The sequence below is a fragment of the Oryctolagus cuniculus genome, chromosome X, assembly GCF_964237555.1.
Source record: "Oryctolagus cuniculus chromosome X, mOryCun1.1, whole genome shotgun sequence".
Classification (NCBI taxonomy): Eukaryota; Metazoa; Chordata; class Mammalia; order Lagomorpha; family Leporidae; genus Oryctolagus; species Oryctolagus cuniculus.
Genome location: NC_091453.1, coordinates 97561655 through 97705833, shown reverse-complemented (window position 1 = coordinate 97705833; position 144179 = coordinate 97561655). Strand labels below are relative to the sequence as shown.

The 144179-nt window shown below is 39.4% G+C and overlaps 1 protein-coding gene and 2 pseudogenes across 1 annotated transcript; 1 reads left to right on the top strand and 2 right to left on the bottom strand.

The window, feature by feature from the left end:
- Nucleotides 1-26940: 26940 nt before the first annotated feature.
- On the bottom strand, nt 26941-71004 carry LOC103352001 (DDB1- and CUL4-associated factor 12-like protein 2; annotated as a pseudogene).
- Nucleotides 70832-74483, top strand: LOC100347438 (DDB1- and CUL4-associated factor 12-like protein 2). The gene has a single exon (XM_002720398.4). It carries the CDS (start codon nt 71003-71005, stop codon nt 72503-72505), a length of 1503 nt encoding a protein of 500 aa, XP_002720444.4. The 5' UTR covers nt 70832-71002; the 3' UTR covers nt 72506-74483.
- Nucleotides 74484-87832: 13349 nt separating this feature from the next.
- Nucleotides 87833-88818, bottom strand: LOC100349188 (cardiolipin synthase (CMP-forming) pseudogene; annotated as a pseudogene).
- Nucleotides 88819-144179: the final 55361 nt, after the last annotated feature.

Below are 144179 nucleotides of genomic sequence, written 5' to 3'. Positions count from 1 at the left end.
CCCAACTAACCAAAAAAGGAGATAGAAGATGCAAATCAATAAAATTATATATGGAAAAGGAAACGTAACAATAGACACCACAGAAATAAAAAAAAATCACCAGAAACTACTAGAAAGAGTGTATGCCAACAAACTGGAAAACCTAGAATAAATGAGTAGATTCCTGGACACATACAACTTACCTAAATTGAGCAAATAAGGTAAATAAAATCTAAACAGACCCATAATGAAGACAGAAATTGAACCAGTAATAAATGCCTTCCTAACAAAGAAGAGTCCAGGACTGGACGGCTTCACTGCTGAAATCTACCAGACATTTAAAGAACTAACCCCAGTTCTTCTCAAATGATTCAAAACAATTGAAAGGGAGGGAATACTCCCAAATTCTTTCTATGAAGCCATTATCACCTTAATTCCTAAACCTGGAAAAAAAGCAACAGAGAAAGAAAACTATAGACCAATCTCTCAGATGAATATAGATGCAAAAATCCTCAACAAAATCCTGGCCAATCGAATCCAACTACACATCAGAAAGATCACTCACCTGGACCAAGTGGGATTTATCCCTGGAATGCATTGATGGTTCAACATTTGCAAATCAATCAATGTAATACATACATTAACAAATTGAAGAACAAAAACCATATGATTATCTGTATAGATGCAGAGAAAGCATTTGATAAAATAAAACACCATTTTATGATGAAAACTCTAATCAAATTGGGTTTAAAGTAACCATTCCTCAACAGAAACAAGGCAATTTATGACAAACACAAGGCCAGCATCCTATCAAATGGGGAAAAGTTGGAAGCATTCCCATTGAGATCTGGTACCAGACAGGGATGTCCACTCTCACCATTGCTATTCAATATAGTTCTAGAAGAATGAGCCAGAGCCATTAGTCAAGAAAAAAGAAATCAAAGGGCTAGAAATTGGGAAGGATGAAGTCAAACTATCCGTTTTTGCATATGAAATAATTATATTTATAGAGATGCAAAAGACTCTACTACAGAATTATTGGAACTCATAGAACAGTTTGGTAAAGCAGCAGGATATAAAGTCAATACACAAAAATCAACATTTTTTGTATACACAGACAATGCCACTGCTGAGAAAGAACTTCTAAGATCAATCCCATTCACAATAGCCAAACCAAGGATGTCAAAGATCTCTCTGATTAGAATTACAAAATATTAAAAAAAGAAATAGAAGAAGATGAAAAAATGGAAACTATGCCATGTTCATGGATTGGAAGAATCAATATCATCAAAATGTCCATTCTTATGAAAGAATTTACAGATTCGATGTGATACCAATAAAAATAACAAAAACATTCTTCTCAGATTAGATAAAAGGATTCTGAAATTCATATGGAGGAAAAGGAGAGCTCCAATAGCTAAATCAATCTTATGCAGCAAAAACAAAGCCAGAGGCATCACAATACCAGACTTTAAGATATACTACAAGGCAGTTATCATCAAAACAGCCTAGTCCTGTTACAAAAATAGATAGATACACCAATGGAACAGAATAGAAATCCCAGAAATCAATCCAAACATCTATAACCAACTTACATTTGACAAAGGAGCTAAAACCAATCCCTGGAGCAAGGACAGTCTCTTCAACAAACGGTGCTGGTAAAAGTGGATGTTCACACACAGAAGTATGAAGCAAGACCCCTACTACACACATTACACAAAAATCCACTCAACATGGATTAAAGATTTAAATATATGCCCCACCACCATCAAGTTAATCAAGAATATTGGCAGAAACCTTGCAAGACTTTGGCACAGGCAAAGAATTCCTGGAAAATACTCAAGAGGCACAGACAGTCAAAGCCAAAATGAACAAATGGGATTACCTCAATTTGAGAAGCTTCTGTACAGCAAAAGAAACAGTCAGTAAAGTGAAGAGGCAACTGACAGAATGGGAGAAATTATTTGCAAACTATGCAACTGTTAAAGGATTAATAACCAGAATCTACAAAGTGATCAACAAACTCCACAATAACAAAACAAACAACCCAGTTAAGAAATGAGCAAAGGATTTAAACAGATATTTTTCAAAAGAGGAAATCCAAATGGCCAACAGACACATGAAATGATGTTTAGGATCACTAGCCATCAATGAAACACAAATCAAAACCACAATGAGGTTTCACCTCTCCCCAGTTAGATTGGCCCTCATACAGAAATCAACAAACAACAAATTCCTGAGAATATGTGGGGGAAAGGGCACCCTAACACACTGTTGGTGGGAATGTAAACTGGTAAAGCTACTAGGCAAGATAGTATGGAGATACCTCAAAAATCTGAATATAGACCTACCTATGACCCAGCAATCCCTCTCCTGGGAATTTACCCAAGGGAAGTGAAATCTGTAAACAAAAGAGTTATCTGCACCTCCTTTTTTATTGCAGCTCAATTCACAACAGCTAAGACATGGAATCAACCTAAATGCCCATCAACCGAAGACTGGTTAAAGAAATTGTAGGATATGTACACTATGGAATACTACACAGCATTAAAAAATGAAATTCAGTCATTTGCAACAAAAGGTATCAAGCTGGAAAACTTCATACTAGTGAAATAACCCTGTCCTAAAGAGACAAATTCCATATACTCTCCCTGATCTGTGAGAATTAATAGCAATCCTAAAATGAAAACTATAGAAGTGAAATAGACATTTTTAGAAACATTGACTTGAATAACACTCGTCTGGTCAAGGGACAGTTTTTTATTGTTACTTTTTATTTTGTATTTCCTTTTTTTATTTGTTTTCTTTCTTTCCTTTTCTTTTGTCTTCTTCATACTAATGTTGAACTCTTTATGTAACACCGAGTTAATCATATGTAAAAAATAAGAGAGGGAGGAGGTAGTATATAACTATAAAGGTGTATAGTTCTGCATACAGTCCTACAGACTTACTTCAAAGCCTACAGCCTAAAAACTTGTCAGGGGACTCCAAAACCATGAAAATCGGTGGTACATACGCCATCATAACTGTTAAAGTGACCATATTAAATGTTAAAGTCAACATATAGATAGATTTAAGTGTAAAAGTGACCATATAAATAACATTAAGTGCCTGGAAATAATAACAGACAGAATTAAAAAGTAGGAAATGTCCAATACGGGAAGCAGTCCACACAGCAGACTCCTAGAATGAAATTCGCTGTAAATAACACTCTGACCTCAGTATTGACCCTTAAGGCTACCTGGTCTGGCTGAAAGGCCTGTGAGAACATTTCAGGCATGGAAAGCCAAGACACTGTGGCAAAAAATATCCTATATGAAGGATCTCTGTGAGACCTCAGTGGAAAGAAGGGTCCATCAAAGAAGGATGTACTTTTCTCTGAAGGGAGGCGAGAACTTCCACTTTGCTTATGACTGTGTCCAATTACTGATGGAGTCTTCGGTCATAAAAGGCTTTCATAGCCATGGAAGCTCAAGGCAAGAGCGTCAGGTGATCACTGATGTCATAAATAAGAATGTTAATTGTTAAAGGAACAACAGAAGTCACTGTGCACTTACTCCCCATGTAGGACCTCCATCCTTAATGAGTAATACTAGGAGAATTAACTCAAAACTTGTACTCAAACTGTATTATATATTTTGTGTGGGTGTGTGGGTGCAAATTCTTGAACTATATACTTAACATAGAGTTGGTCCTCTGTATCTAAAGTTAAACTAAAAATGAACCATAATGAAGAAGGGGGTGGGAAAGGGAGTAGGTGGTGGAATGGGAGTCGGGGTGGGAGGGTGGATATGGGGGAAAGAACCACTATATTCCTAAAATTGTACCTATGAAAAATGTACTCATTAAATAAAAGCTTTAAAAAAACAAATACAATGTGAAAATTAATAATTGATGTATGTCATAAGATATATTTTTATAATGATGATTCTGAGTAGAAATATATAATTAGCTGGACTCACTAATAGATTCACAATTAGATACAGAGGAAGAAGAATATAAAAAAAGAATATAAAAATACTATACTGCTACTTAATACAATACAATACTTAATACAATAATTTCACAGCAAAGGCATTTTTTGTTGCTGTTCTTCAGCTGCTTCCTTTATTAGAAACAGTGAAACGGATTGAGCAGAACAACAACACATTTGGTATTTCCTCCACTACACTGGAAATGGATGCTCCCCTGCCATAAACCAATGAAAAGCCAAGGCTGAAAGGGTGAAGCACACCCTCCTCCCCATTGCCAGACAGCACCTGCCTACCAACCAGTCAGTATTTTTGAGTTTCAGTGCACTAATCTTTGTAGGAGCAGTCCGTTTGTAGCCCTGCTCTCAACTGAAGAGGAGCAAAATTGAAGCCTTTGGTCTCTTCTAATGTGCAGCCAGAGGGTGGACACTGACCAGGGCTCCTTCTTTGACAAGTTAGTGAGGTCTTCTCCTGCTTCTATACCGTAACATGTGACGTTGCTCCAGGTCCTGGGGTCTTGGGTTGGTTAAATGCTGGTCATCTCTGGGGAAAGAATTCAGGTCCACAGGGGCATCCACCTCTGGGTTTCAGATAGCCAACATGTAGTGGGTGCAGTGGCAGTTAGGAGAGACTTGCAGGTAAGGTCTGGAATTTTCCACAACCTCACTGGTTTGGTAGCTTGCTGTGAGTTGGCCTTTAAAATCAGCATCTTCAGAAACAGTTACATAGGGGAAAACAAGCCTTACATAGGCATCAACCTGGCACTGAACCCTCTTTTCCAGCTGGTTCTCTCCCTACACAGAGACCTGAATGATCTAAAGGCATCAGGTAAAGGTCCTCTCTGAAACATTACAGAAAGCCTAGGATGGCAGAAGGTAGGGTCAGGCCCAAGGAGGTCTTCTAACAGCAGCTGCCTGAGGTGGGTCAGGTCAAAAGCCCTGGAGTCCTTCATTTGGTTCAAGCCAGTCATTGTGCTACTGTACCCCAAAGCTTCCTGTGGAGAAGCCCTGAACCACACAATGGTGCTCTCTGGCCTCAAGGCTCACAGGACCTCAGTGAAGAGCCCAAGAGAAGTTCAGAAAAAAACTTAAGACTAATAGCAGCTTCCAGCTGATTCCTATGGACCTGGGTAGTGTCCCCACCAGGAGGTAACAGCAAAGTCCAAGGAGTACATTGCTTAGTTTTGGTGAGGGAGCTGCTCAAGCCTCTACCAGGGCCTGTTTCTATTCCATTGGCTGGGATAACAACAACACAGCTGGCTCTAGATATCTGTGCACACCAAACCTTGCACTATATTATTGACAAAACCAGGTAAAACTAGCAAAATGAAAGGCAAATTAAGAAATAAGACATGTGACAATATAAAATGATACTGTGATTCCTGTGAGTATAACTGGGTAATTTTCTAAGAAACATATTACAGTGACAAACACATATGCAGAAATTGGGTGAAAAAGATTCCATAAAGTTTACATCTAAGAAAGAATATAAAGAAAATTGTGGAAATTGAAATCAAGAAATGTGACTTCATGTAACAAACTTAAAGAAATGATACTAGCATAAACAATTGTAATTTGGAAAACATAAAAAAGAGAAATTTTAAGTTCCATAAAAATCCTACAAAGGAGATACACACACACACATTTCCATATATAATCACCTGCAATAGAGAATCATGGCATGGCATGGCCCTGGACAACGGTGAAAATTTTTGGAACATGAAAGTTGCTGGAATCACATTCAGAATTCATAAAAAATTGCTGACTTTACTATTAAAAACTAAATTAAAATAACCATGATACACTATGTGAGATATGTTTACAAATAGTTTATTGATGATAAACCCAGATGTCCATAATCATGCGGAGACAAAGCAAAAAATAAAAATCAAAGCACATACTACAATATATAATGTAATATTTTGACTAGAAAAATAATGTGGCATAAGTAGGAATCTAGGCATAAGTAGCTAAAGGGACATTTTTGCAAAGCAGTTCTAAAGTCATCTGTACAAAGGAATAAAGGAAATTAGCAGGATATTAAGTCTAGGAAACATAATCGTATTTACCAGTATAATCTCAAGGAAATGATATGAGGTTTTCATTTATAGTTTGGACAAATTGAAAGTCAATCCAAAATCAGGTAAAAAATATTGCATTTATTTCAGAAAATATAAGGGGCAGAAAGTATAGTTGGCCTAGTGGTTTAGACAGTGGTGGGTGAGGTCTTGTTCCCCAGCTGAGTGTCTCAGTTTGAATCTCAGATTTGGCTCCTGATTTCAGTTTCTGAGAGGCAACGTAGATAGGTCAAGTATATCAGACCCTGCCACTCATGTGGGAGACCAAGGCTGAAGTCCCACCTCCTTGATGTTATATACAGGGGGAGTGAAACTGCAGGTGGGAATCCATCCTCTGTATGTAAGTTTTCAATTCATTAAATTTAAATTTTCAGAACCAAAAATTGGAGGAAAAAAATTCTACAACTTTACAAAGAATTTTAAAAGAAATAATCCAGTGTCCAAGGCTGTACACTCTAAAATTTGTAAAACCACAGAACAGATCAGCATGGTAAATGAAGATTAAATGATTAGAGTATCATAAGGTGGATCTGAGCAACCCCATACCTGATGTTCATGAGATATACAGAGTTTTGAGGGACATGACTTCACAATGAATAGTCAGCCATCATGGTCATAAATTAACACTTCTAGGATTGGACTACACTTGGATATCAATTAAATAAATACACAGAACAGCATATTCAAGCAGAAAAAAATAAAAAGGTGATGAACATGTGTTATAAAAGTTATTGTGATTACTGACAAATTTAGATAGAGCAAGAATAATTTGAGAAGCAGATACAACAGAATTTGGTAGAAACAGGTCAGATAAAACAATTCTAATAAAATATTCCAGGAACTGAAATCAAATTTAAGATGAGGTAACTTAACAGAATAGAATTAAATAAGCATATTGGTGTCTAGAATTATACTTTGGAAAATTTCAAAAATTCATGGTTATGTAAATCCCATAAAAATGTAGGGAAGGAAAAAAACATGTGACCTTGACGGGGTGAAAGATGATACTGGCCCTAGTTCCCTGTCATAAATGTGTACATGAAGGCATCCTGAACAACGCCCTGGACCAGGCTGAGGGCGCTGTGGAAATGTAAGCTCATGGCCCACCCTCAAGGGGCTGGCACTGGCTTTCATGCTCAGGTGCTGGTAATCTACAAATGACAACATAACAACAGGACATGCCTGCTGCTATATAAATGATACTGTTATGAAGTCATGGAAAGGAAGATTTTGTGACAACGGCACTAACAAGGCAAGTAGACAGGAAGGACTGCTATAATAAAGAAGACATCCACATGACATTAGTTACTGAGAACATAAACATGCCAGCACAGGACTCCCGCTCACACCCAAGGCACTTACCAAAGCAAAACTGGGCTCCCTTGGGAGAACAAACAGCACACAGGGCACTGAGCTCAGTGACAGTGCTGCTGACCACCACTGCCGTGGCCGCCTCACCAAAGTGAACAGGAGCCCCGCTCCCTCTCAGCCCCGCCGCCCCGCCCCTAGTCTTTTTCAGTTCTGGCACCCGCCAAGGAGTGGGCTTGGAGGCACTCGGGCAAAGGGGCTGCCCAGTAAGGACAGATGTAGCACGTGGGCGAGGGGACAGAGCGGGGAAATACTGAAAGGGTGGCAACTTAGGGTAGAGTGAGCCCCAGCGCTTTACGCACAAGGGGAAGTCGCTACACGCCCCCTAGCGAGTCGGCGGCCCAGGTTAGGAAAATTGAGCTGGACTCAACCCTAAGGTACCTATAAGTGCTCAGAGAACAAGCAACTGAACTATGGTTGAAATAAGCGCCTGAGGAGATTATGGCAGTGAGACAGAAATATAACAAACTCCGCCAACGACTGATCGCCAAAATCCCAGATTTTGGGGGGGTAACAGTTTGTCAACCATGAATTTAAAAAGTGTCTGCCCTGCTCCAGAGGCTAAAAATGCTCTGTCTTACCCGACAAGAGTTGAAGATGCAGAATTTGAATATGTTAAATCAAGTTACCGAATATACATATATATATTTATTTTTTATGTATACAATATATAGTATATACAGAATAAATATATTTTTGAATATATACACTTTTGAAAATATATAATTTGAATATATTAAATCAAGGTACAGAATATATATGCTTTTATATACAAAATATACATATTTTTGATGAAAATCATTATTTGAATGAGAGTAGTGATCCCTCTCCAAAGCCCATGGAACTCAGATGGAAATCTGGAAAGGACTTGAGGAAAACTTTAATTCAAATGCTGAACAAAGCCAGCAGGAAAAGGCACATCACCTGATTTCCTGACCATCTCATTGCAGGTGCAGATAGGTTAGGAGAGGTCCACAAAGATGATATTTTGCAGAATCCATTACCGAAGTACCTGGTTTCTGATGCTGATGATGAGGTAGGGGAAGGAGAAGATGACAATGATGAAGTAGTATTGGAAGACATTGAAGAAGGGTATGAAGATAAAAGTCAAGAAGGTGATGATATGAAGTAGAGAAGTATGAAGGAGATTACTAATAAAGAACTGATGAATTCCAACCATTTCTTATTTTTAATTTTCTACAGAAGGCTTCTTTATCTGGTTTACTGACCATTGTAATGTACTTGCAGATGGGAGAGCAGAGCCCATCAAAGATATTTGGTCGAATCCATTACAGTGGTACTTGGTTCCTGATGTGGATGATGAGGACGGGGAAGGAGAGGATGAAAATGAAGAAGGCAAAGAAAGAGGGGGCTATTTATGATATTAATTAGGAAAGGGCTGAGGATGGAAGTGAAGAAGCTGAAGTTGAAGATGAAGGGTAATATGTTGTGGCACAGAGAGTAAGGCCTCCACCAGAGACTCCAGCAACCCCTAGAGGCACCAATTTGAATCTCGGCTGCTCCACTTCCGATCCAACTCCTTGCTAACTCCTTGCCTGGAAAAGCAGAGGAAGATGGTCCATGTTCTTGGGCCCCTGCCCCCACGTGGGAGACCCAGAAGAACCTCTCGGTTCCTAGCTTCAGCCTTTCCCAGCCCTGGCCCTTAAGGCCATTTGGAGAGTGAACCAGCAGCTAGATCTCCCTCTGTTTCTCTTTCTTTCTGTGTGTTAAAATAATGGAGCAGAAGGAGAGGGGATGAAAGGAGATGATGACTAATAGCTAATAGAGCATTGATGGATTACAGGATACTTTTAAAAAAATTTTCTTCAGTAACTGGGAGCAAGTTTCAGTCTGTTATTTTTATCAGTTTCTTCTTTTCCTCAGTCACCCTGCCTTTAAGGTATCCTTTCAAAGACTATGGTCCTCATCTCATTATGGGCAAATACCTTGGCCAGAGTAAATAAGAAAAGAATCTCTACACCTTTCTGTTCCAAATTCAATTTTTATTACTTCTTGTCTTGAGAAAAACATTACAGAATCAGCATTTCTATGTCTGCGGAAAAAAAGAATACTGCCTTCACTCTGCCGAGTGCTGGAGGGTGCTAGGCCCCTGCGTAGTAGTACACAGAATTACACCACTTTTCTTCCTTTCTCTGTATATTGGGCTCAGTTAACATTTACCGACATGTATCTATTTACTTTCTCTTAGTTAAAAAAAGACAAAAAAACTTTTAAAAATGTGGTTATGGAACATCAGCAAAGGGTGGATTTGCGATGTTTGGGCTGGTTAAGTTGGCATTTTAACAATACAGCTTCTCTTTCGGCATGATTAACTGTTTAATAGACATCCTTGAAGTTCAAGATGACTCTTTTAAAAATCAAATTCTTCCTAATAATGATGAGCTCTGCCACTTGGGAGAATAAGCAGAGCTTGTAGGATCTTACTTAGCATTGAAATTATCTATTATAATTTTCTTCATCTTTATTTTCTTTTGTTTCAACGCAAATGAAAGATCAGGCTCAGTTTAAGTGTTAAAAAGTGTAAAAGTTGCTGTATTACAATAAAACCCAAATGTATACATACATTCAAAAATAAATTAAGGGGCAGTTATAGACCTATTAAAGTCCAGAAAACTTATAAAATATAATCAAGAAAGGAAATTAACTCCATCAGCATAAGTTGTCTGTATGCAAGAAATTTTCCATGACAATTTACAGAATTCAGAGGGAGATGATCTCAACTAGAAAAAAAAAATCCAATAAACATGTCCACAAGCTCACATGCTATGATTGCCTTACACCATAATAGTTATGATTTCCATATGTGAAAATAATAAATGTAAGGACAAAAACATCAACTAGATACTGATACTATGAAATTAAAAATAGTCTGACAATGTTGAGAAAAATTGAGGAACTTAGTAAAAGAAATAATATATTTGCTTTTGAAATATTTCATTATTAAAATTTTTAAGGAATATTAAAAATCACAATTCTTCATCAAACATAAAACATGTCACTGATCAGGATATAGTCTGTGAATGAATGAAACTAGTATCTACAAGTATATTCTTAGGGATTTTTAATGCATGATGTTAAATTTAGATTGCCAATAAGAAGAGTAGTCAAAATTGTGAATCTGAAATTGGGAAAAATTACACTTGCACTGGATTTCTCTGACAAAATATGTATATGGAAGTAGCATGGGGATCTTTGGAAATTTTTAATATATTGGTGGCCTCCCAATGAACATCTCAGTCAATATGGTTCAAGTGTTCAATGCTTCCTGTGTCATATACTTGCATATTAATGATATATAAATGTGGCATTAGTAAATTCAAAGATTAAGGAAAAAACAAACATTTGTGTACATTTTAAAATATAAATTGTACATACTATGAGTAGATTTGCGTACACAAGGAGGAGAAACAATAGAATAAAATCACATAAATTGTATTGGGGTGAAAAACATTGCATTTCAATAATGTTTTAAAAAGAAAATAAGATAGAAGTATTTTGTCCAGTGTTTAATTCACTGGCTAGTATTCTGTTGTGCCACATCCGAATTCTAGATTTGATTTTTTCTCACTGCAGATACCAGTTTCCTGCTAATGCAGACCCTGAGAGGAAGAAGTTATGTTTGTAGAAATTGGAAGCCTGCTGCCTATTTGGGAGACTAGGATTGAGGTCACAGATGCTGATCATTGTAGCCAGGGAGATTGAACAAGCAGATGGGAAATCACTCTGTGGGTATCCCTGTCTGTGTTGTGTGACTATGCAATTAAAACATATTAATAAAAATATCCAGAACTTAAAATACATCTAACATGCTACTATTACCAGAATAATCGTTACAGACTCCTACCACCTACCAAAATTTCAAAAATCAAGGTACAGTTCAGAATACCAAAAACTCAGAAAAAGTCACAGAAGTTATATGAAGAGGAATAATGATTAAATTGAACTAAATGCATCTGAGAAATTTTGTAAATAAAGGGTTGTTCATGTAACTTGCATAATGATAAGAGATATAATGAATTCACAGTGCAGATGTCAGCCATCATGATTACTGATAAACAGTACTGGGATTGGATTACGGAGCAATATTGATAAAATATATGGTGACAGAATTAGTTCAAAAAGAAAAAATAATTAAGGATGCAGAAAGTATGATATAAAATACATTGTGATCACTGACAGATAATTTGGAAAGAGCAAGAACAGAGTTAAAAGCAGGTATAAAGGTGTTAGTAAAAAATGGGCCATTGGGGCCAGCACTATGGAATAGATTAAGCCTCTACTTGCTGTGCTGATATCCCATATGGGCACTAGTTCAAGTCTCCACTGCTCCACTTCCAATCCAGATCTCTGCTAATGTGTCTGGGAAAGCAGCAGAAGATGGCCCAAGTACTTGGGCCCCTGCACCCATGTGGGAGACCCAGAAGAAGCTCCTGGCTCTTGGCCATTACAACCATTTGGAGAATGAACCAGAGGATAGAAAATACCCCTCTCCCCTCTCCTTTTTCTGTATCTCTGCATTTCAAATAAGTAAATATTTTTTAAAATGGCCAGTAGAATTTCATTCAAACATTTGAATAAAATATTGCAGGAAATATAATCAAGCAAAATGCTAACATTTAACAGCATATATTATATGAGAGATACCAGTGTGTAGAAGTAAATGTTAGAAAATTATAAAATTAATGGTTAATTTAGAATTCCAAAAATTGCCAAAGTGTGAAAATATGCAACCATGAAAAGAAAATGAAACTGGCCCTAGTTGTTACAAAATATGTGTAGTATGGATGGTTCAGGACAACTGAAATAATTAAAAAATGAATATAAATTGCAAAATTAAAGACTAAATGTAAAAAGTAAGAACAAACTAACAAATCAATCAATAAAATTGCAAAAAAATTTAGAGAAAGTAATTTAAATCTTGGAGAAATTCAAAAATCAACATTAAATTTACAATTTCAAAAAGTTCAAGAAAAGTTTAAACTTACATCCTCTAGAATACATCATCATTCACACGGAGCAAAAATGGTTCCATGAAACTGTGTCCAGAACACTAACAGAATTGTGAGCAATTTTGGACAATTAGATTATAAATAAAAATAATTTGGCCTCAGTTTCTCAGTTATATGATTGACTTAAATATTTTGATATTAATGTAATACATAGCTGACTCTAATAATTTCAAAAACAAAACAATACAACAGGGAGAAACTTCATACTATTCAAACTATAGTTTCGTATGAGATTGCTCAGTTATAGAGTAGAAACAATAACGAAGTGACAGAAATTTGGTAGAAGTCATTCCATCATGATTATTTTGAAATGGGAAATAGCAAGAAATGTCAAAAAAGTTAAAGCAAATATCATACTAATTGCCAAGATGAAGTTAAGGGAAAGATTCTTGTAAGAAAAGCTGCAGTTTTCAAATTCAAATTTAAAGAGAATTTATAGTCTCCTATAACTCCAGGAAAACACAAACATTATGGCCCAGAAAGGGAATATAAACCAACTGGTAAAAGGTAGTGTGAAGAATCTGCATAGTAAAATCATGATGACACCATACAGAAATTCAGTACTGATGACCTCAAAAAGAATGTGCCAAGCAAGATGGCAGAGCTAGGATTGTCTTTCTTTGGAATATTCATGATATTCACCTCTGATAGCTATTAACTCAAAAGCAAAAAAACAAATATAAAGAGATGTATGTGGTACAACAGAAATCATATTATGACTGCTGTAGGCATAACTGTCATTTGATATGAGCAATAGTAAAGTGACAAGTATATATAAAAAGGATTATGCAGAAAAATGGAAAATAAATTTACAAATGAACATAAATAAAGGAAATGCCACAATATTTCTCAGGATAGCAAAGAAGAAAAGGTACTGGATGTAGAGGTATACTTTTGAAATTCCAAATCAAATATAAATGAAAATTTCCACAGAGCTCCAATAAAGATGAAAATATGTCATCTGAAAAGAAAACGGATTATACTGGCCTAAGAGGATTCTGAGAAATTGTGAAAATGAAAGTTGCCAGGAAACCCCCAACAAATTTTAGCAAGAGATGGTGATGTCACCATGAAAATGTCAACCAATGTGATCTAATATTCACAATACTAAGGTTGGCCTATACCAGGCTACTGATAATGTATAAGTCATATTACTAAATTAAAAGAAAAGCACTTTACAATATAACATAAATTATATCATTATAGTAGAAGCAGTATTTAGTGTTATAATCTAGTAACCATAATAGGGTTTCCAGTAGATATAAAATAATTTGTTCAACAATAGTCAAATACAATTATTCTACAGTTGGGAAAATGTATGAAGATAGAAACAAAAGCTTAGGCCAGTTACCAGGATAATGTTAATCTGAAGATACTTATTGCTGAACTTTTGAACTTCACAATAAATATTAATGTGCTACCCTAAAAACTCAGAAATGCTAAAATATATAACACCGGAAAGGAGAAAGAGTGTAGTAGCATAAGCAGGCTCTAAGAAAATGTATATGATCATTACAAGTATGATTTATGGAATTTTCTGTGAGTTGACAATGTCACTATGATAATTTGATGGACCAATAGAAACAACAATTACATTAAAATTGAGGAATAAAAGAAAAAGTAAAGTGAAATCAAGAATAATTTGTCATTTAATATAAAATCACAAATGAAAGATATCTGCATCTAACGATACATTTTATAAATATAAATAATCAAAGATGTATTGACGTTAATATAGATCACTAGAAAAGTTGAAGACAGCTTTACTGTCCCATCTAAAGACAGTTCTCATGAGAAGTATAAATGAAATTGGCAAGAGAATGTTGGAAAATTTTGATTCTGATGATCCCACACTGAAAGAAAACAGGCAAGATGGACTAAGTTTCAAAGTGTTAGATTTGGCTTACCCTAGCTTAACCATGATATATACATTCAGTAGTAGTAAATACAAACAATCTTATTTATATATTTTTAAAATTTTCTAATTTTGTAATTTTAAAATGTTGATGCATTTTTATTGAGTATCACATGATATTTTGAAGTACATATACCTTGTGAAAGGGTTTGATTTAATAAATTGATACCTTGCATTTCAGTTATTTGTGTTGTGAGAATATATAACTGCCACACTCTTTACATTTTTCAAGAATAAGGTCTATATCATAACAACCTAGACACTTTGCTGTACAATAATCTCTTGAAATGCATTCTTCCTCTTCCAACCATTAGTATGTTTCTTTTGACCAACATCTCCCCCATTCTCTTGTCTCCCCTAACCCTCTCAGTCTTTGGCCACCACTATCCTGGGAAGAACCCATTCTTTTATGGCAGCCTCATGGCTTTTTTCAGTACTGTCATTTTAAAACATTGGGAACCTTAACATTGAAAGAACTCAAAATCTGTTTTAAATGAGAACTACTGAAACTGAGATTTGAAGAAATTGCCTCAGGGAGAATTGTTGCTAAACTTTACAAATAGCATTATTGGTTTCCAAAAGTCATCAATATATTCTGTACCCAGAAGGAAAAAAAGAAACTTTTCCTCATCAGAAATGCTGAGAATCAGAAAATCAATAATTAGTTTTAGAGAAAAAGGCAATGGGAGTAAAACCACAGTGATGCAATCAGCTAACCTGGAATTGGTTAAAATTCTGGCAACAGCCTTGATACCAATTGCTATCTTTTGCTGATACAAGTTAAAGAATAAATGACAAAAGGAGGGTGGATAATAAGTTATCTATTGTTTTTCCCTACTGGCTTTTCTGTTCATTATTTTCCAAATATGCATTGAAAAGGGTTTATTAACTTATTTTACTGAAAAGAGAAACAGAAAGGCGGAGACAGAGACAGGAGAGTGACCCCCATCTGCTACATCACTCCTCAAATGCCTGCAACTCAGGATGGATCAGGTTGAAGTTAGGGGCTGGGAACTCTATCTGGGTCTTCCATGTGGGTGGCACGGACCCAATTACTTGAGCCATTACCTGCTACTTCCCAGAGTCTGCATTAGCAGAAGCTGGAATTGGACCCAGAACCAGAACTCAAACGTAGGCACTCTAATATGGGATGAAGATGTTCCAAGCAGCATCTTAGCTGTTGTGCCAAATGCCTGCCCATAGAATTATTTACTATATTAAAAGGAAATGATTTGTTAAAAAATTGTAGGAAAAAATCCATGAGGACATTCATTAAAGAGCATTAAGACTAATCATGGACTTTTTTCCCAAGTAGAATTTAACTTTTCAAAGTAAAAACAGTACAGAAGAAAGAAAAATTTTAACACTGGATACATCTACATATTCATTCCAGGAGGAAGTACCAGGAATCAAACACAGATTTTTGTCATTCTATTATTGTCCAGATGGACAATAATCATTCTTTTTGGGCATCTACTCATAACTCTCCAATTCTTGACGAATACCCTAACCTAGTTCCTTCCCTGCTCCCACTAGAAACATGAAAATGTCAGACTCTGGATTTCTCAGCTTTCCTGTGCTGGGCACAAGCAGTACAACAGGCTTCAAACATCAGATGCATCCCCTCCACATGTTAAATTAAAGGAGGAGAGACTGCCCACATCGATTGTGAAGATGGATGTTGGTGCTGACAGCAGCAGCATCTGATTTTCAGGGGCAAACAGTAGTGATCACAGGGGTGGTGGCAAGCCCTGGTGCACCAGTGTCAGGGACATAGGAAGTGCAGGCTGTAGCATGGGTGTCCAGAGGAGGCACTTCTGCAGCATGATGTGGACTTGATTTCGGGATTGTTCTCAGCCTGTAGTTTCTCACAAATACTGTGAACTACCTAATGTCCTTAAATAAATGAACTCTTCAGCTCCTAAAATCATCTAGGTTTCTTCGATTGACACAATTACTACTCACAGTGTATTAGAAAATACAAAATGTTTTGGAGCAATTATGCCCATTATAAAGAAATGAAAATGAGGCCGGCGCCGCGGCTCACTGGGCTAATCCTCCGCCTGTGGTGCCAGCACCCCAGGTTCTAGTCCCGGTTGGGGCACCGGATTCTGTCCCGGTTTCTCCTCTTCCAGTCCAGCTCTCTGCTGTGGCCTGGGAGTGCAGTGGAGGATGGCCCAAGTGCTTGGGCCCTGCACCTGCATGGAAGATCAGGAGGAGGCACCTGGCTTCTGGCTTCGGATCAGCACAGGCGCCGGCTGTAGTGGCCATTTTGGGGGTGAACCAATGGAAGGAAGACCTTTCTCTCTCTCTCTCTCTCTCTCTCTCTCTCTCACTGTCTGCCTGTCAAAAAAGAAAAAAAAAAGAAAGAAATGAAAATGAAAGTTCACCAAATCCCCATAGGGATAAGGATGTTCCACAGGAAGTCCTTTTTGCCACAAAGAGAATACCCTGGGAGAGGAATCCTGTACCTCCACGAACTTTAGTACAGAAAACGGAAATGACAAATTTCATTTCTAAGCAAGTCAAATTCTCAGTAGTTTTTTAGACTAGAGATTAATTTTCAAGTACTTATTACAATTTTTGTAATTGGTACAAAATGGTGGAGGAGATACAGAAAGTTAGAGATATCCTACTCCATCACTAAAGATAATTTCTTTTTAAAATTTTATTTAAGTTATACAAGTTTCATGAATTTAATATATACAGATTTAGGAACATAGTGACACTCCCCCTTCTTCCCTCCTGTCCACACTCCAATCCTTCCTTCCTCTTCTTCCCTCTCACACTCCTACTCTTAATTTTTACAAAGATCTATTTTCAGTTTACTTAATGATCATATAGTAAGCCCTAAACTAAGTAAAAGAGTTCAACAATGGAAGAGACAAGGGCTATAAACAATCATTGAATCTCAAAATGTCTATTTCACTCTAATACATTACATTTCTGGTACTCTATTAGTTACCTCGGATCAGGGAAAACATGATATCTATCTTTTTTTGGGACTGGCTTATTTTACTAAGTATATAGGTTTCCAATTGTGTCCATCTTATTGCAAAAGATAGGATTTCATTTTTTTACATATATATATATAGTGTATATATACCACAATTTCTTTATTCATTCAACAGTTGATGGACATCTGGGTTGATTCCATATCTTAGGTATTGTGAATTATACTGAAATGAACAGGGGGTACAGATAACTCTTTCATATACTGATTTATTTTCGTTTGCATAAATTCCCAGGAGTGGAATGGCTGGATAATATGAGGTCAATATTCAGATTTCTGAGGTATCTCCATACCGTCTTCCACAGTGGCTGCACCAGTTTACATTCCTACCAAGAGTGGGCCAGGGCACCTTTTTTACTCACATCATCACAAGTATTTGTCATTTGTTGCTTTCTGCATAAAAATCATATAATTTATATTTTGATTCTCAGAATTAGCACTGAACAATAATGTGTAAGAATTTATAGAGTGACAATATTTATGCATTTGATGAACAAGACTCCATTACAGACTCATTAGGACTAGATAGTTTAAAAAGGCAATGAAGACAAAATGAGGAAATGACAAGTCTTTTACCAGAAATATCATAAATCAAGACACACACAGTTGGTAGAAGTAAATTCAAAGATAAAATATAAAAGAAACACATTATTTACTATATAAATTATATTTTGTTTGCATGAATAGACTTGAATTACTTGCTATGAACAATAATAATATTGCAAGTATATATATAGAAAAGGGGTTTGGTGAAAAATTATTCATCACAATTAAATAAAAAATGAAACTGGGGCTGAAACTGTAGTGAAACAGGCTAAGCCTCTGCCTGCAGCGTCGGCATCCCACATGGGCCCAAAAGCCCAGCATATGGGAACAGAATAGTGTACCCTCAAAAGACTCACATTCTGATCATAGTAATTATTTGAACTGGATTATCCCCATAAAACTCCATAATTAAGGCTGTTTGCTTATTCGACCTGACTCAGAGCTTTGTTAGCTCCAGTCCACTGTTTTGAAAAAAGTCAAAGGCAATTGTTTACCATCACAACTACCTGAGATGCCACTTTCAGTTGAGGTTATTCAGGGGATATGAAAAATATTTACAAGGAAAACTGAGGAACAAAGTATCCATGAGTGAATGTCAGAAAATCTGGCATGCCCTGAAGCTCTACAAGCATAGATGTGTGTGATAAAATCTATGTACATGCTTAAGAATGACCTGAGAGGTCCCTGATTTCTCACCTTTAGCTGACATTAATATTCAATTAAAAACAAGAAAATGAGAAGAAAGTTGAGCTGCGAAATTCTGAACCATATATACAGAGGCATTCATCAAAGGCTGGGAGAGTTATTGGTTCAAGGAGTCTACGTAAATAAGTATAACAATGTTAGCAGACCACTAATCTATATAAGAAGAGAGCTTGGTGACCACAAACACAAAATAATTCTGTTTAACATATATTTTTCATAAATATGACCTAACAGTAACAGCACTAATCAACTTTGGAAGAAACAGAATCTAATTTTCATAACTGCTGCATTTCAATATTTCAATAAGATGAAATATACAAAGAAGCAGGGAAGTATGTTCCATATGCAAATTATAATATAGTCAATAGAAAATGACCTTGGGGAAGCAGAGATATTGAACCAACAACAAAAAAGATTTTAAATAAGCTATTATGATCATGTCTAGAATTATGTGGAGAATTAAAAGAATGTGCTGAGCAACTGTTTAGCTTAGTGCCATACACATTGGAGTGCCTAGGTTCAACTCCTAATTCTCAAATCTGATTCTAGCTTTCTGATAATGGATGTCCTTGGAGGCAGTAGTGATGACTATAGAAGTTGAGTCTCCATCACCCACATGAAAGATGTAAATTGAATTCCTAGTTCCAGAATTTGACCTCCTCCCAGTTATTTTATTACAAGAATTTGAGGAGTAAAGCATCAAATTATGACTCTCTAGATCTTTCTCTCTTTTATGTCTCTCTTCCTCTCAAATAAATATATAATTTTTAAATAAAGTATGTTAGCAACACTATCCCATTATGTTGAGATTATCAATTCAAACAAATTATTTTTAATAGAGCCAAATATAAATTTTGGAGCTGTGAAGTAGTATAACTGAAATGAGATACACAAGAGAAATTAAACATCAGAACATTGAGTGAATGATGTAGATAACTGAGTTAGGATAATCTAGACGGAGTAAGAAAAAGAATAAAGAATGAGGAAAAGTAAGCAGAGCCTCAGAGACCTAGGGGCTATCATAAATATTTACATAATAGGAGTTCTAGAAAGACAGAAGAGAGACATTCAAAAAATCTTGAAGAAAAATGGTCAATACCCCCAAAGTTTATGAAAAATTACTATCTGCTTTTTGCATTTATAAAAACTCAACAAGCTTCAATAGTATAAACTAAAAGTATTCCATATTCATATACGACATGGTCAATCAAATTAAATATCAAAGATACAATATGTAATGCCACATGAGAAAAGCAATTCATTAGAAATAAGTAACTCTTCACAAAAGAGCTAATTATTCACCAGATCATTGAAGCTAGGAAAAAAAAACCTGAGATTATGTATTTAATGTGCAAGAAGGAGAGGGTGGCTATAAATCAAGAATTGTATGTGCAAAACTATTCCAAAACCAAAGATTAATTAAAATATGCTTCAGTAAACAGAAGAATAGGTCATGGTTAGCAGACCAGGCCTACAAGTAATATTAGAAAGAACCTTTCAGCCTGAGATGAACAGTATAGATAAATAAGAATTTAAGTAAAGGGATAAACACCCATAAAATTAAATACACAGGAAATTAGGAAATTAAACATAAATTTGGTTTTGTATGAAACCCCTTTTCTTCTATCACATTGAAAAGACACATGTGAAAAATCAGTAAAAAATGATTTAAAGGGCCTATCAATAAAGATGAAATGTGTATGATAGTAATGATGTAATGGATAATGAAGGAAAACAGGCATATCAGAACAAGATTTTTGTATCACAATGAAATAAAGTTGGTATAATTCGATACTGTTTGTATTAAAGTAATAATCGAAATACTCAGGGACAATTACAAAGCTACATATACGATGAAGAATTATGATTTTGTTTTAGAAAATATCTATCAAATGAAAAATCAGTCAATAATGTAGACTTAGAGGGAGAAAAATTGCAAAAGTCACATAAAAATAGTAATTTCTCAACCCTGACAATTTGAAGGAATTAGACACTGTTAATCGGTGACAACTAACCAAGCACCAAAAAGGAAACTTATTGAAGTGAAATGGACACTATGAGAAACAGTGACTGATCAGCCCTTGTCCTGACTGTTGATGTACAATTTAATACTTTATCCCTTTTAATATTTTTTTGTTCTACTTAACACTATTGGTTGAACTCTGTAATTAACACACAATTATTCTTAGGTGTTTAAGTTTAACTGAAAAGTGATCTCTGTTAAATATAGGAGTGGGAATAAGAGAGGGAGGAGATGTACAATTTGGGACATGCTCAAGCTGACTTGCCCCAAATGGTGGAGTTAGAAATGTGCCAGGGGATTCCAATACAATCCCATCAAGGTGGCATGTACCAATGCCATCTCACTAGTCCAGGTGATCAATTTCAGGTCACAATTGATCATACTGCTAGGTCTAAGAGTCAAAGGGATCACATAAACAAGACTAGTGTCTGCTAATACTAACTGATAGAATCAAAAAGGGAGAGAACGATCCAACATGGGAAGCGGGATACAAAGCAGACTCATAGAATGGCAGATGTCCTAAACAGCACTATGGCCTCAGAATCAGCCCTTAAGGCATTCGGATCTGGCTGAAGAGCCCATGAGAGTATTTTAGGCATGGAAAGCCAAGACACTCTGGCAAAAACAAACAAACAAACAATCAAAGAAAACCTAAATGAAAGATGCCTGTGAGTGAGATCCCAGTAGAAAGAACGGGTCATCAAAGAAGGAGGTACCTTTCTCTGAAGGGAGGAGAGAACTTCCACTTTGACTATGACCTTGTCTAAATGAGATCGAAGTCGGCAAACTCAAAAGGCTTCCATAGCCTTGGCAACTCATGACAAGAGCCTAGGGAGATTACTGACGCCATAAACAAGAGTGTCAAATTGTTAAGTCAACAACAGGAGTCACTGTGCACTTACTCCCCCATGTAGGATTTCTGTCCTTAATGTGTTGTTCAATGTGAATTAATGCTATAGCTAGTACTCAACCAAAACAGTATTTTACACTTTATGTTCTGTGTGGGTGCAAACTGATGAAATCTTTACTTCATATATGCTAAATCGATCTTCTGTATATAAAGATAATTGAAAATGAATCTTGATGTGCATGGAATGGGAGAGGGAGCGGGAGATGGGAGGGGTGCAGGTGGGAGGGAAGTTATGGGGGGGAAAAGCCATTGTAATCCATAAACTGTACTTTGGAAATTTTTATTTACTAAATAAAAATTTAAAAAGGTAGATATTGATAGAAGAGATACAAACCAATATAACCATGAATATCACCTAAGTGCATGCTGTTTGCAAGGTTCACGCTTCAGATACAAATACAAAAGTTTTTAAATAAGTTGGTAAGAAATAGATAAGCTATGCCAACTGCACTTAAAAGAGACCTAGAGGGGCTATAACAATATGTGATAGAATAGATTTTAAGATATAAATTTTCACTAAAGACAAAGAATGACATTGTGGTACAAAATGGTAACTCCATCAGGAACACATGAAACCTTTAAATATGGAAGAACTCAGTAATAGAGTCCCTAAAGGCAAGAAGCAGTAAATGAAAGAACTGAAAATAGAACTAGACAACTCAACAATAATCATAGAGTCCTTAATACTCATCTTTGAATGATGGATGGAAGAACTAAGTTAATCCACATCAAAATATGTGATCTGAACAAACATATAAACAAGTAGATTTAAATATCTATAAAAATCTCCACTAAGCAACAGCAGAATCCCCATTAATGCATATGGAGCACCCAGTGGGACAGACCTATATAAGCCAAGAATTAAACTTAGAAGTGTTACAATTATATAAAATCAGAAATTTAAAAATAATAAATAAGTAGATATTTTGACGGACTGCCAAATAGCCAATAGATCAAAGAAATCACAAGGGAAATTAGAAAATTGATATTAATGAAAATAAAAACCCAGTAACTCAAAACACATAGGATTCAGCGAAAGCAATGCTGAGAAGCTACAAATGTCTACAGAAAAGATGAAACTCTCAAGTGAATGATCAAAACTGCCAAGAAGGTAAATATGAAAAGAATAAGTGAACTATACCTAAGCATGTATATGTTATCTGTGTATAAACATACATATAATCTACATATGTCATACACACACACGCGCACGGATGCACGCACTAGTTACTTGATAAGTGAAACAGCAGGAGATTATACATAAATTATGTCATCATATAACAAACTACTTAAGAAACTAGCCAATGATCTGAACTGATAGTTTTCAAAAGAATAAATACAAGTGGCCAAAAGTGACAGAAAATAATATTCAATATCGGGGGCCGGCGCCATGGCTCACTTGGTTAATCCTCTGCCTGCGGTGCTGGCATCCCATATGGGCAGCGGCTTCTAGTCCCGGTTGCTCTTCTTCCAGTCCAGCTCTCTGCTGTAGCCTGGGAGGGCAGTGGAGGATGGCCCAAGTGCTTGGGCCCGTGCACCCGCATGGGAGACCAGGAAGAAACACCTGGCTCCTGACTTCGGACTGGTGCAGCGCCGGCCGTGGCAGCCATTTGGGGAGTGAACCAATGGAAGGATGACCTTTCTCTCTGTCTCTCTCTCTCTCTCTCTCATTGTCTGTAACTCTACCTGTCAAATAAATTAAAAAAAAAAAATTCAATATCACTAGCATCATGGAAACGCATACAAAAACTGCAATGAGATATCATCTCACTGCTTAGAAGGCCTATTATTAAAAAGCCCCAAACTAACAAATGCTGATCAGTTTGTGGAGAAAAGGAAACAATAATGCAATCTTGGCGGGAATGCAAATTATTCCAGTCTTTTTCAAAACAGTAGGGAGGTTTGGAAAAAAATTAAAAATAGATCCACCATGTCACCCAGGTATCTCAGTTCTGGAAATATATTCACATGAAATGAGGTCAGCATATGAAAAACATACCTGCACTCCAATTTTGTAGATGGAGTTATAAGGTAGAGTAACAGAGAAAGAGATCTGCGGCCAGTAGTTCACTACCCAAATGGTTGCAACAGCCAGGACTAGGCCAGGCCAACCCCAGGATCCAAGAACTCCATTCAGGCCTCTTACATAAGTGGCAGTTACTCAAGGGATTGAGCCATCACTCACTGCTCTTAGGTCCATTAGTGGCAAGCTCAGTCAGATGCAGAGCTGTCAAGTCTTGAACTGGCACTCTGATATAGGATGGGAGTATCCCTAGCAGCTGCTTAACCCACCATGCCAAATGCTGGCCTCAGAACTCCTGTGTTTTATGGCAGCACTCCTCCCAGTAGAAAAGATACATAATCAATCTAATGTCCATCGAAAGATGAAAAGTTAAAGAAAATGTGGCATATGTACATGATGAAATTTTACTCAGTTATAAAAACTAGTATACAAAACTGGCTTTTACAACAAAATTGAATGGAATTGGAGGTTATTAAGTGAAATGTCATACATGGAAAGTCAAAAACCAAGCACACTTTTTTTTATAAACACACACACACACATATGAATACACCCCCTTGAGCACTTATCCCACAGAAATGAAAATTAACGTTTACATGGTATCAAATACATGAATGTTCTTAGGAACTTTCTTAGTAATATCCTGAAACTGAACAGAACCCGAGTTCTTCAATTTGTAAATCATTAAAGCATTGGACATCCATGCCGCAGAATACCAGTTAGCAAATAAAAGAACAATTCATTTATACACATGACAATTTGGTCAGAATTTAGGGGATTAAATATCCTATTTACTGTTTGATTATGGTATATTCAATGGTGTGTTAACTTTAAAATTATTTAAGGACAGAAAAAAATAGTGAAATATTGATGTTGCTGGAAAATTTGGTTTTCAGTAGGAGAAAAGGGAAGAAAAAAATGATATTTTATGTGGATTGGAGGTAACAATATGAACTCATAGTTTTACTGAAATTACATTTGCTGACTCTGTCCTCTAAAAATTGGCCATAAGTAATAACAAAATATATTTCTTTGAATGCTTTAACAAATTACCACAAACTTGGTGACTTAAAACTAGCAAAATTTATTTTTAGAAACTAAGATCTCAAAATGAGTATTCCTGGGCCAAACTCATGAAGTAAGCAGGGTTATGTGTTCGTTTCTTTTCTCTCAGGACGAATCCATTCTTTGCGTCTGGTGGATGCTATCGTTCCATGACTGGTGGTCATATCACTCTAATCTCAGTCTCCATGATCTCAGATCTTTTGCCTCTTCTCTTTGGTAATATCTCCCAACTCTCTCCTGTAGGAATACTTGTGATTATGTTCAGAGACCAAGGAAAATCCAAGATAATCTCTCCATTCCAAGTCCAACTTAATCACACATATTTCCATATAAGGTAATACTCACAGTCCCGAGAATTAAGACATGGATACCTTTTAGGAAGTTTGTGGTCATTGTTTGGACACTTCCACACACATGAAACACATTGAACACACGAAGCAGGCTGATATTTTATGGTTTACACCTATATCACAAACAATTAGGGTTCCCTAGACAAGTGATTGATTCCAGACATAGTTTAGGGTAAGTACAAGACAGCTTGAAAAGCAAATAAGTGCTCAAAGACTATTAGCAATACGTTAAATAACATATTAGTAGGCTTGAAAAGTCTCTGGCCAAATGTGGAACAATTTAAGCATCTAGAAGAATAATAAGAAGACATAAGTTGGGCAACCTGCAATATTCGAGGGAAGCTGATATATTAGTTAATACTCTTTCATCAATTTTAATTTCCTCTTTTTGATAATTGCACTATGAAATTGGCTTTCCTTGCTGGTCCCCCACCACGTGTCCTGGTGGGGGCGGGGGCGAGGCTGTCTGTAGTTCACCCAACAGAGGAGCTAGGACTCTGGATTAAGGGCCTGGTTGCAGTTCTGTCTCTCCTGTGGTTGTCCTTACAGGAAGGAGATTCAGTCCATCTCATGCCCTTTCTCTAAAAGCTCACATTTTCATCTGCTCTCACATTTTCATCGGTTTTCATGCATCCTGGTCCCCAACATTTAAACACTCATGTTTCTCCTATCCCTTTCTTGGGGTGTCACCACTTAAGAAATGTCCAGTTTAGAACTGAGTATTCGCATTCTCTATTTGTCAGCTTCTTTTCCTAGGTGCCCATTTAGTTAATGGCAATTATAGTCACCCGGTCCGTTCTTACTCAAGCACTGGGCATCTTTGCTGAGTCTACTGCCCCACCTCTATATCCCACTCGTGATAGTGTGCATGCCACATCTCATCCAGTGTCAGTGGTGTTTTGCCTCTGGGGATGCCTTCCAAGGCACAGGGGCAGATGTGGGCAAACATGGGGAACCCCATGGCATTGCGCCTGACTACACTGTCATTGAAAATGTCAGAGTCTAGCCGCTATAACGTCATGGTGCCATCGTGGGAGCTGCTCACAACCATGATGTCACTCATCCAGGCAATGGCAAAGATCCAGTCCCTGTGGCCTTGGTAATCGACCAGGCACATGGGGTCCAGGGTGAGCAGCTGGTAGATGGCCAGACTATTGGGGTTTTCGCCCCCCGTGGCCAGAAGCATCTCGGTAGAATTCAGTTCGATGGTGTCGATGCCACAGCCAGGCTGGGGACTGACCAGCACAGGCACCCCTGTCCCGCAACAGGGGAAAGCACATGACGTGGCCCGAGTGCACATCCAGCAGGAAGAGCTTGTTGCACCTGGTGCCGCACACCACCCACCTGCTGTTCAGCCACTGCGACGCGAACACCTTGTTGAGGGTGCTCAAGGCCAGCTGGCGTTCTGTCTGCACCACGGGCAGACTCCGCACTGCGTGGCTGTGCAGCTCGTGCTGGAAGCCCAGGGCACCCACCTCGCGGTCTTTCAAGGTAGTGCACCAGGAAGCACTGGCCTCCTCTGCTTCTCGGTAGCTGAGGTCCCTCTCTGCCCAGGCCAACCCCTACCTGGTAGCGGTCTGGAGCTCCAGAGCTTTCCGCTTGCTGCTACCTATTTGCTGCGGGGCCGTGGTGGGCGGTGGTCGAGGGCCAGAGGCCGCAGTGGCAGTGGCGGCGGCTGTGGCGCGGCGACGGTGGTGGCACGTGGCAACCTTGTTGGCTATGGTGGCGGTGGGGATGGTGGCGCCTCTGAGTCAACCTGGAGGCTGGGTGCTCATGAGGCGTGGAGCCCACTGAGTTCGGTAGAAGGCGGCAGCGGAGGTATAGGCTGCGGGGCCCCGCGAGAAACGAGTGGTCGGAGACAACAGAACGCAGGCTGAGCGTGTTGGCGAGGGCGGTGAGGGGCGACCGCGCGGACCTTGGGGTGGGCTGGATGTGCAGCGAGGGGAAGTCAACTTGAAGCGAGGGCTAGCTGAGGGTCTGCGTGCTGGGGGGCGGAGGCAGTGGGAGGGGCCGGCAGAGCAGGAGGGCACGGGAAGAGAGTAGTGCAAGCGGGACGGGGGTGGGGGTGGGGGGCGGTGGGGAACAGAGCCTCAGTAGGAGGTTCCCAGACAGCTCGCGCTGCTGCGCTGCGGGATCGGACACAAGGGGATCTCTCCACGCTTGCTCCAGTAGCCGACTAGTCTTTTTAACATCCTTACTTGAATAAAATCTGAAGTCTAAACTACAGTTAAGCGCGGGACAAATGTGCACTTGGTTTGTAATTCTGGGTCTCCTTTTGACATTAAACTTGTATTTCTTCTTCTACTCCTTCTTAAATTACTTCATTTATTTGAAAGGCAGAGTGGCTGAGATGAATGGGTTGCTTCACTCCCCAAATGTCTGGAGCCCTAAGGAAGCTAAGATCCTGGACAGCCATCTGGGTCTCCCTCCTGGATCTTTTGTAACCAGCAGATGGAAGATCTCACTCTCTCTGTCTCTCTCTCTGCGCCTTGCCCTTTCTGTAACCTATAACTCTCGCTTTCAAATAAAAAAATAAATCTTTAAAAAAAATCATTTCCAATTACATGCATTGAAGTACTTTCCAGAGAAGTGTGTAGGGATTTATCCCAATGAATCATATTAATGTTAATGGGCTTCATGCAGCAAAATCCCTATTCAGTGTCCTGTAAAGCACCCTAGAGAGTTTAAAAGAGGCACTATTTTGCCATGTATACGTGGTTTGATTACAAATCATCATGAATATTATGGAAATTTTTAAAACAGAAAATGTTTTTTGATTCTAGTATTTCATCATTTGCTTCATAAAATTGCATGCCTTCTGTCAATGATGGTTTGAGTGGGGATTATGAGATAGTAGAAGTTCATATGTGCAAAAAAGAAGGATATTGATTTTGAATTTTAGATGCTATATTTTCTAGATGATAGAAATACAAATTAAGGCTTGCTATTTGCTTGAGATGTGAAGTGAAAACTTCACAGTTGCAGCACTTGGATAAGGATGGCAATAAATTATCTTTTGGGAACACTATAGATAAATTAATTATTTCAAATAAAAGAACATGAATAAGTTTTGACAACTCTACTGATAAATGCAGGTACATCTGAAAACATAATTTCCAGTTGTTTAATTTTTCCAATTTAAGAACCATTTTGAATAGTTAATATGATCATGTTGAATAGAAAACAGTGAGTATAATTAGAGTTGCTCAGCTGAACATGAAAGACTGGAGTGAATTGTTGACTTGATAAGTATATTTTCTTATTATTCTTCAATTATTCCCATTTTTCATGACTTTGTTGTAACCTAAGACTCATCAAACAGAAGCAATTTATAAAACAAAAAAATTTCTAAAACTGAAAGATTTTTGGAGTTATTAACCAGCCAAGGTACTTTGCTCTTGGTTCTATAAAATCATATATTCCTCTTAATCTACACAAAAGCATATTTTTCTGAATGAATCAGTTCTAAAGCATTATTTTTAAGTTGATGTCATATTGTTGGTAACCATATATCTACAGATTGTTAGGGGAAAGCATCAAAGAAAATAGAGGGGAAGTAGGTAATACATTTGTACTGAATCTTCAAAGCTGAATGATAGCTATCCAGGCAGGCAAAATGGGATTGACATGGGTAGAAAGGAAATTACAAGGATGAAATCGCTTATACCAAGATACAGTGACAAATGTACACTGGTTCCCAATTTGATGCAATTTAAATACAGATTGAATACTCATGATCTCAAAATCAAAACCAAAAATGCTCCAAAATATGGAAGTTGTGAGTGCTGACATAATGTAATACATAAAAATTCCAAATTTAACCCCATCTGACAGAAAATAGTCAAAATGTAGGTGCAGTAATAGTATTGTATAAACTTGATTTCAGATTACATATATAAAGTGTTCATGGTATATGAATGAACTGCATGTTTAGATTTGGGTCCCACCACCAAGGTTTCTCATTAGGTATATTCAAATATTTCCTCAATCTAAAGAAAATCTCAAATATTAAGCACTTCTGGTCCCAAGCAATTGGATAAGGGATATTTGATCTATACTTCCTAGACAGTTAAAGCCTATTGTTGTTTAATTCCTAAAATATATGACTCAGAGTAAGATATTTTCTTAGGCTATTCTGAAACCTGGAAAGCAGTGATTTTTTAAAGTATTTGTTCTTGTATTATTCATAATTGTACACTATCATGTGATAATAGCTTGCTACTTATGTTTCTGGATACATGTCTCCTCATTTTTCATTAATTATAAACATCTTAGCATTATCATTTATTCTAAATTATTTCTTCTTTGATTTTTCTTATAAAACATATTGGCCTTGGTGTTAATAATTTTCATATAAACACCCCAAAGAATTTCTCAAACTCTTACCAGACTATGGTTCAATATGTATGATGCTTTATACTACTTTTCTTTTTTATTTAGTTGATTTGTTGAAATACATTATCTATTTAACTTTGTCTTCAGGCAGAGGTTATGGTTTATGCCTAATGCTTCATTTTCTACTGCTAGTCTTTTGTCTGATCTTTTTATATAATATGACACTTATGCAGAATACAAATCAACTTAACATTTATTTTTGAAGACTTATTTATGCAAACTGGTAAAGCCACTATGGAAAGCAGTTTGGAGATTGCTCAGAAACCTGAATATAGCCTACCATACAACCCAGCCAACCCACTCCTTGGAATTTACCCAAAGGAAATTAAATTGTCAAATAAAAGAGCTGTGTGCACCTCAAGGTTTATTGCAGCTCAATTCACAATAGCTAAGACATGGAATCAACCTAAATGCCCGTCAACAGAAGACTGGATAAAGAAATTATGGGATATGTACTCTATAGAATACTATACAGCAGTAAAAAAAAATGAAATCCGGTCATTTGCAACAAAATGGAGGAATCTGGAAAACATCACGCTGAGTGAAATAAACCAGTCCCCAAGGGAAAAATATCATATGTTCTCCCTGATCGGTGACAACTGAGCACCTAAAAGGAAACCTGTTGAAGTGAAATGGACACCATGAAAAACAATGTCTTGATGAGTCCATGTCCTAACTGTTGAGGAATAACTTACTATTTTATTCCTCTTAGTGTTTTTTGTTATACTTAATACCATTGGTTGAACTCTGTAATTAACACACAATTATTCTTAGGTGTTTAAATTTAACTGAAAAGTGATCCATGTTAAATATAAGAGTGGGAATAGGAGAGGGAAGAGATGTACAGTTTGGCACATGCTTACTCTACCTAATGGTAAAGCTAGAAACGTGCCAGAGGATTCCAATTCAATCCCATCAAGGTGGCATGTACCAATGCCTTCTCACTAGTCAAAGTGATCAGTTTAAGTTTATAATTGATAAAAAGATAGGATTAAGTGTCAAAGGGATTGCATAAATAAGACTAGTGTCTGCAAATAATAATTGATAGAATTAAAAAAGAGAGAATGATGCTACATGGGAAGCATCTTGTCTAAACAAGATCAGAGTTGGTTAACTCAAGAGGCTTCCATAACCTTGGCAGCTCATGACAAGAGCCTCAAGTGATTACTGACGTCATAAATAAGAGTGTCAATTGTTAAATCAACAATGGGAGTCACTGTGCACCTGCTCCCCATGTAAGACCTGTGTCCTTAATGTGTTAATGTGTTGTACTATGTGAATTAACAGTAAAACTACTACCCAAACAGTCCTCTATACTTTCTATGTCTTTGTGGGTGCAGTCTGTTGAAATCTTTACTTAATATTACTATGTTGATCTTCTGTATATAAAGATAATTGAAAATGTGTTGTGATGAGAATGGGATGGGAGAGGGAGTGGGAGATAGGATGGTTACAAGTGGGAGGGAGGTTATTGGGGGGGAAAAGCCGCTATAATTTGAAAGTTGTACTTTGGAAATTTATATTTATGAAATAAAAGTTAAAAAATATTTATGAATTAATTTATATGAAAGGTAGAGTGACGCAGTGAAAGACAGGTACAGACAGACAGACAGACACACACATACACACACACACACAGAGTTTCCGTCTGCTGGTTAACTCCCCAAATGGCTGCAAAGGCTGGGGCTGGTCCAGGCTGAAGCCAGGAGCCTGGAACCCCATCTGGTTCTCCCACATGGTGGCAGGAGTGAAAGTTTTTGGGCCATCTACTGCTGCTTTTCCAGGCACATTATCAGGGAGTTGGATAAGAAGTGGGGCAGTAGAGATCCAAATTGCACTGAGGTATGAGATGCCATTATTTTAAGAAGGGCTCAAACCACTATGCCATCATGCTGGCCTCTGTACTTATTGTTTAGTTTTATTTTCTATATAACTTTTCTATTACTTACTTATTGTCATTGAATAACTTACTCTAAGCAAACTTAAAATGACTAATCCATCACTCAATTTGTGTTTCAGTCTTTTACCCAGTGCTATAAATCTTAGAAGTAAAAAAACCCAGAAGATTAGTTTGCATGTATATGCAGATGGGCTTATAGATACATAAGTAGGCAGGTAGTTAATGTGTAAAATATTGTTTTTGGATATTAATGCATATGTCATTTCTTCTAATATTACTCAATATAGACTAAACAATGCTGTATTAAGAAGGAAATTATCAAACTTCAGTGACTTAAAATTACAAATAGTTTCATTTCTGTAATGCACAATGCTCTTTCAGTGATTCTTCAGATAAGTTACACTCCATAAATGACTTAGGACTACTATGTTTTCAATGTTTATGACCCTCTAGTATTCATGCTGAAAGTTAATACCCAGTGCAACATTTTTAGGAGGCAATGCTTTCATGAGATAATGAGGTCACGAGGGCTCTGTAATTATGAATGCATTTGTGCCCTTATTAAAAGGCTTGAGTGAGTGTGTTGGATACTTTTTCGCCTTCTACCATGTTGGGGACACAGCGTTTGCAGCTTTCTTTAAGGCCCCATTATAAAAGTAGGAAGAAATAACTTATAAGACAATAAATCTCCAGGGGCATTAATTTTAGACTGCCCAGCTCCTGAATTGTAAGCAAATACATTAGTATTGTTTATAAATTACCCAACGTAGGTATTTTATTGTAAAAATATCAGTGGACTAGGATACTCAGGCTCCATTATGGTACCAACACATTGGTACCACGCAGTAGTAGAAGAAGATTACAGAATGCTTTGTATTAACAAATAAGTATTTGATCCTGGAAGTGATACAACTTATTTATAGTCCTTTACAAAAACTATGTATAAGGCTCCAGTATACTCAAGGTTGTTGTCAAGTGTAGAGGAACTCTTAGAATATTTGGTGAGCAAAAGCATTTCGCTATCACGTTTTATACTCCACAGTTCTCACACAAGTCATACAATCTTGTACTTCTACAATCATTTCTCCAAAAATGAAGATAAAACTAGAATACAAAATAAAGGTTTTTGTGTTTTCAAAATATAAGCCCCTAGGCTTGGAGAAAAATTGAGGACACCAGTCAAAGTAAAACAGTTTAAGAGGGGTATCATGGCTCAGAGCAGGCATTTTAATTATAAAATAACATTATAATTAATAAAATAGGTGAAATCAAAGGAAAGTGACAAAGATATAGATGTTAAGTCTCAGAGGAGAGGCATGCACTCCACATTTCATCCTTAGTTTCAGAAATGCAGTAAGACCTCAGATAATTTTGTGCAGACATAAGGATATTTGGGCATTGCATATCAGAGAATTCTATACTTCTCTGGACCTAAGGAGACTAGCAGATTGTGGTCTATATAACTAATTAGAAGGTGGATATCGTCAGGATGCTTCAAAAAATATGACACCTCTATGCTGTCTACAACATATCCAATTTAAATATAAACACATATTTTAAAAGTGAATGGTAAGATTATAATTTGGAAAAATAATATTTTTTCAAAATAATAATTAATCAGGAATACATACATTACTTTCAGATACAGAAGAATTAGGTAAGAAAAAGAAATCAAATAGATACATATTTGAAAGGAGGAGGTCAGTTTATCCCTGTCTGCAGATTACATGATTCTATGTATAAGGGAACCAAAAGATTCCAATAAGAGACTGTCCAAACTGATAAGGGAGCTTGGTAAAGTTGCAGGATATAAAATCAACATACAAAAATCAATAGTCTTTGTAAACCCAAACAATGTCATGGCTGAGAAAAGAACTTGTAAGATCCACACCACTCAAAATAGCCACAAAAAAACACTTAAATACCTTGGAATAAATTTTAAAAAGAATGTGAAAGATTTCTACAATGAAATTATAAAACATTAAAGAAAGAATTAGAAGATATAAAAAATGGAAGAATATTCCATGCTCATGGACAGAAAGTATTAATATAATTAAAATGTTGATACTACTGGAATCAATTTACACATTCAATGCATTCCCAATCAAAATAGCAATGACATTCTTCTCAGTTCTAGAAAAAAAATGATGCTAAAATTCATATGGAAATATAAGAGACCTTGCATAGCTAAAGTAATTTTAAACAATAAGTACTAAGCCAGAGACATCATAGTACCACACGTCAATACATGCTACAGGGAAGTTGTAATCAAACCAGCCTAGGACTGGCACAAAGAATAGACATGTAGACCAATGGAACACATTAGAAACATCCAAAATTTATCCACACATCTAAAACCAGCTAGTCTTTGACAAATGAGCTGTTCAGAGAAAGAACAGTCTCTTCATTAAATGGTGCTGGGAAAATTGGATCTGTGCATGCAGAAGTTTGAAACAAAATTGCCAGAGACCAGGGGGAAAAGGTCACTGCAGCCCTGTGAGGAATGCGGTGGAATGAAGCGGGGGAGATAAGGAAACAGTCTGACCTAAGGCGTCACAGCTTGCAAAGTTGCTGTGCCGGTTACAGCAAGTGGCGCCCAAACAGGCACTTTGTTGCTCTGTTTGAACAATGTGTGACAACAAGTTCATTGGGCCCTGAAAAACAGAACAGGTCAAAGCTCCATTGTTGATCAGTAGTAGGATTGCACCTGTGAATAACCATTGCAATCCAGCCTGGACAACATAGCAAGATCTCATCCTTGTTTGGGCATCACTTGCCGTGTCCCCCACAGCAAATTTCCAGGGCAAAGAGGGGATGGCAGGTGATGAATGTTAAACACAGGAGATAATCAAAAGAATTGAGGGAGCCAGAGGAATCCTCTAGTTAGCAGTAGGAACGCCTCTCTGCCTTGCCCTGGAGCTTTTATTTCTGCAGTTATCTGCCAGGCATTCTTACTGACGTCAGGCCAGGTTACTGTTCAGCTAAAAACATCATTTTCTAAGTGCATATATTCACGAGACTGTCACATGACCACCGCCAGAGCATAAAGGGGGAAGGGAGTAGAAAGTCTGGGTAAACAAGTTCCTTCAACTTGTTATCTTGAGAGCAACATCCCTGCAAGCAATTGTGCCTTGCCCCCTGCTGGTTTTCCAAGTTGTGATGCCTCAGCTTAGTCTGTTTCCCATATCTCCCATCTTTGTTCCATTGCATTCCTTACAGGGCTGTGGTAACCTTTTCTACTTGGTCTCTGGCACAAGACCCTTACCTTATGCCTCATGCAAAAATCAAACCAAAATGGATCAAGGATCTAAATCTATAACCTGATACCATCAAATTACTAGAGGAAAACATTGGGAAATTCTGTAAGACATTGGCATAGGCAAAGACTTTTTGGAAGTGACCCCAGAAGCACAGGCAATAAAAACAAAAATAGAGAAATGAGATTACATCAAGCTAACACTCTTCTACACTACAAGGGACACCACTCAACAAATTGAGAGGGCAACCAACAGAAAGGTAGAAAATATTTGCAAACTATGCAACTGATAAGGGTTTAATATTCAGTATTCAGGATCTATAAAGAGCTCAAGAAACTCAACAATGAAACAAACAATTCAGTTAAGAAATGGTCAAAGAACATGAACAAGAAATTTTCAAAGGATAAAATTCAAATGGCCAACAGACAGATAAAAAATTCTCAGGATCCCTAGCCATTAGAAAATGCAAATCAAAATCACAATGAGGTTTAGAATGGCTCTCATACAGAAATAAAAAAAGTAAATGCTGTCAAGGATGTGGGGGAAAATGTGCCCTAATCTACTGTTGGTAGGAATGTAAACTAGTACAACTATTTTGGAAAACATCTTGGAGATAGATTCCTTAGAGATTTGAAAGTAGATCCATGATATGACCCAGCCATCCCACTGGTGATTTACCCAAACAAAATGAAATCAGCATATGAAAAAGTTATCTGTGCCCCCATGTTTATTACAGCTCAGTTAACAATAGCTACAGTATGTAATCAACCCAGATGTCCATCAGCTGATGACTGGATAGAGAAAATGTGGTATATATACACTGTAGAGTTCTACTTAGCCATAAAAAATAAGGAAGACCTTTCTTTTGCATCAACATAAATGCAACTGGAAACCATTATGCTTAGTGAAATAAACCAGTCTCAAAAACACAAATATCATGTGTTTTCTCTACTATGTGGCAATTAATATATTTTCCCAAACAATGTATGGGAAAGAAATGGTCATTTGGGGATATGATTATTGTTTTTAGCTCTTGTTTATACTCCTGTGGAACTGTGGTCTTCCTACTTTTTACTTATTAAAAAAGAGACAGCAAGAATAAAGCTTACATATATATATATATAATATATACATATATATATATTTAACTCAACAGCTTAAGTAACCAAGTCACTATGATATAGATAAAATAGAAGACAATAAATCATTGGAGCAAAATAAAGAGCCTAGAAATTGAAGAATATTTCCACAATAAAGATCAACTCTCTTTTAACAAGGGGGCAAGGCAAAAAATACAACACAGTGGAGGAAAATAGCTTTCACCAAATAATAATGGAAAACTAGATATGCCTATGCAAAAAAAGGAGAATTCCTGAAACACACATTTTATGTGTCACAAAAAGTAATTAGAGGTGGATAATAGAATTAAATGTAGAATGTAAAACTATAAATTCTGAAGAGACAAGATAGGAGAAAATTTAGGTGGTACTGTATTTGGTAATGAGTTTTAAACATGGAGGTATTTATTTGTTTGAAATGCACAGAAAGAATGAAAGGAAGAGGGAAAGTGCGAGGAAAAAAGACATACACACACACACACACACACAGATAGAGAGTGAAATCTCATCTACTAGATCACACCCTCCAAATGTCCAAAACAGCCTGGGTTGGGTCTGGCTAAAGCCAGGAGCTAGCCTGAACATTATCAGGAACCTGGAGCAAAGGCTCAAAACCTGGAGCAAAGGCACTCTGATACGGGATGCAGTCAACTCAAGTGGTGTCTTAACTGCTGTATCAAACACCACCCTAGCAGTGACTTTTTAAATACAATACTAAAGTCATAATCTATGATAACATGTACCTCACTAAGCTTGAAACCAGTTCAGGAAAACAAAGACAAACCGCAGCCTGTGAGAAATATGAGTAAACAACAAATGCTAACAGATTGCTATCCTAAATACACAGAAGTATTTAAAAAGATATGTAGAGATCATATTAACATTTGAAAAGATGCTTCACATATATGTCATAAGGGAATTGGAAATTAAAACAACAGTGATATCCCACTACAGATCTAGAGGAATGACCAAATGCAAAACACTCCCAGCAGTAACTGCTTGTGAGAATATGTAATAACAGGAACACTCACTCACTGCTGGTGGGAATGCAAAACAGTGCAGTCGATTTGTTAATCATTAATTTATTAATTTGTGTATTTATTTGACAGGGAAGAAGGGGAAAGAGAGAGAGAGAGAGGAAGCCTTCCATTTGCTGGGTCACTCACAAAATTCCAGGAACAGCCAGAGATAGACTAGGTCAATGTTGAGAGACAGGAACTCCATCTAAGTTTTGCATGAAGGTGGCAGGTACCCATATACTTGAGCCACCATCTGCTATGACTTAGGACATGCATTAGCAAGAAGCTAGATCAGTAGCAGAAGCTGTACTTAAACATAGGCATTCTGATATAGAATATAGACATCCCAAATAGTGGTTTAACCTGCTGCACCAGAAAGCCCACATCAGGTGCAGTTACTTTGAAAAACACTTTAGCAGCAGTTACTTTGAAAAACATTTTAGCATTTTGATAAAAAAAAAACAAAACACTGAACATACTGTTACTGCAGAAACCAATAATCACTGTTCTTGGATTTTATTCAAAGGAGTTGAAACCTTATATACACTATACTGAGTGAAATAAACTAGGCACATGAGGACAAAAATTGAACTATCTCATCTCTATGTTGAAATTACAAAAGCTGAACTCATAGAAGTCAAATAGAACAATGGCTTTCAGACATTGAGAAAGGAGATATGCTTACCAATGATTACAAAGTATCAGACAGAAAAAAAATAACTTTTAGTGATTGGTTGCACAGCATGATGACCATGACTAATAATAATGTGCTACATATTTATTTTTTAAGACTTCTTAATTAATTTATTTATTTGAAAGAGGAAGAGAGAGAGAGAGAGCGAGCGAGCGAGCGAGCTTCCATCTTCTTGTTCACTCCCTTAATGGCCCAAAGTGGGCCGATCCGAAGCCAGAGCCAGGAACAACTTCTGGTCTCCCACATGGATGCAGTGGCCCAAGGACTTGGGCTCTCCTCTGCTGCTTCCCCAGCTACATTAGCAGGGAGCTGAATTGGATGTGGAGCAGCTGGGACTTGAACCAGCACCCGTATGGTATGTCAGTGCTGCTGGCAGCAGCTTAACCCACTATGCCACAGTGCCTGCCCTATGTATTTCAAAGTTGTGAAAAAAAGTAAATTTTACTTACAAAAAGTATGTGATGTGATAGCTAAATTATTTAGCATTCTTTAATAATTATATAATAAACACATATACCAAAACCTGACATTGTACCCCATAAAAATATATGAATATCAACTATAATTTAGCAAAAGAAAAACTATGTTCACACAGAAACTTGATCACAAATGTTTATAGCATCTTTTTTAATTTGTAAAATAAGCAATGTATTTATTTATTTATTTGAAAGGTGGAGTCAGAGGGAGATACAGAGACAGAAAGATCTTCCATCCTCTGGTTCACCCCTTGAAATGTCCACAATAGCTAGGACTGGACAAGGCCAAATCTAGGAGCCAGGAACTAAATCCTTGGTTCCCATATGGATAGCAGGGACGAATTACTTGGGCCATCATCCCCTGCAATCCAAGCTGAATATAAAGGAACTGCATCAGAGGTGGGGCAGCCAGAACTGGAACCAGCTCTCCATTATGGGATGCTGGCATCACTAGCAGTGGCTGAATCTCCTGTGTCATGTCACCAGTCCCATTACAGTTATTTTTAAATACTAAAAATTGTAAATAATCAGCATGTTACTCAGTAAGCCAGTAAGTTGTGTACAGGCAGAAAAAATGGACAGATGAAACAAAAGTCAGGAAAAGGATGAATTCTGGGTCTCTTCTTCAGAGACAAGATGCTCTTCTCTTCATCTTGGATGTCAGAATTCCAGGTTCTCCAGCTTTTGGACTCTGAGATCCACACCAGTGGTTCCCTGAGTTATCAAACCTTCAGCATCAGACTGAGTTACAGTGTCAGTTCCACTGATTCCGAGGTCTTTGGACTTGGAATGACTATGCTACCAGTTTCATTGGTTCTAAGGAAATTGGACTCTTATCCTCTCATCTTATCTATTGTAAAATGGCAATGATTAGGAAAAAATAAAAGTTTGCAAGTTGTCATGAATACACATGTAAAGAAGTTGATGATGCTATGAACATTGGGCTCCAAAATTCTAATTAATTTATTGTCCTGCAGAAATGGACTCTCCAACCCGTGGTAGCAGTCTTTACATCTACAGTGGTCTCCATTTTTCACCTCTCTGAGGGTTTAACCCTACATTGCCTGAAAAAATGGTAATAGGCTTTCAGAAGGTTATGTCCAAAACATAACACAATTGAGTACCCTGAAGACTCAACCTTACCAAATATTTTTTTCTAGATTTAGATTTAGATACCCACTGCCAACAGGTGAATTTCAGTCTGTGACCCCCACAAGGATGTGAATCACAATCCAAAAGAACTACTTGAGTTTCCAATTTAGTCAAGCACAAATTGGGGGGGATATATGTAATAATGGATAGTTAAGGTGTGGGATAATGTTGGAAGGTATGTAACAGGCTGAATTTTTTATATGGACTCCCTAAGTAGAGATTATGCACTTAGTATTGCAATGTGGGAAATAAGGAACAGACTGGTTGGCCATCTACAACATGGATCAAAAGATGGCTCACGATGAGTGAATTGGAGATATCCCCTTCCCTTGTTTTAACGTAGAGGAAGGGATTAAAAAGACTTTTGTATGATTCTTTATTTTTTTTCTTTTATACTGATTGGATACTCTGGTTTACAAGTATATAGAGAGCCCAGTCTGGGATATATAGGAAAGTCTAGGGAAGGTATTATGGTGATTGTCCTCAAATGCTGAGGTTTCCTGATAAAAACTTGCATAAATTTTATCTTTCAGATTTTTTGTTTTTTTTTTTGTTTGTTTTGTTTTGTTTTGTTTTATTTTTTATTTTTATTTCTTACTAATGTATCAATTGTTATTTTTGTTATTGGACTTTATCAAAAACTTCGTTATATTATGGTCACTAAAGTCTGGTTTTTAATAGTCACATATTTGCTTGTGTGCTTTTATTTTCTCTTTCAATTAATATCCAGTCTTCTACAACCCTGATTATATCTGTTTAACCACCAGATTTCTAGGTTGGCCCTTGTTATGGGAAGATATTGGGCATTTACGTATCTTTCTAAAAACTGTCCCAAATTAAAATTACATTGCTTTCCTAAAAATTGTTTGAAAGACACATGCTTCCCCTGGAAGAGCCAGTCCTGATTCCTGACCTTATTAGAGCTCCGCTTTAGACTCCAGAATATCCCTAGTATTTTCAGTACACGAGTAACACAGATATTATTAATATTCAGTTATTTGAAAATTAGAGAGAGAGGAGTGAGAGAGAGAGGATATCAGCATTTTATATCTGATGGTTCACTCTTCAAATGGCCACAACAGCCAGGCGTGGGCCAGGCCAAAGCCAGGAGCCAGGAGCTTCTTCTGAGTCTCCCACATGGGTGGCAGTGGCCCAGCCACTTTGACCATATTCTGCTGCCTTCTCTGGCACATTAGCAAGAAGCTTGATCAGAAGTGCAACAGCCAGAATATGAACCAGAAGCACAGCAGCCAGAATATGAACCTGTACTCCAACATGGGATATTGGCATGGCGAGTGGAAGCCTAAGATTCTGTGTCACAATGCTGGATGCAGATAGTTTATATAGTGCCAAAGAAATTTAGTACCTCCAAAGCCTAGTGGGAACATCTTTTAACATCCTAGTGTTAGTTTACAGAGTATGAACTACCTTCCTTCCATGCGATGGTTAATTATATGTGTCAAGTGGCCTAGGTCATGATACTCAGATATTTGGTCAAATATATTCATTTCATGGCACGTTTTGGTTTTGTTAAAGAGTTATTTATTTATCTGAAAGTCAGAGTTACACAGAGAGAAGGAGCGGCAGAGAGAGAGAGAGAGAGAGAGAGAGGTTTTTCCATCCTTTGGTTCACTCCCCAGTTGGCTGCAACGGCCAGAGCTGCGCTGATCCGAAGCCAGGAGCCAGGAGCTTCTTCTGGATCTCCCATGTGGGTGCAGGGGCCCAAGGACTTGGGCCATCTTCTACTGCTTTCCCAGGCCACAGCAGAGAGCTGGATTGGAAGAGGAGCAGCTGGGACTCAAATGGGTGCCCATATGGGATGCCGGCACTGCAGGATGTAATTTTATGTGACATAAGAAGAGCCTCATTCAACAAACTAAAGGTCCTAAATAGAAAAATTATTGACCTTCCTTCAAAAAGTTATAATTCTGATAGCCAAGTGCCTTCATACTTGAATTACAACTCTTCTCTGGGTATCCCTCCTGCCTGCAGACCTACCCTACAGATTTTGGACTTGCCAGTTTCCATAATCATGTAAACCAATCCTTAAAATAAACTCCTCTTCATATACTCCAATATGAAGATCATGTTAGTTCTGCTTTTCTAAAGCAATTCCCTGAGAAATGCACTCCAAAACCACCAGGGAGAACTAAATCTGCTGAGATAATCACAAAATAGTTGAATAGTTTTTCCATTTGATAGCACCAATGAAATGGATGTAAATGGAACTAATATTATCGACTCCTTCCCAGCTTCCAATCTAGCTTCCTGCTAATCTACCTGGAAGGCAGTAAATACTGGCCTAGGTACTTGGGTTCCTGCCACCCATGTTGAAAGTCTGGATGGAATTCCTGTCTCCAAATGTAAGACTAGGAGACTCTTAGTTAGGAATAAATAGGGGGATCTAGTGCAAACTTCTTCCTTCTTCCAAAGATGGTGAAATTCCCCCTTCAAGGATCTAGCCTGTTCCCATATGCACCCTAACATAGCCACTTGGAGCCTTCTGAGCTCATGAAGCACTCATGGACATCTGAGCTTCTCCTACGCCAACTCTCTTCTGTACACATGCTCAATGCTTCAGAACAATCCTTAGAAGTCCTATATTTCATGCTTATAACATCACCCCAAAATGACAAAGAGGAAATTAAAACCCCATTTAAGATAACTAAAGCCCACGTACCTTTCAGACACCGAGCTCTGGGGCCCATCTCTGCACAAACGGTATCCAGTGAGTCAGAGAGTCTGTTCGTACTTCATGCTTGCTCAATAAAGTTACTTATGCTTCAAATCTCAGACACTTTCCTTATTTCTACACTGAAAGAAGTCAAGATCCAGATAATGCTCTCTCAACACAACACAGGCTTAGATATGCCTGAGCACTGGCTGTTGTGTACATTTGCAAAATACACTAGCCATTGGATTATTACTCTTTGTTTCCCTCCTTCTCTTTCACTTTGCCTTATAAATAAACAAACAACCAAATATTACTATGTGCCACCTGGCTTTTACAAGCACCAACCTTATAGGAAACTTGCTGCTATCCCATTTTACATATGTGGAATCTGAACCTTGAGCGAGTTCAATGATTTTGCTCAATGTTACCTAACTACTGACTGCTTGAATCCTAATATAAACTCCATTTTGTCTGGCAACAAAGTCCATGTCCAACTTAACTCACCAATTTAATGCTGTCTGTTTTTAAAAATTAAGTCAAGTGTTCCTTACATAGAAATCTGAGAGGACAATGATCTAGAAATTACAGTGAGATTCAGATTTTCATCCCGATTTCATGGAAATTTCATCCTCCAAGGACTATTAAGTGATTATATTTGTATGTGTTTGTGTATGCATGCATGTTAAAATTGTAAATTAATGCCAAACCACAGGAATTGGTAAGGGTTTCAGTATAAGGTTTGCTGAGGTGGTCCCACTTTTAGTTCTTAAAGTTTAATGTCCCAGGGAACCTCCCATTGACTACAAAACTGAGTTCGTGATTGAAGGTGAAGTAACAATCCCTACACAAAGTAGGGAACTCAATAGAGAAAAGGATTCCTCTATAAGAAATTAAAAAAAATTATGTGTAATTTTAAAAAAGTTTGATAAACAAAGTACAAGCATACTTCTGTAATATATGTCTATTAATATTTATGAATATTGAAATGTTTATATTAATTTTTGGACATTTTTAAATACTTATTTTATTTATTTGAAAGGTAGAGTTACAGAGAGAAAAAGGGAGAGGCAGAGAAAGATCTTCCATCCACTGGTTCACTCCTCATGTGGCCCCATCAGCTGTGAGGAGCAAGGAGCTTCATGGGTACAGGGGCACAAGCACTTGAGATATCCTCTGCAGCTTTCCCAGAGAGCTGGATTGGCAATGGAGCAGCCGAGACTTGAAGCAATGCCCATATGGGATGTTGGAGTTGCAGGTAGTGGTTTAACCTGCTATGCCAAAAGCTCAATGACTTGCGGGTTTTTGGAATTTTACTGTCCCAAACTGATCTATGATTTATCTACTGACAAGGAAATTCAACTTGTCTAATCTTTAATGGCCTACATTTTGTTATTTTCCATAAATTATAGGCTTATATTTGCCAATCATTTTTAAAACTTTAGAGTCAGGTGATCTTTGAAATTTAACCTTTCTGACATTTTTGAAAACCCAATTTAATTTCATAATCACACAGCATTTAGGTTTCTCTGGTTTTGGTTACTGTTTTCCAAGTAATGGGTTCTTTAGGAGTAAAGAAACTTTTGAAAATAAACCTTTACAGGATGCATTACCCTGTTAGAACATCAGTCTATCTACAGCAACATGACATCAAAGCAACAAGGTGGAAATGGAAAGATTCAGTAATGTCAAAGTAACAATTTGTTCTGTTTGAAAATTTTCCTCTTAAACTGGCCAAAGACAGAGCAGGAATATGTTTTTGGTTAACTGTAATTCTATGCAATTACTCTACTAACACAAGCTGAATTTCTTAAAATTTAGTATATTAGAACATGATAGTGGGACAGGCATTTGGACCAGTGGTTAAACTCCAGTTAGGATGTCAATGTCCTGCATTGGACAGCCTGAGTACAAATTTCAGCTCTATTCCATATTCCAGCTTCTTGCTAATGAAGACCCTGAGAGTCAGCAGGTGATAGCTCAAGTATTTGTGAGCTTACTACCCACATGGAAAATCTAGAATGAGTTTGTAGATTCAGCCTCACTCAGTCCTGCCTCTGTGGTCATTTGGAGAATATAAAAGGGGATGTGAGCATGTCTGTGCATGTGTGTGTGTGTGTGTGTGTGTGTGTGTGTGTATGTATGTTAAAAAAGATAAGGGACCGTCAATATTTTTGGTAAAACATTAATCTGTAGAGAAAGGGAAATTAGAAATCAGACAAATATATATTGAGAAATATTTTCGCCTTCAGTCTCTCCATGTGCACTTTCACTACCCTTATGTTACTGATGTATCCATGAGGAAGATACTGAGACAATCTCTGGATTTGAGGAATTTTGCCCTTATTCTCAAATGCCTTCTTTACCATTGTTCTGCCGTCTACTCTATGGTATCTTTATCTTCCATACTAACATAGTCTCATCAAAGACTGTCACTTTTAATCTCAAAGTGAGTCTATCAGTGCCATGCTATATTCGGCATCTTCTTCAAAGACAGAGTTATTATGTCTGTGTACTACAGCAAGTCATGTCTTCTAAACTACACTCAGTTATTTTGTGTTATATTTCTGTGGGATTTCCATAACAAATAAATTAGAGACATGGAGGAATTATAGAAATTTCATGAACCAGAGAGCAAAGAGGATTCTAGAAATGGCAAAAAATGCAATAGAAAGAACAGAGAACACTGTTATCACTGGATCATAAATGACAAGATGACCAGTGTCATTATATAAGGCTGAAAGTCAAAAGAGTGTAACTCAAAACAGTGAGCAATGTGGATATTTAAACAAATGCTATGTCTAATTTAAAAGTGACAGTCAATAGGTCTTTCATTCATGTTATTTTTTTCTCTTGGAAGTATGAAAATAGATCACAATATTCAAAACTTCACTGATCCACAAAAGAACTTTTGAAGACCCTCTCACAGAATATCACTTTATTTGAGGGCATCTCAATTTCTTCATCCACAAGGGCAATTGTTGTATTTCTTAAGAGTGCAAAAGCCTAGAAGATGTTTTGGAGCTTGGATTCTTTGAAAATATCTGGGTGCTAGAGATAAAGTGAATATTTTTGACAGGCAGAGTTAGACAGTGAGAGAGAGAGACAGAGAGAAAGGTCTTCCTTCTGTTGGTTCACCCCCAAAATGGCCTCCACGGCCAGTGCACTGTGCCAATCCGAAGCCAGGAACCAGGTGCTTCCTCCTGGTCTCCCATGTGGGTGCAGGTCCCAAGCACTTGGGCCATCCTCCACTGCCTTCTCGGGCCACAGCAGAGAACTGGACTGGAAGAGGAGCAACCGGGACAGAATCCGGTGCCCTGACCGGGACTAGAACCTGGGGTCCAGCTGCCGCAGGTCGAGAATTAGCCTAGTGAGCCACAGTGTCAGCCAATAAAGTGAATTTTTGAATGGTCTAGCAAATGGCAGAATTTTTGTATGTATTCCAGGGGCTGGCATTGTAACATTGTAGGTTAAGTTGCCACCTGAGACACTGGCATACCACATGGGCACTAGTTCATATCCAAACTGCTCCACTACTGACCATGGTCTTTAATAGTGCACCTGCAAAAGCAGTGGAAGATGACCCAAGTGTTTGGGTCCCTACCTATGTGAGGATCCAAATGAAGCTCCTGGATTCTGGCTTTGGCCTGGCCCAGCCCTGTTTGTTGAGGCCATTTGGGCATTGAACCAGTGGATGAAGCGTGTTTTCTCTCTCTCTCTCTCTCTCTCTGTGTGTGTGTGTGTGTGTGTGTTTCTCCCCGTCCTGTCTCTGTAATTCTGCCTTTCAAATAAATAAATATTTAATAAAGACATATATTCAAAAAGGATTATGTGGAAACTTATGATATTAAGAGACTACGCTATATGTAATTTGCTGACAACAATTTGAATAGGGCTAGGAACTAATTAGATCATTGTCAAGTTAAAATATTTTATATATATATGCCTCTCATATATTTTGAAATATTGTTAATTATATTCATTTTATAAAATGGCTTTTCTAATTGTTTTCATATTTCTAAAGTAACAAAGGCATAAAAATGTTGAATACAGAAAGTACTATGAAGATACTGAAAATAGCCAAGGATGTTTGAATCAGAGAAATTACTGTTGAGATTTTAAATAATATACTGTCATCTTTCATCATTTTCTAAAAACATATGGGTATTCAATTATTCTGGGTACCATACTATGGATTTTATTCTGTAATAAAGTATTCCCAAATTACTGTTGTGTACAAAAATTGAATCTGACATAATTGAATTTATTTTAACAATATAAGATTAACTACCTATGTAGTATATAATTTTAGGGATTGTGTATAATTTATATAATCTACCACCTATATTTGTTAATTTTTCATTATACACACTATCATATAATATTTTTGTATATAAGCAAGGGTGGACATTTTCAATCCTTAGGATTTAATCCTAAATTGTAATTGCTTCATCAAAAGATATGCATGTTTGCAGGATATTGGTGCTACACGTTTTAACTCCAACAGCTGTCAGATAATACTATCACCCCTGGAAAACAGCTTTCCCACTATCTTGTCTTATTAATAATTATGCGAAAAATGGTGCTTCAGTTTCTCCATCTCCATGCGTGCGTGATGATTTTTCCCCATGATCACTGAACTTTTATATTTTGTTGAGGGATATTTCCCTAAAATGGACTTCTGCTGTTTCTACGAAAGTTTGTTTCTCATTGATTTATAAAACTGCTGTACTTCACATTTTAGATTTTTATTTTTTTCTCTTTCTAATTTTTTAAGTTTGAGATAACATTTTTATTTTACATTATAGTCAAAGGCTTACTGTTCCACTGTAAATAAAGAAATTTTTTAAAGATTTATCTTTACGGCTGGTGCCGTGGCTCAATAGGCTAATCCTCCGCCTGCGGCGCCGGCATACCGGGTTCTAGTCCTGGTCGGGGCACCGGATTCTGTCCCGGTTGCCCCTCTTCCAGTCCAGCTCTCTGCTGTGGCCCAGGAATGCAGTGGAGGATGGCCAAAGTGCTTGGGCCCTGCACCCACATGGGAGACCAGAGAAGCACCTGGCTCCTGGCTTCAGATCAGCGCGGTGTGGTGCGCCGGCCGCAGCACGCCAGCCGGAGAGGCCATTGGAGGGTGAACCAACAGAAAAGGAAGACCTTTCTCTCTGTCTCTCTCTCTCACTGTCCACTCTGCCTGTCAAAAAAAAAAGATTTATCTTTATTTATTTGAAAGACAGTGTTACAGAGAGAGGCAGGGAGACAGAGAGAGAGGTCTTCCATCCACTGGTTCAATCCCCAAATGGCTGCCATGGCCAGAGCTGAACCGATCTGAAGTCAGGAGCCAGGAGATTCTTCCAGGTTTGCCAGGTGGGTGCAGGGGCCCAAGGACTTGGGCCATCTTCTACTGCTTTCCCTGCCCATAGTAGAGAGCTGGATTGGAAGTGGAGCAGCCGGGTCTTGAACTGGCACCCATATGGGATGCCAGTTCTTCAGGCCAGGACATTAACCCATTGTGCCACAGTGCTGGCCCTGTGTAAATAAATAATTTAACAAGTAAAAAATTAAAAAAGATTATATTTACTAGGAATATAGGCAAGGACCATAAACAGTAATCAAACAAATAAGCAGGACACAGAAAGACAAATACCGCATGTTCTCACTTACATGTGGGAACTAACATTAAAAAATTTAAAAACAACCAAGACTATGGAAGCCTCTTGAGTTCACCAACTCCAATCTTACATAGACAGGAGACAGAAATTCCTGTGTATGTATTAGTATTGCTGCAAATATAGGGTTTTCTCAAACTTTTTTTTTTACATCTTTGTCAAACGAATTGTTTATAATGCCGTGATACTATACAATTTTAGATTCTGAAGCAACTTTTTATTACCAAAATTTTTCTTTCATATTTTTAACATTACCTTTATGCCTTTTTTATAGGCTTATACCCAGGGAAATATTTTCTCCATGCCAAAATTTTATAATCACTAACACTTTCTTCTAACATTTTAGCAGTTTTATTTTCAATATTTTTTAAATGTGAGCATGAGTTTGCTATCATATAGAGTTCATTTTCCCCAAAAAGTTTTACATATAAAGTTTTAAGTAATTTATTTTTTCCACTAACAAATACCATGCATACAGTATACTAAATCTGTATATGTCATTGGTTTACTCTGAACATTTATAGTCTATTTCAAATGAGTTTTTTGATATTTCATTTTCATTTTATTTTGAAAGACAGGCAGAAAGAGAGGGACAGAGAGAAACCTTCCATCTCCTGGTTTACACCCCAACTGTCCAAAACACCTGGGTTTTGGCCATGTTGAAGCCAGGAACCAAGAACTCCATCCTGGTTTCTTACTTTGGTGGCAGGGACCTGAGTACTTGAGTTATCATGTGCTTCCTTCTAGGGAGTTTGTTTCAGGAACGTAGAAGTGGAAGTAGATCTGAGACTTTCCCCAGGGAAACTGATATGGAATATGGATATCCAAGCAAAATCTTAACAACTGAACCAAAAGCTCACCTCATATCCCATATATTTAAAAATCTATTATTACCATAGAAATCAGTTGCATATATTTTTAATCTGTTATCATTGTAGTAAAACACTATTTTAAGTATTTTTGCCCTATGTTGTGGTTTAACTATCTCAGGTCAAGTAGCCATTCAGGAGGTCACTATAATTTTAAAAATAAAATTAACCCATTTACCTTTTGAATATTCTACATGCACTTTAGGGTAAATTTGTTAGGTAATAAAATAAATTCTTTGGATTATTTTTCTTAAATTAAAAATACTATGTTGGAATTACATTTCAAAATACATAGGCATCAATATCAAGAAAACTTGTTTATTACTCCTTTAGTCAAGATTCATGTAATCTTATTCAGTATATAATTTAAGAATATTTCTTATTAAGAATCTAGAGTCTGCTGTTTTTAAAATATAAGATAATACATGTTTAAAATATAAAATTCAAAACATAATGTTAATCAAAATACATATATATATATATATATATAAATCATCTCTACTGCCTCCTCAAGGAGACGAATACCATTTATAAACAGCTGCATGGGGCACGTGTGTGTGTGTGTGTGTGCACTCATGTTAAAAAACTATTTTTAATCTTAGGTAATAAGTTTTGGTTTATGCTTTGATATCAGTTCCAATCACTTTTTAATATGCCTTCAGGACTCAATAAAATTAAACTACGGCACAGTAAATGAATGTAACTATGTGTTTTACCATTCCATAGAGGTGAAAAGATGAGACCTCCAGTTATATTGAGTTTACCAAGACAAGCCACGGAATGACAGCTAACCATATGTAAGCTAATGAGGTCTGGAAGAAGAAGAGCAATCCTAATAAGTAAATACAGATGCGGCAATACACTACCTCTCCACCAAACTAGGTAATCAGTTACCTAACTCCCACTTAAAAAGTTTTTAAAAGCTAATAAGTATTAAGTGATCATTATAAACTTGTCAATATTCTAATTAGTTTTATACTTTAACTCATTTTATATTCATAACATTCATATGAAAGTAATAACATTAGTAAACCCTAAAATGAGTTATCTAAGCTATGCTATAGTGAATGAATTAGTTATTAATCATTTGCCCAAGGTCATATCAGTGATAAATGCTTGTGTCAGAATTCAATGCCAAACAGTAACAGAAAGTTCCTATACACTTATCCAATATGCTATAATGCATTTTATACTACCAAATGTATCAATTATTATAATAAGAAGTCATCCTATTAAACAATAAATCATATTTCTACTTCTATTATATAACAACTACTATCAGACTTGCCATCCATCTATATACAACTATAAACCTCAACAAAATATATGAGAGAATCCTTTCTTTTAAGGCAATATACACAAGGCAGAAGAGGACTGCATTCATTGAATGAAATTAATCTAGTGAGGAGAGCTCTAAGTTCACTTCACATTCGTTATTGGGAAATTTTCCCATGGCTCAGGGCAGTAGATTCCAATTGTAACACTCATCTTGCTCAGTTGAGGAGATAAGGATCAAAGTTAAAGTTTGCTAAGGAAGTTGAAATTTGCTTGCAGAGTAGTCAATAACAAGAAACTCTTCCAAGAGAAGAAACTGAAATTCAAAAACAATCACACTTTAGTAAAGACCATACCCTGACATGAGGGCAATCCCTTAGGACTTTGGATAAGATTTAAATAGTATTTCCCTAATAAATAATAAAACCAAGGATTATGAGATGAAGGGAGCTAATTGTAATTTAATTTCATGCCATAGCAAAATTCAACAGACGTTAGTGCAATACAAGATAATTTAGACAACTTTAAAGGTATACCTCACAATATTGAGAATATCAAGAATACCTAGACATGAGAAGTGGGAGACGAACTGGAATTAGGAAAAAAATGAATCAATAGAAATAAACTCCATAATGTGTCTGCATTAGCAGACAAGGGCTTTAGAACAACCACTATAAATAAGTAAAAATGAGAAAGAAATGGTTATAAGTGGTAACAGATGGATAACCTCAGAAGAAAAATAGAAATTATATAAAAACAACCAAATTGAAATTAAAGATGTGAAATCCATGTATCTGTAATAAAAATTCACTGCATGGGATTAACAAGGATAATAGAGGAAATAGAAGCTTCTGACACCAGTACAGTATCTATACCAAACACACTCAAACATATATATGTATATACTTATACATATGTATTTTCATATATATAAGTATATACATATATATATATGAAACCTCATGTTGATGGACTTTTATCTCTGTTCTTATTATGTCAAATATCATGTCTGACTTTATTCTTTATTTATGAGCAAGGGAGAGAGATAGGGAGAGAGAGAGAGAGAAAGAGCACTCCTATCAGCGGGTGCATTCTCCAAATGTCCACAATGGCTAAAGCTGGACCAGGTTGAAGCAAGGAGTCAGGAACTCAATCCAGGACTCCCACATCAGTGGCAGGAACCCAACTGCATGTGCTGTCATCTGCTGCCTCCCAAGAAGTTGGAATCAGAAGCCACAGTTGGGCATTGAATCCAGATACTTTCATATGGGATGTCAGCGTTTTAACAGCTGGGCTAACCACCTCTATACTCACATCAGAATTTCAATAACAATGTACCAGGCACTGTGAAAAGCAATAAAAATCACAGTGTAAAGGTACATACAAATCAAGTGTCAGAACCAGTCTCATATATGAATAGTGCAGATTTTATGATTTACAAATCAGGAATTCAAAATAACTATGATAAATACGAGAGTATTTCAAAAAGTTAGTGGAAAATGAAATCAAAAGGTATGTTATATTAGTGCAAAAATAATTTAAAGTCCATGCATCCTTTTTTATAACATTCAATTTCCATGAATTTTTTGAAGACTCCTCCTGTGTTAAGGGCTCTAATGAAGAAAAGTTTACAACATACAAGAATATTGTGAATATAAGCAGAAAGAAGAATTCTGAGAAATAATCAAAGCAGATTCTGTAAATCAATAATGCCTTTGATAACTCATCAGTGCCCTGAATGCAACTGAGGGAGTAATCAGAGAGCTAGATCATAGGCCAATGAAAATATACCAATATTAATTAAGAAAAGAAAAAAAAAGAATGTAGAAAATCTTTCAGCATATCCATGAACTCCAGGACAATTAAATTTTCATTTGAGAAATGATTTCTTAAAAGTGGGTTGAGTTCCTTATATATTTTGGATAATAACTCTTTTTCAGATATATGATGCTATGGTTTGGATATGATACAGATTTTCCCAAAGTGTTCATATGATTGGAGGCTTTGTTCTCAGCATGGTAGTGCTGGAAAGTGCTGAGAAACTTTTAAGAGGTGGGACTCAGTAGTTGTCCTTAGATCAGTGTTGGAGAGATGAAGTAGTTAGACTGCATACAACTCTTGAGTTCACTCTAAATGCTGTTATAGAAGGATAAAGCCAAATCCCTGCTCTTCTCTGCTTCCTGATGTAATCTGCTTGTTCCTTCATGTGCTCCTACCATTGCTATGTGACATTAGGTGATGCAACCAAGGGACAGTTCTTGATGAACCTGCAATGTATCATTTGGAGGTTGAGCCACCAAACTTGTAAGTAAGTAAAACTTTTTCTTAATGAGTAGCCTACACAGGGTATTTTGTTACAGTCATGCAAAACTCACTTATATATGTTTTATAAATATTCTTTCTAATTCCATAGGCTGTTACTTCACTCTTATTTTTTGGCCATGCACAAGCAACTTGTTTTTATGTAATCACATTTGTATAATGTTGCTTTTTGTAGCTTTATTTATTTATTTAAAAGTCAGTGTTAAAGATAGAGGTGTGTGTGTTGAGGGGTGGGATATTTGCCAACCACTGATTTCACTCCACAGATGGTCCCAGTGAACTGGGCTGGGCCAAGACAAAGCCAGGAACCAGGAACTTCATCCAGGTCCCCTGAATGGGTGGCAGGGGCCCAAGAACTTGTGTCATTTTCAATTGCTCTTCCCAGGCCATTAGCAGCGAGCTGGATTGGATATGTGGAGCAGCCAGGGCAGGAACAAAAACCCATATGAGATGTTGGTGTGAGAAACAGCAGTTTTGTCCACTATTGCACAATGATTAAGGGATCAGTTCAACAGGAAGATATAACAATTATCAATGTATATGCACCTAATTACAGGGCACCGGATTATTTAAAATATTTGTTAAGGGACTTAAAGGGAGACTTAGACCCCAATACAATAGTACTGGGGGACTTCAATACTCCACTCTCAGAAATAGACAGATCAACAGGACAGAAAATCAACAAGGATACAGTAGATTTAAACGACACTATAGACCAAATGGATCTAACAGCTATATACAGAACTTTCAATCCTACAGCTAAAGATTTTACATTCTTCTCAGCAGTGCATGGAACCTTCTCTAGGATTGACCACATACTAGGCCAAAAAGCAAGTCTCAGCAAATTCAAAAGAATTAGAATCATACCATGCAGCTTCTCAGACCATAAAGGAATGAAGTTGGAAATTAGCAACTCAGGAATCCCTAGAGCATATGCAAACACATGGAGATTGAACAACATGCTCCTGAATGAACAATGGGTCATAGAAGAAATTAAAAGAGAAATCAAAAATTTTCTGGAAGTAAATGAGGAAAACAGCACAACATACCAAAACTTATGGGACGCAGCAAAAGCAGTGTTAAGAGGAAAGTTTATATCAATAGGTGCCTACATCAAGAAATTGGAAAGGCACCAAATAGATGAGCTTTCAATTCACCTCAAGGATCTAGAAAATCTGCAGCAAACCAGACCCAAATCTAGTAAGAGAAGAGAAATAATTAAAATCAGAGAAGAAATCAACAGGATTGAATCAAAAAAAATTACAAAAAATCAGCCAAACGAGGAGCTGGTTTTTTGAAAAAATAAACAAAATTGACACCCCATTGGCCCAACTAACTAAAAAAAGAAGAGAAAAGACCCAAATCAATAAAATCAGAGATGAAAAAGGAAATGTAACAACAGACACCACAGAAATAAAAAGAATCATCAGAAATTACTACAAGGACTTGTATGCCAGCAAACAGGGAAAACCATCAGAAATGGACAGATTCCTGGACACACGCAACCTACCTAAGTTGAACCAGGAAGAGATAGAAAACCTAAATAGACCCATAACTGAGACAGAAATTGAAACAGTAATAAAGGCCCTCCCAACAAAGAAAAGCCCAGGACCAGATGGATTCACTGCTGAATTCTACCAGACATTTAAAGAAGAACTGACTCCAATTCTTCTCAAACTATTCAGAACAATGGAAAAAGAGGGAATCCTCCCAAATTCTTTCTATGAAGCCAGCATCACCTTAATTCCTAAGCCGGAAAAAGATTCAGCATTGAAAGAATATTCCAGACCAATATCCCTGATGAACATAGATGCAAAAATCCTCAATAAAATTCTGGCCAATAGAATGCAACAATACATCAGAAAGATCATCCACCCAGACCAAGTGGGATTTATCCCTGGTATGCAGGGATGGTTTAATGTGCGCAAAACAATCAATGTGATACACCACATTAACAGACTGCAGAAGAAAAACCATATGATTATCTCAATAGACACCAAGAAGGCATTTGATAAAATACAACACCCTTTCATGATGAAAACTCTAAGCAAACTGGGGATGGAAGAAACATTGCTCAATACAATCAACGCAATCTATGAAAAACCCATGGCCAACATCCTATTGAATGGGGAAAAGTTGGAAGCATTTCCACTGAGATCTGGTACCAGACAGGGATGCCCACTCTCACTACTGCTATTCAATATAGTTTTGGAAGTTTTAGCCAGAGCTATTAGGCAAGAAAAAGAAATTAAAGGGATACATATTAGGAAGGAAGAACTCAAACTATCCCTCTTTGCAGATGATATGATTCTTTACTTAGGGGACCCAAAGAACTCTACTAAGAGATTATTGGAACTCATAGAAGATTTTGGCAAAGTAGCAGGATATAAAATCAATGCACAAAAATCAACAGCCTTTGTATACACAGACAATGCCACGGCTGAGGAAGAACTTCTAAGGTCAATCCCATTCACAATAGCTACAAAAACAATCAAATACCTTGGAATAAATTTAACCAAGGCCATTAAGGATCTCTACGATGAAAATTACAAAACCTTAAAGAAAGAAATAGAAGAGGCTACCCAAAAATGGAAAAATCTTCCATGCTCATGGATTGGAAGAATCAATATCATCAAAATGTCCATTCTCCCAAAAGCAATTTATAGATTCAATGCAATACCAATCAAGATACCGAAGACCTTCTTCTCAGATCTGGAAAAAATGATGCTGAAATTCATATGGAGACACAGGAGGCCTCGAATAGCTAAAGCAATCTTGTGCAACAAAAACAAAGCTGGAGGCATCACAATACCAGATTTCAGGACATACTACAGGGCAGTTGTAATCAAAACAGCATGGTATTGCTACAGAAACAGATAGATAGACCAATGGAACAGAATAGAAACACCAGAAATCAATCCAAACATCTACAGCTAACTCATATTTGATCAAGGATCCAAAACCAATCCCTGGAGTAAGGACAATCTATTCAATAAATAGTGCTGGGAAAATTGGATTTCCATGTGCAGAATCATGAAGCAAGACCCCTACCTTTCACCTTACACAAAAATTCACTCAACATGGATTAAAGACTTAAATCTACAACCTGACACCATCAAATTATTAGAGAGCATTGGAAAAACCCTGCAAGATATAGGTACTGGCAATGACTTCTTGGAAGACACCCCAGAAGCACAGGCAGTCAAAGCCAAAATTAACATTTGGGATTGCATCAAATTGAGAGTATCAGTGTGCTCCCTTCTTATTCTGCCATCTTCATAAAATAATGAAAGTAGGTAAAGGAAGGAAACCTCACAGCAAAAGATCACAGGGAATTCAAAGCATGTATTAGAACTTATCTTTGGCAAATGGCAAGGCAAAGTTACCACTTATCATTAGTAACATTGAACATTAATGGTCTGAACAGTCCAGTTAATAGACACCACATAAATAAAAAGAATCATCAGAAATAATGACAAAGAGTTGTATGCCAGCAAACAGGGAAATCTATCAGAAATGGATAGATTCCTGGACACATGCAATCTACCTAAATTGAACCATGAAGACATAAGATTAATGCTACGGTAAGTAAAAAGAGTTCAACAAATAGTATAAGGGGAAAACATTGTTCTTTAACAGTATATGTAAGAGCTGTAAGCAATCATCAAATATCAAAATGTTAATTTCACCTGTATACATTACATTTTAGATACTCTATTAGTTACCACAGATCAGGAAAACATATAGTTATTGTCCTTTAGGGACTGGCTTATTTCATTAATATAATGGTTTCCAGTTGCATCTATTTTGTTGCAAACGACAGAATTTCATTTTTTACTGCTCAGTAGTATTCCACAGTGTATATATGCCATAATTTCTTTATCCCGTCTTCAGTTAATGGACAACAGGGTTGATTCCATGTCTTGGCTATTGCAAATTGAGCTTTAATGAACACAGGGGCACAGAGAATGCTTTTATATGCTGATTTCATTTTCTTTGGATAAATTGCGAGGAGTAGGATTGATGAATCATATAACAGATACATTTTCGGTTTTCTGAGATATCTCCATACTGTCTTCCACAATGGCTCCAACAGTGGATTAGCGTAACTTTTCCCCTCACATCCTGCCAGCATCTATTGTTTGTTGATTACTGTATGACAGCCATTCTCCCTGGGGTGAGATGAAACCTCATTCTGGTTTTGATTTGCAATTCCCTGATGGCTAGTGATCCTGAGCATTTTCTCAAGTGTCTGTTGGCCACTTAAATTTCGTCTCTTGTCTAAGGCCTTTGTCTAGTTCTTAACTGGGTTGTTTGTTTTGTTGCTGTTGAGTTTATTGAGCTCTATATAGGTTCTGGATATTAATCATTTATCAGTTGCACAGTTTGCAAATATAAATATTTTCTCCCATTCTGTCGGTTGTCTCTTCACTTTTCTGAGTGTTTGTTTTGGAGTGCAGAAGCTTCTCAGCTTGATGTAATCCAATTTGTTAAATTTGGCTTTAATTGCCTGTGCTCCTGGGGTATTTCTCAAGAAGTCTTTGCATATGCTAGTGTCTTCTATGGTTTCCTCAATGTTCTCTAGTAATTTGTTGGTTTAAGCTTGTAGGTTAAGGTCTTTGATCCATTTTGAGTGGATTTTTGTGTAAGGTGTAAGATAGAGTTCTTGTTTTGTACTTCTGCATGCTGAATATAGTTTTCCAAGCTTCAGTTGTTGAACAAACTGTCATTTATCCAGGGATTCACTTTAGCTCATTTGTCAAGGATAAGTTGGTTGTACATGCATGGATTGATTTCTGGAGTTTCTACTCTGTTCATTGGTCGACAGGTCTGGTTTTTTTTTTTTTTTTTTTTTTTTTGCTAATACCAGGCTGTTTTGATTATAACTACAGTGTAGTATGTCTTGAAATCTGGTATTGTGATGCCTTTGTCTTTTTGTTGTGAAAAATTGCTTTTGAATTTCTGAGTCTCCTGTGTTGCTATATGAATTTTAGTATCATTTTATTTTAGATCTGAAAAGAATGTCATTGGTATTTTGATTGGGTACATATTGAATCTGTAAATTGCTTTCAGTTGTATTGACATTTTGATGACATTAATTCTTCTAATATATGAACATGGAGATTTTTCCATTTTTTGTGTCGTCTTTTTTTTCAATATTTTATGATTTTATCATAGAGATCTTTGACATCCTTAGTTAAATTTATTCCAAGGTATTCAATTTTTGTAGCTATTATGAATGGGGTTGTTCTTGGAAGTTGTTTGTCAGCCATAGCTTTTTCTGTACATACAAAAGCTATCGATTTTTGTGTGTTAATTTTATATCCTGCAACTTTACGAGCATCTCTTATGAGTTCCAATAGTCTCTTAGCAGATTCTTTTGGTTCCTTTTTATATAGAATTATGTCATCTGCAAATAGGGACAGTTTGACTTACTCTTTCCCGATTTCGATCTCTTTTGTTTCTATTTCTTGCCTAATGGCTCTGGTTAAAATTTTCAGGACTATATAGAATAGTAATGGTGAAAGTGTGCATCCTTGTAGGTTCTGGATCTCAGTGGGAATGCTTCCAACTTTTCCCCATTCAATAATTTGCTGGCTCTGGGTTTGTCATAGATTGCCTTGATTGTGTTGAGGATTGGTCCTTCTATATCCAATTTGCTAAAGTTTTTTTTAATCATGAAAAGATGTTGTATTTTATCAAATGCATTCTCTGCATCTATTGAGATAGTCATATGGTTTTTACTCTTTGATTGTTGAACCATTACTTTTGAATGTTGAACCATCCCTGCATACCAGGGATAAATCCCTCCTAGTCTGTATGAATGAACTTCCAGATGTGTTGTTGGATTTGAATAGTAAGGATTTTATCAAGGAGTTTTGCATCTGTGTTCATTACAGATATTAGTCTATACTTCTCTGTCATATTTTTTCTGGCTTAGGAATTAAGACGATGCTGTCTTCATAGAAGGAGTTTGGGAGGATTCCATCCCTTTCGATTGTTTTGAATAATTTGAGAAGTATTGAAATTAGTTCTTGCTTAAATGTATGGTAGAATTCAGCAGTGAAGCTATCTGACCCTGGGATTTTCTTTGTTGTGAGGGTCCTTTATTACTTATTCAATCTCCAACTTTGTTATTTGTCTGTTTACATTTTCTATCTCTTCATGACTAATTTTTAGTATATTATATGTATCTAGGAATCTATCCATTTCTTCAGGTTTTCCAATTTCTGGAACATAGCTCTTTGTATTAATTCCTGATAATTCTTTTACTCTGTGGTATCTCTTGTTTCATCACCTTTCTCATTTCTGATTCTATTGACTTGGGGTTTCTCCATCTTTGGGGGGGGGTTGTTGGGCAAATGGTGTATCAATTTTATTTATTTTTTAAAAGACCAGCTCTTCATTTCACTATTAGTTTGTGGTCTTTTTGTTTCAATTTTGTTTATTTCTTCTCTAATTTTAGTTATTTCTTTTCTCCTACTAATTTTGGTTTTGATTTGTTGTTGTTTTTATATGTCCTTGAGATGCATTGATAGCTCATTTATTTGATGCCTTTCCAATACTTTTTGTAGGCACCAATTTTTAAAGGAAAGGGTTTATTGGGGGAAACCTGACAGACAGCAGGGAAGAGGCAAAGAAGGAAAAAGAGAGGAGAGAGAGAGAGATCAAGAGACAGAGAGAGAGAGGGATCAACAGAGGGGGAGAGAGAGAGAGAGTGATCAGGAGATGGAGGAAAGAGAGCCACATGTTCAGGAACAGGTCCTCTTCAAACTTTGCCAGGGAGTGGGCAAGGAAGTAGGAGCATCGAATCCCATTAGGATGGGGGTGGAGTTGACACCGGTTGTTGGGCCATGTGGCCACCTGGCTTCCAGCAATGGTGGCAGGGGCTAGAGCCTAGGATGGTGTCCAGGGTGTAGATCGTGATAGGCACTGGTTTTTATAAACTCTCTCAACACTGTTTTTGCAGCATCGCATAGTTTTAATATGTTGCACTGTCATCTTCATTCTTTTCCAGATTTGTTTTGATTTATCTTTTTATTTCTTCTATGATCAACTGTTAATTCAGGAACAGGTTGTTCATTCTCCATGTATTTGTATAATTTGTAGAGATTATTGAGTTTAATTTCCAGCTTCATTCTTTTGTGGCCAGAAAAGATGCATGGTATGATTTCAGTTTTTTGAATTTCCTGAGACTTGCTTTTTAGCCTAATATATGGTCTATCCTACAAAATGCTCCATGCATTGATGAGAAGATTGTTTATTCTGCAACTGTGGAAAGAAATGCTCTGTAGATATCAGTTAAGTCCATAGTAAAAATTAGCTTTTTTTTCTCTGTTGATTTTCTGTCTTGTTGATCTGGTTGATTTGTCCATTGATGAAAGTGAGGTGTTGAAGTCACCATTACTATTGTATTGGTGTCCATGTCTTCCTTTAGAGCCATTGACATTTGTTTTAAGTAGCCAAATGCCCTGACATTGGATTCATATACATTTATTATAGTCACATCTTACTGTTGAATTGATCCTTATATCACCACATAGTGCCCTTCTTTTTTTGTTTTAACAGTTTGTCTGTTAAAGTCTATTTTTTCTGATAATAAGATGGCTACACCTGCTCTTTTTTGCTTTCCATTAGCATGGAATATCTTTTTCCATTCTTTCTCTTTCTGTCTGCATGTTTTTTTGAAGTTGACGTGTGTTTCTTGAAGGCAGCAAATATATGGGTCTTTTCTTTCAATTTTTTTAAATTTTTCTTCCATTATTATTTAAAAGATTTATTTATTTATTTATTTATTTATTTGAGAAGTAGAGGTATAGACAGTGAGAGGCAAAGACAGAGAGAAAGGTCTTCCGTCTGTTGGTTCACTCCCAAAATGGCCACAATGGGCAGAGCTGGGCCTATCTGAAACCAGGAGCCAGGAGCCAGGAGCCAGGAGCTTCCTCTGGTCTCCCACAAGGGTGCAGGGGCCCAAGAACTTGAGCCATCTTCTTACTGATTTCCCAGGCCATAGAAGAGAGCTGGATTGGAAGAGGAGCAGCCAGGACTAGAACTGGCACCCATATGTGATGCCAGTGCTGCAGGTGGAGGGTTAACCTAGTGTGCCACTGCGCCGTCCCCCTTTTCTTTTACTTTTTTTTTTGACAGGCAGAGTGGACAGTGAGAGAGAGAGAGACAAAGAGAAAGGTCTTCCTTTGCCGTTGGTTCACCCTCCAATGGTCGCCGTGGCCGGCGCACTATGGCCGGCGCATCGTGCTGATCTGAAGGCAGGAACCAGGTGCTTCTCCTAGTCTCCCATGGGGTGCAGGACCCAAGCACTTGGGCCATCCTTCACTGCACTTCCGGGCCACAGCCGAGAGCTGGGCTGGAAGGGGGCAACCAGGACAGAATCCGGCGCCCCAACCAGGACTAGAACCTGGTGTGCCGGCGCCGCAAGGCAGAGGATTAGCCTATTGAGCCACGGCACCGGCCATTCTTTTACTTTTAAAAGAGTTATTTATTTATTTGAAAAGCAAAATTACAGAGAAGCAGAGGAAGAGAGAGAGAGAAGTCTTCCATCTGCTGGTTCACTCACCACTGGCCACAATGGCAAGAGCTGCGCCAATTCAAAGCCAGGATCCAGGGGCTTCTTCCAGGTCTCCCATGTGGATGCAAAGGCCCAAGGACTTGGTGCATCTTCTACTACTTTCCCAGGCCATAGCAGAGAGCTGGATCAGAAGAGGAGCAGCTGGGATTTGAACCAGCACCCATATGGGATGCCAGCACTGCAAACAGCAGCTTTCCCCACTGTGCCAGCTCCAGGGTTTTAATTTTTTTTTTTTGACAGGCAGAGTGGACAGTGAGAGAGAGAGAGAGAGAGACAGAGAGAAAGGTCTTCCTTTTTGCCGTTGGTTCACCCTCCAATGGCCGCCGCGGCTGGCGCGCTGCGGCCAGTGCACCGCGCTGATCCAAAGGCAGGAGCCAGGTGCTTATCCTGGTCTCCCATGGGGTGCAGGGCCCAAGCACTTGGGCCATCCTCCATTGCACTCCCTGGCCACAGCAGAGAGCTGGCCTGGAAGGGGGGCAACCAGGACAGAATCTGGCGCCCCGACCGGGACTAGAACCTGGTGTGCCGGCACCACAAGGCGGAGGATTAGCCTGTTGAGCTGCAGCGCCGGCCTATCAGGGCTTTAATTTTAATCCATTCAGCAAGAATGTGTCTTTTTAAAGATTTATTTTTATTTATTTGAAGGAGTTAAAGAGAGAGAGAGAGAGACAGACAGACTTCCACCCACTTGTTCACTCCCCAAACGTCTTCAAAAACCAGAGCTGAGCTGAACCAAAGCCAGGAGCCAGGAGATTTTTCCAGGTCTCCCACATGGTTGCTGGGGCCCAAGGACTTAGGTCATCCTCTGCTGCTTTCCTATGTATATTAGCAGGGACCTAGATCAGAAGTAAAGCAGTTGAGACTCCAGCTGGTACCCATATGAGATGCCATCACTGTAGGCCAAGAGTTTAACCCGCTGCTTCTGCGTATGGAAATCCATTTTTCTGGATTTCTGTTAAAGAAATGACACGCTGGGGCTGACTCTGTGGCATAAAGGGTAAAGCTGCCACGAGCAGTTCCGGTATCCCATATGGGCACTGGTTCGAGTCCTGGTTGCTCCACTTCCAATCCAGCTCCCTGCTATGGCCTGGGAAAGCAGTAGAAGATGGCTCAAGTCCTTGGGCCCTTGCACCAGTGTGGAAGAACCAGAAGAAGTTCCTGGCTCCTGGCTTCGGATTGGCACAGCTCCAGCCATAATGGCCATCTGGGGAGTGAACCAACGGATGGAAGACCTCTCTCTCTCTCTCTCTCTCTCTGCCTCTGCTTCTCTGTTACTCTTTCAAATAAATAAATAAAGTCTTTAAAAAAAGAAAATAAATGACATCCCAAGGAAGAGGGGATTGGGAGGGCAGTATGCCCTGGTGAGAAAGAACATTTTATCACTGATATTGCTTAGGATTTCAATTGTGTGGTCATTTTTTTTAAAAAAGTTAACATTTGAGAAATCTCTTTTTAAACACTGAGAAAGCAATGTGCTTCCTCAGTACTTCCTCCTGGAGTTGATCACTTCCATCACTTTGTCTGATATCCAACTGCTATTAAAACTTATCATTTTTGACAATTGTTTGTTTTAGCAAATAATCTGCTACTCAAGACCCCCTACATCCCATATCAAGGGTCCTGGGTTCAGATCTCATTTCCACTCCGGATTCCAGTTCTCTGCTAATGTGCAACCTAGGTGGAAGCAGGTGATGACTCTAGAAGTTTTGTTCCTGCTACTCATATGGAAGATCAAGAGTAAGTTTCTAGTTCCTGGTTTTTGCCTGATCCAAATCCAGATTATAAGGTCATTCAAGGAGTTATCCAGTGGATGTGATATCTCTCTGTCTCCCTTTTTGTGTCTGTATCTCTCTTTGTGTCTCAAATAGATAAATGAATGAATAAATGAATAAATAAATTTTAAAAATAAAGTGTTTAAAACTAACCTATTTATTAAATTAAGTTAAAACATTTCTTCAGAAAATCTCTACTTAAAGTATTAATTTGGTAAGAAATGTCCAAAACATGATTCACTCATAAGTTTCTCATAAACGTTTGAAACAAATTTGTGCCAGCTCTGAAACATTTCCATGTAAGATTAGGGTTCTTATTAAAATTGAAGGAAAAAATATGGGAAACAAACCAACATCTTAAAATGTCAAGAATCTGACCAAAAAATAAGTAATATCAGCATGCTTATTTTGAAATTCTCACAATGAGATACATCAAATTTAATTATCCTGGAATGCTAGTTATAGTTTTACCCTCACATGATCTTCTTTATAAAAGTAACATTTAAATCGAGTACAGCCAATATATTTCATTTTGTTGTATTTTGAATGTAAAGGTATTTTAAGTTGACTAAATGATCTCTCTAATCAGTTTCGAATTAAATTAATTGGCTTCCTCTAGGCTCTCTCTTATCTCTTTTCTATTATTCCTGTAATTCTGGCCGCTTGGTGCCATTATAATTCTTTCTCTCCCCAGAGGTTTGCACTGGCTTTGTGTAATGTACTCTATTCATGGATAAAAAATTACGTTTGCCCCTGTGACTATATACTCTCTTGCTTCTTTATATTAATAATTAAAAAACAAGTATTGTCATAAGAGATTTAACATTTTGGTTTTTTTGTAAAGTGAATGAAATTATCCACTCAGGAATCTGGACATGAACTTTCATTTCTATTCTTCTCCAATGTATTATCTTCCACCAACATACAATAATAGATATTGAAATATAAAAATACACCCTTCCCTTAGTTTTTCTAGTAGTTTTGTCAGAATTATTAAAAGTTTCTGAATTGAAAAAATTACAGAGAATAAACCTATCATAACTTTTATCTGAAGAAAACTGGAAAGGAAATCTCAGGGCTTTGATAGAGAGGTAAAGAGTTCAAAATGATTTCCTTCAACATCACATATCCATCATGTAGTGTACTTTATTTGTGATAACATTAATATGTACTGGTTGATGATAAGATAAATGTCAGGGATCACAAGAAAATAAGAGAAAATTTTATTGTGTTATGCATTTTACTTCTTGCCATAATATTATATAGATGAAAAAATCCAGCTGGTACATTTTGTTTTAAGAATATTCATAAAAATCCAATAGACCAATATTATAATAACTTATGAGATCAAGTACCCTAATAATTAAACAAGATAAGGAATTTGGCCTCTGAAAGCTCTTGAACTCAACTTCCAACAGTTTACAGAAATTCATATTGGAAACCAGTATAGAGATTCCTCAGAAAACTAAAAATAGACCATATTACCCAAATATCCAAGTCTTGAGAAAAGAGCCAAAGGAAATAAAATCAGCATTTGAAATAGATACCCATAATCCCATGTATAAACATATATAAAGCAGCCCAATTCACAATAGCAAAGACATGGAATCCACTTGAATGTCCAACTGATGACTGGATAAAGAAAATGTGATGTGTATACATAACAATAGTATTCAGTGATAAAAAGAATTAAACTCTGACATTTGCAACAAAATGGATGGAAGCAGAAATCATTATGCTAATCGAAATAAGCCAGACCCAGAAAGACAAACATCACGTTTTCTCTTCTCGTTTTCTTTTAATTGGGCAATTTAACATAGAGACAAAAAAAACCTGATAAATGTACTTCCAAATTTTGGTTGCAATTGATACAGGTAAGACATAGGTGTAGAAAGATAACTACTCTTTATTTTTTTGACAGGTAGAGCCAGACAGTGAGAGAGAGACAGAGAGAAAGGTCTACCTTCCATTGGTTCACCCCCAAATGGCTGCCATGGCCAGCGCGCTGCGCTGGTAGCCAGGCGCCTCCTCCTGGTCTGCCATGTGGGTGCAGGGGCCCAAGAACTTGGGCCATCCTCCACTGCACTCCCAGGCCACAGCAGAGAGCTGGACTGGAAGAGGAGAAACCGGGACAGAATCCGGCGCCCCAATCGGGACTAGAAGCCGGGGTGCCGGAGCTGCAGGCGGAGGATTAGCCTAGTGAGCCGCAGCGCTGGCTAAGATAACTACTCTTAATTAAATTTCCTAAATTGCCACACACACACACACACACAGTCATCATTTTAAAGCAAATCAATAAAAACAAAATATCAGCTATAAGGACCCAAATGAGTAAGTTGTAGAGAGGGGAATGAACAGAGAAAAAAGGTGAATTTCTTAAACATGTTCTGCCTATGGAAGAAAGGAAAGGCATTGTGGAAAGGAAAGCCAACCGGCCCTCGCAGCACCTGGAGACTGGGTTGGTGTGGAGAACCCTTTGTCCTGGGAAACCGGGTGTGGTAGGAAAGGAGACACTCTTTCGCCCCTCACACAACACACGTTGGTGGGGAACCTTGCGCTAAAACATTCATAAATGACCTGCTTTGGGGTCGGGGTTTCCTACATAGCAGAACAGTTCCCTTGCTGGCATCTACTGAGACAAACTCAAGGGTTTGTCCCATATGCCCTTCCAAACGCAGGACTGGGAGTCGTGGAGCTTGGCTTGATGTGCCCCCAGGTTGCCCCGCTGGCCCAAGCGGGGTGCGCCTTGGGGTGGGAGGAGCAACTTAGGTGGCTGGGGGTGGGGCGGCAGGACCAAAACGCTTCTGTGCCGCTTGCCAAGTGTGGAGGCAAACCCGAAGCAACAGGTCTCCCGCACCTAACCTCCTCCGCTAATGCTCAGCCAAGAGACACGCATCCCAGTGTGTTGTGCAGTCGCAGATCCATCGCGGGCCTGGAGAGCCAGAGAGCCGCCTCTTCCACGGCCATGCTGGGGCATGGCCCCCCGGGTCTGGGGCGGCACTCGGAGGAGGCTGGCACGCCAAAGAGAGGGAGGTGGGAGGCTGCCTGGGGGGTGCATGTATGGGCTGGGCCCTCCTGGCTCTTTTTTTTTTTTTTTTTTTACCCCAGACAAAACAAACAAAAAACAACAACAAAAACACGTAAAGCCACTGTCTGCAATGCAACATCCCATATGAGGAGGGTTCAAGTTGTGGCTGCTACACTTCCCATCCACCTCCCTTCTAATGTGCCTGGGAAGTCTTTAGATGACCAGGATACTTGGGCCCTTCCACCCATGGGGATACCTGGATGGCATTCCTGGATACTGGCTTTGGCTTGGCCCCGCCTTGGCTGTTGTGGCCATTTCAGGAGTGAACCAGTGGATGGAAGAGCTGTAACTCTGAAGTTCAAATAAATAAATAATTGTTAAGAAAAATGTTCTGCCTGTAAACAGCCAGACGGCCTTGGGCAAAACGTATAACTATTCTTGCTTCCAAATTTCAAATTTCTCATTCCTTCCAAATCAAAGCATTTGATTGTAAAATATTCATAGGTATTTTCAGCTTTCAAAATTCATTATTTCAAATGCAGTTACTATTTGAGTCGAGCACCTCATTAAGAAGAGTAACTGTCATCTATTTTTTAGAAAAAAAAGATTTTTTAATCTTAAATTTATCATGGCTACCCAGAAAATATTTCAAAGTTTTAGGCATTTTATTAAGGAAATTGTGATATAGGAATTCTCATGAATAGATATCATTGCATAAATTATCAAATGGCATTGAAGTGAACAAAGATATTAACAAAATTCTTAGGAAAATGTCATAAATTGGATCAAAGTGACTGTGAAATTTCTGATTATAAAAGATGGTCATCTTCTATTTGTGACCAATGCCACTCAACTTCATATATTAAATTCTGAAATTTTATGAGACATGAATTTTCCCTAACAATAAATTGTTCATGTTCTTAAAGATGTCAGGGCTGATTTTTTTCATACCCCCAACTTTGATAATTATTGATATCTAAGTTAAATGTGCTTCAACTCAGAAATTTTGCTAAATTGAAATCTATTTTAGATATTTACTTTTTAAAAATTAGATATTTCTTTGAACATGCAGGTAAATTTGAGCAGAATTTTGAGAATATGAACCTATATACTGAAAATGTTTTTCTTCCTAGATTTGTCTCAACATAGCAAATACTTGCTTAGTGTCTACAAAGGTCAGAGGACCCAGTGCTAATCACAGTCATTTACTGTGACTGCACTTTTTCCCTCATGTTAGTATTAAAGTTTATGAATTTTCAACTGTTCTCTGTACTGTAAATCCCTCTGGGGAATTACAATTTTTCAACCATCCAATCACATTTAGAACAGCAACCAATTCTTATTTCTATAACTTAGGCTGGTCTTAGTAAGAAAAACTTTTCCAAAGAAATCTATCTTTATATAGCTTCTAAAGGAAAATACTTAATTATAATAGCAATTATTTTTGTAGAAGAATATGGTTATAAAACATAATAAGCTTGTTAATAAGATCTCTTAAATTAGAAGTCATGTAAGAATTTTCTGAATATTCTTGTCAAATGATTCTTCCTCTTAGAGTAATAGTAGTATGTAGAAGCAAACCAAATAAAACTTAAGAAACAAAAAACTGGAACATAAATATTCCACTAAATTCCAGAGGTGGTAAAAATATTGGGGGATTATTGGCTCCAGTTCTATTTATCACGGGCAATATTATGTTCTTGATAAATAAAAGGGACTTATTTTGCAAATCTAGGATCAGAGACTGAGATTTTTATTAATCAAGCATGGCAGATGTATCAATAGAAACACACACACTCACACATACACACACACACACAATCACTCATATATGTATATATATATACACACACACACACACACAGGAATCAGATTTTGATTCTGTTCTTCAGTCTGTCATTTTCTAACATCATTACTTTTCACAATATTTGTTTTCTAATCTATACAATGGAAATAATTATAATGAGTTTTTTCTAAGTTATCTTGAAAAGGAAAAAGAACATGTAACAGACTGAAAATATACCATTTTAATAGTTGGTAATAGAGTTCCTCTTAAGAAAGGAACTGTAAGCGGCTCCGCGGCTCACTTGGCTAATCCTCTGCCTGTGGCGCCAGCACACTGGGTTCTAGTCCCGATTGGGGCGCTGGATTCTGTCCCGGTTGCTCCTCTTCCAGTCCAGCTCTCTGCTGTGGCCCGGGAAGGCAGTGGAGGATGGCCCAAGTGCTTGGGCACTGCACCTGCATGGGAGAGCAGGAGGAAGCACCTGGCTCCTGGCTTTGGATCGGCGCAGCGTGCTGGCCACAGAAGCCACTTGGGGGGTGAACCAACGGAAAAGGAAGACTTCTCTCTCTCTCTCTCTCTCTCACCGTCTAACTCTGCCTGTCAAAAAAATGAAAAAAGAAAAGAAAGAAACTGTAGAGTCTGTGTTGTGGTGCAGCATATTAAGCCATGGCTTGAATGCCACCATCCCATACTGAGTGCCAGTTTGAGTCTTGGCTATCCCACCTCTGATCTAGCTTCCTGTTACTGTGCCTTGGAAGGCAGCAGAAGATGGCCCAAGTACTTTGATACCTGCCACCATATGGGAGACCAGAATGGAACTCCAGGCTACTGTCTTTGCCCTAATCCAGATCTCTCTCTCTCTCTCTTTGTCTTTCTCCCCACCCCATCTCTGTCAGTCTACCTTTCAGATAAATAAAGCTTTCAAGAAAGAGATGGGAACTGTATTTAGGAAAAATAATCTAATTATTTTTCTAAGGAAGATAAGGCCATAAAATGATGTTTTATAAAGCAACAGTAAGAAATAATCAATATCTCTGCGAAGTGATCATAATAGTGTGAGTTATAGGGAGAAAGAAAATGAGAGAGAGATAGATATTGAGGAGATCAATCAAAATTCTAGAACCCATAAGACCTGTTATAGCAGTCAGTGTAGAACACATTTGGCAATTCATTCACACCATCACTGAAGTAGTTTACCCAGAGGCCATGATATTTGAGCCAGCCTCTGCTACAGGTGAGCTTGAGTTTCCTTCACAAAGACCCTGGAGATAAGTCCAGAATGACCTTGGCTCTCTCCTCCAGGAACTTCTGGGCATTGATGTCACAGAAGAGTAGGAAGCCATGGTCTATTCCCATGTTGATGATGTAGTGATGGAAACTCAACAAGCACACACCAGTGCCAGCTTTCTGGGAGCAAAGGAGCCAGAAGTAGCACTGTCCTTGGCATAGATCTTATAAAGAGACATGAGATTGGGAACCCACAGCATACAGGGACAATTCATTACAGTAGGTCAGGCATCCATTTTCTCAGATGTATGAATGAACCTGATGAACAACAGCCTGAACAGGTGGCTCTGAGCTTTCCTCGGGTGGAAGTAGCCATTGAGGTGCATGGCCTCCAGTTCCTGATTCTTGCCTCTGAAGGTCAGGGGTCACATCTTCTGGCTATTGGGTTGGTCTTATCTTTGAGGATGACTTCCACATCTCTTGCGCAGATGTGAGCATACATGGGGAAACCCATTACATTGTAATACTGTCACTGAAAGTATCATGGTCTAACTGCCATAGTGCCATAGTGCCATCATGGGAGTAACAACCAAGGTGTTACTGATACAGACAATGACAAAGATCCAGTCCCTGTGACCTTGGTGGTTGCCTGAGAAAACAGGGTCCATGGTTGGCAATTGATAGATGGTCAGGCTGTTGGGTTTTTGCTCCTCCCGGCTAGCTTCATCTTGGAGGGAACTAGCTTGATGGAATGTGTGGATGTTGCAACCCCGCTGGGCCTGGATGAGAATCAAGCAGCCACAAAGTAGCCCCTGATTGGGCAGAAAAGTAGCTCTCTGATTGGGCAGAAAAGTAAATTCATCCTCCTCCCCTACACCAACTCAGGAAATACAGTTTTTGTGGACCAGAATTGGAGAGTGCAGCATTGGCATCAGGTAGCTGACTCTCTGCAGCCCACTGTATCACTCTGTAACTAAACTCCCAGTGTGGGCAAGATCGGGTACAGGCAGAACACTGAGCAGCAGGATATGAACATTTCTACCACACTCAGGACTAAGCCTATTCTCTCCACCTCTGCATCATCACCACTGTGTTTCTGCAATTCTCTCTGGAAAGTTCCTTATCTCCACTTCAAAAATCCTCTCCAACCAACAGGATTCAGTCTCTTGGCACCTGAGAATCAGCAACTGAAATGCCGACGTTACCTACTCTTGAGATGTTACCTACACCACCTCCCCATGGCTCTGAGCTTCAAGGAAAGTCACAGCCTACCAAAAAAAATCCTTAGTTTCTCTTCTCCTGCCTCTGTCCATCAGCGCATTACACAAGGTTTTTAGAGCTTCACCAACTAAAAAATCCAGGACCTCCCCACAGGCAGAACAGGGGGCCAGGGTTTGACTTTAGTAAGCACTGCTCAGGAATTTTGGTGTGCAAATTCAGAGACCACCACTACTTGGTTGAAGCTTTAAAATACAACAAAAGTGAAGACAAGGTACCATTTTGGTGCAGTGGGTGAGCCACTACCTGCAACACAAGCATCCCCTGTGAGTGCAGGTTCGAGTCGTAGCTGCTCCAATGCTCCTGAGAATGTAGCAGAAGTACCAAGTATTTGGTCTGCCACCACTCAGGTGTGTGACCTAAATGGAGTTTCTGGATCCAGGCTTCAGCAGGGCTCCAGAGAACTGGGGAGTGAATCAGCAGATGGAAAATCTCTATTGGTCTCTGTCATTCCACCTTTCAAATAAATCTTTTTTTGAAAAAAAAAAAAAACTTATTTATTTGAGAGGTAGAGTTACAGAGAGTGAGAGGGAGAGGCAGAAAGGTCTTCCATCCCCTTGTTCACTCCCTAACTGGCCACAATGGCCAGAGCTGCGCCGATCTGAAGCCAGGAGCTTCTTCCAGGTCTCCCACGTGGGTGCAGGGGCCCAAGGACTTGGGCCATCTTCCACTGCTTTCCCAGGCCATAGCAGAGAGCTGGATTGGAAGAGGAGCAGCCTAGACTAGAACCGCGGCTCAGGATGCCTGCCGGTGCCCCAGGCAGAGGATTAACCTACTTCGCACAGCGCTGGCCCCTAAACCTTTCCTTCCTTCCTTCCTTCCTTCCTTCCTTCCTTCCTTCCTAACTTCCTAACTTCCTAACTTCCTTCCTAACTTCCTGACTTCCTGACTTCCTGAAACGAAAATGAGGCTGCGGAACAGACCAAACTAAAGGATAAGGGTCTCACTGCCATTGCAAAATACTCTCAATCCCTGTCAAGTTCAATGTCGACGGGAGTTCCAGAATTATACTGACTGTATATTTATTCCCTCTCAGATCATAATCACTGTTCTTCCTAGTCCCGTGTTTACCTGTAGTTTAGATTTCAGATTTTATTCAAGTAGGAATGTTTAAAAAGCTAATCACTTGCTATGGCGAGGATGGGGAAACCACACGTGTCACATCCTGGCGTCCCGCAACCCTGGCTGTCTGGGAACCTCCTCCCGCAGCTCACTTCTCCACTGCCCCCTGTATGCACGACGGCGCTACTCTCACCTCCGTCTACCCGCCCAGCCCGCCCCTCCCACAGCTTCCGCCCCTCACACTGAATTCCCTCCCAACCCGCCGCCAGCTGCAATTCAAGCCCTCCCCTAGGTCCGCCCTGCCGTCGGGCACCGCCCTAGCCGCCAAGCTCAGCCCGCGCTCCACTGCCTACTCCCGTGAATCCCTCGCAGGGCACTGCTACCTCTACTGCTGCTGCGCCGCCGCCTACCTGACTCCGTCAACTCGGCGCCTCACGATCGTCCAGCCTCCCGGCGGAGCCACCATCCCCACGTCCATGATGGCCAAAACGATTGCCGCGCGGCGCCGCCGACGCCGCACCATCACAGCCGCCGCCCCCGCCCACGCCATGACCTCAGCCATCGCGGCCGCCCCCAGTAGCCCAACGCCGACCATGGCCCCGCAGCAAAGAGGTAGCAGGAAGCGGAAAGCGACCGTGCTCCAGGCCACCGCCAGGAGCTCATCCTCGTCGGCTGGGGCAGACGGAGAGGGGCCCCAGCTACCTAAGACGCAGAGGAGGCCGGCGACTCGTCGCTCGCTGGTGCACTACCTGAAGGACCGCGAGGTCGGTATGCGGGGCAGCGCAGGGATCCCGGGCTTCGAGCGCCAGCTGAGCTGCCACGTGGTGCGGGGCCTGCCTAGGATGCTGACGGAGCGCCCGCTGGCCCTGGGCACCCTCAACAAGGTGTTCGCCTCGCAGTGGCTGAACGCCAGGCAGGTGGTGTGCGGCACCAAGTGCAACACGCTCTTCGTGCTGGACGTGCATTCGGGCCACATCACGCGCCTCCCCCTGATGCGGGACAGGGTGCCGGCGCTGGTTCGAGCCAAGCCTGGCTGTGGCATCCACGCCATCGAGCTGAATCCCTCCAAGACGCTTCTGGCCACCGGGGGCGAAAATCCCAATAGTCTGGCCATCTATCAGCTGCCCACCCTGGACCCCGTGTGTTTGGGCGACCGCCAGGGCCACAGCGATTGGATCTTTGCCATCGCCTGGATCAGCGACAACATGGTTGTGAGCGGCTCCCGCGATGGCACCGTGGCGTTATGGCGGCTGGACTTTGACATTTTCAATGACAGTGTAGTCAGGCGCAATGCCACGGGGTCCCCTATGTTTGCCCACATCCGCCCCAGTGCCATGGAAGACATCCCCAAGGCCAGCACAAACTCCTGTCACCACCAGGTGCGCTCTCTTGCCTTCAGCAGCCAGAACCAGGAGCTGGGAGCCGTATCCCTGGACGGCTACTTCCACCTGTGGAAACCTCGGAGCAACCTGTCCAGGCTGCTGTCCTTCAGGCTGCCCTACTTCCGAGAGAACGTGTGCCTGACCTACTGCGAGGAGTTGTCCCTGTACGCCGTGGGCTCTGAGTCCCATGTCTCCTTCGTAGATCCGCGCCAGCGCCAGCACAACATCCGCCCGCTGTGCTGCCGGGAAGGTGGCACCTGCGTCCGTTCACTAAGCTTCTACCACGACATCATCACCGTGGGAACGGGCCACGGCTCCCTGCTCTTCTATGATGTCCGCGCCCAGAAGTTCTTGGAGGAGAGAGGGGATGCCATTCCAGACTCCTCTCCAGGGTCTTCGAGGAGGCAGCTCAAGCTCACCTGTGGCAGAGGCTGGCTCAAACACGATGGACTCTGGTCAAACTACTTAGATGGTGTGGACGAACTGACAAATGCGCTCTACACCCACTGCTACAACTGGCCAGAGATGAAGCTCTTCGTGGCCGGGGGGCCTCTCCTTTCTGTCCTCCATGGGCACTACGCGGGCCTGTGGAGCTAAGTATGGTCACTCCTCAAAGTACGAAAATTAACCCTCTAATTCCTTCTTTACTTTGGCATGTAGCATGTATGCTTTTAATTCCATAAGTTTTGTTTTTCAGGTGGAATTGGCCTGATTTAACTCTCCCCAACACTAACTTTTTGAATTTTCATCCATGTAATTTTGGCTAAACATTAGTTTCATTCTGTCTTTAAGTAAATCACATATTCTGTTTCATTAAGGGGATGCTATCATTATCTTACAGCTGTGTATATATTCTTTTTGTATTACTTATATTTCAACATTATAGTGGGTTTTTTCAGGGCAGATATATAGTAATTCAGGATATTTTCTAAACAAAAGTTATTACTATGTTCTGGAGAGCTCACTGTGATTTTATAACATTATTGTAATTGTAAAATACATTAGTTTTGGAAGCATTTCATTTAAAATGCACACATCTGCATTTTTTGGTTTCTTAAGTCCTTTTTTGATGAAATGAAAAAAAAAGTTGTCTTAGAATCTTGTATAAAAATCCCATTTGATTAGAATACTTCAAAGATGCAAGGGTTCTACTTTACTGAATTAATCAGAAAAAAAACAAACCGATCTGTTTTCTCCCTTATTTTGATTGTTTATGATCTCTCTTAACTGATAAAATGCTTTAATACTTCAAGTTTTTTGACAATACTTTAATACTTGTTTGAGAAATTTGCACAAAGCTTCAGTTCCAGCACTCAAATCAGGGTTCTTAACTGTAAATGTGAAAAGTATGACAGACTTGGGGGAATATATTTTGACCCAGGGGATAGACTAGACATTTTTGCTGTGGCTATTTTTGATATTAGATTTTATATTTCATAATACTTTAAATTTTCCAGTTTTATTTTAAAAAGTCCAAAGAAGAAAAATGAGCTCTTTCTGCTCCTTCTGGAAAAAGATTCTGAACATGTTAAGTCTAAATTGCTAATATTTTCTTTTTTTAAGGACTTATACCCAAAGTAGAATAAATGTGTTGTTAAAAAACAAGGATGTGATAATATATGATAATCAACACAGGAAGTTTTTTTTCTAAGTGATTAGCTGCAAATTAAAACTTAATGAGATTAGTTTGAGGAAAAGTATTTTGGGACATAGGTAAATGCAAATTGTGGACAATTGTGAAAACCGTTTGTACTTCTCTATATGTTAGAATATTGAAAGAGGCAAGGGAAATTGTCCCTTCATCAAAAGTAGGCAGATTATGCTGACTTTGGATTATTATTGTGTCAGATTTGCTAATACTTGCTGTTTAAAGGATATATTCATTTCTTTGAAAGGCAGAGAGAGTGATAGTGATAGGCAGAGTTAAAGAGTGGGGAGGGGGGAGAGTTCCATCCACTGGTTCACTCCGCAAATGGCCACAACAGCCAGAGTGAAGCCAAGAGTTTGATCTGAGACTCCTACATGGGTGGCAGGGGCCCATGTACTTACATCATCTCCTGCTTCTTTCTCAGGCATGTAAGCAGGGAATTGTATTGGGAGGAGACCACTAGGAATGTGAACCAGCACCCATATCATATGCCTGCATTGCAGGCCATGACTTAACCCGATATACTACAAATGCCCCTCACGCCCACTGCCGCTGGGTTTTCCCTTAATGTTTTGTCACTCAAATGCTGCCTTGGTGTCTAGATACTACATGCTGGTATTTTTCAAATCAGAACCCGTAGTGTAATAAGTGGTATTAAATATAGGTCCAGAAATGCAGAAAAAAAAATCTGTAGTTCCTGAAGATTGTTTTAATAAGTTTATATTATTGTTATATGAGTAAAACATTTTGTGTGCATGTTTCTCAAAATCAGCTTTAAGCGCCTTGAAAGCAGTGAATGTACCATTCATCTTTATATACCATGAATGCCTAGAAAATCAAAAGTGATCAGTAAATATTTCCTGAATGATTGTACTTCTGGAAACTTCTGGAAAGTTCAAGCTTTTCATTAAATAAATATTTATGCTTAATTTATATTCTTGTTTTGTCTCTGCCTCCCCTCTTTAAAAAACATATTTTTCTTTCAACTTTTTATTTGCTTAATTGAACAAGAAATAGAAACACACAGATCTTTTATCCATTGGTTCCCTCCCAAAATGCACACAGCAGCCAGGACTAGGCCAGTCTGAAGCAATGAGCCAGACCCAATCCATGTTTTTCATGAAGGTGTCAGGTACTCAACTTCATGAGCCATTACCTGCTACCTGCCAGGGTATTCACTATCAGGAAGCTGGAATCATAAGCAGACATGGGATTCAAACCCAGGCAGTCTTATATAGGATGTGGATGTCCCATGTGGTGTCTCACCTTTTATTTTTCTGAAAATTTCCCTAATTCATTTGTTTTTTTTTTTTTTTTTTTTTTTTTTTTTGACAGGCAGAGTGGACAGTGAGAGAGAGAGACAGAGAGAAAGGTCTTCCTTTGCCGTTGGTTCACCCTCCAATGGCCGCCGCGGCCGGCGCGCTGCGGCCGGCGCACCGCGCTGATCCGATGGCAGGAGCCAGGAGCCAGGTGCTTTTCCTGGTCTCCCATGGGGTGCAGGGCCCAAGCACCTGGGCCATCCTCCACTGCACTCCCTGGGCCACAGCAGAGGGCTGGCCTGGAAGAGGGGCAACCGGGACAGAATCCGGCGCCCCAACCGGGACTAGAACCCGGTGTGCCGGCGCCGCTAGGCGGAGGATTAGCCTAGTGAGCCGCGGCGCCGGCCTTCCCTAATTCATTTGTAAGACAGACCATAGTGCTTATTCAAGTTTATAAACACCTATCTGTGATACTAGAAGATGAATTTGCTACTAGAACATGAAGAAATATGTATAAATTTAAGGTGGCACTGGAAATGAGGCTTTTCCTCTGAAAATATTTAGATTTAAAAATCTTAAAAACATTTTTCACAGAAACTATTTTCCACCATATTCAACTTTTTCTCTATTTGTGTACAGGAAATTAAGTTTTCAAACACTGCAAATTGTTGCTGATGTATGTAATTTGTAATGATTTTATGTGCACTGAATTGATTTTCCAAATAACCTTTGAGCTTTAAGAATGGTAAATCTCTATGAAATAAATTCACACAGTGAATAGTGTGCAGCATTGTGATAAGAGGCAGACATACCAGGGGAAACATGCGGGCAGATCAGTAGAGTTTTCAGAAAACCTTTCCTGGTATATAACTGAATTAATGTGTACTCAGTCTAGACTCTGAAATTATTGTCACTCTGTAATCTAAAACAGTGAGATAACATTCATGATGACTCAAATACTAAAATTCTAGAGTATCTTTAAATCATAACAAGAAATTTTAAGATTACCTTCATAAAACTTTTCCTTTAGTGTGTCTTAGAATACTATGAGTGTTGGAAAGTTTTAATTTATGTATGTTACATTAGGTATGATTTAAAAAAATGGTATGTTAAAAAATTCAGCAGATCTTACATTGTGTGTGTGTGTGTGTATAGCTTCTTGGAAGCCATCATTGGAAGCTAAACTTTTCTGAAATCATCGTCAACATTTGCAACACATTTAAGCTAGAATTTCAAATCACTTAGGAAAACTGTGGATAACGAGTAATAAAATAGTGTAAGTGAAATTTCTTAAAGAAGTTCCTGAAATATGGCAATGGAGCATCACTGGACTAAAAATCTACACTCTCACAAGACTAGGGCAGTTGTAGAGGCAAAATACCACTGACACTGGATGAGATGTGGCATGCACACTATCACGAGTGGGATATAGAGGTGGGGCAGTAGACTCAGCAAAGATGCCCAGTGCTTGAGTAAGAACGGACCGGGTGACTATAATTGCCATTAACTAAATGGGCACCTAGGAAAAGAAGCTGACAAATAGAGAATGCGAATACTCAGTTCTAAACTGGACATTTCTTAAGTGATGACACCCCAAGAAAGGGATAGGAGAAACATGAGTGTTTAAATGTTGGGGACCAGGATGCATGAAAACCGATGAAAATGTGAGAGCAGATGAAAATGTGAGCTTTTAGAGAAAGGGCATGAGATGGACTGAATCTCCTTCCTGTAAGGACAACCACAGGAGAGACAGAACTGCAACCAGGCACTTAATCCAGAGTCCTAGCTCCTCTGTTGGGTGAACTGCAGACAGCCTCGCTCCCCCCCCCGCCCCCACCAGGACACGGGGTAGGAGACTGGCAAGAGCAGCTTGGCGCAGGCGCGTGTGTCCACCAGACTCAGGCGCATACTTGGTCGTCTTCCGTTCCTGGCCTTCCCCGTGACCCTTGGGCCGGGCCTTCCCACCTGAGAGTCAGTTGCTTTCCAATGCCCTCGGGCCTCGACCTTTATTTCTCAAGAGTGCTCATTGGTTCCTTCGCGAAGACCATCAGGGAAGACGGTAGGAAGGCGTAGAGACGGGGCCGGGGACCGGGACCGGGTGCGGCGTGTCTCCAGGGCGCTAATTTTTAGAATCTTTTTTTTTTTCAAGATTTTTGCTTATTTGTAAGGCAAAGATACAGAGAGAAGGAGAGGTTGAGAGGGAGGGAGGGAGACACACACACACACACACACACAGAGAGAGAGAGAGAGAGAGAGAGAGAGAGAGAATCCTCCATCTGCTGGCTCCATCTGCTGGTTGTTCACTCCCCCAAACAGCCACAATGGTTGAGGCTGGGCAAGCCTGAAGCCAGGAGCTTCATCCAGGGTCTCCCACGTGGGTGCTGAGGCCTGCATGTTTGAGCCATCTTCCCTTGCTTTCCCATAGCGTAGAGCTAGATAGGAAGTGCAGCAGTTGGAACTCGAACCAACACCAATATGGGATGCTGGCACTAGAGGTGAAGGCGTAACCTTCTACGCCACAGTGCAGGCCCCAGATCTTGTTTTACAGTTTGTCTTTTAACTTTGATAATTGTACAGATATTTCCTAAAATTTTCTGTAAATGTTACCCAAGAACTTTACAGAGGTTCTCACTGCTTACCTTCTTGTAGGCAATAAGATGTTCTTATTGTACATTTGTGATTTTTTTTTTTTTGGACTTTAGAAAACGTTTTCTGAGAAAACAACACTTTCTGCATGCGGTGGGATTTTAAAGAAGCTATATAAAGCACGCATCTACTTTTCTTCTCTTTCTTGATCTCCCCTCATTGACTCAACTTTCTCACATGTGGGGGTATGTCTCTTAGATGCCAATCACACGACTTGACTTTTCAAAGAATAAGAAACCTACCTATGTTTGTCTTTATATCCTGCAGCTATCTAGATCTTTGAAATATTTTACATTTAGGACAATAATATGAAGACGTACAATTAATTGTGTTACCCGTGAGTGTGAAATAGCTGAAAAAATTCAAGACTTCAGAAAATCCACAAAAACAACTAATTTTAAAATACACAAGAGAATACTAGACCCAAATACTTATGACTTTTCACATAGGTCTCCTCAATTATACTTCTGACTCAAAACTTTATGTCTCTTATTTTGTTATACAGAATGAGTTCACTTCTACTTTTTTAAAGCAAAGAGCATGATTTACTAATCATATCCACTAGAATAAATTGAAGTCAGTACTCTGGGGAAAATGATCTGGTAAATATACTCTAGCTTTAATGATAAACAAAATTGATTTCTCCAGAGGTTGGTTTTTATCCATTTGTATTCAGCATTGAACAAGTTGTTATTTTTTTTCCATTAATTTCTAATTCAGAGTGATTTTAGCATGAAATTAATCTGCCTAAACACACCTCAGAGGTTTTTCTGACAGCTTCCTTATCAGTGCAAGGATGAGATAACCAGCTTTATTAAATATGTTACCATGTGAGCTGCTCAGGGATACAGCATAGACCACAGGTGTTTGCTTTAAAGGATGATATTTTAAAATCTACTAAATGGGCTGCTTACAATTATTTCCTACTACTAGCCACCTATGAACCCACAAATCCATACCTTTGGAATTTTGTGTGAGTGAAAAGACAACGTGTTTGCAGAAGCATCCCATGAAATGGTCAGGCCGAGACTTAGGAAGGAATCTGTTTACTGGGTACTTTTACGCACAGCGGAGAGCGCATGCTTGTTACTATAAGGAAATACCTGAGCAGGGTATTCTATGATGAAAAGAAGTTAATTTAGCTCCAAGTTCCAGATTCTCGAAGGCATGCCTTTGACATTGGCTCAGCACAGAAGATTGCCCCCTTGGCTAATGTAATATGGTGGAGATTGTTATGGTAGGACCTTGTGATACAGGGGGTGTTCACATGACAAGCCTGGCAGCTAGAGAGAAACTGTGGTCCTGCAAGAACTGCATTGATCCCTTCAGAGGAACCTCTGCATGGCCTCTAAGGAACTCCTACTAGGCCCCACCTCTTAAAGGTCCCATCGCTTGTTAATATTGTCACTCTGAGGATAAAGGTTCCAACACATAAACTCTTTTATGGACAAGCCACCTCAAAACCACAGCATATGTGCTTTTCTTACTTTTTTTGATTTTATTAAACTCTCTGTTACTTCCTATATATAGAATGAATTGTTTAAAATGAACTCGCTTTCATAGGGAATGGTTTGTTACTAGCTTTATTATAACATTTGCAGATAGAAATACAGTTAACTATTCTAGTATCTAACCTCCTTTCAAGCTATTTGAATGTAAACTCTGTCATAGCAATACCTGTACTTAGATGGTGTTTGGGTATCCAGTACAATGACAAATAGATCAGTTCCTTGGCACAAATTATTTTAACAGATTATTCTACCAGAATATTAGTTAATGTAATTAGGACTGAGTTAATGGATGAAGAATATGCTGAAACAGGCCACCTTGGTAGTGACAGTGAAAAGTGTGGGTTGGCCAGCAGAAATGCCTTGCATCCACTGGTTCAATACCCAAATTTCCACAATGGCTGGAAGTAAACAAGGAGCCGGGAACTCCACCAGATCTCTTTTGTGGGTGGCAGGAACCTAAGTACCTTAGGCATATCCCACTGCCTTCTCCAGTGTATTAGCAGGGAGACAGATTGGAAACAGAGTATATGGGACTCAAACAGGCAGTCCAGTATGGGATGCCAGCATGTCAAGTGGAGGCTTAATGCACTGTACCACAATGCCAGCTCTTAAAAATACCTTTTATAGGTTGTATTGTAACATACTTTTTAAATTAATTATTCCATCTTTCCATCTCAATATTCCTGTCTAACACTTAGGGTGTTTACAGTATTGGCTGAAACTCAAAATGCACAATTTGATGCCCCATACAGAAAATGATTGCCATGATCATAAATCATTAGAAGGGCATATATTTAACCAAATATAAGATTGTATACATGCTTAAACCTCAAATTTATCAAAAATTGAGTGTGTAGTAGTATTTTCTGTCCATGTATGTGCTTAATTTGGTGATTTTCAGACTTTGGATGATGTCAGAGCTGCTTGCATGTATCATGAAAGTAAGTCAGGACTTACAGAGCAGAATTTCCTGGCCAAAACACTGTTTTATTTGAGTGTTTTCAAATAATACATTTGAAACAAAGCCAACAACAAAAATGAGATCTATCTTATAGGTTTATTATGTGGCAGAGGAGAAGTTATCTGATTAACTGATAATAAAAAATGTGAATATAGTATTAAGGGTATATTCTAAGTTCATTGAGAATGTGAAGAGAATGTGATTAATTCTGCCTGGACAGGCTATGGAGGGCTCTCAAAGAAGGCAGTGCTTGTGCTGGATGTGAAAACTAAAGTAAGAGTGAAGAAATTTGTTTGAAAAATTCATTATTGGTATCTAGAATATACAGGCATATGCATATATCAAGGGCTGCTACAGATTGTCCTTATGGAATCTGACAGTGGGATTTCCAGATGGAAATGTTGGGTTGACAGTTATAAATGTAGATCTGGAGCTCATAATACATATTAGAAGTAAACAAACAGGTGTGAGAGTCTTAACTATAGCAATGGTACTTGGGAGAGGCAGAGAGTAGTGAATTAACTCAGAAGTTAAGTTTGATTATCATTCCAATCCTTCATGCTCCCATCTTTAAAAAGTACACACAAAAGATATATATATATATATATAGTTTTCTATATTATTATTATTAATATTGGATACACTAGTGTGTGTGAGGTACCCAGTGATGCTTTTAAACTTATTTGAATTTATTTTTAAGGAATTATTTATTTATTTGAAATGCAGAGTTACAAAAGGCAAAGAGAGAGAGAGAGAAAGAGAGGTCTTCCATCTGCTGGTTCACTCCCCAGATAGCTGCAACTGCTGGAGCTGAGCTGATTCAAAGCCAGGAGCCAGGAGCTTCTTCTGGGTATCCCACACAGGTGCACGGGCCCAAGGACTTGGGTCATCCTCCACTGCCTTCCCAGGCCATAGCAAAGAGCTGGATAGGAAGTGGAACAGCCAGGACTCAAACCAGAGCCCAAATGGCATGCCAGCACTGCTAGCGGCAGCTTTATCCACTATACCATGGTGCCGGCCCCATGAATTTATTTTTAGTTAACATAATTTTAAAATATTAACTCAAACTGCATATATTTACATATATTTACATTATATGTGACGCTTAGGTCAATGTACACAATCTGAAATGATCAAATCAAGATAATTAACCAATTCATCACTCCACCCGTTAAAATTTACTCTCAATTACTTTGAAACATACCTTATTATTCATTGTATTCCCCTTGATGTCAGAAAAATTAGTCCTTCTGTCAAACTAAAACTTTTTATGTTTTGACCAATATTTCCTAATGCCTGATTCCCTGCCCCCAGTCCCTGGTAACCACGATTTTACTTTTCACTTATATTAGTCTGTATTTTTAGATACCACATATAATTGAGATCATGAATTATTTGTCATTCTGTTCCAGGTTTACTTCACTGAACATATTGTCCTCCAGGTTCATCTAAGTTGTCTCAAATGACAAGATTTCCTTCTTTTTGGATCCAGAATAGTATTCCATTCTGTACATGTAACCACTTTTTTATTTATTTACCAGTTGATAGATACTTAGATCATATATCTTAGCTATTCCTAATAGTACTGCAAAAAAAACCATGAGAGTACATATATCTTCTGAGCTTATTGATTTAAAGTCTCTTGATTAAATACTCAGTTGTGAAATATATGAATCACATTTAGTCCTATATCTAATTATTTGAGGAATCTCCTTATGGTTTCTGATAATCACTGTATTAATTTTTATTCTCATCAGCAATGTGCAAGGTTCCCTTTTCTCCAAATCGCCTCAAACACCCATATTTCATCCTTTTTTTGATAGTCATTGTAGCAGTTTTAAGATGATATTGCAGTTGTAATTTATAATTCCCAGATGATTTTTTTTTTTTTTTTTTTTTTTTTTGACAGGCAGAGTGGACAGTGAGAGAGAGAGACAGAGAGAAAGGTCTTCCTTTGCCGTTGGTTCACCCTCCAATGGCCGCCGCTGCAGCCGGCGCACCGCGCTGATCCTGGCAGGAGCCAGGAGCCAGGTGCTTTTCCTGGTCTCCCATGGGGTGCAGGGCCCAAGCACCTGGGCCATCCTCCACTGCACTCCCTGGCCATAGCAGAGAGCTGGCCTGGAAGAGGGGCAACCGGGACAGAATCCGGCGCCCCAACCGGGACTAGAACCCGGTGTGCCGGCGCCGCAAGGTGGAGGATTAGCCTATTGAGCCACGGCGCCGGCTCCCCAGATGATTATTGATGTTCAATCTTTTTATACTTTTAAGTGATGTCTCTTCGTGTACTTTGCCTATTTTCTGCTAGATTTTTAAAAAATGTTCTTTGTGTTGATTTCTTTGAGTTGCTTATATTGTTTGGATATTAACTCACTATGGAGTGTATGGTTGGAAAAATTTTCTTTCAATTCATGAATTGTCTCTTCATGCAATAATTTTTTTCTTTGCTGTGTTTTGCTTTGATACAATTCTATGTGTGTGTTTTTGCTTTTGATTCTTATGTTTTCAGAGTTATATTCAACAAATCATCACCCAGACCAATATCATTTAATTTTATCTTACACTGAATTAGTCCATCAATTTTCAGTTGAGTTTTGTATGTGGGATGGGATAAGAGCTAAATTTTATTATTCTGCATGTGGATACTCAGTTTTCCCACCACAATTTACTATAAAGACTGTACTTTTCTTATTGTATGTTCTTCACTTTCATTGACTATAAGTTGACCATAAGTTTGTGTTTCTATTTCTAGCATTATATCGGGTTTCTTTGGTGTATATGTCTATTTGTTCCTGTGCCATGTTATTTAGAATACTGTAGCTTTGTAGTAGATGTTAAGGTTATTTAGTGTGATGCCTCTGGCTTTGGCCTTTTTGCTCAATATTTCTTTGACTGTGACTTTTCCTAGTGCCATAAGAATTTTTGCATGGTTTCTTTTATTTCTTTAAAGAGTGTCATTGGGATTGTGTTGGGAATTGTGTTTGTCCTATAGATCAATTTGGGTAGTACTTTTTAGCAATATGAATTCGCCCACTTCCACTTATTTCCATATTTTATATTTCAGTCATCAATATTTTATAATGTTCTGTGCAGAGATTTTTCACTTCCTTAGTTAAATTTATTTATTTTGTTTCCTTTACCTAATGAAAATATGATTAATTTTTATTTCTTTTTTATTGATTTCGTTGCTTAGAAATGCTACTGATTTTTGATACACTATTTATTTATATCATTTATTTGAAGGGCAGAGAGACAGAGACAGTTAACAAGACAGCTATACAGAGATTTTCCATCCACTGTTTCAGTCCCTAAGTATTTACAACAGCCATGGTTGGGCCAGTATGACCCATACCTAGAAATTCAATCACGGTCTGCTACATGGGTGGGAGTGATCCAATTATTTGAGACAGCACCTTTTCCATCCAGTATGTACACTAACATGAAGCTGGAATGCGCAGTAAAGTCAGGACTCGAACCTAGGTACTCCAGTAAAGGATTTGTGTGTCTCAAGGGGCATTTTAACTGATGCATCAAACGTCGGCCCCTGAACTGCAACTGAGTTTTGCAGATTGACTTTGTATCCTGCAGGATACGTGTTTCTTATAATTGACCTTATCCTGAAGTTTTGTAGAAGTGCCTTGGGAAATAGTATGAGTTATAGTAGATGATATGCCCCTTTCAGTGCCAGTTAATGGAACAGTATACCATAGAAAGTTTGAACACCTGAAAATTTTAAACTCAGTGTTATAATCTATTATGAGGAAAGATCTTTTACATAATCAATGACACAAACTACCTCTTCCTTTCCAGACAGTTTTAGAGGCCAAATGAAATAACCAGCAAGAAACTATGTAATCTCTGAAAATTGAATATTTCAGAAAACAATTATTCTAAAGTAGCCATCTTAAATTGTTTTATATCTAGGAAAATTTATCTCATTCTGGATCCTTAAATTTTTTAAACATTCATAATTGAGATAAAGATGTAGGAATGTAATAATGAAACAGCATGGAATTATTAATTTTTTCATTTACCACCCCTATTTACAAACACTGAAACATTTTATGATGGCTCACATTCTTTTGCTAGATCTCTTTTTATGGGATGTGCTTTTGAGATACCATCTAAGACACCACTTGGGATTCCCACATCCCATTTCAATGTGCCTGGATTTGAGTCCTGGCTCCACTTCTGATTCTAGCTTCTTGTTACTGCACACTCTGGGAAGCAGGAGGTGATGTTTAAATAGCTAGGTTCTTGCCAGCCATGTGGGAGAAAGATTGAGTTCACAACCCCTGACTTTGACTTGGCCCAGCTCTGGCTGTTGCAGGTACTTGGGGAATGAGACAGTGGATAAGAGATCTCTTTATATCTCTTTCAATCTTCTCAAGAAATTAATAAAGATCTCTTCATAGATAGTTATGAATAAAGTGCTAAATCGAAACATATTTTAATCATACCTCAGTACTTACATACTTATTAGTTACTTAAGTGTTTCTAATATTATAGCATTGCAAAGCATTTTCTTTATGCCTATCAATGTAATCCAAGGCACAATTAATGCCTAATATGTTTTTGAACAAATTGATTTATGATTTTTAAGAAAGGGTGAAATTTCTTTGATTGTCTTTCTTGATATTTATGAACTTCTCACTTCATTATAAATGATAATTGCAACATCTTTTTATATTTGATAAAATCAGATAGTTTTAATATGCCTGCTTTTACATATTCTTTTTAGAATTTTTAAAAAGAATTTATTTTTATTTTAATTTATTTATTATTTATTTGAGAGGCAGAATTAAGAACAGAGAAAGGGGGCCGACGCCATGGCACAGTAGGTTAATCCTCTGCCTGTGGCGCCGGCATCCCATATGGGTGACAGTTCTAGTCCTGGCTGCTCCACTTCCAGTCCAGTTCTCCGCCATGGCCTCAGAAAGCAGAAGATGGTCCAAGTCCTTGGGCCCCTGCACCTGCTTGGGAGACCCGGAAGAAGCTTTTACATATTTGTTAACACTCTTCAATATTCAGAGTTTGTATACTGGATTAATTATGGGACTCTCCCTACTATATTCTAATGTAACAGGGCTAATAGTGTACTATCTACTCTAAAAATTCTGGTAAGATTACACTTATTTTCACTCACTTTCACCACTAGTTAGATATGTTATTCAACATATTAATTTCCATGTAGTGGATAAGCATCTTATTCTATGTAGTATTGAAAAGAACAGTGATATTCATGAGTGAAAAAGATATTTTATTGTAAGCACATTTATTGGCACAATTGACAACATTCAGTTGCAATATGCTTTGCAGATGCATAATTCAATTTTGCAGAGAATAATTGCTATGATTTTAAAAAATTGCTGGCTCAAATATTTGGCAACCATAAAATCAGAGAACCCTTAGATGTAAAATCTCTAGTAAGTTCAAATTTGTTTGGTGAAGTAGAACGTGGCAGTTTTATTACATCACTTGTCTTTGTTATTTTTACAAATTGAAAATCATTATAAATCATCACACAATTATGACCAGATGATGAATTTTCAACAGGGTATTAATTGTAATGACTTTGTAAGAAATTGATTCAAGGGAATAAATAGCATCTCAGCAACATGTCTTGAAAATCTGAGGTATTTCAAAAGTTCTTTCATGATTCTTGTAAGTAATTCAGTTTGCACTAATGCATTTATAGATGCACATTATTCATATAATATCTCATCTCTCATATTTCCATAAACACTGTGAGATAACTTAAACTGAAACATGGCCTTATCTTCTGTACACCATCCTAAAATAAATGTCAATAACTGTTATCTACCAGTAACTTATTATCTACAGCATATGCAAAATGTGGTTGGTTCAGACACACCATAGTCTACCCAATAAGGGATCAAGTATCTCCTTTTTGGGCCTATTCCACAAATCAACATTAAGTTCCATTGTGTAACTTCTATCTCCAGGTTTGATATTAGCTGTTGAATAGGATGTTAATCATTTTTTTGTAACATATGTAATTTCAATAGCTTCCTGAAATCATTTTTCAAAAATCTGTTTGCATTTTTAAAGTGAGATACGGAGCTTACAAAATTATAAAGCAGGCTTGAGAATGGAACCTAGATGTTAGGGTAACTTATTAATGCTTATGTATGAAACTGTACTTAGAGTTGAGATGTTTCTGTAATACACATTTAATGGATCTTGTATTGATGTACAAAATGGAAGTATTTTATAAACTATTCAAGATACAAGAGAATCCATATAGAAAGTGATTATATATATTCATCAGGGTAACAAAAAGTGATAGAGAAGTTTACTCAATTCAACCAATTCAAAGTCCAACAACCAAAAATTCAAATGACTAGGACTATAACTAGAAAATAATTTTAAAAGGAGGAATCAAAGAGCAAATATTATATCATGCATGTATTAATATAACTCATGAAAGTTCTTGAAATATAAAACAATGTCCATGGTCCCATGTCCCAAGAAAACTTGTTAAAATATTGTAGTTATTAAAAATGTTTACCATTTTCCTACAGGTCATTTCTAGTCATAGCTTTTTTACTCAGACAATCCATCTTTTTATGTATCCTTAGTTTTTCTTAATGGAGTGTATGAAATTATGTAAGTATCATAATCAAAATGAATGCCTAGGACAAACACACAAACTGCATGTTATTTTCCATTGCTTTAGTTTTCTGGAAATATCTTAATATTGTCTGTGATCCTATCATATAAAAGACTTAGTTCCTTTTGTGTTTTCAAGCAATAATGGAATTGATATCTGTAACTAAATCTCTAATGCCTTCTTACAAGTTAAAACTAAAAGGAAGATAAAGGAGAAAATAGAACATAACTTTTGATCAGTTCTTTGGACATTTCTTTCCTTTGCATAGTCAATATTTCTTAAAGTATTGTCACAGTACTACCTGCACTATAAACAGCAGAAATCCTACCAAATCAAATTTTTAAAATGAAAGTTATTTATTGGGTCCAGAAACAATAATTTCAACATTGGCTCTTGGGGATTTTGATGCCTTTAAAATTTGGAAACAACTAGTTTAGTGGTTGTGCTTCCAATTATTTGGTTGCTCTTAGAGCCCATATTGCTCATTATTGTTTTTTCCAACTTTTATTCCTTTTAAATCCTTTTACATTTTAACAAAAGAAGATCCCTTAAAGTTTAAAAAAACCTTTGAAAAATATACAGTTTCATATTATTCAAATGAGATTTGGGTACATGTTCCAATGTTTTACAAACGTGGCTAAGTTAGACACAGGGGGAAAGCATGATGGAACTCAATGTGTTTTAAAGGCAGAGGCTAATGGACATGTTCTCATGTTTCTGCTGCCTTTGTTCCTTATCATCCTACCAAACATGATTAGGCACCTGAGAAGCTGGAAGACTAACATGAATTTTAATAACTCTGACTTTGATCATCTTATTTGCAAAAATTACTGTATTTTAAATCTCCTTACAACTTTATTTCATCCACAGCTAACTAATCTCATTTTCTGAAATGATCAAATATTAAATACATTAATTGCTAATGGGTACATGGATCTAAGAATTGAATGTGATAGTGGACAGCCAAGTTGTATATTTAAACCAGAGAAATTGACTAATACTTGGAGGACGGAGTCAACTCTTCTGTTTCCATTCTCTGAACCATTTTTTCAAAATCATATTATAAATGACTGACAGAAATTGAAATAATTATCTCTTATAAATTAACCAGGAAACCTAAGGTTAGAAGTTCTAAATTATAGTTTTATTTGTATTTAGAAAGACATTGGAAATTCTGCATTTGCCCATAATGAAGCTTATTTTCAATACACAGTACTTAAATTTTGATGATAGAGTTTGTTCTGACAAGTCTATTTTGGAGCTGAACACTAAAAACTCTTGTAGATTTCCCTGCTGCTGAGGTTGTCTATTGCTTCCTTGCTAATAGTGATGGATGATATCCCTCTCCCTTTCATCACCTGACCAGTTTTCCTGATCATAATGATAGTTACTGTAAGCTGATGCAGCAGTTTTGAAAGCTATAAAACACCAAAGCATCTGAAGGTAAATGCTGTCAGAATAATTGAAAACCAGAGCTGCCAAAGCAGCTGCCACCAAGATTAACTGGAGTGCTGTGTTTACCTTGCTGATGAATGTTGGTTTCAACCTAGCGGTTTAGCAAGGATTGAAATATTTAGCTAGCATTCGTGGTGTTGAAAAAGTTCCATATCTGACATAAAAAAGAGCAGCAATCAACAAATCAACATTACTTCTCTTGAAATTATCATATAAGTGGAACTGGAATAAGGTCTGCATAGGTTAAACTCACATAAAAGATACTGACAAGTACTTTAGCAGTAAGTGGATCAAGAGCACTTCTCCGCCGGCGCTGCCGCTCACTAGGCTAATCCTCCGCCTGTGGCGCCAGAACCCCCGGGGTTCTAGTCCCGGTCGGGGAGCCGGATTCTGTCCCGGTCGCTCCTCTTCCAGTCCAGCTCTCTGCTGTGGCTGGGGAGTGCAGTGGAGGATGGCCCAAGTGCTTGGGCCCTGCACCCCCATGGGAGACCAGGAGAAGCACCTGGCTCCTGCCATCGGATTGGTGCAACGCTGGCCGTGGTGGCCATTTAGGGGGTGAACCAACGGAAGGAAGACCTTTCTCTCTGTCTCTCTCTCTCACTGTCCACTCTGCCTGTTAAAAACAAAAACAAAAACAAAAACAAAAAACTTCTCAAAGCTGATTTTTGATTGGCTCAGTTTCGAGCAATAAATTCATCCAACAAATCAGCCTAACTAAAGCAAAAACTCCTAGTGCGATATTAAAATCTTCTTCAATAATCAAACAGACCAAAACTTGAGCCATGCCAGTTCTCATCATTGACAACGTATTTGGGTTGCCCATGGGTTTTCACACAGACTGGCGGCGCTCGTTGGGACCCACCGGCTGTTCCAGGCCTAGGCTGTGGCGCCTCCTCCAGCCGCGGCCCCAGAGGCCGCTTTCCCTGCTCAGAATCAGTGGTTTCGCCGGCTGGCCCCCAGCAACCACAAGGCAGAGCGCTGCCTGGCGCAGTCACCAGCGCTCTGGTATGCAGCCCAGACAGCAGGGCTCTGGCAGCAGCAGGGCCCCTCGGGCGCACCCCTTGCTCTGCTGCACCCCTGGCACCCAGGCGGCACCGCCTCGCAAGGCCGCCCACTAGCCGCGTGCCATGTGTGAGGCCAGTATGCCCCTGAGCTGCGAGGGCTCAGCAGTCTTGGGCACAGGCCAGCTGTTTCTCCATGGAGTCACCGTAATCCCACGAATCTAAACGCGCCGCAACCTCTATACCAGCCTTGCTCATTATTTTTAAACTGAATAAATTAAATGGACTAAATCAAGATATGATTTAGATGCTTGACATCATTTTTTCTTTCAGGTTTTGCTGTGATGTTTTAACTCCTACTTGTTAATGTGACATAACTGGAAAATTTATTCCTGCAAAATTTACTTATATATCCTCTATACCTAGAAAAGCATGTAGAGAACATTATATTTTCAATTGAGTTTAACTTGAAATAGCAAAATCCTCAATTCAAATAACAAATCGCATTATCCTAAGATGTAAGTCATGTAATGTGGTTCATAACACAGTATATTTGGCTTTACTGATAAATGATAAGCAGTATTTTTTCAATAATGTAAATTCTCATTTTCTTAAATATATTTTTTGCTTTATCTGTTCCAGAATTGATTTATACAGTGATCTGTCATGTGCAGTTTAAACTTTTAAAATTATTTTTATTTTCATTCGAGCTTCTTAAACCAATCTTGCTGTAGTTTAAAATCAACTTTATATTGTAGGAGCTATATAACATTTTACAAATTTATTTATCTTGTCCCACGGTACTCATTTTAAATGTGTATTCCCAGAAACAAAAAAGTTCCTTGAAAACAGAAAAGCATCTGAACTTCTGTGAACAATGCTTCAGAGAAACTCTCCAACCCCCTTATTCTTAGCATTGGAGTGGGATATGTTCCTGTGAGTGATATTTCATGTCTGGCAGATGGATATACACCTTTCCCTTCTTAACATGCCTCAAAGTCTACAGCTGAATATATGAAAATGAGAATTATTTCCAATATTAATATCTATTGTATTCTCTTCTCCTGGAAAAAAATCTCAAGACTTTATTTTTTTGCAGTATAAGCTACATTTTAAAAAGTTGTTTTTATTGAAATATGCATAGACACATTCATTCTCTCAAATCCAGTGCACCCACATAACTAACAATGAGATCAGCAACCAGAAAAATTATGGCTTGCCAAAAAATCATTTTCATGTGGTTTTTAAGTAGTTACCTCATCTGTATTACTGAGAGGTAATTATCATGACTTTCAACACAATAAATCAGATTTACATATTGTGTAATTTGATAAAAATGGGATAGTATATGCTTCTGCATGTTTGGCATCTTTCACACAGTCTTAGGTCCTTGAGGTGTTGAATTTTATCACATACCATTGTTTGCATATATTTTGAAATAACCAAGAAATGCTATGTTTTATTATTGTTTTGAATATTTTGTTTATCTGAGGGATAGAGTTACAGTTAGAGGGAGAGACAGAGAAAGAGGCCTTTCATCCACTGATTCACTCCCAAATGAATGCAATGGCTGGAGCTGGACTGATCCAAAGCCAAGAGCCAGGAGCCTCCTCTGGGTCCCCTACATGGGCTCAGGGACCCAAGGACTTTGCCCACCCTCCTCTGCCTTCTCAGGTCACAGCAGAGAGCTGAACGGGAAGTGGAGAAGCCGGGACTCAAACCTGCGCCCACATGGGATGCTAGCACTGCAGCAGGCAGTGGCCCCACCTACTGTGCCACAGCACCGGCCCCATTAAATTATTTTTAATATTAGTCCAACTTTTTTTCCTGACATAATTCTCACTTGATCCTTTCACATAATATTTTCAGATATAACAATATTGAGTTTATTGTTATTTTCTTTATTATTTATATATGTATACACACATAAATATTATTGACAGGTATAGGCTATATTTAATTTACTATATATAATTCCCAGTTTAGGTATTAGGTTGTATGCTTTATATTTTTAAAAACTCTATATCTAATGTTATAAATCGATTTATTTTAGAATAGAAAATAAGATCATGTTTCAGAGTCTAAGAGAAATCACAGTGATATTTGAGAGATTAGATATATGAATAACGTACATCTAAAAATGGATTAGCATAGGTTGAATTTCATATAAGAATCATGAAGATATTCTGAATCTACTTCATGTTTTCGAGACATCCCTGAGATACTATTTAGTGCTTCAAATCAATACAAGAATTTATGTATTCCAAAGTCATTGCAGTCAACACTGCAGAATGAACTGATCACCTGGTCAGAACTGGTACAATGATTCATAATGATTTTCAATTTGTAGAAATAACAAAGCCAAGTAATGTAGTAAAAAAAAAATCCACGTTCTCATTTTTGAAAAAAAGTTTGACCTTAATACAGGTTTTACTACTAGGTATTCATTAATTTCATGGCTCCTTATATTTGAACCATTTTTTAGAAAACCCATAGCAACTATTATCTTAAAGAGGAAATTATGCATTTGTAAATAGTTTATTTCAATAAAATGTTATTTTTAATAATTTTTTCTCAAAATTGTGGCAGTAGAGCAGTAAAGATAAAGCATCTTTTTTTCAAATATAAATATCACTGTTCCTTTTAGTAAAACATACAAGATGCTGAACCATTATTTGCAATTGAATATGTTGATAAGTTTTCTTAATATAATATCACTAAAAGTGAGTGAAGATGTGTAGTTTTACCAGAATTTATAGAGTAGACTCTGTATTAATACCCTTGTTAAATTACAGTGTAATCGGGAGTCATTTTGGAGGATGGCATGGGCATCCCTCAAAAAATTAAAAATAGAAATACAATATAATCCAGTTATTCCACTTGGGTGACTTGCATTGAATTCTGTATTCTTGACTCCAGCTTGATCCAGACCCAGCCTTTGGGAGGCAAACCAAAAGATGGAATATATCTCTCTCTGTCTCTGCATTCCTCCTTTCTCCCTCAATTTCATTTCCAGGTTTATGTATTTAGTTCTGTCTTTTTCCTTATTTATTATAGCTATCTGTGTTTCAACATTACGTCCTCTAAAAAACAGCTCTTAGTTTCATAAAGTTGCAGGACACAAAATCAAGATAAAAAATCAGTAACATTTCTACACTAATTAATGACTATCTAACAAAGAAATTTTAAAATACCCAGTTATAAAAGCAAAAAAAGATATAAATTTAGTGAAGAAGAAAAAGAGTTGCATGCAAAAAAGTATAGCAGATGATGGCTCAAGTAACTTATGTCCTTGATACCGACATGGAGATGTGGACTGAGTTTCTGGTTTCACCCTGATGCAGTCTCAGCAATAGCTGATATTCAAGTGTAAACCAGTGCATGCAAGATATTTCTTTGTCAGTGCCGTTCTGTCATCTTACTCTGTCTTTTAAATAAAATGAAAATAAGTAATAAACAATCAGAAATGTACTTTAAAAAGAAAGAAGACATAAATAAATGGAAAGATGTGTTTTGTATGTCTTTAGTGAATTGGAAAACTAATACCATTAAAGTGGGTATACTGCTCAAAATGATCTACAGATTTAATGCAATAGCTATTGAAATTCCAATGACAGTCTTCATATGGAACCAAAATCATGACCTGAATAGCCAAGAAAATCTTGAGCTAAATGAATAAATCTAGGTAATCACACATTGTAATTATTTTATACAGATATTATCATCACAACAGCATGTTGCTGGCAAACAGAACACCCAACATCATAAACATAATATACAATAGAATTAGGTTGAGAGCTCAGAAAGAAATTCACACATTTTTAGTCAACTGATTTTCAACAAAAGGGTTAACAATGGGAAAAAATCGACAGCCCTTTTAGTACAGGTGCTGTGTATGTAATATATACACATGCAAAAAAGCGAATTTCGATCCTATCTCAATTGATGTACAAGAATCAACTAAAGTAAAGATTTAAACATAAAACATGAAACTATAAAACTACTAGAGAAAAATGGGGGAATTTGCAATGATCTTGGCCAGGATGATGATTTGTTGGCTACGACACTGAATGCACAATAAGCAAAAGTAAAAAAAAAAAAAAAAAAAAGGAAGAAAAGAAAAGAATAAAAAGGATAGTATCAAAGTAAACCCCTACAGCAAAGAAAAAAAGGGTGAAGAGACAAACCATGAAGTGTAGGAAAATATTTGCAAACTGTACATCCCATAGTGACTTAACATCCAAAATATAGCCACAATTCAAAGAAGGAACATCAAGAAAATTTTTGAAAAGTAGAAAACAGGCAAAGAACCTGAAAATACATTTCTTAAAAAAAAAAAAAACCATACAAGTGACCAGAAGGTTCATGAGAAAATATTCAACATCAATAATCACCTGGGAAATACAAATTACAACCAAAATGAGATATTATCTTAAAATAGTTATAGTAACTATCAACAAAAAGAAGAAAGGTAAGTGTTAGAGAGGATGTGAAGAACTGAAAATCTTGTACATTGTTGATGGGAATGTAAATTAATACATTAATTATGGGAAACCAAGTGGACTTCTTCAAATAATTAGACATGGGAATATCTATGTTGCAATTATTCCACTAATGGGCATTTTACCAAAAGGATTAAAATCATTAAGTTGAAGAGATATATCTACTTTCATATTATTTGCAGTACTATTAATAGCCAAGATATGTAATCAAACTAAGTGTCTGTCCACTAGTAAATGGATAAAGAAAACATGGTTACATGTACAGAATGGAACACTCTTTCAGTCTTAAAAGAAGGAAATCTTGTCATTTGTGAGAACATAGATGAACCTGAAGGATGACATGTTAAATGAAATAAGCCAGACACAGAATGACAAGTAATACATGATCTCATTTATATGTGGAATCTAAATATTTGAACTAGTATAAGTAGAGAGTAGAATGGTGGTTACCAGGGACTGGGAGCAGGGAAGAGAAGAATGGCATAAAAAGGCTTTAGTTTTGCAGGAGAAGAAAGTTTTTTGAGATCCTTTGGATATCAAGGGGAAAATAATAAATAATAAGGTATATTTCAAAGTAGCTAAGAGTAAATCGTAAATGGTGAACTGATACATAGGTTAATTACTTTGATTTAAGCATTTCATAATGTATATATAGACTAAAACATCACACTTTTAAGTTGTAAGTAAATATAAGCAGTTTGGTTTGTCATTTTAAAATAACGTTAGTCAAAAATAGAAAAAATTTTGGAAACACAACTGGGTACCTCATGCTCAATAGGTTACCTTCTAATAAAAAAAAAAGCAGAAAACTGTTTTGGTCAGGAGACTGAGAAATTTGAAACTTTTACTGTTGATTGGAATGTATAGTGAAGTTAGAATATACCTTTAATACTATTTTCACATTTTTATTATTAGCAAATCAGCTATCGTTCTGCTCTGCTATATCATAAACTTATAAGATACATGTCATTTTTGTTGCTATCTTTGTTTCAAATATATTATTTGAAAACACTCAAATAAAATGGTGTTTTGGGCAGGAAATTCTGTTGTGTAAGATTTACTTGACACTGGAATATTTCTCAAGTTCATGATATGTGCAAGCATTGTTGAGGTCTGAAAGTCTGAAAATCACTGAGTTAAGCCAACACCAAGACAGACAATACCACTATACAACAAATATTTTTATCAAGTTTCAAGGTTTAACTATGTATACAATCTTATATGTGATTAAATATATAGTGCACCATTCTATTTTATATTTTATTTTTATTTTTTGACAGGCACAGTGGACAGTGAGAGAGAGACAGAGAGAAAGGTCTTCCTTTGCCGTTGGTTCACCCTCCAATGGCCGCCGTGGCCGACGCGCTGCGGCCGGCGCACCGCGTTGATCCGATGGCAGGAGCCAGGTGCTTCTCCTGGTCTCCCATGGGGTGCAGGGCCCAAGCACTTGGGCCATCCTCCATTGCACTCCCGGGCCACAGCTGAGAGCTGGCCTGGAAGAGGGGCAACCGGGACAGAATCCGGCGCCCTGACCGGGACTAGAACCCGGTGTGCCGGCGCTGCAAGGCGGAGGATTAGCCTAGTGAGCCATGGCGCCGGCCTATAGTGCACCACTCTAATGATTTCTGACTATGTGAACCATTTCCTGTGTGGGGCATCAAATTGTGCAATTTTAGTACCAGCCTTTACTGTAAGCACCCTATATGTTATATAAGAAGCATATTTATGGAATATGGAATTTATGAAATATGGAATCATTAACTGAAAAAGTAGGTTAAAATATAACCTAGAAAAATATTTTCAAGGATTGGCATTGTGATGCAGTGCATTAAGCCTCTTCTTGCAATGCTGGCATCCCATATCAGAGTGCCTGTTCAAGTCCTATTCTATTCTGTTTCCAATCTATCTTCCTGTTAATACACCTGAGAAGGCAGTTTAACACAGCTAAGTTATTTGGTCCCCTGCCAACCACATTCAAGACTTGATGAACTTCCTGGCTCCTGGCTTAGCTCCAGCTTTTGTGGTCATTGGGGAGTGAACCAGCAGACGGAAGTTTCATTCATATTCATTCTTTCTCTGCCAAATAAAAATAAATAATTAAATCTTTAAAAAGTATTTTCATTTTAGTAGCAGTATCATGTAAAAATATATGTAATTTTATATGTATACAATAAGTTGCTTATAATATTAATCCTTGGCTGGTGGAATTGTGTAGTTTTTGTTTCTTACATTTTGCTTTATATGTCTGATTTTCCATATTATACATATACTGCTTTTATAATAATCCGATAACAAAAATACATATGTATCCTAAGAAAATTAGTTGGATTACAGAGAAAATAAGTAATATTAGTGGAGTGCCAATATGTATCAGATAGTATGCTAGAGGCTGGTACAAAAATTAGTGATATGAATAGTCTTCAAAAATTCTTGAATAATGCAGGGCAGCTGTTTGGCATAGTCACTTAGACACCACTTAGGATGTCCCTATCCCATGTCAGAGTGCCTGGATTCAACTCTTACAGCCACTCCTGATTCCAACTTCCTGCTATCTCTTATTCTATCCCTCAGCCTTTCAAATAACTATATAATTAAAATGTTTAAAACACTAAGATTTTTAAAGTCAGATACACTGTATACTATGAAGAATATGCACTAAGTATTTTTGCACCAAAATAAACCTCTTTTAATATCATGTTTCCATTATTTACTTGAAGTTTTTGCTAGACAGCCAAATTATTCAATATCATGAATCACCATCACCATTTCTATAGGGCCTATTTCAGCATATTCTTCATCCATTAACCCAGTCTTTATTATATTCACTAATATTTTGATCAAATAATCTGATAAAACAATTTATGCCAAGGAACTGATCTATTTGTTAAAGTAGTGGGCACCTCAGTGCCATGTATGTGTCAAGTGTTACTATGACAAGGTTTATATCCAAATAGATGGAAAGGGACTAGTGGGAAGTCTTTAAGGAATAGAGGCCATGGCCCTCTGAAGGGATCAATGCATTCTTGTAAGACTGTATTTTCTCTAGCTTCTTGTCTTGTCATGTGAGCTGTCCCTATAACACAAGTCCCTATCAAGGCATGCTCCACCCTATGACACAGCGAGAGGCATGGCTTTTAGAATCCAGAATTGGGAGCTACATAAAATGCATTTTTTAGCAAATACTCTGCCTCAGATATTTCCTTACAGTAACAAATATGGGATAATGCAGCATAGGAAATAAAGAGTATCTGCGGTGTAAAAAAAGTACCTGGCATGGCCAGAGCCGTGGCTCACTAGGCTAATCCTCTGCCTGCAGTGCCGGCACCCCAGGTTCTAGTCCCAGTTGGGGCACCGGATTCTGTCCTGGTTGCTTCTCTTCCAGTCCAGCTCTCTGCTGTGGCCCGGGAAGGCAATGGAGGATGGCTCAAGTCCTTGGGCCCTGCACCCCATGGGAGACCAGGAGGAAGCTCCTGGCTCCTGGCTTTGGATCAGCACAGCGCACCGGCCGTAGCAGCAATTTGGGGGTGAACCAACGGAAGGAAGACCTTTCTCTCTCTCTCTCTCTCTCTCTCTCTTTCTCTCTCTCACTGTCTAACTCTGCCTAAAAAAAAAGAAGAAGAAGAAGAAGAAGAAGAAGAAGAAGAAGAAAAAAAAGTACCTAGTAGTTAAAGAGACCTCCTTCCTAAACCCCAGTCTGACCATTTCATGGGAAGCCCTTGCAGACACATTGCCCTTTCACTGATGAAAAATTCCAATTCTAAGCATTTGTGGGTTCACAGCTGGTTAATAATAAGATATAACTGTAAGCACTCCATTCAAGATATTTTAAAATAAGATCCTTTAAAGCAAACACCTGTGGCCTATGCTGTATGCCTGAGCAGATCGCATTGTATGTGGAATGAAGCTAGGTTACTTCATCCTCGCAGAGATAAGGAAGCTGTCATTGAAATCTCTGAGGTGGACTGGCTTTTTGGCATGATGGGTTAAGCTGCCACCTGCAACACCTACGTCCCTTATGGGCATTGGTTTGATTACCAATCCACCTCTAATCCAGCTTCCCACTAATGCACCTGGGAAAGCTATGGAACATGGCCCAATTTGGGGTCCTGCACACATGTTGGAGACCCAGGTGAAGCTCCTGTCTCCTGGCTTTGGCCTAGCCCAGCCCTGGCCATTGCATTCATTTAGGGAGTGAACCAGCATATCTCTCTCCCTCTCCCTCTCCCTCTTCTTTCACTCCCTCCTCTCTCTCCCCCTCCTCTCTCTCTCTCCCTCTCTCCCTGCAACTCTTCTTCAAATAAATAAAATAAGTCTTTTTTTTAAACGGTGGGGCAAGGTGGGGTGGATTGTGAATTTCTTTCAAAAATCACTCTATATTAGAAAAAAATGGGGAAAAATTAACAACTTGTTCAATGCTGAATATAGATGGATAAAAACCAACTTCTCGAGAATTCAATTTTGTTTATCGTTAATGCTAGAGTATATTTACCAGACCATTTTTCCCCAGAGTATTGACTTCAGTTCATTTCAGTGGATCTCCCTGAGTAGTAAATCCTTTCTTTTCCCTTTAAAAATTAGAAACTCATTCCAAACAATGAAATGAGAGACATATATTTTTGAGTCAGAAATATAATTGAAGAGACTTAAGTGAACAGTTAGAAAGAAGCACAGCTAGCATTTTTATGCATACTTATATGTAACTTAAAGATTTTCAGGCTGCAGTGATAAGGTAATTTGTACATAGATCTTTAAGTCTTGTATTCTCATGTATTTTAAAATACGTTTCTTTTTCTGAAGTTTTGACTTTCTTCAACTACTTCACATTCACAGGTAACACAAACAATTGTACATCTGTATATTATCTCCTTAAATTAAAACATTTCCTAGAACTAAAAATCTGAAAATTATAAACACTAATATAGATAGGCTTCTTATTTTTTGAAAAGTCAAGTCATGTGATTTGGCATCAACAGGACGTACATTCAAGTACTAATAAAGTTGGGTCAATGATGAAAGATCAAGAAAGAGAAGACAGGCATTCTATTGATTCTATAAAATTCCCTCTACACACTTAGAAAGTGTTATTTTCTTTGAAAATGTTTTTCAAATGTCCCAAAACAATTACAAAATACAATAAAAATATTATATTACCTACAAGATGATAAACAGCAAATAAAACAGTAATATTCTATTACCTACAAGCCAATAAACAGTAAATGTTACCTCATGGGTAACATTTATGGAAATGTTTATCAAATACATATGTATTATTTATTTAAGTTAAAAAACAAGCTTTCTATAAAATGAAATCTTTCAATATTAGTTAATGGCCTGTTTGTGCCCTGGGGACCCTACCTGCTTCCTGTCCTCCCCTCGCGGTTGAATAGCATCTGCCGCCCTGGCAGGGGCTTGGAGACTGTTGGTGGCGAATGTGCTGTCCATGGTGTCAATGGGATGGTGGTTGTTCTGAATCAGCTGGGATTTGCAGGGTCTTAGGAATAGGAAGGCTGTTGTATCACGGGCCGCAGAGAAGACTGAGTCCAGTAGATGGCGTTGGCGGCAGCAACAGAGCTGAAGGCAGCGGGACCCCGGGAGAGAGCCGCCCAGAAGAGCGGGCTGAGCGCGCCGCGCCGTTAAGGGCGGTGAGTGGTGGCCGCTCGGATCTAAGAGATAGCTGGAAGCGCAGCTGGCAAGGTGGTGGGAACAAAGTCAGTTTGAGGGGAGAATGACTGGGGACGTCTGCTTGCTGAGGCAGGAGGCTAGGGGACTGGGGAGTGGGCAGAGCGGGCCAGGGAGAGACTGAGTAGTACAGGCGAGCCTGGAGGCAGCGGTGGTGAACCAAACTGCAGGAGGAAGTTCCCAGATAGCCGGCGCTGCGGGACGCCAGGATCAGGTAAGTGAGGTCCCCCACCACACCCTGGACTTGCCGCAGCAGTCAGTTAGGCTTCTTAACATGCGTGCTTGAATAAAACCTGAAACCTAAAGTACGGTTAAGCACTGGACTAGGAAGAACCATGATCATGACCTGTGGGAACAAGTGTAGCACGTGGTGTAATTCTGGACTTTCCTTTTACTTTGCATGGACTGAGGCTGCTTAGAAGTGACAGGAAGACCCTCCTCCTTCATTCAGGATGTTCCACAGATCCTCATATCTTAGCCTTTTATTTTAAAGAAAAATTTAGGAATAAAAATGTTAGTTTGCATTTACATGCACATGTGCTGATAGATGCATACATAGGTACGTGGTTAACATGTTAAAAATATTTCGGGGGCCGGCGCCACGGCTCACTAGGCTAATCCTCTGCCTGCGGCACTGGCACCCCGCGTTCTAGTCCCGGTTGGGGCGCCAGATTCTGTCCCGGTTGCCCCTCTTCCAGTCCAGCTCTCTGCTGTGGCCCGGGAGTGCAGTGGAGGATGGCCCAAGTGCTTGGGCCCTGCACCCCATGGGAGACCAGGATAAGTACATGGCTCCTGTCTTCGGATCGGCGCAGCGCCAGCCGTAGCAGCCATTTGGGGGTGAACTAAAGGAAGGAAGACCTTTCTCTCTGTCTCTCTCTCTCTCTCACTGTCTAACTCTGCCTGTCAAAAAAATATTTTGGGTATTGATTGATGTATTATTTCTTCTAATATTACTCAAGCTTGACTAAGCAATGCAGCAAAAAACAAGTAAATGAACAAAGTTCAGTGATTTGGCAATATAAATATTTCCTTTCTGTAAAGTTCAATGTTCATTAAGTGATTCTTAAAAGAAGTTAACTTTTTATATGACTTATTAATATAATGGTTTGAATGTTTTTGTTCCTCCAGTATCCATACTGAAAGTTAATCTGCAATGCAATAAAGAAGCGAGGCTTTTATAGAATAATTAGGTCACAAGGACTCTGCCATTTTGAATAGTATTTGTGCCATTATAAAATTTCCTTTTTTAAAAGATTATTTATTTATTTATTTATTTGACAGGCAGAGTGGACAGTGAGAGAGAGAGACAGAGAGAAAGGTCTTCCTTTTTGCCGTTGGTTCACCCTCCAATGGCCGCCACGGCTGGCGCGCTGCGGCCGGTGCATCGCGCTGATCCGAAGCCAGGAGCCAGGTGCTTCTCCTGGTCTCCCATGGGGGTTCAGGGCCCAAGGACTTGGGCCATCCTCCACTGCACTCCCCGGCCACAGCAGAGAGCTGGCCTGGAAGAGGGGCAACCAGGACAGAATCCGGTGCCCCGACCGGGACTAGAACCGGTGTGCTGGCGCTGCAAGGCAGAGGATTAGCCTAGTGAGCCGCGGCACCGGAATAAAAGATTTATTTATTTATTTGAGAGGTAGAGTTACAGACAGTGAAAGGAGAGACAGAGAGAAAGGTCTTCCTTCCATTGGCTCACTCCCCAATTGGCAGCAACGGCCGGAGCTGGGCTGATCCGAAGCCAGGAGCCAGGAGCCAGGAGCCAGGAGCCAGGAGCCAGGAGCCAGGAGCCTCTTCTGGGTCTCCCATGCACGTGCAGGGGCCCAAGCATTTGGGCTATCTTCTACTGCTTTCCAAGGTCGTAGCAGAAAGCTGGACTAGAAGAGGAGCAGCCAGGACTCGAACCAGTGCCCATATGGGATGCCAGTGCCGCAGGCAGAGGATTAACCTACTTTGCCACACAACAGCTCCCATAATAAAATTCCTTGATAGAGCCAGTTGGGTCCTGTTTGCCTTTCTCCCAAGTGGGGACACCATGTTTGAGCTGTCCTTGAAGGCACCACCTTGAAAGCAGAAAGAAACCCCTGCTAGATATCAAATCTGCAGGAGCATGGATCTTAAAGTTTCCAGCTCCAGAATTGTAAGCAAATACATTTCTATTGTTTATAAATTACCCAATCTATGTATTTTGTTATAGCAACCTCAGTGGACTAAGATAGTCAGGCTTCATTATGGTACCAACATAAGATTATAGGATTACCACATAGTAATCATAAGAGAAGAGTAGAGAATATTGTGTACAAATAAGTATCTAAACTATAAGTGATACAGATTATTTTTACGTTTTTCATAAGAACTCTACATAAGGCCCCACTAGTTTCAAGGTGACTGGCAAATGTAGAGGAGAATTTAAAATATTTGGTGGGCAAAAATATATGGCTGTCATATTCTGTTAATTCACTGTTCCCTTCCAAATCATAAACTCTGGTCTCTCTACAATAATATTATTATTACAATATAATACAATATTATAATAATATACACAATATTATTATATTATATTATATTAATAATATTGTAATATTATAATAATAATAATAAATAAAGACAAAACTCAGATACAAAATAAACGGTTTTCCTGAATTTCATTTAGGATTTTAGTTTTGGAAAAAAAATTGAGGACTGCAGTGAAAGTAAAAATATTTAACAGGAATATCATGTTTAAAAGCAATTATTTTAATATTAAAAATTCTTTTAGAGTTAATAAAATACATAAGATCAAAAGAAAGTGTAAAGATATGTATGTTGAGTCTCAGAAGTGGGCCATACACTCTGTTTCTCATGCAGAGTTCCATAAAAGTAGCAAGATTCCAGATGTCTTCGTGGATCCATAAAGAGAGTAGGACCTTGTGTATCAGAGACTTCTGTGCTTTGGTGCAGTAAGGAAGAGCAGAATTAATATGCTCCTAGTGTGGCTCTGAAATAGATGTGAGAGTCTCTGGATCTAAGGAGACCTAATGGACAATGGTCTGACTAAACCATTTAGAAGACAGGAATCATCAGGACGCATAAAAACATGAGACACAACTATATGTTGTCTACAGGAAATACACTTTTTTATGATTTATTTTATTGTTTGAAAAGCAGAGTTACAGAAGTGGGGGGAGAGAGAGAGAGAGAGAGAGAGAGAGAGAGAGAGATCTTCCATCCACTGGTTCACTCTTTAAATGACCACAGCAGCCAGAGCTATGCCAATCTGAAGCCAGGAGCCAGGAGCTTCCTCTGGGTCTCCCACATGAAGGCAGGGGACCAAGGACTTGGGCCATCTTCTGCTGCTTTCCCAGGCCATTGCAGAGAGCTGGATGGGAAGTGGAGCAGCCAGGACTTGAACTTGTGACCATATGGGATGCCGGCACTACAGGCAGTGGCTTTAACCACTAATCACAGCTCCAGCCTGAGGAAATACACGTTTAATATAAAAAATACATATTGTAAAAGTATATGGGAGGGAGGTGATTAATATGGCAAGACAATAATTAATCAGAAATAGCTCCATTAATTTCAGGCAGTAGAATTTGGAGTAAATAAAATTTCCAGGAATAAATAGGTTATTCCATAATATTAAGGGGGTCAATTATTTAAGTAGTCAGAGAAATCCTTAATATTTATGTGTTTCAACAAAGGAAATAAGCAATAGAATAAAGAGACATCCAACAAAATGGGGGAAATGTTTGCAAACTACATATCTGATCAAAGATTGATATCCCGAATATATCAGCAACTTTGAAAACTCAATAATAAAAAAAAATCCAATTGAGAAATGGCAAAGGACTTCAACAGACAGTTCTCAAAAGAAGAAATACAAAGGGCCAACGAAAATATGAAAAAAATACCACTCAACATCACCAACCAACAGGGAAATGCAAATGAAAACCACAATGAGATATCACCTCACCCCAGTCAGAATGGCTAAAATTCAACACACGGAGAGTAACAAATGCTGGCAAGGATTTGGAGAAAGGGGAACACTTATACATCGTTGATGGGAATGTAAATTAATACAGCCACTGTGCAAAGCAGTGTGGAGATTTCTTAAAAAAACAAAACTAGACTTGCATAAGATCCAGAAATCGCATTACTGGGTAAATACCCCAAATAATTGAAAACAATGCATCAAAGAGATACTTGCAGCACCATGTTTATTGCAGCACTGTTCACATAGGCAAAATTTGGAATGTACCAAGGTGTCCATCATCAGATGAATGGGTAAAGAAAATGTAGTTTATATATAAACAATAAAATATTACTCAGCTATAAAAAGAATCAAATAAAATTCTGCCTTTTGCAGCAAAATGGATACAACTGAGGACATCATGCTTGTGAATCAGCAAAAAGTGGAAAGACAAATACCGCATGTTCTCCCTTATGTGTGGGAGTTAAAATTAAGAAAAGTCTGTATTGGTATTGCTGCAAATGCAGTTTTGTAAATCTTTGTTTTATAACTTTGTCAAACCAATGGTTAATAATGTTATACTACTATAATTTTAATAATGTTATACTACTATAATTTTAATTATGTGATTACTTTAAAATTTACTGTATATGAGTGAAATGGCCATTTTTCATTCAATTATTTGTTATAGCTATTTTTATATTTCCACTAGAGTCATTTTGCATTTCACTTGTTAAACTTTTTATTTGTTAAAGTATTAAACCTTTTTACTCTAATATAAATTTATAATCTGTCATCTTGAAAGTTAAAAGACAAGGAGAAAGGGAGAAGTAAGGAGGGTGGGAGGGAGGAAAGTAATATTATGTTCTTAGAAACGTGTCAGATATCACATTGAATCTGTTAAAAACTAAATAGAAATTAAAATTAAAAAGTTAAAAAAAGGAAAAATTCCAAAGTGCAATTGCCTATGTTCATATCTTTCCTTTATGTGTAATTTGGTATGAGAAATATTCTTGATTTAAGTTCTGTCAAATTTCTTTATTTTCTTTTGTAGTTGTATATGTAAAGGTCAGTTTACCATAGATTCCTGCATACCGTTTTGTCACTAATACTGCTTCTATAAAAGTATTCACATCTATTCAATATCATATTGTCAACCAAACTGTCAGCCAATTATAGTCCTGAAAACATTGCTCACCTTTCATTTAGAAGTCATGAAGTTGCTCATATTTCTCTAAGCTGTCTAATTCTTTCAAGGTACCTGGTTAGTACAATTATGTTGCTATTGTGGAATCTTTCAGATGCTCAAGTTTACTTTTTCCCATCATGTCTCTCTGTCCCCGTTCCCTGTCTCTGTCTCAAACATTTTCCTGTCTTCTTCTCATTTCCCACTATCTATTCAAATGTTGCCTGTCATTTTATACAACTTTCTCCCGTCTCCTGCTCCCCCTCTTGCATGTTTTTCTGCCCCGTTGTCTGTCTCTCCCCCTCATCACCTGTTTGGCTTCTACCTATTGCCTGTCTCTCTACTGATGTCATATGTTTATCCCTGTCATTGTTGCCTCTTTCTCTTCTGTCATCTGTGTATCTCTCACTTTTTGGTCTCTTTCCCCATCCCCTGTCACTCCCTCTGTCATCTGTCTCTTTATCTGTTGCCTGTCTATCCCACTTTCCCTGTCTCTCTATTCTTGGTTGTTTGTCTATCTCCCAATTTCACCTCTCTGCCTCTCCCTGTCATCTATCTCTCTTGCCCACTGCCACCTGTCTATTCTTAATATTACCTGTCTCTATCTACTACTGCCATGTGTTTATCTCTCCATTTACTGCCTGTCTCTCTCTCCCACTGAAATCTGCATCTATTCCCATTTGTTCTCTCTCTCTCTCCCCTGTTACCTGTCTCTCTGTCCCAAATTTTGCCTTTCTCACTCTCTCCTACTTTTGCCTGTCTCTCTGCCCCTCTGCCATCTGTTTTTCTATTTCCCTGTTGCTAATCCCTTGGTCTCTATGCCACATCCTTCTCTCTGCCACTATGCTCAGTCTTTATCTTTCCTCTATCATGTGTTTCTCTTCTGTTTTGTTATCTGTCTCTCTCTCCCACTGTCACCTGTCTATCTCCATCACCAGTCTCTCTCCACTGTTACCAATCTCTTCAATGGCTCCTGTCTGTCTTCCCTTGTTGCCTATATCTCTCAGCCTGTCACTCGTCTGTCTCTCCCTACTAGCTGTCTCTCTCTCATCCTGTCAGTTCTCTCTTCAGTTGTTACCTGTCTTACTCCCCTAGTCACCTGTCATCTTCTCATACTGTTCCCTCTTTCTTTGCCATCCCACTTGTCTCTCCCTCTATCATGCTATCACCTATCTCTCTGAAATGTCAACAGTCTGTCTCTTCCATTATTACCTGTTTTTCTCCCCTTCTACCGCCCTCTCTCACCTAATTGTCTCCTTTCTCTTTTTTTAACTTTTATTTAATGAATATAAATTTCCAAAGTACAGCTTATGGATTACAATGGCTCCGCCCCCATAACTTCCCTCCCACCTGCAACCCTCCCCTTTCCCACTCCCTCTCCCCTTCCATTCAGATCAAGATTCATTTTCAATTCTCTTTATATACAGAAGATCAGTTTAGCATATATTAAGTAAAGATTTCAACAGTTTGCACCCACATAGAAACACAAAGTGAAAAATACTGTTTGAGTACTAGTTATAGCATTAAATCTCAATGTACAGCACATTAAGGACAGAGATCCTACAGGAGGAGTAAGTGCACAGTGACTCCTGTTGTTGACTTAACAAATTGACACTCTTGTTTATGGCATCAGTAATCACCTTAGGCTTTTGTCATGAGTTGCCAAGGCTATGGAAGACTTTTGAGTTTACCGACTCTGATCATATTTAGGCAGGTCATAGTCAGAGTGGAAGTTCTCTTCTCCCTTCAGAGAAAGGTACCTGCTTCTCTGATGACCTGTTCTTTCCACTGGAATCTTACCCGAGGAGATCTTTCATTTAGGTCATTTTTTTTTTTTGCCAGAGTGTCTTGGCTTTCCATGCATGAAATACTCTCAGGGGCTTTTCAGCCGGATTCACATGCCTTAAGTGCTGATTCTGAAGCCAGAGTGCTGTTTAGGACATCTGCCATTCTATGAGTCAGCTGTGTATCTCGCTTCCCATGTTGGATCGTTCTCTCCCTTTTTTATTCTATCAGTTAGTATTTGCAGACACTATTCTTGTTTGTGTGATCCCTTTGGTTCTTAGTCCTATCATTATGATCAATTGTGAACAGAAATTGATCACTGGGACTAGTGAGATGGCATTGGTACATGCCACCTTGATGGGATTGAATTGGAATCCCCTGGTATGTTTCTTTCTTCTTCTTTTTTTTTCTGACAGGCAGAGTGGACAGTGAGAGAGAGACAGAGAGAAAGGTCTTGCTTTGCAGTTGGTTCACCCTCCAATGGCCGCCACGGCCGACGCGCTGCGGCTGGTGCACCATGCTGATCTGATGGCATGAGCCAGGTACTTATCATGGTCTCCCATGGGGTGCAGGGCCCAAGCACTTGGACCATCCTCCACTGCACTCCCAGGCCACAGCAGAGAGCTGGCCTGGAAGAGGGGCAACCGGGACAGAATCCGGCACCCCGACTGGGACTAGAACCCGGTGTGCTGGCGCCGCAAGGCGGAGGATTAGCCTAGTGAGCCACAGCGCCGGCTCCCTGGTATGTTTCTAACTCTAGTATTTGGGGCAAGTCAGCTTGAGCATGTTCCAAATTGTACATCTCTTCCCTCTCTTATTCCCACTCTTATATTTAACAGGGATCACTTTTCAGTTAAGTTTCAACACTTAAGAATAAATGTGTATTGATTACAGTATTCAACCAAAAGTATTAAGTAGAACAAACAAACAAAAAATATTAAGAGGGATAACGTATTAAGTTGTTCATCAACAGTCAGGGCAAGGGCTGATCAAGTCACCATTTCTCACAGTGTTCATTTCACTTCAACAGGTTTCCTTTTTGGCGCTTGGTTAGTTGTCACCGATCAGGGAGGGCATACGATATTTGTCCCTTTGGGACTGGCTTATTTCACCCAGCATAATGTTTTCCAAATTCCTAACAGTGATCACTTTTCAGTTAAAATTTAAACACCTAAGAATAACTGTGTGTTAATTACAGAGTTCAACCAATAATACTAGAGCAAAAAAATACTAAAATGGATAGAGTATTACATTGTACATCAACAGGACAAGAGCTGATCAAGTCACTGTTTCTCATAGTGTCCATTTCACTTCAACAGGTTTCCTCTTTGGTGCTCAGTTAGTTGTCGCCGATCAGGGAGAACATATGGTATTTGTCCCTTTGGGACAGGCTTAGTTCACTCAGCATGAAGTTTTCCAGATTCCTCCATCTTGTTGCAAATGATCGGATTTCGTTGTTTTTGACTGCTGTATAGTATTCTATAGAGTACATGTCCCATAATTTCTTTATCCAGTCTACTGTTGATGGGCATTTGGGTTGGTTCCAGGTCTTAGCTATTGTGAATTGAGCTGCAATAAACATTAATGTGCAGACAGCTTGTTTGTTTGCCAATTTAATTTCCTTTGGGTAACTTCCAAGGAGTGGGATGGCTGGGTTGAATGGTAGGGTTATATTCAGGTTTCTGAGGAATCTCCAGACTGACTTCCATAGTGGCTTAACCAGTTTGCATTCCCACCAACAGTGGGTTAGTGTCCCTTTATCCCCACATCCTCTCCAGCATCTATTGTTGGTGCATTTCTGAATGTGAGCCATTCTAACCGGGGTGAGGTGATACCTCATTGTGGTTTTGACTTGCATTTCTGTGATTGCTAGTGATCTTGAACATTTTTTCATGTGCCTGTAGCCCATTTGGATTTCCTCATTTGAAAAATGGCTATTGAGGTCCTTGGCCCATCTCTTAAGTGGGTTGTTTGTTTTGATGTTGTGGAGTTTCTTGATTTCTTTGTAGATTCTGGTTATCAACCATTTATCTGTTACATAGTTTGTAAATATTTTTTCCCATTCTCTCTGTTGCCTCTTCACTTTCCCGACTGCTTCTTTTGCAGTACAGAAACTTCTCAATTTGATGCAATCCCAAATGTTAATTTTGGCTTTGACTGCCTGTGCTTCTGGGGTGTTTTCCAAGAAGTCTTTGCCAGTACCTATATCTTGCAGGGTTTTTCCAATGCTCTCTAATAATTTGATTGTGTCAGGTCATAGATTTAAGTCTTTAATCCATGTTTGTCGCTCTCCCTCTTCGTGGAGGAACGACACAGGACCCTGCGCTGTTCTTTTGTCTGCTCGGCCCTCCCTGGGTTTACCTCTGGTTCTTCCCGGGTTGGCTACCGACCCTTCCACCTCCGTGGAAGGGCGGTTCCCCCTGCCACATTCCCCACTTCCGCAGGGGAGTGGCACACCGCCGGCCGGCTCTCTCGGGGGCTGCACAGGTGTTCCTTCAGCTAGATGTTCCCCTTAGATGTTCCTGGTGCATGTTGTCTCTCTCCTCCTTTATAGTCGTCTTCCGCCAATCCCAACTCGGCTGCCCACACGCCGAGTACGCTGCTCTCCTCCAATCAGGAGCAGGATCAGCTCCTGGAGGTCATCACTCAAGTTGGCAAGAGGCAGCTGCGTAGAAGCTGTTTTCTCCTCTCCCAGTGCCACATTGTGGGAGAGCAGATGCATAGAATAAGTCTTAATTCCAGTAACTCAGTCCAGTCCGGGTTGCTCCCCACACATGTTGAGTGAATTTTTCCGTAAGGTGAAAGGTAGGGGTCTTGCTTCATGATTCTGCACGTGGACTTCCAGTTTTCCCAGCACCATTTATTGAATAGACTGTCCTTACTCCAGGGATTGGTTTTGGATCCTTGATCAAATATAAGTTGGCTGTAGACGTTTAGATTGATTTCTGGTGTTTCAATTCTGTTCCATTGGTCTATCCATCTGTTTCTGTACCAGTACCAGGCTGTTTTTATTACAACTGCCCTGTAGCATGTCCTGAAATCTGGTATTGTGATGCCTCCAGCTTTGTTTTTGTTGCACAAGATTGCTTTAGCTATTCGAGGCCTCCTGTGTCTCCATATGAATTTCAGCATCATTTTTTCCAGATCTGTGAAGAAGGTCTTCGGTATCTTGATTGGTATTGCATTGAATCTATAACTTGCTTTTGGGAGAATGGACATTTTGATGATATTGATTCTTCCAATCCATGAGCATGGAAGATTTTTCCATTTCTTGGTATCCTCTTCTATTTCTTTCTTTAAAGTTTTGTAATTTTCATCGTAGAGATCTTTAACGTCCTTGGTTAAGTTGATTCCAAGGTATTTGATTGTTTTTGTAGCTATTGTGAATGGGATTGATCTTAGAAGTTCTTCCTCAGCCATGGCATTGCCTGTGTATACAAAGGCTGTTGATTTTTGTGCATTGATTTTATATCCTGCTACTTTGCCAAACTCTTCTATGAGTTCCAATAGTCTCTTAGAGTTCTTTGGGTCCCCTAAATAAAGAATCATATCATCTGCAAAGAGGGATAGTTTGAGTTCTTCCTTCCCAATTCGTATCCCTTTAATTTCTTTTTCTTGCCTAAAAGCTCTAGCTAAAACTTCCAGAACTATTTTGAATAGCAGTGGTGAGAGTGGGCATCCCTGTCTGGTACCATATCTCAGTGGAAATGCTTCCAAGTTTTCCCCATTCAATAGGATGTTGGCCATGGGTTTTTCATAAATTGCTTTGAATGTATTGAGGAATGTTCCTTCCATACCAAGTTTGCTTAGAGTTTTCATCATGAAAGGGTGCTGAATTTTATCAAATGCCTTCTCAGCGTCTATTGAGATAATCATATGGTTTTTCTACTGCAGTCTGTTAATGTGGTGTATCACATTGATTGTTTTGCACACATTGAACCATCCCTGCATACCAGGGATAAATCCCACTTGGTCTGGGTGGATGATCTTTCTGATGTGTTGTTGCATTCTATTGGCCAGAATTTTATTGAGGATTTTTGCATCTATGTTCATCAGGGATTTTGGTCTGGAATTTTCTTTCAATGCTGCATCTTTTTTCCTGCTTAGGAATTAAGGTGATGCTGGCTTCATAGAAAGAATTTGGGAGGATTCCCTCTTTTTCCATTGTTCTGAATAGTTTGAGAAGAATTGGATTCAGTTCCTCTTTAAATGTCTGGTAGACTTCAGCAGTGAATCCATCTGGTCCTGGGCTTTTCTTTGTTGGGAGGGCCTTTATTACTATTTCAATTTCTGTCTTAGTTATGGGTCTGTTTAGGTTTTCGGTTTCTTCCTGGTTCAATTTAGGTAGGTTGCATGTGTCCAGGAATCTATCCATTTCTGATAGTTTTCCCTGTTTGCTGGCATACAAGTCCTTGTAGTAATTTCTGATGATTCTTTTTATTTCTGCATTGTCTGTTGTTACATTTCCTTTTTCATCTCTGATTTTATTGATTTGGGACTTTTCTTTTTTTAGTTAGTTGGGCCAATGGGGTGTCAATTTTGTTTATTTTTTCAAAAAACCGGCTCCTCGTTTGGCTGATTTTTTGTAATTTTTTTTGATTCAATCCTGTTGATTTCTTCTCTGATTTTAATTATTTCTCTTCTCCTACTAGATTGGGATCTTGTTTGCTGCAGATTTTTTAGATCCTTGAGATGTGTTGAAAGTCATCTATTTGGTGCCTTTCCAATTTCTTGATGTAGGCACCTATTGATGTAAACTTTCCTCTTAACACTGCTTTTGCTGTATCGCATAAGTTTTGGTATGTTGTGCTGTTATCCTCATTTACTTCCAGAAAATTTTTGATTTCTCTTTTAATTTCTCTATGACCCATTGTTCATTCAGGAGCATGTTGTTCAATCTCCATGTGTTTGTATATGCTCTAGGGATTCCTGAGTTGCTCATTTCCAACTTCATTCCTTTATGGTTTGAGAAGCTGCATGGTATGATTCTAATTCTTTTGAATTTGCTGAGACTTGCTTTATGGCCTAGTATGTGGCCAATCCTAGAGAAGGTTCCATGTACTGCTGAGAAGAATGTAAATGCTTTATGTGTAGGATGAAAAGTTCTGTATATATCTGTTAGATCCATTTGGTCTATAGTGTCATTTAAATCTACTGTATCCTTGTTGATCTTCTGTCCTGTTGATCTGTCTATTTCTGAGAGTGGAGTATTGAAGTCCCCCAGGACTATTGTATTTGGGTCTAAGTCTCCCTTTAAGTCCCTTAACAAATCTTTTAAATAAACTGGTGCCCTGTAATTAGGTGCATATACATTGATAATCGTTATATCTTCCTGTTGAACTCATCCCTTAATCATTATATAGTGTCCCTCTTTGTCTCTCCTAACAGTTTTTGTGGTAGTTTATGTTGTCCGATATTAAGTTGGCTACGCCCGCTCTTTTTTCATTTCTCTTGGCATGGTATATCTTTTTCTAGCCTTTCACTTTCATTCTGTATGCATATTTGTTGGAAATATGTGTTTCTTGTAAGCAGCAAATAGATGGGTTTTGTTCCTTAAACCAGTGAGCCAATCGGTGTCTTTTAACTGGACAGTTCAGGCCATTAACGTTCAATGTGAGTATTGTTAAGTAGTAACTTTGCACTGGCATTTGCCAAAGATATTTTCCAATATATGTTTTGAACTTCCTGTGTTCTTTTGCTGTGAGGTTTCCTTCGTTTACCTTCTTTCATATTGACAACCGTGTTTCTGTGTTTCTGTGTGTAACACATCTTTAAGCATCTTTGCAGCACTGGATGAGCGGCGACAAATTCTTTCAATTTCTGTTTGCTGTGAAAGGTCTTTACTTCACCTTCATTCACAAATGAGAGCTTTGCAGGATATAATATTGTGGGCTGGCAGTTTTTCTCTCTTAGTACCTGGGCTATATCTCGCCATTCCCTCCTAGCTAGTAGGGTTTCTGATGAGAAGTCAGCTGTGAGTCTGATTGGAGATCCTCTGAGAGTAATCGGATGTTTCTCTCTTGCACATTTTAGGATCTTTTCTTTATGTTTCACTGTGGTGAGTTTAATTACAACGTGCCGTGGTGAGGATCTCTTTTGGTCAAGTTTATTAGGGGTTCTATGAGCTTCTTGTATGAGGATGTCTCTGTCCTTCTCCCAACCTGGGAAATTTTCTGCCAGTATCTCACTAAAAAGGCCTTCTAATCCTTTCTCCCTCTCCATGCCTTCAGGAACTCCTAGAACCTGAATGTTTGGATTTTTAATAGTATCCTGAAGATTCCTGACCATATTTTTTAGATTTCCAATTTCCTCTTCTTTTCTTTGGTTTGACTGTATATTTTCCTGTTTTCTGTCTTCTAAGTCCGATATTCTCTCTTCTGCTTCACTCATTCTGTTTTTAAGACTCTCTAATGTGTTTTTCATTTGATCTATTGAATTCTTCATTTCATTATGATTTCTCGTCATTATCACAGTTTCATGTTCTACAAGTTGTTTCATTTCATTTTGATTCCTCCTTATTATTTCATTTTTGCGAGAGAGATTTTCTATCCTGTCCAGTAAGGATTTCTGTAGTTCAAGAATTTGTTTTTGAGAACTTCTTAATGTCCTTATCAATTCTTTGAGATCTGCTTCTTACATTTCTTCTATCTCGTCATCTTCATAATCTTGAATTGGGGTGTCTATTTCATTTGGGGGCGTGATAGTGTCTTCCTTGTTAGCTCGGTTTTTGCGTTTGTTGTTTGGCATATTGGAGATATTCTTTGGTGTCTTCGCTGTGGTGTTTTTTCTTGTTATACTGTGACTCTAGATTAAGTGGACTGTCTGCTTTTGATGGATCCTTAGAGGCTGTGATGGGTGTGGCGAGAGAGCTCTGTTTGGTTCTTCAGGGTTAAGGGTGTGCCAAAGGTGACTCACCCAGATTGTTCTCACGCTCGCTTGCTCTCTCTCTCTCTCTCTCTCTCTTTTTTTTTTTTTTTTTTGACTCAGTTGGGAAGTAATTCCACACAGCTGAGTGGGATTGAGGGTAGTTGATGTATGAAATCTGGCCCCTGTGGGTATTTGTCTGCTTACCCCTGGGACCGCACAAAGAGTTTATGCAGCCCTCAGTGTGGTCTCTAATTTCTCCGCAGTCTCTCACCAGTTTGTCCAGGTTACCACGTTTGTTTACTCGGTGAGTTCTCCCACCCCCCCCCTCAGATTTTCACAGTCTCAGTTCATTAGCTCCACCCTTTCACTAACTAGGTCTTAACCTCCTGTTATTTCTCCCCACCAGAGTCAGGTTTTTCTGCTTGGCTAATGGCAGGCGCCTCTACATCCGTAAAATGGCGCCTGCTCTTTGTCTTGCTTGGCTTTGTAAGGTGAGTGGGGAGAGAGGTTAATGTCCGTGCCGGTTCCCCTTATTTGTTCGTTTTTTCTCTCCTCCAGTCAGCCTGGTGAACTTTCCCCAATGGGGCTTCAGGCCTTGTTCCCTGTGGGCTCTTTCTGCCTTTCCCTGCCAATGTCTCGGGTTACTGTGTTTTTTTTGTCTTACCTCCCCTTCCCGCGCTGGCACACACACTCTGCGGCTCACGTGGCTCGGCTTCTGCGGCGGCTCAGCTCCCGCGGCGGCTCGGCTTCTGCGGGGCTCAGCTTCCACGCGGTGGGCGACCTTGCTCTCCCCATATGTCCTCCATGTCACATCCACTAGATCCGGAAGAGTTTCCTCTGCAATTTTTTCCTGAGCCTTTTCCTGAGGCTACAGTAATTCCACTTTTATTGAACTATCTTTTCCTGGACTATCGGTGCGCACCCTTACTATTCCGCCATCTTGGCTCCGCCCACCTCCTTTCTCTTTCTACCCTGTCTCTTGTTTCTCCATCATTCTCCCATCTCTCTCCTTGTCTGCAGTCTCTCACAACACTGTTAACTATATCAGTTTTCTCCACTTCCCTGTTTTCCTCAACCTCTCACCTTCTCTCTCCCTGTCAGTTGTCTCTGCTCATATTGCCACACTGCCTGTCCCACTGACACTGGTTTCCCTTACACTCTCATCTTTGTCTCACTCCCCTTGTTGTAACTGTCTCTCTTCATGTTGCCAGTCTCATCTATAATTTTCACCTGTTTATCTCTCCAATTGTCGCTTATCTCTCCCCTATCATCTCTTTTTCCATTCATTGTCTTTCTCTCTTATCTCCCCTCTCTCTCCCCTTTGAATCTTTCCGTCTCCCAATGTCTTCTGTCCTTCTTTCCCTTTGTCCCCTGTTTCTCTCTTGCAATGTAGCTTGTCTCCCCTCCCACGGAGCTTCCTTACTTTATCACCAGATTCTCTCTCCCCCTGTAACCAGTTTCTCTCTCTATTTGTCACCAGTGTCTCTCACACTCTCATCTATCTCACTCTGCTTCTGTCTCCGGGCTCTCTCTTCTGGCTCTCTCTTCTGCTCTCAACTTTCTCTCTTCACCTGTTCTCTATCCCCATGTCATCTGTCTCTACCTATCACTGTCAAATGTCTTTCCCTCTCATGTCACATCTGCTACCCTGTTGCTGTCTCCTCTTTCACCTTTCTCTCCCTCTGTTGACTGTTTCTATCACATAGTGTCTGTCTCTCTCCCCATCACCTGCTTCTCACCCGTAGTTGCTTCTCTTCATGTCAGCAGTTTATCTGTCTGCCTGTTATCAGTCTGTTTGTGCATGTCAACAGTGTCACTTTTCCAAACCCACCCCACACTACATCTCTCCGTTGTCTCTCTCACACTAGCACCTGTGTCTCTCTCACCCCATTGCCTCTCTCTCTCTCTCTCTCTCCATGTTACTTGTGTCTAACTATGTCATCTCTCTCCCCACTGCCAGCTCTTTATGTCGCTGTTGCCTGTCTCCCCTGCCGCATATATATCTCTCCACCTGCCACCTGTTTCTTTCCCTGTGGTCTCTCTCTTACTCCCTATTGCTTCTCTCACATTGCCATTTCTATCTGGCTCTCCCTATCTCCTTTTTCTATCTTCCTCAATCCCTTTTCTCTCTCTCCCTGTCATCTGTTTCTCACTCTGCCTGTCCCCTGTATATCTCTTCTGCTGTCACCAGACTCCATCTCCCTCTCTTGCCCTTCTGTCTCTCCCACTGTCCACTTTTCTTACACCTTGTCTCCTATCTTTCTCCTTTTGTCACATGTCTCTCTCTTCCAGTTGCCTTTCTCTCTTCCTATAGCCTGAAACTCACTGACCCTTATGCATGTCTCTCTATAACTGTCATCTGTTTTTCTTGCTGTCACCTGTCTATGTCATCCTTTTGGCTATCTCTCTTTCCTCTGGATTCCTGTCTTCCTCTTTTCAGCCATCTCTCTCTCCTGTCACCTGTCACCTGTTTATCTCTCCAACTATTGCTTATCTCTCCATCTCACCATCTCAAATGTCTCTACTTCTAAGTTGACTCTCTCACACATTTGCCTACCTCTCATTCCACCTGTCTTCTGTATTTCTTTCACCCTAGTCGCCAGGCTGTCCCATTATTGACTGTCTCTTGCTCTTCTTAAGGTATTTCTCTTGCTCTGTCATCTCTCTCTCTCTCACAAAGTCACCTCACAGTCTGCTCTTGTATCCTGTCTGTGTCTCCCACTGTCATAGTTTCTCTCTTACTCTATCACCTCTCTCCTTTACCACCTGTTTCCTGTCTCTTTCCCATGTTGCCTGTCTATGCCCCCATCATCTGCCTCTCTCCCTATTCACATATCTGCTTATTGCTGTCTCTCTAAACTGCTGTCCCAGGTTTATCCTTTCCACTGTTGCTTGTTTCTCTCTTTGCCTGTTGTCTTTATTTCTTTCCTATTTTGGTCTGTCTGTCCCCGTTGCCTGTCATTCTTTCACCCACGTTTCCTGTCTCTATCTCATTTTCCCCTCTCTATTCACCTGCTGCCTATCTCTCTCTCCACTTTCACCTGTCTCTCTCTCTATCTCCCACTTTTGGCTATCTGCCTCTCCTAAGGTCCTTTCTATGTCCCTGTCACCCATCTCTTTGTTCTATTTTTTATTTATTTATTTGACAGACAGAATTACAGACAGTGAGAGACAGAGAGAAAAGTCTTCCCTCTGTTGGTTCACTCCCCAAATGGCTGTGACGGACGGAGCTGTGCCAATTCGAAGACAGGAGCCAGGTGCTTCTTCCTGGTCTCCCACTCAGGTGCAGGGACCCAAGCACCTGGGCCATCCTCCACTGCTTTCCCAGGCCACAGCAGAGAGCTGGACTGGAAGAGGAGCAACTGGGACTAGAACCGGCGCCTATATGGGATGTTGGCACCACAGGCGGAGGATTAACGTAGTGAGCCACAGCGCCGGCCCCTCACTCATCTCTTTGCCTATTGCCTGCCATGTGTTGGTTTCTCTTTCTTTTGCCTCTCTATCCTTTCTCATCTGTGTCTTTCTCCCTTTGATGTCTTTCTTTCTCTCCTATCTATATCTTCTATCTGCCTATCTGTATCTCCCTTTATTGTCTGCCTCTCATTCCTTGTTGCCTATTGCTCTGTCTCACGATTTTGCCTATTGCTTGCTCCCATTTTTACTGTATATATGTTCCCCTATCAACATCAACTCTCTGTCTTTCCACCTGAAACTTGACTTTCTATTCTTCTATTGCCTGTCCTTTGGTCTCTATATCAAATATGTCTCTCTGTCACTATTACCAGACTTGCTGTCCTGTCGCTAGTTTCTCTCTCTCTCTCTCTCCCCCTCCCCCTCCCCCTCTCCCTCTCCCTCCCTCTCTTGCCTATCACTGTCTCCATCACCTGTATTTCACTGCCCTGCCATCTCTCTCCATTGTCTGCTTTTTCTTTCTGCACTGACCATGTTTCTGTCTACATCATTATCCTGTCTCTCCTTGTCTCCTATCTCAACCTTGCAGCTTGTGTCTCTCCTCTTCTCACCTGTGTTTCTCTGAACCTGCTGTCTTTCTCTTCCTCTACTGTGGGCTGTTTGTATCTTACTGTCTCCCATCTGTCTCTCCCTTAATCACTGATCTCCCTCACACCATCTTCTCTGTCTCTCACCCCTTGTCATCTCTCTGTCTCTCCCCATGTTACCAGTCTCTTATAACATTGTCACCTGTTTATCTCACAAACTTTCACCTTGTTGTCTCTGACAATCGTCTCTACCTCTTTCCATTTATTGTCAGTCCTTCATTCCTCTTTTCCACTCTTTCTCTCTCCACAAAGCCCCCTTTTCTCTCCTAATGTTGTCTGTCTCTCTTTTGCTCTGTCAGCTGTCTCTCTCTCTCTTGATGTAGCATGTCTCCCTTGTCGCCTGTCTCCCTCTCCATCATGCTTTTTTCCTAGGCTCACCAGTATCTCTCTCCCCATCACCAGTTTCTCTCTGTGTTTGTCACAACTTTCCCTGTTTCCCTGCACCAGTTTTACTCATGCTCCCACAGACTCACTCTGTTTCTCTCTCCTTGATATCTCTCCTCCTCTCAATTTTCTAACCCATTTCACTTGTCCCTCTCTCTCCATGTCAACTGCCTCAAACACTGTTACCTGTCTCTCTCATCACCTTTCCTATACCCTATTACCTGTCTGTCTCCCATTTTTTACCTATCTCCCTGTTAACTCTCTATCACACTGTTTCTTTCTCGTTCTCTGTCTCCTATCACCTGTTTCCCTCTCTGTTTCAAGTTTCTTACTTTTTCTGTCAAGTTTCTCTCTCTACCTGTCAATAGTATCTCTCTACGTGTCAACACTTTTGTACTCTTGCCTATCTTGTTCTGCCCCATCTTCTGCCTCTCTCTCAAACTCCCAAACTCTGACCTGTGTCTCTAATGATGTCATCTCCGTCTTCTCCCTGTCAGCTCTTCTCCCTGTTAGCTCTCTCCCAATTACATATATATATTTCCCAACCTGTTGCCTGTCTCTGTGTTGCCTGTCAATCTTTCCCCATGTTGACAGTCTCTCTTGCTCTCTCATCTGTCTTTTCTCCAGGTTGTATTTCAGTCCTTCTCCCTTTTGCTTGTCTCTCTTTTGCACTCTCACCTCTCTTTCACAAGGTCATATCTCTGTGCTCCCACTATCTTCCATTTCTCTCTTCCTCAGTCCCTTGTCTCTCTCTCCCCAGTGTCAAATGTTTCTTTCTGCCTGTTGCCTGCCTCTCCTCCTGTCTTCTCTCTCTTTCTTCCTCGGTCGCCATCTTTCTCCTTTTTTCCACGCTTTTTTACCCCTTCTCCTTCTCCAGTTGTCACCTGTTCTCTCTCATCCCAATTTCCTATCTCTCTCCCCATGTTGTCTGTCACTCTCTGCCCATTATGCATGCCTGTCTCCATCACAATCATCTGTTTATCATTCTTGCTGTTGCTTGTTTTTTTCTTATCCTATTGCCTGCCTATCTTATCCCTTCACCTGTCTCTCTGTGGCTGTCAGCTATCACTTTCATTCTCTCACCTGTCTCTATTTCCAAGTCGAATGTCTCTCTCACCCATTCTTGCCTAACTCTCTCTCCACCTGTCTCCTGCATCTGTCTCACATTGTCACCTGTCTCTCACACTGTTGACTATCTGTTCTCCTCCATCAAACTCTCTCACTCTCTTGCCTCTCTGTCTCCCCTAGTCAACTCACACACTGACCCTGTTTCCTGTGTGTGTCTCCCACTGTCACCAGCATCTCTCAACCCCATCACCTTCTCCCTGACCACCTGCAGTCTGCTTCTCTTTTGCTTGTCTCTGCTTCCATCATCTGTCTCCACCTCCTCATTCACCTATCTCTCTGTGTGTTGCTGTCTCTGTTACTGCTGTTCTATGTGTATCCCTCCCACTATTGCCTGTCACTCTCCCCCTGTTTTATGTGTGCTTTTCTCACTGTGGTTTGTCTCTTTCAACTTGTTGCTTGATCTTTGGCCTGACTTCTGTCTTTCCCTATTGCCTATTCCCATTGCCCGTCTCTTCCATGTTTACCTGTTGCTATCCTATTTTCCCCTATAACTCTGTTCCTCTGTAGTCTGTATTTCTCTTCATGTTTAACCCGTCTTTCACCCAAGATGTCTCTTTCTCTCACCATGTCACCAATGTGTCACACACCCTGACCTCTGTCTCTCTTGCCTGTTACCTATCTCTCACCCACTTTTGCTTGTATGCATCTTCTTGCTCGTGTTATCTGTCTCTCTCTCTCTCCTCCTGTCACCTATCTATTTCTAATCCAGTGCCTGTCTCTCAATCATTGTTACATGTTTATCTCTCCTGTTGCCTGGCTGTCTCTCCTTCTGTCACCTGTATCTTTCTCCATTTGAAATCTCTCTCTCTCCCTCTGTTGCCTATCTTGTTGCCTCACATTGATACTTTTCTCTCTATTCCATTTTCTCCTGTCTTTCTGTCCTCCTATCAACTGTCTATCTCCCCCAGTGCCTTTCTATTCATCTCATGCCTATCCCTGGGCCTCTATGTTGAATCAGACTCTCTCACTCTCTCTTTCTCTCTCTTTCTCCTGCTATTGTCTCTCCCCAGTTGCATGTTTCTATCCTCTCTCTTGTCTCTCTCTTCTACTGGTTTCTATCTCTATGTCACCTGTATTTCTCTCCTCCTGTCGTCTCTATTTTTCCACTATCTCATTTAACTTTCTTTTTTATAGAAAGCTTTTATTTAATAAATATATATTTCATAGATACAACTTTTGGATTTTAGCGGTTCTTCCCCCCATATCCGCCCTCCCATCCCAAAACCATCCCACCTCCTAGTCCCTCTCCCATCCCATTCTTCATTAAGATTCATTTTTGGTTATCTTTATATAAAGAAGATCAGTTCTATACTAAGTAAAGATTTCAACAGTTTGCACCCACACAGACACACAAGTAAAAAGTACTGTTTGAAGACTAGTTTTACCATTAATTCTCATAGTATAACTCATTGAGGACAGAGGTCCTACATGGGGAGCAAGTGCACAGTGACTCCTGTTGTTGATTTAATAATTAACACTCTTATATTATGATGGCATTCATTACTGTCGCTCCCCCTCTTCGTGGAGGAACGACACCAAACCCTGCCTAGGCTTCATATCCGAGTCACGGCACCATTATGTCGCTCCCCCTCTTCGTGGAGGAACGACACAGGACCCTGCGCTGTTCTTTCATCTGCTCGGCCCTCCCCGGGTTTGCTGCTGGTTCTTCCCGGGTTGGCTACTATCCCTTCCACCTCCGTGGAAGGGCAGTTCCCCCTGGCCACATTCCCCACTTCCGCAGGGGAGCGGCACACCGCCGGCCGGCTCTCTGGGGGCTGCACGGGTTCCCTTAGATGTTCCCCATAGATGTTCCTGGTGCATGCCGTCTCTCTCCTCCTTTATAGTCCTCTCCACCAATCCCAACTCGGCTGCCCACACGCCGAGCACGCCGCTCTCCTCCAATCAGGAGCAGCTCCTGCAGCTTGTCAAGTTGGTGAGAGGCAGCTGGGTAGAAGCTGTTTACTTCTCTCCCAGCGCCATATTGTGGGAGAGCAGATGCATAGAATAAATCTTAATTCCAGTAACAGTATAGTCCGAATTGCTCCCCACAATTACCTGAGGCTCTTGTCATAAGCTGCCAAGGCTATGGAAGCCTCCTTAGTCCACAAACTCAAAGTGAAAGTTCTCTGCTCCCTTTAGAGAAAGGTATCTCCTTCTTTGATGGCCCCTTCTTTCCACCGGAATCTCACTCACAGAGATCTTTCATGTAGGTCATTTTTCGCCACAGTGTCTTGGCTTTCCACTCCTGAAATACTCTCATGGGCTTTGTAGCCAGATCCAAATGCATTAAAGGCTGATTTTGAGGCCAGAGTGCTGTTTAGGGCATTTGTCATTCTATGAGTCTGCTGTATGGCCTGATTCCCATGTTATGTCATTCTCTCCTTTTAAATTCTATCTATTATTATTAGGAGACACTTGGTCTTATTTATACGATCCCTTTGACACTTATTCCTATCTTTATGATCAGTTATGAACTTAAACTGATCACTTTAACTAGTAAGATGATATTGGTACCTGCCAACCTAATGGGATTTGGATTCCCATGGCAAGTTTTTAGCTTTTCCCTTCCAGGTAAATCTGAGGGAACATGTGCCGAACTGTAAGTCTCCTCCTTCTCTTATCCCCACTCTTATTTTTAACAGGGATCAATTTTTAATTGGATTTAAACATCTAAGAATAATTCTGTGTTAAATAAAGAGTTCAACCAATGGTATTAAGTAGAAAAAGAAAATACTAATAAGAATAAAATAGTAAGCTCTTCCTCGACAAGGGCTGATCAAATCATTTCTCATAGTGTCTGTTTCACTTCTACAGGTTTCCTTTTAGGTCCTCGGTTAGTTGTCACATATCAGGGAGAACATATATTTGTCCCTTTGGGACTGGCTTATTTCACTCAGCATGATGTTTTACAGATTCCTCCATTTTGTTGCAAATGATTGGATTTCATTTTTTACTGCTGTGTAATATTCCATATTACATAATATTCCATATAGTACATTCATTTACCTTTCAGTCCTATGTCCTGTTTCTCCATCTGTTGTTCTTGTCTCTGTCTCTCAATTTGTTTTCCTGCATCTCTTTCCTCCTCTCATTTGAATATCACCTGACTGTCTCCTATATCTGTCACCCTATGGTGCCTGTTTCTCAGCCTGTCACCTGTCTCCCTCCACATTGCCTGTCTCTCTTTCATCCTGTCACCTCTCTTCCTCTCTTGGCTGTCACACTCCCCTTGTCATTTGTCACCTTCTCATGTCGTTGCCTGTTTCTGTGCATTCTCACCTGTCTCTATCACTGATCTCTCTCCCACTGTTGCCTGTCTCCTCCAATGTTGCCTGCCTCTCTCTCTCCCTGGTGGCATGTCATTCCACTATCTTATTTATTTCTACTCTGTCTCCTATTTCTATCATTCTACTATCTCACTCTCCCCTTCTCTCTCAAAATTATTGCAAGTATCTCTCTCATGCACTTGCCTCTCTTTCTCTCAACCTATCTCTGTCTCACCCATCAGCTGTCTTTATCTCCATCTTTTGACTGTCTATCCCACTGTTACTGGTCCCCCGACACCCTTTTCATTTTCTCACTTTCCCATCACATATCTGTCTCTCCTACCACTGTAACCTGTTTATCTCTCCCATTGTCACCTGTCTCTCTATCTCTGCCTTTTATCTCTCTCTCTCCAGTCATGGTCTGCCTCTCCCTCTTTTTCCAAGTTTCTTTCTTCCCATGTCCCCTTCCTCTCAATTTGTTTATTTCCCTTTGTCACCCACCTCTGTCTCCAATTGTAGCCTGTCTCCCCCATCACCTTTATCTCTCTTCCCCTCAAGGCTCTCTCCATGGGACACCAGTTGTTCTCTCCCCCATCACTAGTTTCTCTTTGTCACCACTCTCTCTGCCTATCACCAATCTCTCCCCTTTGTTTATCTCTCGCTAAGTCACCTCATGTTCTGCTCTGATTCTAGACTGTGCCTCCCACTGTAGGAAGTCTCTCTCTCTCATCCTGTCACCTGTCTTCATGACTGCCTGTTGCCAGTCTGTACCTCCCTCAATTTGTGGTCTATATCTCCACATGTCATCTATCTCTTGCTCTGTCATGTCTGTCATGTCTGTCATGTCTGTCTGTCTGTCTCTCTCTTTCTCTCACTGTGGCCTGGCTCACTGTCTTCCACATTTTCCTGTCTCCCTCTCCCTTTTCCCTTGTCTCTTTTCCCTGTTGCCTATCTCTCTATCGAATTTCCACCTGTCTCTGTCTAACCTTAGAGCCTCTCTTTACCAGGGTCACTTGCGTGTCTCTCCAACAGTCCTCCATCTCTCTCTCCCCAATTGCCTGTTCTCACTTTCACCTATTGCCCTCTCCTCCGTTCAAATCACTCCCTTCAGAGAAAGGTACCTCCTTCTTTGATGGCCCCTTCTTTCCACCGGGATCTCACTCACAGGGATCTCCTCCTTTCAAATTACACAGTCACCTGTCCATCTCTTGCCTGTCTTTCTCTGTTGCTGTTATGTCTTCATCTCCCCCTCTGTTGCTGCCTCTCTCCCACTGATATCTGTATATTTTACCGTTTGTTGTTTGACTTTCCCTCTGTTCCCAGTCTGTCACTCCCTTTGTTGCATGTCTCTCTCCTCCTGTTGCCTATCTGTATCCTATTTTTGCCTTTCTGGCCCCTGTCAACAGTCTCTGTCCCCTGCTAATGCCTGTCTGTTTCCATGTTTCCTGTTTCCATCCAGCCCTGTCTCTTGTCCCTTGGTCTCTATTTTGAATCTGTTTCTATTCCACTATCACTGGTATTTCTTTATCCCCAGTCTCCTGTTTCTCTCTTCTCCTCTTGTTGGTCTCTCTGTACTAACGTCACCTGTCTATATCTCCATCACCTGCTTTCTCTCCACTGTTACCTCTCTCTCTCCATTGTCTCCAGTCTCTGTCTCCTCCTGTCACCTATCCCTCATATCCTGTCACCTGTCTCTCCACATTGCCTGTTTCTCATTCACTCACTTCTCTCTTCTTTATTGCCTCACTGCACTTGCCGGCTGTCATCCTATCACACTGTTGTCTATTTCTGTGCCCTCTCACTTGTCTCTGTCTCACTTTATCACCTGACTCTTTCTCCCACCGTTGCTAGACACTTGCCCCCTGTTGCCTGTCTCTACCCTGTAGCCCCTCACTATCCATTGTGCCCATTCTTTTTCTACTTGGCTGTTGTTTCTCTCTAGGTTGCATCCTGTCTCTCTCCCCATATCTTGTGTTTCTCAACCCTATTGCCTTTATCTCTTTCTTCCTTTGCATTTCTCTCAACATGTCATATGTCTGATTATGTGTCAGCTGTCTCTGTCTCCAATTGTCATTTGTATGTCTCTCCCACTGTTACTGGTCTCCCTCACACCCTCTTCCTTGTCTCACTCCCCACTGTGGTCTCTCCATCACCCCATATTGCCAGTCTCACCTGTCATTGTAACCTGTTTATCCTTCCCACTGTAGTGCTGTCTCTGTCAGCCTTGTTGCCTGTATTTCTGTTCTCCTTTTGCCTTTCTCTGAACTTGTTACCTGTCTCTGTCAATCTCTATTGGCATCTCTGTCTCCCAGTGCCACCTATATGTCTCTGTCACTGGTCTCCCTCACACCCTTTTTCTTGTCTCATTCCCCCGTCACCTCTCCATTTCCTCCCATGTTGCCAGTGTCATCTACAGTTGACAATTGTTCATTTCTCCCACTGTCACCTGGCTCTCTTTCCTGTCATTGCTATCTTTACATTAGTTGTTTGTCTCTCAATCCACTTTTGCCTGTTTCTCTGTCACACATTTTCTCTCCTAATGTTGCCTGTTTCTCTTTACCTCTGTCACTTGTCTCTGTCCCAATATAGTCTACTTCACCCTACCAGCTGTCTCTTTTTTCCCCTCAAAGCTCTCTCAAGGGTGACCTGTTTCTCTCTCTAGTTGTCACAAGTCTTCTTTTTTCCTGTCACCAGTCTCTCACACTCCCACGCATAAACTCTTCTTAAATCTCCAAGCTCTCCCTTTCTTCATTTCTCAAATGTCTCTCTCTTTCCCTTTGACTTCTGTATCTTTTCTCATGTCACCTATGTCTCTAATCATGTCACCTCTATATCTCCCAGTAGCCTGTCACATGTATATCTCTCCTCTATCTTCTGACTTTCTAACAGTATCACTGGTCTGTCTTTACCCATTTTCAGTCTGTCTCTCACTTTCTCATCTGTCTCTGTCTCCCCAGTTGCCTCTCTTTCTCTACCTCTTTTGCCTGTCTTTCTCTTGCACACTTGTTGTCTCTTACAAGGTCATTTATCTCTTGCTTCTCCTATCTCCTGTTTCTCTTCTCCCCAATCCCTTGTCTCTCTCTCCTTGTCACCTGTTTAACTTCCTGTATCTGTCATCTATGATTCTGCCCTTCTTGGTAAAGAGCAGTTGTTCTTGTCTACTCTTTCACAATTGCTTATAGCCCAAAATAATATTTATACCAGAATGGCATATTTCAGAGAAGCTTCCATATTTTCCCCATTTAATAGGATTCTGACTGTGGGTTTGTCATAAATTACCTTAACTGTGTGGAGGAATGTTCTTTGTATACCCAATTTGCTTAAGGTTTTCATCATGAAAGGATAAATTTTTTTCAACTGCTTTCTGCATCTATTGAGGTAGCCATATGGTTTTCATTCTTCAGTTTGCTAACAGGATGTATCACATTCATTGATTTGCGAATGTTGAATCATCCTCATGTACAAGGGATAAATCCTGCTTGGTCTAGGTGAATGATCTTTCTGATGCATTTTTGGATTCAATGAGCTAATATTTTGTTGAAGATTTTTGCATCTATGTTCATTGCAGATATTAGTCTATAGTTCTTTTTTCTGGTTTAGGAATTAAGGTGATGTAGGTTTCATAGAAGGAGTTTGAGAGGATTCATTCCCTCTCAGTTGTTTTGAATAGCTTGAGAAGAATTGGAAATCTCTTTTTAATGTCTGTTAGAATTCAGCAACAAAGCCATCCTTGTCCTGGGCTTCTTTTGTTGTGAGAGTCTTCATTACTGATTCAATTTCTGTCTTGGTTATTGGTCTGTTTATATTTTCTATATCTTTATGACTAAATTTTAGTAGATTGTATGTGTCTAGGAATCTATTTCTTCTAAATTTTCCAATTTGTTGGCATACATCTCTTTGTAATAATTCCTGATGATTCTTTTTATTTCAGTGGTACCTATTTTACAAAGAACCAGCTCTTTGCTACAGTGATCTTTTGTAATGTTTTTGGTTTAAATTTTGTTTATTCCTTCTCCACATTTATTATTTTTTCCTCCTAATTTGGGGTTTGGTTTGTTGTTTTTCTAAGTCCTTGAGATGCCTTGATAGCTCATTTATTTGAATCTTTCCAGTTTCTTGAGGTAGGCACTAATTGTTATAAACTTCCCTCTTAATACTGCTTTTGCTGTTTCCCATGAGTTTGGTACATTGTATTGTAATCTTCATTCATTTTCAGGAATTTGTTTGTTTTCACTTTTGATCTCTTCTGTGACCCACTGCTCATTCAAGAATGTATTGTTCAGTATATATGTGCTTGTATGTGTTATAGAAATTCTTGAATTGTTAATTTCCAGCTTCATTCTATTGTGATGAGAAAAGATACCTGGTATGATTTCATTTTTTTGAATTTGGTGAGGCTTGCTTTGTGGCCTAGCATTTGCTCTATCCTAGAGAAAGCTTCAAGCACTGATGAAAAGAATGTGTATTCTTCAACTGTGCTATGAAATGTTCTGTAATGTTTTTGTTTTCTATTTTTAAATATGACTGAGAATTTTTTAAGATTTGTCTTCTAGCTTGGATACTTTTTCTTCTACCTTACCAATGCTGATATTAAGGCTGTCTACTGTATTTTTATTTGACATATTGAGTTCTCCATTTCTAGTAACTCAGTTTGATTTCTCTCAAAATCTCAATCTCATGGGAAAAATTTTCCTCCCTGCCATATATAAATTTGTTTGACACATGAATTTGCTTCTCATTGCTTCTGAGTAATCATTATTTAGAATTCCTTTTCAGGTATTTTATCAATCTCTTCATCTTCATATTCTAATATTGAAGTGTTGTATTTCTTTGAGGGAGTTGTGTTGTCTTCCTTATTTTTGTTTAATTTCTTATGTTTTTAGGCATCTGTGGAAATACTTGTTGGTTTTCTCCTCTAATGGATTTTATATTTTAAATTAGTCACTGTGGCTTAATGGAGTGTAACTTTTTCAGTGAATACCCAGAGGCATGTCCTGGACTTGACCAAGGAGTGATGGTCAGTGCTCCAGGGTGGGTCAAGAATCCAGTGATATCAACATTTGGCATGGTAGATCTCTTGTGTCAGCAGGGGAGAGGGTATAACCATGCATATTGGTTTAATCACAACCTCAACTCTCCTAAGTTTTAAATGACCATGGTTAGCTCCACAGCATAAGAACCACACAAAGGATTTGTGGTCCTCAGTGTGAACAGTGTACCCTCTGCAATGATCCATCCTAGTCATCAGAGAGCTTAGCTTCTGATGCCAGGCATAGTGATTACCCAGAGAACAACCTATACCCCAAGAAATATTGTGCAGGCACAGAATTCCCACAGTCATAGCATGCATGTTTCCTGCAGTCATGGGGTGCAGTGATCTTTCCCTATCCATAGAGTGAGCAGAGGTGTTCCCAATGCCAACTGCTTTTGAGGGATCTGAGTTGGCAGTTTGAGCCACAGAGCTTGTGATATGTTGAGAGGATGGGGCACATCACAGTCCTAACATGAGTGCCCAGCCTCCATGCCAGACTCAAAGTCAGTGAGTAATGTGGATTTTTCCCTTTCACACATGTGCACAAGAGCTGCTGCATCCTCTACTGGTGTCAAAATGGCACCTTACCCTGGCCAATTGTGGGCACCCTTTTGGGGGGATGGGAGAAAGAAACATGTTTTTCTTTTGCTGCATTAGACTAGCACCCTACCCTCTCTACGGCTTCAAGCCATACTGAAAGACAGTTTGGTCCACAAACCTCTCTATCAGGCAGTAACACCAGTGGCACTGTCTGCCACAGTCTTCTCTCACCTGGCTCTTCAAAGTTGGCATCTCCTCCAAGTCCCAGATGGGAGTTATGTGTGCTCATTGTGTTTGTTGCTGCACATCCACATCTTCCACACAACTCCAGATCATCCCTCTTCCTTCTTTAGAATTTCCACTGCAGACTTCTCTCCTACTCTCCCCCAGGAATGCACTTACTCCGCTTTTCTTCTATTTTAAAACAAGCCTATCTTTTCCCTATTCTGCCATCCTCTATGCATTGTCTTTACCCTGTCTATTGTCTCTCTCTCTCACTGTCACCTGTTTCTCCCCCCATGGCCTGTCACTATATGTCCCTAATGCATGCCTCTTTCCATCCCCATTGACTATCAATCTCGCTGTCAACTTTCTATCTCTTCCTGTTGCCTGTCTCTCTCTCCTCTTGTTTCCTATCTCTTAACCACTTCACCTGTCTTTAACTCCCTCTGTCTCATGTCACTCACTCTGTCACTCCAAGTTGGCTCTCACTCTTACCACTTTTTCCACCTGTCTTTTGTATCTCTCTTCCCCTGTCTCTAGGCTCTCCCATTTTCAATTGCTCTTGTTCCTCCTGCAAGATCTCTCCAGCCTGTCTCTCTCTCCCCATGTCCTTCAAGCTCTGCCCCTGTTTCCTATCTTTGTCTGCTGCCAATCTCTCTTTCCCCTGATGCCTGTCTTGCCCTATCATGTTTCTTTCTCCAAGGCCTGTCTCTGTTTCCTGCATTTGCTTATCTGTCTCTCCCCCTTTTAACCTGTATCTCTGTTCCCCTGTTGCCTGTATCTCTCTTTTTTTGTCTAATCACTTTCTTTCTTTCTTTCTTATTTATTTATTTACTTTTTTGACAGAGTGGACAGTGAGAGAGAGAGAGAGAGAGAAAGGTCTTCCTTTTCCATTGGTTCACCCTCCAATGGCTACTGCGGCCAGTGCGCTGCAGCCGGCGCACCATGTTGATCTGAAGCCAGGAGCCAGATGCTTCTCCTGGTCTCCCATGTGGGTGCAGGGCCCAAGCACTTGGGCCATCCTCCACTGCACTCCCAGGCCATAGCAGAGAGCTGGCCTGAAAGAGAGGCAACCGGGACAGAATCCGGCACCCCGACTGGGACTAGAATCCAGTGTGCCGGCACCACAGGTGGATTAGCCTAGTGAGCCGTGGCACCGGCCTGCCTGTATCTCTTTCCAGCTTTCATCTGCCTCTCTCTACCCGTTGCCTGTCTCCCACAATTGACTGTGTGTCTCTCTCCACCTGTCCTTTGTCTGTATCTCCCCTGTTTCTTATACTTCTCCCTCATTTTCCTGCCTGGCTTTCTCTCTGTTGTCTGTCTCTCTTCCTGTTACCTGTCTATCTCTCTGCCTATTGCCTGCCTTTATACGGCAATAGCTTATCTCTCCATCTTTGCCTATGTTTCTCTCACCCTGACATCTTTGTCTTTATCTTTTTGTTGTCTCGTTCTCCTCCTGTTGCCTGTCTCTCCCTATGTCATCTCTCTCTCTCTCTCTCTCCATGTTGCCTCTCTCCCATTTTCACCTGTTCTGTCCTCCTGTCAACTGTCTCTTTCTCCTGCTTATGCCTGCATTTCAATTCCCATGTTGCCTATCTCTGTCTAGCACTGTCACCTGTCGGTATTTTATATCTGTCTCCCTCTCTGTCATTATCACTGGTTGCTCTCTCCCCATCACATGTTTCTCTCCATTCCTGTTGCCATTCTTTCGCACCAAATGTCACCTGTCTCCATCTCTGTCATCTGCTTTCTTTCCTCTGGCACCGCTCTCCAATGTGTCTGTGTCTCCCCATGTGTTTCATCTCTCTCAGCCTTTCACCTCTCTCTCTCTACATTGCATGTCTCTCTTTCATTCCATCACCTCTATCTTCCTTGCTGCCTGTCTCCCTCCCCTTTGTTGCCTGTCATCCTCTCATGGTGTCGCCCACTTCTCTGTCTTCTTGCCTGTCTCCATCTCTTTCACCTGCCTCTCTCTTCCACTTTTATCTGACTCTCTCTTCCTCTGTTGCCTGTCTCTACTTTGTCTACTTTGTGTGTCTTCTCTTTCTTGCTTGTATCCTGTTTCTGTCCTCCACTCACTCTTTTCATCTCCTGTTTCTCTCAACATTGTTGCCTGTATATCTCTCCTCCTCTTGCCTGTTTCTCTCAAACTATCACCTACCTCTGTCTTTACCTGTCAGCTCTCTGTAGCCTGCCTTTCTCACTGTTTCTGGTCTCCCTTTCATCATGTTCATTGTTACAATCTCATGCTGCTCCTCTGACTTTTCCTCTGTTGCAAAATCTAACATTATCACCACATTATTTCTGCCACTGGTGACTAGACTCTCTCTCCTGTTCTCACCAGTCTCGCTCTGCCACACTCTCCCATCTCACTCCCCCACTCTCACCTCTATGTCTCTCCCCATTTTGACTGTCTCTCAATCACCATGTCAACTGTGTATTTTAAAATGTGTCACATCTATCTGTCCCCCTGTCACCTGTTTGTCTTCACTATCACATGCATATCTCTCCTGGTCACCTTTTTTTTCAGAAGGCTTTTATTTAATGAACACAAATTTCATATATACAGCTTTTAGGAATATAGTGGTTATTCCCCCCATTCCTGCCCTCCCAGCCCCACTCCCATCCCATCTCCTACTCTCTCTCCCATACCATTCTTCATAAAGGTTCGTTTTTATTGACTTTATGTAAAGAAGATCAACTCTATAAAAATTAAAGATTTCAACAGTTTGCATCCACACAGGCACACAAAGTATAAAGTGCAGTTTCAAGACAAGTTTTACTGTTCATTCTCATAGTACACATCAATAAGGACAGAGGTCCTACAAAGGAGTAAGTGCACAGTATTCTTGTAGTTGACTTAACAATTAACACTCTTATTTTTAACATCAGTGGCCAGCCAAGGCTCTTTACATGAGCTACTAAGGCTATGAAAGTCTTTTGAGTCCACAAACTCTGTTGGTATTTAGACAGGGCCATATGCAAAGTGGAAGTTTGCTCTTCCATTCAGAGAAAAGTACACCCAGCTTTGATGGCCCCTTTTTCTACTGGGGTCTCACTCACAGAGATCTTTCAGGCAGAAGAATTTTTACCAGTATGTTTTGGCTTTCCACGTTGAAATGCTCTCATGGGATTTTTAGCTGATCCAGAATGCCTTAGGGGCTGATTCTGATGTCAGAGTGCTGTTTAGGACATTTGTCATTCTATGGGTCTGCTGTGTGGACTGCTTCCCATGTTTGAACTTTCTCTCCTTTTTAATTCTGTCTATTGTTATTACCAGACACTTGGTCTTATTTGTGTGATCCCTTTGACACTTAATTCTATCTATATAATCAATTCATACTTAATATGATCACTTTATCACATAAGATGGGATTAGTACCACCCAGATTATCTGGTGCCTCTTCAGTTTCTTGATGTAGGCACCAATTGCTATAAACTTTCCTCTTAACATTGCTTTGGCTGTATCCCACACATTTTGGTATGTTGTATTGTCATCTTCATTTGTTTCCAGAAATTTTTTGATTTCTCTTTTGATTTCTTCTATGACCCACTGTTCATTCCATAACATGTTGTTCATTCTGCATGTGTTTGCATTTGATGTAGAGATTCTTGAGTTGTTGATTTCCAACTTTGTTGCATCGTGGTCCTAAAAGATATATGGTATGACTTTGATTCTTTTTTAATTTGTGGAGACTTGCTTTATGGCCTAGCATGTGGTCAATCCTGGAGAAAGTTCCATGTACTGGAGAGAAATATGTGTACTCTTTGGCTGTAGGGTGGAAGGTTCTGTAGACATCTGCTAGGACTATTTGGTCTATGGTGTGGATTAACTCTGTTGTTTCTTTGTTGATTTCCTGTCTTGTTTATCTGTCCATTGCAGAAAGCAGGGTATTGAAGTCCCCCATTACTACTGTATTTGAGTCTGCATCTTCCTTTAAATCCTTTAACATTTTTTAAAAAATATCCAGGTGCTCTGTAGTTTGGTGCATATACGTTTATAATAGTCACATCTTCCTGTTGAATTGATCCTTTGATCATTATATAGTGTCTTTCTTTGTCTCCCTTGATGGTTTTTGTGTTAAATTATATTTTGTCTGATATTAGGATGGACACATCAGCTCTTTTTTATTTCTGTTAGCATGAATTATCTTTTTCCATATTTTCACTTTCAGTCTGCGAGCATCACTGTTGGTAAGATGTGTTTCTTGTAGGCAGCAAATAAATGGATTTTCTTTTTTAATCCCTTCAGCCAGTCTGTGTTTTTTAACTAGGGAGTTGAGACCGTTTATATTCAGTGTTACTATTGTTAAGTACCGACTTTGCCCTGCCATCTTTCTGTAAATAGTTCTGTTTATGTACTTTGGATTTTGTTTGTTCTTTTCCTGGGTAATTATCTACTTTTGTAGTGAAGTTCCTGTTTCTGCGTTTCTGTGTGTGGCACATCTTTGAGCATGTTTTGTAGGGCTGGGCGAGTAGTTACAATTTTCTCAGTTTGTTTGTTGTGGAAGACCCTTATTTCTCCTTCATTCATAAATGAAAGTTTTGCAGGGTACAGTATTCTAGGTTGACAGGTTTTTATTTTGTTTGTGTTTTTTTTTTTTTTTTTCCTTAGGACTTGGAGCATGCCTTGCCATTCTCTCCTTGCCTGTAGGGTTTCTGATGAAAATTTTGGTGTGAGTTTAATAAGGTTTCCTCTGAATGTGATTTTTTATTTCTTTCGTGCACATTTTAGGATCTTTTCTTTATGTGTTACTGAGGAGAGCTTTGCCACTATATGTCAAGGTGAGAATTTTTTCTTGTCATGTCTATTGAGAGTTCTGTGTACTTCCTAAACTTGGATGTCTCTTTCTTTCTCCAGAAAGAGGATGTTCTCTGTTATTATTTCATTAAGAATGCCTTCTAACCCTTTCTCTGTTCTGATGCCTTCTGGAATTCCTAGGATCCATATGTTGGATTGCAGATCTCCAGCCGTGTTTTTCAATTTCCTGATTTCTTCTTCTTGTGTTTGGTCTGACTGTGTTATTTTCAGAAATTTATCCTCTAGTTCTGATATTCTTTCTTTGTTTGATTTATTCTGTTATCTAAGCTTTCCACTGTATTTTTATTTGCTCTATTGAATTCTTCATATCTAGTATTTCATTCTGACTCTTCAATATCTCAATTATGTGGGAAACTTTTCATTTAGATTGTGAATTTATTTCTGATTGCTTCTAAGTAATCTGATGATTAATATTCTGAATTACATTTTTGGCATATCCTCAATCTCTTCTTCTTCTGCTTATATTATTTAAGAGGAGATGTAGTGTTCCTTTCTGGGGCTCATAGTGTCTTCCTTACTCTTATTAAAAAATTTTCCCCTTTTTGGCATTTCTGGTTCCTTTTATCTTTAATATGTGTCTTGCTACTCATAGCAGCTCTGCTATGAGCTGCTATGTGTCTGTGTGTTGGCAGTGGAAACACGCAGCCCTGCCTCTGGAAGTCCTGCTCACTTCTGGATGGTGATGGGGCCAGATAGGAGAGCTCTAGTGCACTAAGCCTCACCTACTTGGGCCCAGCTCTGGTGTTTGAAATGAGCTAGATATTGCAACGTTTAGAACTTCTCCCCATTGTACAGCTTGTGTGGTGGTGATGGTGGGAAATTACTCTGAAATGTTGTGATCCTCATTCCAAGGAAGGGGGGTGTGGTGAAGTGGCCCCCACAATTGATGGGTATGTGCACGGGAGGCAAATGCATTATAACCCTGCTTACATTCAGTGATGTAAACATACAATATAACTTCTCCTTGCTGGCTACAGGTCCAGTTGGGGGAAGGGGGAGATGTGGATGGGCAGGGGTGTGTCTGAGTTCTCTATTCTATTCTTCCAGCTTGGAACTTCAAACACAGTGAGCCCGGTTCTCCCGCCCACTGCCAACCACAGCTCCGTGGACTTGTGTCCTCACATCTCATCTGGTCTGCCCGGGGAGGGTGTGGCATCAGTCTCCCCATTCAGCTTCTCTTCCGCACCTCTACCATGCCTCTGTGACTCTTTGCTCCCTCTGCATGGACCTGTTCAGTCTCTGATGAACTCCTGGGCTTCTCTGCACAAAACTCTTGTGGCTCTGTCACTAGCTTGTATCCCCTTTCCTTATTAACTATATAGCCCCACTGTGACTCAGAATCTCCTGTTGCTATACCACCATCTTGGCCCCAACCCTCTCCTGTCCCCCATCACCTTTCTAACTGTGTTGCCTCTCCCACCATTGCCTATCTCTCTCTCTTGCTCTGTCATCTGTTTCTCTCCCTGAGTTCTTTTGTCTTTATCCCCCTTTGGCCTCTCTTTCTTGCTGTCTCTAATGAGACCATTTCTGACTCCTCCATCACCTGTTTCTCTTTTTCCATCGCCTGTCTCTCTCTCTGCATCTATTATCTGTCTCTCTTTCCATCTGTCTTCCCCCCTCTCTCTCCACCTGTTGCCTGTCTCTCCTTTGGTTGCCAGATTCCATCTTCCCCTCTTGCCCATCTCTCCATCTTTCACATTTCTTACTCCCATTGTCTGCCTCTCTCCACATATCACCATTCTCTCCATCACCTGTCTGACCTAAATGTTGCCAGTCTCTCTACCCTCTTGCCTATCTGCCTCCCCCACATTTGTCTCTCTTGACCTCCCCTGTCATGTGTCTATGTCTGCTCCTGTTGCCTGTCTCATGTAACATTGTCATCCATTTCTCTCTCCCATTGTTGCCTGGTTCCTCCTTGCCCTGTCATCTGTATCTCCTCCATTCATTTTCTGTTTCTCACTCCCCTTTCCCCTCTCTCTCTGGTCTCATGATTATCTCTCCAAATGTTTCCTTTCTCTCAGTCTCTCTGTCCCCTGTCTCTCCCTATGTATCCTGCCCCCCTTGTCCTTGTCACCTGTCTCTCTCCCCATCAGGCATCACACTTGGTCACCAGTATCTCCATCCCCTTTACCATCTCTGTTCTCTCTCTCTGTCTCTGTCTCTCTATCTCTCCTCTATAGATAGATGCCTTTGCTCTCCACTGTTGCCAGTCTGTACCTACAACTAACACTTGTCTCCATCACTTCTTGTTTCTCTCCAGTTGACACCTATCTCTCTCTCCCCCATTACTTATTTCTCTCCCCCTGTAGCCTGTCATTTTCTGCCCTTTTTGCTTGCTTCTCTCCATCAATGTATCCTATTTATTTCATTTATTTTTCTCAAGGTTGCCTATCACATCCTATCTCCTGATTCTCTTTACTTTTACTGCCTACCCCTCTTACACTTTTGCCTGCCTCTCTTTCCTTCTTTCATCTGTCACACTCACTTTCTAACCTATTTCCAAGTCAACTCTCTGACACTCTCTTGCTTACCTCTCTCTCAAGTTGCCTGTATCTCCCTTACCCTGTTGCCAAGCATTCCCACTGTTGAATGTCTCTTTCTCCTTCTGTCGAAACTTTCTCACTCTCACTAATCTCTTTCTCTCCATGTCACTTCATTCTTTGCCTTTGTTTTTTGTCTGTATCTCCTGTCACCAGTGTCTCTCCCGCTGTCGCCTGTCTCTGTGGAGGCCTGTTACCTCTCTCCCCCTGTTGCCTATCTCTCTCACTGTTCACTGTCTTTCTCTCCATGTCACCTATCTCTGTGCATGTTGTCAGTTTCTCCTTGCTGCTGTCCCATGTTTATCCCTCCCACTGTTGCATGTCTCTCTCTCCTTGTCATCTGTAGCTCTCACTTTGTGATCTGTCTGTATCTCCTCCTTTCATCTGTTTTTCTCTGGTTCCTTTCTCTCTTTTCCTCTGTTGTCAGTATCATTCTGCCTTTGTTGTTTGTTTCTCCCTATTTCCTGCCTCTGCCATTTTCTCCTATCTTTCTGCAACCTTGTCAACTGTCTCTATCTCCCCCTGAAACTTGTCTTTCTATTCCCATGTTTCCTGTCTCCCTGAAGACCTGTTCCCCATCCCTTGGTCAATATGTCAAATCCCTCTCTCTCTCTCTCCCTTTAGCCTTTGTCTCTCCTCTGTAACCTGTTTCTCTCTGCTTCCGTCACAACTCCCTCCCACTGTTGCATGTGTCTATCACCTTCTTCCTCTCTACTGTCACTTCTGTTTCTCCAATGTCTCCTGTCTCTGTCTCCCCTGTCTCTCCCAGCCTGTCATCTTTCACTCCATGACCTGCCTCTCCCTCATCATGTCACCTGTTCCTTCATTGTTGCTTTTCTAACTCAGATTGTTGTCCATAATTATCTCATGCTTTTATCTGTTTACACTCCTGCCTGTCTTTCTGTTTGATATGTCTGTCTCTTCTGTCATCTCTCTCTCTCTCTCCTTCCCTTTCTCTCTCTCTCTATCTCTATATCTCCTGACTCCTCTCTCTTTCAATTCTGTTTCCTCTTTCTCACTGCATCATTCTCCTGTCTCTCTCCCCCATTGTAGACTGCTTATGTCAACTACATTGCATCATACAATTGCATTTAAAATTATATGCAGAAAAATTACAGAAATTTACATAAAGAAGTATTGGATTGCTAAGTTAAATAATTCTGAAACTACAGCACCAGTGTCCAAAGCTAAAGTTAAAAAAATAAAAAAAGTGGCTGGCACCATGGCTCACTTGGTTAATCCCCCGCCTATGGTGCTGGCATCCCATATGGACACTGGGTTCTAGTCTCGGTTGCTCCTCTTCCAGTCCAGCTCTCTGCTGTGGCCCAAGAAGGCAGTGGAGGATGCCACAAGAGCTTGGCCCCTGCATCTGCATAGGAGACCAGGAGGAAGCACCTGGCTCCTGGCTTCGGATCAGCATAATTCCATCCGTAGTGGCCATTTGGGGGGTGAACCAACAGAAAGAAGACCTTTCTCTCTGTCTCTCTCACTGTCTAACTCTATCTGTCAAATAAAAAAAGCAAACCAAAAACCCACTCAGTGTGAACTTTCAACACTTGAACATTCAATTTTCAGTGCCATTCACAACAACTACAAAAATTTATATACATTTGGATAAATTAAACCAAGCATGTGAACTATCTCTACATTGAAAAGTACAAAGCATTAAAACATTAACAAAAGAGAAAAAGCCATAAAATAGCAAAATATTCCATGTTCATGGATTGGAAGAATTAATATCATCCAAATGTCCATAATACACAAAGGAATTTACAGATTCAATATAATCCCAATCAAAATATCACAGATGTTATTCTCAGATCTGGAAAATTGACCTTAAAATATTATGGAATCTCAAGAGGCCCTGAATAGCAAATGCAATCCTAAGGACTAAAAATAAAGCTGGAGGCATCACAATAGCAGATTTCAATACATATTACAGGGCAGTTATAATCAAAACAGTGTGGTACTGGCACAAGACTTGACAAGTGGACCAATGGAGCTGCTTAGAAGCCCCAGAAATCAATCCACACATCTACAATCAATTAACCTTTTCTCTTTTTTATATTTTATTTGAGGTGTAGAAACCTCATGTGTTTCATAAATAAGAATTTAGGAACATAGTAATTCTTCCTACCCTACTCTCCTTCCCACCTTCATTCCCAGCCTTCTTCCTCCTCCCTCTCCTATTCCCATTCTTATTTTTTATTATGATCTATTTTCAATTAACTTTATACACATAAGATTAGCCCTACACTAAGTAAAGAGTTCAGCAGATAGTATGGGACAAAACTGTTACTCAACAGTTAAGACAAGGGTTGCTTAAAGTCATCACATCTCAAATCAATTAACCTTTGACAAACTTGCTAAAATCACTCCCTGGAGTAAAGACAGTACTTTCAACAAATGGTATTGGTAAAATTGGATCTCAGCATGCAGAAGTATGAAAACAAGTCCCCTACCTTATATCCTATACAAAAATCATGATGGATCAGGGATGTAAATCTAAGACCTGAAACTATCAAAACATAGGGGCAACAATGCAAGACATTGTAATAGGCAGAGAATCTTTGATAAGATCCCAGAAGCACCGGCTATAAAGGCAAAAAAAGAAAAGACAAAAGTGATTACATCAAGCTAAGAAGTGTCTTCACAGAGAAGGAAACACTCAGCAATGTAAAGAGGCAATTGACAGAATGGGAGATAATATCAGCAAATTATACATCTGAAAAATAATAAATATCCAGGATACATTAGAAGCATAAGAAACTTAACAACAACCAAATGCATAATCTAGTTAAGAAATGCGCTTAGCATATGAACAGGAGATTCTCAAGGATGAAATACAAATGGTCAAAAGATACATGAAAAAATGCTCAGGATCACAGCCATAGGGGAAATGTAAATTGAAATCACTATTAAGTTTTGCCTCATACCAGCAAGAATGGCTATCATCCAAATATAAAAAAATGCTGGCAAGGATGTGCAGAAAGAAAGTACCCCCAATACACCATTGCTGATAATATAAACTAGTACAACCATTATGGAAGACAGTATTGAGATTCCTCAGAATCTGAAAATAGATCTACCATATGACCCAGCCATCCCACTCCTGGGAATTTACATAAATGAAATGAAATGAAAGAATTATCTATACCACCATGTTTATGGGAAGTCAACTCACAATGGCTGAAATACGGAGTCAACCCAAATGTTCATTAATTGATGACTGGAAAGAAATTGTGGTATATATGCACAATGGAACACTACTTAGCCATAAAAAAAGAATGGAATTCTGTCTGTTTACATAATGAATGCAATTAGAGACATTATGCTTAGTGAAACAATCCTGTTCCAAAAGGACAAATATGATGTTTTCCCTTATTTCTGGGAACTAATATACAGAGTATAAAAAATACTGTATGTGAACAAAATTGTTGTTTTGAGATTTGACTGTTACTTTTAGCCCTTGTCTCTACTCTTGAGGAATAGTAATTTTTCTACTTACTCTTTGTTGAATTCTTTATTTATTTGGGTGCTAAACTTGTGATTATAAAGTAAATTGAATGTACCTAATTGTAAACATTAAAAGAAAAATAAGAAATAAACGAGGAGGAAGGGTAGGAGTGAGAGAGGTGAGGAGCGGAGGATGGAAAGTATCATTATGCCCTTAAAACTGTACATATGAAATACATAAAATTTGTTCCCTTTACGTAAGTCAAAATAAAATTATTGGGGCTGGTGTTGTGGCATAGTGGGTGAAGCTGCCGCCTGTAACGCTGGCAACCCATATTAGTGCCAGTTCAAGACCTATCTGCTCCTCTTCCAATCCAGCTCCCTGATAATGTATCTAGGAAAGTAGTGGAAGATAGCTCAAGTGCTTGTATCCATGTGGGAAACTCAGAGGAAGCTCCTAGCTCCTGGATTCAGCTTGGCCCAGATTGCCCCCCATCTCTTTCTCTCTCTAATTCTGCCTTTCAAATAAACTATGAATAAATCTTTAAAAGAAATAAAATTACTGTAAAAATTGAACTCAAAAACTACTGTCAAGTATCTCTTGTTGAGCAGGCACTGTGGCATAGTGAGTAAAGCTGCTGCCTGCATTGTCTTTCATAAAGTAGAAGTTTTAAAATTTAAAGAAGTACAACTGAGGGGATTCCAAGATAGCAGAATAAGGAAAGGCCAGACTGCTCTAGGCTAAGGGAAAATAGTAAAAAAAAAAAGTGAAAAATGTGCATTCTCTGAGGAGAGTTGGAGGGAAAATTACAATGGAGATTCTTCAGAAGAAGAGCTGCCATGGATTTGTGTGGAAAGTGATGATGTGCAGCAATGAGCATGTACACAACACATGACCCCAGCAGCCTTGAACTGGAGAAGTGCCAGATTTGGAGAGTCAGGTGATATTGGATTGCAACAGCTGGTCATATTGCCGGACAGAGAACCCAGAGGACTACATTGTCTTTGAGTCTCGCCTGGAGCCCTGAGGGGAACATGGTGCCCATTCACCAGTGGAAAATAGTGGTACTTTTTTTGTCCCCGTCTCCCTCACAGTGGTGCCCAGTAACCAACTGAGAGAGTGTGAGCCCCATTTTGGACATAAGTATGTAGCAACTGCAGAAGCTCTTGTGCATGTGCCCAGCAAATAGTGGGGATAAGATAACATCTTGTCAGCAGTAGCAGGCATCGCAGCTCAGATGCACACACCCAGCGATGGGCATTCCAACATCAGTACTGGCAACAGAGACTCTCCTATGTGCCTGGAAAGTAGTGGGGAGGAGGTGGAATTGAAGGACTGTGTTGAGCGGTTCTTGTGCACAGGTGTGAACCAGGGATATTACCAGAGGGGAAAATCTGCATTCCTCACTGACTTGGAGTCTGCCTGGGAGGATTGACAGGGGGCTGGACATCCATGTATGACTATAAGGTGATGAGTCTCACAAAATATCACAAGATACAGGGCTCAGACTGCCTATATGGAGCACCCACAGGCATCTGGCTCTGGGACCACTTCAGCCTCTCTATGGAAGGGACAAGCTAGTAGCACAGAATGGATCTTCTGCACCAAGTGAGTGTGAGAGCCATGTGTGCTGAGACATTTGGGAACTCTGGCTGCACAGGAGTCTGCAGAGTGTACCTGGATCTTTTGGGCCATCACTGTGTGTGGCTCCATGTGCTCAGAGTTCCCAGATTGCCTAGGATGTATCATTACAACAGGATCCATGCTTACGCTGAGAAATGTACAGATCATTTGAGCAGTTCATGTGGGAACATGGATGAACATTGCACCAACTAAGGGCTAACAACTAGGAATTGATCACCTCAGAAAAGAGGAGGTGAGGGTGTGATTTCACAAAGGCGATCATACCCCTGTTCTATTAACAAGAGGAGATGTACTCTGCCAACTTGGAGGTCACCCTGGATACTTGCCCCACACTGGAGCATGGATGAGAGCCCTGAGGGCATACCCAGCACAAGTCCAGTAAAAAAAAATACACCCCACTAACCCACAGAGGCATAGTTCAAAGATAAAAGCATCAGAGGAAATAACGAGCAAGTATATCCAAAAATTGCTAAAAATAAATGCAGAAATTCAAGAAAAAAAGAATAAGGAAGACAACATGATACCCCAGATGCGCAACACATCAATATTAGAATGTGAAGATGAAGAGACTGATGTAATGCCTGAAATGGAACTCAAAAGATTAATCATAGTATTATTCAGAATAAATGAAAATTGAATTCACAAATTACAGAAATCCATATACGACAAGACTGAAAAATTTCCTATGAAGTTGAAATTCCCCATTAAATTGAGACTTTGAAGAGAAAACAAAATGAAAAATCAGAAATGAAGAATTAAAAATGTCAAATAATACAGTGGAAAGTCTTAACAACAGACTTGGTGATGCATAAGAAAGAATATCTGAATTAGAGGACGAATCTTTGGAAATTGTTCATTCAGACCAAAAAAAAAAAAACAGGAATAAATTAGAAAAATTTGAAAGTTTGAGTCTGGCCTGGAGCCCTGAGGGGAACATGGTGCCCATCCACCAGTGGAAAAAAAGTGGTACTTTTTTTGTCCCCATCTCCCTCACAGTGGTGCAGGTGCTCCATATAGGTAGTCTGAGCCCTGGAGCTTATGATATTTTGCGAGACTCAGGTCACCTCACAGTCATACATGGATGTCCAGCCTCCTGGATAGTTATGGGACACTATCAAACAACCCAACATATGCATCGTCTGAGGTCCTGAAGGTGTGGAAAGAGAAAATGAATCACAAAGAATTACAGAGGGGCTGGTGCTGTGACATAGCAAGTAAAGCTACTGCCCACAGTGCAGTCATCCCATATGAGCACTGGTTCAAGTCCTGGCTGCTCCTCTTCCAATCCAGCTCTCTGCTGTGGCCTGGGAAAGCAGTAGAAGATGGATCAAATCCTTGGGCTCCTACACCCTTGTGGGAGACCTGAAAGAAGCTCCTGGCTCCTGGCTTCTGATACGCACAGCTCTGGCCATTGCAGCCAACTGGAGAGTGAACCAGCGGATGGAAGACCTCTCTCTCTCTCTCTGCCTCTCCTTTTCTCTCTATGTAACTCTCGACTTTCATGTAAATAAATTAATCTTTAAAAAATAAAATAAAATAATTAAAGAAAACTTCCCAAATTTGGAAAAAGAAAGGGGACATCCAAGTACATAAGACACAGAAAATTTCTTATCGATATGAACACAAAAGATCTGCACCATGACACATTGTATTCAAGTTACCAACAGTAAAACATAGAGATTATAAAACGTGCACAAGAGAAACACTAGATTAATTTCACAAGATCTCCAACTTGACTCACATCTGACTTCTCATCAGAAACCCTACAGGCCAGGAAAGAATGGAAAGAAAAAGTCAAAGTTGTAAGTGAAAAAAAAAAAAAACTGTCAACCCAGAATACCGTAGACTGCAAAGCTCTAGTTTATGAATGAAGATGAAATGAAGAACTTCCACTAAAGAAAAAATTTAAAAGAATTTGTCACTACTCGTGAAGCCTTACAATTTGATTCTTAAGGATGTGCTACACAAAACGATAGCCATAATTATTAAACGATGTGAAGGCAGTAAATCTCCCAGTAAACGTACAAAGGAAATTCAAAGAAAACAATGATAATATTTACGGGAACATGACAGAGCCAAGTCATTATTATCAATAGTAGCCTTGAATGTCAACGGGGAAAATTCTCCAATTAAAGGATACAGACTGTCTGACTGGATTATAAAACAAGACCCATCTATTCGCTATCTACAGGAAACACATGTCAACAACAAAGCTACATGCAGACTGAAATTGAAAGGATGGTAAAATATACTCCATGCTAATGCAAAGCAAAAAAGAGCAGGTGAGCAGGTGCAGCCATCCTAGTATTAGAAAAAATAGACTTTATCACAGAAAGTGTTACAATAGTCAAAGAAGGACACTATGTAATTATTAAGGGATCAATTCAACAGAAAGATGTGACTATAATAAATGTATATGCACCAAGTCCCAGGGCTCCTGGGACTTAATAGATTGAAAGGGAGACATAGGCTCTAATTCAATAATAATGGGGTACTTCAACATCCCACTTTCATAAATGGAGAGATCAACTAGACAGCAACACAACAAAGAAACAGGAGAGCTAATTGACATGATGGACCAAATAGAACTAACTGATATCTACAGAAATTTACATCCCACAGTTTCAGAACACACTTTTTTTTCATCAGTGCATAGAACTTACTCTAAGAAATTGGGCTAGCCACGCCATGGCTCAATAGGCTAATCCTCTGCCTGCAGCGCCAACACCCCGGGTTCTAGTCCTGGTCGGGGTGCCGGTTCTGTCCTGGTTGCTCCTCTTCCAGGCCAGCTCTCTGCTGTGCCCTGGGAGTGCAGTAGAGGATGGCCCAAGTGCTTGGGCCCTGCACCTGCATGGGAGACCAGGAGAAGCACCTGGCTCCTGGCTTTGGATCAGTGTGGTGCGCCAGCTGCAGCAGCCATTGGGGGGTGAACCAATGGAAAAGGAAGACCTTTCTCTCTGTCTCTATCACTGTCCACTCTGCTTGTCAAAAAAAAAAAAAAAGAAATTGGGCTAAGCCACAAAGCAAGCCTCATTAAACACAAAAAAATTGAAATGATACCATGCATCTTCTCTACCAACAATGGAATGAAGATGAAAAGGAACAACTAAAAAACTCTACAACATATGCAAACACATGGAAATTGAACAGGATGATATTGAATGAACAGTGGATCATGGAAGAAATCAAAAGAGAAATAAAAATTATTGGAAATGAATTAAAAGGATAATACAACATATCAACTTATGGGATACAGCAAAAGCAATTATAAGAAGGAAGTATATAGCAATTGGTTCCTGCATAAAGAAATCAGAAAGGTAATAAATAAATTAGCTATCAATGCAACTCAAGGACCTAGAAAAACAACAACAAATGAACACCAGAAAAGAAATAATTAAAATTAGAGTAGAAATAAAGAAAATTGAAATCAAAACAATAAAGATTGGTTAAATGAAGAGCTGTTTATTTGGAAAAAATAAACAAAATTGAAACATCAAATAAACAAAAAAGAGTGAGAAGACCCAAATTAATAAAATTAGAGATGAAAAAGGAAATGTAACAACAGATAACAAAGAAAAAGAATCATCAGGAATTACTATAAAGAGCTGTATTCCAAGAAATTGGGAAACCAAGAAGAGATGAATAGATACCTAGACACAGACAGTCTAACAGAATTGAGTTATGAAGACACAGGAAACCTAAAAAGACCAATAACCATGACAGAAATTGAATCAGTAATAAAGTTCCTCCCCCAAAATAAAAGCCAGAACTGGATGGTTTCACTGCTGAATTCTACCATACATTGAAAGAAGAACTAACTCCAGTTCTTCTCAGGATATTCAAAACAATTGAAAAGGAGGGAATCCTCCCAAACTCCTTCTATATCATGTTAATTCCTAAGCCAGAAAAAGATGTGAAATAGGAAACTAACTATAGTCAGATATCCATGATGAACATAGATGCAAAAATCCTCATTAAAATAATAGATAATTAAATCCAACAACATATCAGAAAGATCATTCACTTGAATTAAATAGGATTTATCCCTGGTATGCAGGGATGGTTCAACATTGTCCAATCAAACAATGTGATACATCACAT

Bases quoted from the DNA above. Each gene is read 5' to 3' on its own strand.
- LOC100347438 (XM_002720398.4), top strand. From the start codon at position 71,003: ATGATGGCCAAAACGATTGCCGCGCGGCGCCGCCGACGCCGCACCATC.